General features: G+C 33.9%; 4 protein-coding genes across 12 annotated transcripts; 2 read left to right on the top strand and 2 right to left on the bottom strand.

The window, feature by feature from the left end:
• Positions 1-1576: 1576 nt before the first annotated feature.
• Positions 1577-69763, bottom strand: LOC106052771 (helicase with zinc finger domain 2-like). Of its 5 annotated transcripts, none has more exons than XM_013208209.2 (56): positions 69662-69763; positions 66508-66666; positions 66036-66069; positions 64778-64978; positions 64463-64499; positions 64176-64297; positions 57792-57917; positions 57594-57639; positions 57131-57345; positions 53181-53220; positions 52837-52962; positions 52345-52635; positions 51955-52091; positions 50938-51033; positions 49698-50725; positions 49152-49266; positions 48215-48448; positions 46209-46389; positions 44825-45167; positions 43171-43381; positions 41769-41876; positions 41275-41421; positions 41016-41138; positions 40448-40695; positions 39860-40055; positions 39207-39481; positions 38575-38766; positions 37507-37789; positions 36784-36993; positions 36197-36358; positions 34739-34897; positions 34340-34427; positions 32969-33186; positions 30885-31745; positions 30107-30258; positions 29705-29903; positions 26902-27108; positions 25316-25594; positions 24621-24800; positions 24304-24480; positions 22834-22987; positions 21639-21845; positions 21089-21427; positions 20575-20717; positions 19795-20082; positions 17920-18127; positions 15416-15746; positions 15002-15087; positions 13931-14200; positions 12231-12427; positions 10573-10743; positions 9490-9702; positions 8673-8903; positions 7324-7468; positions 6495-6662; positions 1577-3497 (listed from the first exon to the last, which is right to left on the bottom strand). In XM_013208209.2, the coding sequence occupies exons 2-56, from the start codon at positions 66567-66569 to the stop codon at positions 3376-3378; spliced, it is 11382 nt and encodes a 3793-aa protein (XP_013063663.2). In that variant the 5' UTR covers positions 66570-66666; positions 69662-69763; the 3' UTR covers positions 1577-3375. The 5 variants fall into 5 exon arrangements, with proteins under 5 accessions (XP_013063663.2, XP_055877603.1, XP_013063666.2 ...); XM_056021628.1 differs by having other exon boundaries at positions 69733-69747; XM_013208212.2 differs by lacking the exons at positions 64176-64297; positions 64463-64499; positions 64778-64978; ... (1 more) ...; positions 66508-66666; positions 69662-69763 and adding an exon at positions 59985-60167.
• Positions 59674-86465, top strand: LOC106052772 (uncharacterized). 3 transcript variants are annotated; one of them, XM_056021631.1, is made up of 12 exons: positions 59674-59691; positions 73859-73999; positions 77020-77118; positions 77231-77289; positions 78174-78274; positions 80584-81320; positions 82353-82497; positions 83684-83792; positions 83914-84015; positions 84966-85058; positions 86087-86231; positions 86337-86465. In XM_056021631.1, exons 2-12 carry the CDS (start codon positions 73962-73964, stop codon positions 86428-86430), a joined length of 1722 nt encoding a protein of 573 aa, XP_055877606.1. In that variant the 5' UTR covers positions 59674-59691; positions 73859-73961; the 3' UTR covers positions 86431-86465. The 3 variants fall into 3 exon arrangements, with proteins under 3 accessions (XP_055877606.1, XP_055877604.1, XP_055877605.1); XM_056021629.1 differs by lacking the exon at positions 59674-59691 and adding an exon at positions 68611-68883; XM_056021630.1 differs by lacking the exon at positions 59674-59691 and adding an exon at positions 70159-70226.
• On the bottom strand, positions 85307-89206 carry LOC106052773 (serine/arginine-rich splicing factor 2-like). Of its 2 annotated transcripts, XR_001215118.2 has the most exons (3): positions 88714-89206; positions 88213-88456; positions 85307-87840 (listed from the first exon to the last, which is right to left on the bottom strand). XR_001215118.2 is itself a non-coding variant. In XM_013208215.2 (2 exons), the coding sequence occupies exons 1-2, from the start codon at positions 89061-89063 to the stop codon at positions 88288-88290; spliced, it is 519 nt and encodes a 172-aa protein (XP_013063669.1). In that variant the 5' UTR covers positions 89064-89206; the 3' UTR covers positions 85307-88287. The 2 variants fall into 2 exon arrangements, 1 of the variants encoding a protein (XP_013063669.1); XM_013208215.2 differs by having other exon boundaries at positions 85307-88456.
• Positions 89207-89238: 32 nt separating this feature from the next.
• Positions 89239-107581, top strand: LOC106052770 (UNC93-like protein MFSD11). Of its 2 annotated transcripts, none has more exons than XR_008776701.1 (14): positions 89239-89366; positions 91011-91069; positions 93530-93637; positions 95117-95196; positions 95347-95443; positions 96673-96858; positions 97786-97823; positions 98029-98094; positions 99293-99418; positions 100357-100525; positions 101746-101809; positions 101996-102067; positions 104018-104245; positions 104866-107581. XR_008776701.1 is itself a non-coding variant. In XM_056021632.1 (14 exons), exons 1-13 carry the CDS (start codon positions 89265-89267, stop codon positions 104174-104176), a joined length of 1326 nt encoding a protein of 441 aa, XP_055877607.1. In that variant the 5' UTR covers positions 89239-89264; the 3' UTR covers positions 104177-104191; positions 104866-107581. The 2 variants fall into 2 exon arrangements, 1 of the variants encoding a protein (XP_055877607.1); XM_056021632.1 differs by having other exon boundaries at positions 104018-104191.
• Positions 107582-112861: the final 5280 nt, after the last annotated feature.

Genomic DNA, 112861 nt, shown 5'->3' with positions numbered 1-112861 from the left:
ACATTGCACATTACTGTAGGCCTATAATATGAAACATTGCTAATTAAATGGTGTAGGTTATATTCGACATTATTTCTCTTTTAAAAGAAATAAGTTTAACACTTCGCTCTAAATTTAAGTAGCTTGTATAATAGAAAACACACTATCATTCATAAATATTTTTTTAAAATATATATATACCGTAGAATTACTAATTCTCTCTGTGGCATTTTACGTCTCGGTCTCGAGAGACGATATTTTCCCTTTGCAACTTCTTGTGTGACTAAAGAGGCCAATCCTTGATACACAACTGCGATCGCAGGTTGGGCATATGTAATCACCAGGCACCGTGTTGCATTTTCACCCTTCTTTCTGCTTTTGTTGTGTATGGCATCTGCAATCCGAGAGACTTCCTTTATGCTCTCTCCATGTGGATCTATCAAGTGCTACTTTTTCCCAGCTGCTAGTGTCGATTTTGAAGAGCTTCATGTCGCGTTTGCATACATCCATATACCGTAAAAGTGGGCGCCCAGCGTCTCTCCTGCCTTCTATTAGATCGCCATACAGAATGTCTTGTGGAAGTCGACCTACTAACATTCTACGAACGTGGCCAGGCCAACCAAGGCGTCTGCTGCTTATAACAGAGCGGATGGTCTGGAACCCTGCTCTTCCTCATTGGTTATCTTATCTTGCCACCTTATTTTAAAGATCCGCCTTAGGCATCATCATAGTTCATAGTGAATAGTAAAATGGTTTGTTCATAGACAAAAATAAATATATACATATATGTATGGGTTTGTTTTAATGAAAAAAAAAAGCTGCTTGCATAGTTAATTAAAAATATGAAACAGTTTTCTTTTAGAAAACAAAAAAAATAGCCGTTGCACCTCAACTTCGTAGTAACTAATAGGTCAGTATATCGGAGTTTCAATACCTATTGAGATTTAACGAGACGGGCAGACACTCAAAACTAATGGCGGTTTTTCGCCTTTAGGGGGGGGGGGGCGCTAAAAATACAAACATGTAGGCTATAGGTGGACCTCCGGGTCAGTCGTAGCCTACTAGTAAAATACTTACCACCAAAACGTAAACTGTTTTCACAGATATAGGCCTCACGACTGATCAAACGCTTCTTTCAAAGCCTTGTTTTAGAAACACATGTTTATGGCGTAAGCCTATTCGTATACTTATTTCACAAGGTCTTGAGACTGGACTACTTGCCCAAAACTTTTCCCACCATACAAGACTTTGACAATTTTCTTTGAACTAAGAGGTTACGGTACTCACTTAAAGACCAAAAGTAGACGCAGAGCTTTTAGTTTGTAAGATCTAATTATTATAACAAAGAGATAATAGGCTACAAGATGGATTATATATATATATATATAATAGTGTATAGAAAAATTAAGTAGGCCTAGTCTTTGTCATTAAAAAAGACTGCAGGTCTAAGTCTGGTACCGGTAATTATAAAATGGTCCTGTCTGTGATACAGGAGTTTTTTTTAGGGATCTGGTAATTTGTGCTTGTTTGAAGGTAAATCTATTGAAACACAAGTTGTTACTTTTATTGTATAACTCAATAAATAGAAGAAAAAGTGTTTTTTTTTTCTGTAATTGTATTTTTATTATTTCAATTTATGGATAACAGGCAAAACAAATTATGTCTAGGTTAAAAATAGAATTCAATACAATAGTTTAAACCAATGAAATTGAATCAACTCAACTTAAAGAAAGAACAGTTGTCATCACATCACTATGAATTATACCAAATGTTAAGTTTTAAAACCCAGCTGAACATCAACACATTTACAACCACATAGGCAGGAAGTGATTCTCAAAGTGCACCTTGACCTTAGGCCAAGTCAATAAGGAAAAAAGCATATCTCATTTCAAACAAATGTTTTTTCTCAACTTGGCTGTAAAAAAAACATATACACAAGCAAGTCTGTTCTCATGGATCATTTAAAGAGCATCAAGATAATAGTTTAGGATTTTGAGTTCAGCAATAGCCAAATCATATTTGTGACTCTGACAACCAGAGTCTCAAAAAATGAGACAAGTAAAAAAAGCATGTATAATGTATTCAATTGTTTTCTTCGTAAAATGATGCTCCCAGTACATAATATAATATACATCTGTTTGTTTCTAGTTGATAAGTAAGAAAATGAAAATTCAGTTGAGATCTAATGCTCAGTAGAGCAGATGATGTAAAGGTTAGCAGTTTCTTAGCCAATAGTAACAGAGTATTATGTGGCCAGAAATTGATACAAATCTCAGTCATGTGTCCATAACAATTGGGTGAACTCTCCAAGATATCAATTCCTGAGTTTAAAATGCCATTCTTCCTTTCAGCTCTTGGCTACCAATTGCCTATATAAATATTAAGTTTTTAAAGAGTAACTTTCAGTATTGTCATAATGCCTAAAATTAAATTATTTTCCCAGTATTGATATGATTAAAACTTAATGTTGCCCTGAGACTTGTTTGGCCTGGAGCATATTTGTTTCATTTCCCTGCTCTTGTGTTGGTAGGGTTTTTCCTCACTACAAAATAAAGGGACATAATCAATTATAAAAAAAAGTTAGCTAAGAAATACATAGTAATACTCCCAAAGTGTGCTGATAATTGAAAGAGCTAACAGAACACACACACACTGGGTCACGTTGATAAATAATATTAATAAATATGTTTAGCAAACTGAAATCTCAATCTCACTTTCAGAGGCAGACACATTTGACTGCTAGCTTTATATTTGGACCTTGGAGTAAATACTGGACAAGATTTAGACAAGTTCATACTAAATGAAACATATGTAACAATGACTTTAATATATCCATGGATCACTGCACATCCCTTTTTTCTTATAGTGTCATATATAGAATTAATAAGAATATTTATATTACAGCATAGTTTGTATAATTATTACTTAGTTTAAGTATCAAAGCAAACAAATAATTCTAAAAACAAAAACAAAGTTCAATTAAGATTATTGTCAATTTTGAACATAAATAAATACAAGATTATGACAAACATAATAACAAAAATTTCAGCATGTTAAAAAGATAATCATAAAACATAAAATAAAATGATCAAACTCTACATGTATTACCATAGGACAAAAAATTAAACTTAATATGTTTTTAAAACTAAAGATATTTAAAAGCATTTTTAAGAGCACAAAATAACGCCGAAATCCAACTTAAACTGGTCATGTCTAAAAACTTTTTTATTTTTTTTAACAAATTAGAATGATGAAATGTAACAACGATCAAATCGACTGGAAAACAAAGATTCATCCACTTCAATGTCAAGTTTTATTTCTAAGGCTGTACACTTTGTTTAAAGCACTTATGTACAAGAGTTTGGAGTGAGCTGAACAAATAATGTTCTGTCTATGTTAATGTCTTGTAATAGTCTGCACAAATTGTGCCACACCACTGACCATAAGGCTCATACGTCTTCTGTAAACTTTTATCAGTTCCATCCAAGGGCGACAAGTTCCCAGAAGATCTTTGTTTCCTGAGTTTAAAAAAAGACAAAAAGATTAAGAAAGATGTGTAAATAGACTACCACTAAACACTGGCCATGTTCATTTTGATATGGACTGATAAGAAAGATGTGTAAATAGACTACCACTAAACACTGGCCATGTTCATTTTGATATGGACTGATAAGAAAGATGTGTAAATAGACTACCACTAAACACTGGCCATGTTCATTTTGATATGGACTGATAAGAAAGATGTGTAAATAGACTACCACTAAACACTGGCCATGTTCATTTTGATATGGACTGATAAGAAAGATGTGTAAATAGACTACCACTAAACACTGGCCATGTTCATTTTGATATGGACTGATAAGAAAGATGTGTAAATAGACTACCACTAAACACTGGTCATGTTCATTTTGATATGGACTGATAAGAAAGATGTGTAAATAGACTACCACTAAACACTGGCCATGTTCATTTTGATATGGACTGATAAGAAAGATGTGTAAATAGACTACCACTAAACACTGGTCATGTTCATTTTGATATGGACTGATAAGAAAGATGTGTAAATAGACTACCTACTAAACACTGGTCATGTTCATTTTGATATGGACTGATAAGAAAGATGTGTAAATAGACTACCACTAAACACTGGTCATGTTCATTTTGATATGGACTGATAAGAAAGATGTGTAAATAGACTACCACTAAACACTGGCCATGTTCATTTTGATATGGACTGATAAGAAAGATGTGTAAATAGACTACCTACTAAACACTGGCCATGTTCATTTTGATATGGACTGATAAGAAAGATGTGTAAATAGACTACCTACTAAACACTGGCCATGTTCATTTTGATATGGACTGATAAGAAAGATGTGTAAATAGACTACCACTAAACACTGGCCATGTTCATTTTGATATGGACTGATAAGAAAGATGTGTAAATAGACTACCACTAAACACTGGCCATGTTCATTTTGATATGGACTGATAAGAAAGATGTGTAAATAGACTACCACTAAACACTGGCCATGTTCATTTTGATATGGACTGATAAGAAAGATGTGTAAATAGACTACCACTAAACACTGGCCATGTTCATTTTGATATGGACTGATAAGAAAGATGTGTAAATAGACTACCACTAAACACTGGTCATGTTCATTTTGATATGGACTGATAAGAAAGATGTGTAAATAGACTACCACTAAACACTGGCCATGTTCATTTTGATATGGACTGATAAGAAAGATGTGTAAATAGACTACCACTAAACACTGGTCATGTTCATTTTGATATGGACTGATAAGAAAGATGTGTAAATAGACTACCACTAAACACTGGCCATGTTCATTTTGATATGGACTGATAAGAAAGATGTGTAAATAGACTACCACTAAACACTGGTCATGTTCATTTTGATATGGACTGATAAGAAAGATGTGTAAATAGACTACCACTAAACACTGGCCATGTTCATTTTGATATGGACTGATAAGAAAGATGTGTAAATAGACTACCACTAAACACTGGTCATGTTCATTTTGATATGGACTGATAAGAAAGATGTGTAAATAGACTACCACTAAACACTGGTCATGTTCATTTTGATATGGACTGATAAGAAAGATGTGTAAATAGACTACCACTAAACACTGGTCATGTTCATTTTGATATGGACTGATAAGAAAGATGTGTAAATAGACTACCACTAAACACTGGTCATGTTCATTTTGATATGGACTGATAAGAAAGATGTGTAAATAGACTACCACTAAACACTGGCCATGTTCATTTTGATATGGACTGATAAGAAAGATGTGTAAATAGACTACCACTAAACACTGGCCATGTTCATTTTGATATGGACTGATAAGAAAGATGTGTAAATAGACTACCACTAAACACTGGTCATGTTCATTTTGATATGGACTGATAAGAAAGATGTGTAAATAGACTACCACTAAACACTGGCCATGTTCATTTTGATATGGACTGATAAGAAAGATGTGTAAATAGACTACCACTAAACACTGGCCATGTTCATTTTGATATGGACTGATAAGAAAGATGTGTAAATAGACTACCACTAAACACTGGCCATGTTCATTTTGATATGGACTGATAAGAAAGATGTGTAAATAGACTACCACTAAACACTGGCCATGTTCATTTTGATATGGACTGATAAGAAAGATGTGTAAATAGACTACCACTAAACACTGGCCATGTTCATTTTGATATGGACTGATAAGAAAGATGTGTAAATAGACTACCACTAAACACTGGCCATGTTCATTTTGATATGGACTGATAAGAAAGATGTGTAAATAGACTACCACTAAACACTGGCCATGTTCATTTTGATATGGACTGATAAGAAAGATGTGTAAATAGACTACCACTAAACACTGGCCATGTTCATTTTGATATGGACTGATAAGAAAGATGTGTAAATAGACTACCACTAAACACTGGCCATGTTCATTTTGATATGGACATTTATTTGTGAACTATGACTGATCCTCTCATTTATTACATTTGTAAAGGGACAAATGAAGGAAACTATAAGCAAGAGTTATCTTATTAGAAACTTTAACCTTTTCTAAACACCATTTTTAAAATCATTTGAAAACTTTTAAATTCTAAAAGTTCAGTCTGTTCTTATTTTTGTTCAAATTGTTTCAAAGAAAGCTAAATTAAAAAAACAAAACATATCTGTACTTTTGATTTGCCTTCTTGTGTGGATTCAGCATAATGCCCTGGGAAATGTTTCTTTTTCTTTCTATTATATGTTACCTACTTCAAGGTATTTTTAAGTTGTTGTTTTTTTCAACTTCTTGATATTTATTTCAAGACATTTTGAGTATTTTTTTTCTTTTTTGTTTTTAATGGTATCTACTATCAGTTATTTCTTAACATTTTTTTAGCATAATGCATATCAGAAAATTTCTCAAAGTGCAATATTTTTGTGACCATATAAACACAAGACTTTAAGTGTTTGTTTTTTTTACCAATAATGTAGAAGGCAGTTCTTGCTCTTGTGATGGCCAAGTTGATGCATCGAGGCTCTGACATGACACCCAAATGGTCACAGATCCAATCCTGGCTTGGAGGATACTCAATTCTAGAGGGCGGCACTGACCGGACAGTGGACAATATTACATACTGCGACTCTTGGCCTAACAAATAAAAACATATCTACATTAGAAAATGCAATAAGTAAAAAAAAAAGTAAAATAAAAAGAAGTGTGTCGCAGTAATGTGCTCTTCGTTCATTTTTTTTATCTTAACTAATAAATTACAGACATTCCTTCACAATGGTAAAACAAATTTCTTCACGGATAATCAAGATTATTATTAGTAACTTGTTTTATGGTTTTCCTAGCTGATTCAAGCAACATGTTTTATGTTTGAATGGTGCAAGGAGCCTTTGTATGAATTTTTCCAAGCATTTGGAATAAGAAATATGTCTTTTGCTTCAGTAGTTCACATTTAAATTCAAAAGACATTTCTCTAAATGAAATGCAGGAACAGGTGATGATATGGGATGACCAGGGAAAGCATGGAAGAATAAACCAAGAAAAGTAGATAAGAAGAAAAATTAGGAAAACAGATCTAGTCATGGGCACCATATGTAACTTTCATTATTACCAGCTAAACAAAAAAGTGAAAAACTCAGAATTCTTAGTGAGACATTCTACAAAGTTTTGTTTTTTCTTAATTGTAGTATGAAACTCTCATTAATCTTGGGCCATAGAAACAGATAAGCTTTACATAATCTGCTCTCATACATTGAAAGGTCTGAAAAGGGTTACTTTTTTAAGAAATCCTACTACTTACCAACACTGTCCAAAACTGTGTTGACCACAACATTACGAGGTACTTTGGCCTTGATGCAAGAAGCCTGAGCCTGTGTAGCAGTCAGAATGAGGATTGCAGACTCAGAGATCCTGTGATGGTGGATCAATGTAGTGGTCAGGGTGACCTGCAATGGAAACATGTAAGCATCTAATCATTTGATCATTGAAGAAAAATGTTCCCTTTCAATGTGGTCAGCAAAAAACAAAACACAACCCAGACCCTTTTATTCTAGCAGATACAGATACTCAGATACTCAATAATAATAATAGTAAGGCCTTTCTTTGGGTCCGAAAATGAATGAGGGATGCAGTATTCCCTGTGGCTACACAGCATGGATACTTAACTAGCCTTAAAAAGATTTGAACTTGAGATCATCTATTCCAAAACAGAGTGCCTTACTACATCTTCTATGATGAAAAGTATTAAACTAAAAAATATTACTGTGGAAACTTATTTTTAAGACTCTTGTTTTGAATCATTTCAAAAGATGAAATTTGCATTATTAACAAGAAAAAAAAAACAACAATCTTCAAAATAATTGCTAACGCTATTCCGTCAAAGCCAACAGAAAATGAAACAACATAATCAGAAACAGACAATGGAGAAAACTGAAATTTGACATTGTGGAGTGTCACAAGAGTATGCTGATCAGGTCCTTCAAAGCTGTATGCTTTATTGAGAGACCTGAACAAGACTCTAGCCCTATAAGATAAGATAATTTTATTGATCCATTCAAATGGTAATTCAGTTTGACTACAATTGACAACCTCAGCGTAACTACTTTACAAAAACAATATGGATGAAAAATTCGAACAACATTCACTCACGAAACACATACACAACCAGCACTTTATGAATTTGACTTCTATATACTTCTTGATGACGACAGCTGATCTTGTAACACTCTGACAGATAGTGGGATAAAGGAGTTTTTAAATCTTTCTGTTTTTGTCCTAATGGAAAGGAGACGACCTCTTCGTTCAGATCTTATGTAACAGTGGTTTAATGTGTGCAGGTTTGTCTTTATAATATATAACACCTATAACACCACAATGGAAGAAAAACTGTACAGTAAGCTGCTTGATCTGGAAACTACTGGGTAGTTCATCTCAGATATAGGATTAGCCATCTTAACCCTCCAACATAATTAAATGAAGAAGAAGAAGTAGAAATGTTTGTCAAATAAACTTCAATAAAACAGGGGAAAAAAACAAAATAAAGTAGAGTACGTGTTGGAACTAAATCTTAAAAATAATTGCCTCTTTTCCTACAGGATGATCAAATATTACATTGTGTTTTAATAAACAGTCTACATATCAGAAGCTTACCACTGCTTCAACCTCTTGCAGGTTGATCAAATCACATTCTGATCTGCAATGCTTCAAAGAGATTTCTGAAAATGACTCCTCACCAGCTACATGGCAAAAGATAGATGGAAAGCTTTCTCCAGGCCAGACCAAGGTGGGAGCAGGTGGCTTGACCAGAGATGGTGCATAACGACTGGTCACTAGATTGCTTTCATAGAAATAGCTGGATGGGAAACTTGACAAGGTGGGAGTCTGTTCAAAGGCAATTGACATTCAATCATCTTAGCTAGTAGAACATTAAAACATCCTATATTTTCATTTTTATTAAAATTATTCATAGGAATTCAGTCAAATAGAACAACTTCAAATTTCTGAATTTTTGTTAAAAGTCTCTTTTTTTTTTTTTAAATGCATCTTTTTCATTTTTATTGAAGCTAATTATAAAAACATATGGAATCACCCGAATCTTTATCTGGGATGAGAATTAACAATGTTTATGTTCTTATCATATAATTAATACACTAAGCAATTGAAGCACAAAACCAATGTAACCAATCTAAAGAAAGATTGGTTAATCTGTATCAGTTTTATAAGTTTACTAATAACAATTTATTAAGCAAAGAGGAAAATTGATAAAAACTGCACCAAAATCATGAAGGTACAAATAAATGTCCCAGATTAAATGCTGACTTGTTTCACATGAAAAATAAATTGAAAATTTAATAGCTACCCTTGATACTGTCTTCCATCATTATGCCTCTAGCTACAAATCAGTAACTTAAGAAATAGAAGACACTGCTAAAACAGAGACTAAGTTTAACAATAATCTCAAACTTACATTTCTAAACTGACTGTTCAATCTATATGATCTGTCAGTGTAACGTCTGAGCAAACAATGGGACAACCCAAGCTGTGCGGCCATCTTGCTGTCCACATGGGCCTCAGGCATCTCCAGGTCACCCAGCAGAACAAACTGGTTCACATTCTTGTGCATGACCAGTGGAATGAGACTCTCAGCTTCACTGATCATGCCGGCATCATCTATGAGAACCTAAAACATGGCAAGAATTGGACTTTAAACTTGCAGTGGAAAAAATATCGATTAAACCTCCCCCAGTAAAACACTTACTGTCTACTTTTAGTTGCATGCTACGTTGTTTCTTAAGAAATCAAAAATACAATTGGAATACATTGAAATGGGATGTGTGGCTGATTGGTATGAGACTTGGCTAACTAACAAGGGGCTCAAGTCTAAATCCTAATGTAAAATGAATTTAAAATTTGGATTTGACTTGAACTGAGTTGAGTTTGTTGAGCCTCCATGCACAGAAACCTTTCCCAGATATCTACAACTACAAGTCCAGAAAAGAAACCAGTAGTAGACTAAGCATACTACACTGAGCAAAAAAAGATAAACTAAATAAAACAATTTTAAATTAGTTTGAACAACGACAATTTAGTAATACTAATATAGCATACCTCACAACTCTAGTCATTCTACGCAGTGGCATGGTGGGGGGAGGAGGGGGGAGAATTTGAAAATCCCCCCCAGGCCCCCAAATGAGCTTTTTACATTAAAAATTAAATATTACACAAAATGCAGGGGCCATAAAGAGGTTAAGATACCCCGGGCTCCCAAACAATGGAAAATTCCTAGCTACGCCCCTAATTCTACATTTAATTATTTTTTTTCAAGTTAAACATATCGTAGTATAGAAGGATATAACTATAATTAATAACGACTATAATAGACTATTAAATTATGCAAATATAGCCAGGTTAAATGGTATGCTCATATCCAACAATTTACAGACACAGCTTCAAAGAAAAACCATTCTGAAATATTTTTGGGTAATGCTGATTAAACAAAAATAATTTTTAAAGTTCAACCCAAATGATATTGATCAGACAGGGGATCTACCTGCTTAATGTTGGCGATTTTCAGTATTGGCCTGGCACTAGTGACACAGCTACACACAATGATCTGAGATTTCTTGAGTTCCTGTATCTGGGCCTTCTCCAAGGCAGCTTGAACAGCTGGTGCTATTTGATGGCCATACATGCTTAGATACATCTCCTGTTCTAGCAAAGCCTGTGTACACAAGAGAAAAGTATTAAGTTCAAGTCTATATTTCAAAAGAGAAGTGATTAGAGTAGCAAAAAATGTATAGAGAAATTACAGCATAAGCAACAGAATAATTTCATTAAAATGTTTACCAAAATTATAAGAAATGAGGGCTCAAGTTTTTTATTTAAAAATATTCAACAGCAAGAATAACATCAGCCTACTTCACCCACCAGACTGAAACAGTGAGACATGAGTTCAGAAATTTAAAAAAAAACTTGAAGGAAGATTTTCATACATGATGGAGAAACTATAAATAGCTTTTATATGCATCCAGTGCACAAAATAAAGAAAGAGTTGACGTTTTGTAAAAGGTGTATACTAATTTGTGTGTACTTTTTAGCACTGCAGAATCACATTATCTAAGCTCTTCTGTAGCACATCATTTCAATCAAAGGAGGAAGCATTAGACTTATGACTCTAAGACTTAAAAACTCATTTTAAAACAAATAACTATATAACAAATAAAGGAGATTGGATACAAAGATTGACTGCAACACGTTGGGATGATGGTGTTAAAACTATAGCTCAATTCTTTTTCATTCAGTTGGCTACAGTGACATTAAATTAAGTGTCTTTGACATTGTTTAGTGTATCATGAAAATCTCCACTAGAAAGAAAGCTTGTTTTGTTGTAAGACTCGTAACAAATTATAAATGTAGGTCACACTGGCTACTTTATGTCAATCCATTTGTAATATCCTAAATCAACTCATAGCCTTAGAAACAAGGCTTTATTTCAATGAAACACGACTGACACACACAATAACACAGTACAGACTGGTCACGATTCACAGACTATGATAATACAAACACGATTACAAATACAAGCACGATTACAAGCACGGGTGACACAGAAGTTCAATTAACGATTACTCCACCATTCTTTCTTTTTTTTCTCTTTTAGCTTCCAAACACATTTTTCTTTCAAAAGAAATCTTGTGGGGAAAAAAAAAAGATTGCTTTGATATTACTCAAAAAAGAACAAATCTTCACAGTTAAAAAAAACAAAAACAAAGTAAAAACTTGACTAGCAAGGGAAAAGCAATGCCATTGGTTTAATATCTATGTGTTTCATGTACAACACTCTGGTTTCAATGCATTAGTTCAATTAATTCACTGACATACAGATAAACAGTTCTTAGATTGTTAAATTGATATAGTCTTTCTGATCTGGTACAATAAAGTGATGATCAACAGGGAAACTAAAAAACAACAACAAAAAAAAAAAACAAAAGTAACTAATGTTTTGTATTTCCAACACTAGAGTGAGCCATCTTTCACCTTATCTGCCCTAAATTACCTCTTGTAGTTGTGGATAACTATAAAAATAGAGGTAAGGGAGGGGAAACTGGTAACAAGTAAAACACCAATAACTGCAGTGGGACAATTGTGTATGTCGTGATCTGTATGTCAAATAATTTTCATGTTGAAACAATAGATAAGTTTACATACCACACTCTCTGGGCTATTCTTCTTTCTGATTAGATGATGCAGGGCCACTTCCTCCATTACGGCTAGTGTTGGAGATGGCCTTGACATGCGTTTGGGAGAAGTTGCCAAAGGAAAGTCTCTCTCTTCAATCTCCTCACTATAGATTCTGACTATTTTGAAGTTAAGGTTGTTCTGTCTCATCAAGTCAACCATCATTCCTAGAAAGTTATAACAAAATAGAGGTCACAATTATTTTTTTTGGAACTAAAAAAAGTTACAAGTTAGCCTATAGATATTTTTTATACATGCAAAATACAAACTTAAAAAAAGTCTAAAGTTGAACTAAAGATCTTTTTCATACATGTAAAATACAAACTAAAAACAAAAAAAGGAAAAAGTTGACTACAGATCTATCTTTTTCATACATGTAAAATACAAACTTAAAACAAAAAAAGGCAAAAGTTGACTACAGATCTATCTTTTTCATACATGTAAAATACAAACTAAAAAAAGTCAAGTTAGTTGCTAGTTTAAGTTTTGTTTGTCCAGTAAAAGGGATTTAGCAAGTCACAAAAGATGAACATTTCTTGACATCCAGCGAAGCTTAAGGAAAAGATACTGACAATTTGTTTAAAAAATAAGCTGGCCAGCATCAAAAAATATTCCAAATAACTTTCAGAGGAAGGATTTAGAATAATCGTATACTTATACAGTACCCCTTTCAGACCAAGGGATCTGTGGGGCAGATGATCTGTTTCTAGGACTGATAGTCAAAAAGGTGTCATGACCAACCATACTTTCCTCATCCTATGTCAGGTGCCCACTAGAGTTGGCATCCTAAAATCCCCTAATTCAAAATCCCAGTCTTCACTAAGATTCGAACCTTAGACTCCTCAGGCAAAATGCTTTATCAAGCATCCTCCATTTACAGTTTTAAATATGTTGCATTTTCACTGTAATGTATTTATATTAATTTTCTTTGACTGAAATTGAAGGCAATATTAACTTAGTATCATCATCACACCATTTCAGTGTATTTTTTGAAGATCCCACCAATGTGTTCTTTATATGGAGAGACAAAATGAAATTCAAGAATACAAATATTAAAAGTCTCAAACAAAACACCACATTGTGTACAGAAACTAAAAATGGCAAATCATAGTTTCAAAAAATGTGTTACCAAAAGTGGCAAAGACAGTATAGTGTGTTCTTTGACTAACTTATATCTATTCTGACATTTTCTTCCTTCAATTGTAAAAGCTTATATCAAATCTAAATCAATATTTTTTTTTCCTTTTTGGCACTTAAAAGTTTATATTTAATAGATTTTTATTAAATGTCTATTACCATTAGCCTTTTGATGATACGTTACAGCTAGACAAATACTTGACCAGACAGGAAGAGAAGTTCATTAAAGCACTTTGGTAAGAAGTTATATTTTCCAACTTATGTCTTTAAGAGATACAAAGGGCTACTGAAGTTAATTGATATCTTTGGTAAACTGATTATTTGTACTGAGTATGATACAAGCAACAAGGACAAAATAGGTCTCTTTTATTTAACTCTTAAAATGAAGAGTTACAAACTTTGTATTTCTTAAAAAAACAATAGCTGAATACATTACTCTACAGGGAGGACAGTATGGTCTTTCTGAAGATTAAACAAGGAAGAAAAAAAAAGACTAAGAAAAAAAAATGCAACAGTTTAAATAGGCTACTGACCAGTGATGATATCCAGAGATTTCTCACTGGGTCCACACACCATCAGATGAGTTGTGTATGTTCCTCCCAGTCTTGACTTGCGGAGACTATCTACAGTGAAGTTTCTTTTAGCCAGGGAAAGTGCCAATCTTGCAGCTAAGGCAGTCTTTCCAACTCCTGGCCCACCAATGACAGTAGAAAAAGGTTGTCTCAAGCTGTCAGAAATGATGCTCTCTTGTTCTTCCGACAAACTGGATACAAACATCTTAGTTTCTTGAGGTACTGGGTCAACTAGAAAACATAGGAAACATATTGTAGTTATTATAATTGTATTTAAATAAAGTGAAAGTATATGTATTGCAGTCTTTTGAACAAGTGTGGTCAATTTAATACAATAACCTACTATTGCAATTCTTCTTCTAGCCAGCTTTTTGCTGCTGAGCTGTGAGCTCTTTTGCAGATTGTGCCAGGGAAAAATAGTGTGCTGTTTTCTTCAGTTGTTCAGCACTGCAGTACAGGGTATTGGTTATGTTGAGCTGTAGTGGTAGTAGGGTCTGCCTAAGGTACTGTTGCAATAGGATGCAGTGTTTATGGTAGCCCACTAATTTGGTGCAATGTGGTAGAAAACTTTCATATAAGAAGATCATGTCTTGTTCTGAACATTCCACATTACAACAAAAGGGTTTAAACCACAACTGATAAGGGCTATAGAGAAAATGTATTTTTTAATCTAGCTTTTCTTCTCTAAGGTACCCTATTTTAAACCTTTGCATTTTTTAAAATCTATACTTATTGTTCAATTTTTTTGTTTTTTAAAACTTAATTTAATTTGGCTAAAAAACGTTTGGTGTTACCACTCTTTTCTACCACAGGATATAGTAGTGAGTGAATTAATAAATATCCTATAATCATCATATTTTTCTTGAAGTCTAAATGCCAGTTACTACTAACAAAGGGTGTTAATAAAGGGTTAAGAGATGAACTACTGGAAAGTCAATCATGAAATTTGTCATTGTATTAGCCAATTTCCTGATCTTAAAGAGGTGTCTGAGTCAAATAAAAAGTCCTTTAAGTAAAAACAACCAAACTCACTGGTATTGATTGGTCTCCTTCCAACAATGATGTCTTTGGCAAAACTAGAAGCAAACTGTAGACTTCTCATTGCTATGTCTAGAACTCTGTCAAATAGAAAAAGGCACTGAATAAAATACATGCGCCTGACATATATTTATATATGTTCCAATATCAATGCTAAGACTATGCAGTCAAAATGATATGCTATTTAGTTTGTGTGACCTAGAGGTCTGTGCCACCAGCTTAGTTTACTTGCACTTAAGAGAAGTTGCAAAGGGAAAATTTTGTCCCTCAAGACGTAAAATGCCACAGGGAATGTTAAGTTAGATATACATTTGTATTCTCACATACTGGTTGGTGGCTACATCCCTTAGAATGAATTACACAAAACAATACTTTAAAAATTCTTTCCCATAACTATAAACTAGTTACCTCTGTTTGGGAGTCTTGATAATCCATTCAACTGTACACAGCATAGACTCCTTTCTTATAGTCAGAAGATCCGGAGGGATTTTCATCCCAGACTGACTCACTTTGATTTCAACTAAGTACCCTTCAGTGCATTTGGTGACGTCTGTCACCAGACAGTGGGCCACCCAGACTATGGGCCGGCCATTGTTGACCAGTACAGCCACACTCTCTTCCAGGGCAGGCTCATCTGGGACTTGGACGTTGCTATAACGGACACATAGGTAGTCCAAGCTGAAGTTGACCCCAGTAAAGATTGGCTGGCCTTCCAGCAGAGTGGAGGCTAAGCTTATGCCTGAAAAAATAAACAATCAAAGTTAAAATATCTATTTTCAGATATAGCTGATTCTATTCTTATGGGATCATGATCTCACTTTGGAGCATCCAGTTTTTTTCCCCCTGGTTCCAAAAACTAGAATTTAAAATACTGTTAAGCCATTTTGTGCACTCTGACCTCATCAACTAAAGTAGTGAAGAAAATTTGCTGTTTTATCTTACATAGCAAAAAAAATGTGTAGATTATATACAAAATTATAAGTGAGAAATATTATCCATACAATATGAGTTTTAATGAAATAACAGTAGTTTTATTAATAGATAAACATTGATTAAAGTAATGCATTATGTCATATATTGTAGTACCTACATTACATAATTTGGAGGGGGGGGGGGGCATGGCTTATAAAAGGCTGTTGTGGCACAATCCAAAAAAAGTGAAACCAAATTTGAATTACTTTGAATATTGAAATTAAACTACACTAGTCGACCGGCAGGGTAGTATACGCCGCTATTTTGCAGGGACGGCCATAGCAACCTATCCGACCGCAGTGGGCCCCACAATTTCATAGGACCTGCACTAATTCTATGTGTAAATTATTAAATTAAACCATTTTATAACTTATAACACATTTCTCGCTGCCGCTTGATTTTCCAGGAGCTGCTGGAAATCTCCTGAAATAGCAAAATATATGAAAAAGTCATGGAAATCTCCGGAAATTATTAAACATCTTTTGAAAACGCATATAAATCTCATGAAATATTTATACAAAAATTGTCATTTTTGGGTGTCATTCAATATGGAAAACGCCTATCCTATGGACAATAAATAAAAACGGCATTATGCATTAGCCCTAATTGTGTAATCTGGTGAAAGAAGCTTCTCGAGCCTCAAACTAAATAAGAATTACTTTACTTCAACAATTCTCGTAGATAGATTGAAACATTCATTAATTGTTGCTATTGAGCGTTATCTATGTAGGAAATAAAATTTTCATGATACACTGGAAGACTTTGCTACACGCAAGGCTCGTAAAGTTCGTGGGCTAACTCTATCCTCAGAAATAAAAGAGTGATCTTTCCTTTACTTCTTCTTCTCGTCCAAACTCTTGTGCGAAGAATAGAATTATATATATAGATTCATAGGACCCGCACTTTCATAGGACACTCTCTAATTCAAGGTGTATACATTATTAAATTAAACCATTGAATAACTTAATAGAGATTTCCAGCGCCCTCCTGTCGATTTACCAGGAGCTCCTGAAAATCTCCAGAAATCGCAAAATAAACAAAAAAGTCCTTAAAATATACGGAAATATATAGACAAAAATTGTCATTTTGGGGCGTCATTCAATATGGAAAACGCCAATCTTACGCGCAGCATTATGCATCAGCCGTAATTGTGTCACCTGGTGAAAGAAGATTTTCGCACCTCAAACTAATGAAGAATTACTTGAGGTCAACAATTCTCAAAGATAGATTGAAATATTTGGTAATTCTTGCTATTGAGTGTGATCTATGTAGGAAACAGAATTATTATGATATACTCTATGACTTTGCTACACCAAGGTTCGTTAAGTAATCCTGTACGTAGTTAAGAATGGATAAAATGCATAGACGAATTTACTTTCCAATACAATTTCTTAAATTTCACTTATTGTCAGCTTCCCTACCCAAACTTGGCCCCGCGAAATCCGTTTCGCATAGGGCCCCACAATGATTAAGTACGGCCCAGCTATTTACATATATATATATATATATATATATAAAAATATATATATAAATATATATATATATATATACATAGTAGATTACTTAATCTCTTTCCATGACTTCTAAGTCACAATGGTTAAGTCCGGCGCTGCTGTTTTGTGTTTGTAAAATGTTTGTTTGTAAAATGTTTGACAATGTTTCGAATGTTCTGTCAGAGTTAAAGATAGTTTACTTTCTAGTTCAAACCTTCTGCAGAACAAAAGGGGGATGGGAGCGAGCAGGGTTTGATAAAATTAAACGACAGTCAAGCGCTCAGGCAGCCATCCGTAGTGTGAACACGAGTATACTCTTGTGTTTTCTCGTGGACTATCCGCAGAAATAAGAGAGTGATCTTTCCTTTACTTCTTGTTAAAACTCTTGATGGAAGAAGAGAATTATATATATATATATATAGATTAGAACTTCTAAAAGACAATCACCTAAATCTGGTTGAAAGCTGTTCTTATTACAAAATGAATCTGACAAAACAAACTCTCCGACAACAGTCTCCTGCTCCACTGTCCAATTGATGCTGATGTTGTGCACAGTGATTCTCTCCCCATCATTGACAGCTTGGTGGGCTGACTCCATGGACAACATAGGCAACTGCCACTCTGAAGCATACTTGTTCTCATCGTTGTAGGTGGCCTGGTCAAACGCAAGGAGGAGTCTCACATTTAAGTATCTCAAAATTTCAATTAAACACACTTCAAAAAGTGAGATTAATTTTAATTAGCCCTTTATCAAGATAATGAAAAACATCTGGTGATTTTCAACAATATCTGATTTAAATGTCAAGGTCACCTAGCACATTAAAGTCATAATTTACATTTTTGTTTGGTATTATTTAGAACATTTAGACTACAGCCATTGAATCTCTTATATCATATTGTTATGTGCTTTAATTTTTAAATTAATCCATTTAGCTTACAGTTTCATTGATTTAATATGAGAGAAATACTTTCTACAATTATTCCAAGAAATTTGACAAAAATAAAACACATATTTTTACCAATAGAGTAAAACAAAACAACTTGAAACTTTTGTATAATGCACTTGAACAATTATAATCAAAACTTATATAGAAATTAACATTCATTCAAATTATTTTAAAAGATTTTTTCAACACTTCAACAAGGGTTATTATTACTTTAGTAAATATAAATGCCAAATATTTTCTAGATTTTTCTAAAAAAAAAAAACAAAAAAAAAAAAACGTCTAGACCATAAATCTCAAAACATATTTTTAAAATAAATGGAATAGATCATATGATTCATGAGTATAGTATAAATATAGATCTATATTTCATGACATAAATTTATCAGATTGTTACAGAAATTACGTAGTGTAAGAGCAGGCTATAACTGTTTCAAGAGAAACTAATCCTAGTTCACTACTAAGAGTATACTAGATCAAGATAGAGACCACTTGAAACTAGACTAAAACTTTATTTGTATTTTATTTATCTAATTTAGGAGTTAAATCTAGTTCTAAAATCTCAACCTAACACTTGAATAGCTCTAGATCTAGCATCATTTGAAAATAAAAATAGGCGAAGCGGCGGGAGGGAGTTGAGGTTACTGTGCTGTATTGAAATTATCTTAACTTATCAGCATAATCCACATACTTTACATCTAGTCTAAAATTCTAGATCTAGAAACAAACATCTATTTTATATTTGGTGTCAGATCAGTCTTGCATTCTAAGTAATCTAGGTCAATCTAAATGTAGATCTCATTACTTAAATTGCAAACAAATATTGTTTTGCATTTGAAATTTCTTTATGAAAAGAAGAAAAACTTTCAGTAGCTCTAAGCACTAAACATATCTAGTTGATGCTTTCCCAAACTGTGCATAGGCCAACATTTTAATCTTATTGAGCTATAGAGTGTACATTAGACCTAAATGTTCATTAGGCCTACTCTATGAAATGCTCATTATCTCACTATTTTCTTTTGTTTTGGCCGATTAGGAAAAGTCCTATTTTGAATCTGTTTTCATAAGTAAGTCAGTTTATAGTCATAGTGACTTTCTGAAGTTAAATTTGATGAGCATGTCAGTATTAATGACTGATGGAAATATTTAATCGCAAAAAAGTGCTTTGTGATTAATGTGCTTAGAACTAACTATGTTAACACTTTTTAATATGAAAACATAGGATAATTTTTTAATGTAATTTCTAGTCTATTTAATGAATTAGCTTGAAAAGTAATAATGTCCCAGATTTTTTAAAATACTTTCTGAGTAAGTAAGGACACAAGAAGTACATTCTCATTGTCATCTCAAAGTTTGATTTTATTGCTGTACATTTTACCTTGGCTTTAGAACACAGTTCCATGTCAACAAAACATTTTTCTTGGTCAGTCTTGTGTTCCAGACATATGTCCAGAGATGGGGTCAAGTTGATCAGCTGTATACATGGGGTTAGCAGTCCCTTGTGCATAGTAGCAGACACCTGGACCTGTAGTGCTTGGCTCTTATGCAGGACCAAAGTGAATGGTACATAGTGTCTCATTTGTCCATCTTTTCCAAAGCCACTGATCACTTCAATACAGGCTTTGGACAGCTGCTCTATCTCGTCCTCAACTTTAGTGGAGATTTCCTTAGGAAAGAAAGTAAGTAATTTGAAGAAATGAAATAAGAAATGTACACTTTAGGATAAAGCTGCCATGTAAAAAAAAAATAAAAAGCGCTGGGGGTAGCAAAAGACATCCGTAGTACTATTAATTACATTATTTCTTTTTGAAGTCTAGTGCACTCTCTGATAATTTCATTTCATAGAATGAGTTTGTGATTTAAAACAGGTTGAGAAAATATATTGCTATTTCTCATTGGCAATACAATAATTGGATAGAAAGTGTCTTTAATGTTCAATTATGGGAGAAACAAATATAATGAGAAGTAGTTTTGTGGACATTAAATTATAAAAAGACAACTAAAGTTTGACTCATTTAAACTTAGAACTCAAGAGTCGTCAGGCAAAAACAATGAGCTCCTCCCTCTCTCTCTCTATTATTCCAAAAGTTTTTCACTTGCAATTTACACTCATAAAAATCGGAATTAAAAAAAAACCCAAATAAAACACAACTATTACTTGAACACAGTGCTCCATCTCTGGCTCATCCTTCTCTCTGACTGTGGATAGAAGCCTTTGCCACAGTATTGTTGGTACATTGCAGACAAATCTGTCAGGCTCCAGCTTGACTTCTAAGCTGTTCTGGATCTGATTGGTTTGATCTAGAAAAACGTATGAGCAAATCAGTGATTACAAAACCAATGATTAATTAAAATATTGCAATTTTGAATTTTCTTGTTTGTTTTCAAGATAGAGATGTTACAGAAATGAGAAAACTTACTAGCAATTTCTCTACTTGGACACTCCTACTAATTTCTCTGCTTAGACTCTCCTACTAATTTTTCAAGTCTTATTATATTGTCAAATTAGAACAGTTAATGATAAAAAATTGTCTCTTTATCAAGCTTGATGTTAATCAACTATATACTACTAATTTCAATTGTCATAACTTGTGCAAAATCTGCTTTCAAAAGATTAAACTCATAAAAATTTCAAGCAGAAGCCAGCCTTAGAGAAATGTCAACTGAACTACCTGAGTTTTGATATACTCTTTCCTCCCACAATAGCTGTACACAGTCAGGGTTCTTATCCACTGCTGACACTTTCATGGGTGACAAACAGGAGAAACGAACAGTCCTGAAAGTCTTGGGCACATGGTCCAGATCTTTCAGCAACACAACTGCCTTCTCCTTGTCCACTTCATTGACCACAGCGGTGGATAAAAATGGGCGGGCCTTAAGAGCTGAGCTGAGATGCAACAAGTAGACTGAACTGTGGAACTTTTCTACTGTTTGCTCTATGATAGTTGCCTTTGAGCAGATGTCATTTATTTCTGCAGGAGTGTAAGGGTTAGGAGCACCCTCTATGAAAGCTAGGGAAATAAATAAAACATGTTCTTTATTATTCAACTCAAAGCGAATAAAGAAGAATAAAAATAAAAAGCTTTAAAAAATTAGCTTAATAACTGTTAACTTATAAAGAAAGGCAAAAGGATATGTGATTGAGATGGTTTACAAAATGGATTTCATGTGAAGTAAAATTGACAAATAGCAATTGTTGAGCTCCATGAGAATTCTACTCACCAACTAATATTCTCTGGACTACCATACTGATGTAGCGTCTCAATGGGTTGGTACAGTTGGTGTAGTTTGGTACACAGTGACCATAGTGCTTCCTGTCCTGCTGGGTCAATTCACTGGAACACCTGTACCTCTCTGGACTTTGGATGGCCTTCAACTTGTTGGCAGCCACAGATAATTGAGGCATGTTGTTAGGGTCACTAATCATGTCTGAAACAAGGGTTACCTTCTCTTGTTTAATTAATACAGTAATTATACATAAAACACTAAACTGTAACACACTAAATAGAAGCAACTTAATGAAGTCATAGAGAAAGAAGCATAAAAACTAAATTCTAGTACCACATGCCAGAACTGATTCTTAGTAGAACTCTTTCTTCACAAGTGATATATTAAAATAAAACAGTATGCCAAAATCAGAAAGAAAAATAATAATAGAGATCTCATGCCAGAAGTATGCGGTTGTGTCTGGCAGGTAGATATAAGCAGCCCCTTCTAATTCAACATAACATATTATAATTCACGGGCAAACATTCTATTAGTGGACAATTCAAATGGGAAGGGGGAGGTTTGATGCGCAGATTGCAATAACAAAAAAAAGGGCTCTGGCCAAAAAGCATCATAGAGCCTTTCAAATATTTTGACCAAGAGCTGAAAAGCTGATGAAAGATTGTACGTTGGACTATTTTCTAAGCTGAAGGATGGAGGAAAATAAAAGATACTGGTAACCCAGTTCACTGGCAATGTATGGGAGGGGGCCAAAACGGGAATTGTTGAAATGTGGGCAGTTTTATTTATTTATTAAGTGCACAGAAATATTATGTCAGCATTACCATTTGCAGGATGTAGTAAGAAAAGAGCCCATGCCAAAAAATATCATAGAGCCAATCAAACATCTCGGATAAGAATTGAAAAGCAGAAGAATAGTCAGATAGTTAAATGAGGCTATTTACTAAGGAAGATAATTGGAAAAAAAAGGGGGGGGGGGGAGTGATACTCAAATAGATACTAGAATTTCATATTTATTTCAAATAAGAAGTTAGTAATATTTTTAAGATCAAAAGTACTGGGATTGGATGCAGAAAGCCTGCTTTTAAATAAAAACATAATTTGCAAAGAGCTGTCTATTATTTTAAGAATACTTAATAGGATTCAGAGACAAGAACAAGCTAAAATACAATGTGGGTAAGTCACTCACCTTGGGCTAGTTCAAAGTCCTTGTAGTCATCACTAACTGCTTGGGCAATCATCAACCAGCTCTCACTCAGAACTGACAGAGTGTCTGCCCTGGCAAGTTGATTTTCTCTCATGTAGGTGAACACACATGTGCAGGCTTTCTTACAATGACAAACCTGACATTGGCAGTTAAAAGGCAATTGATTAGTCTGTTATAATCAATGCGGCTCAAGATGCATGCTCATACCATTTATAGTAATCTTAATTGATCTAAGCAAATGGTGGAGCATAAATTTGATTGCTGTGAGATTTTGGTAGTTTGACCTCAAGTCTCTTGTCTCTAAACCATTCACTATAGAAGACCTGAATACTTGACTGCGACCTTGCAACCTGTCGGCAGTTTAGGCCAAACAGTTTGTTGCCAAGGGAGCTCGAGTTCAAAGACACTCTGGGATCTAGAGCTGGAGTCCAGCCAACTCTGACATCTGCCTGACATTAGATAGGGGAAAGTCAATGCCATTAGCCTTTGTGCTGGCTACATGACATCCTCAGAAACAGATGAGCTTTACATCAATTGCTTCATAGTTTGCAAGGTAAAAGTGTAGTAAAGTTACCCTTTCAGACCTTGTGGTCTATAGGGCAGATGATGTAAAGGTCATCTGTTTCTGTGGCCTACGGTTAACTAGGGTGTCATGTGGCCAGCACAACGACCAACCGCCTTTACTTTTCCCTAACTAATGTCAGGTACCCATTAGAGCTGGGTGGACTCAGAGGTGCCCGAAGATCCTGAAATTAAAAATCCCAGTCTTCACCAGGATTCAAACCCCGGTCCCCAGTTTGGAAGCCAAGCGTTTTACCGCTCAGCCACCGCGCCTCCAGTTTGCAAGGTAATGGCAAGTAAATTAACAGTAATACAGAAAACACTAAACCATTTCTTTAAATAGAAAAACATAATAAAATATTCAGAATGACAAAAAAAAATGTTAAAAATTAACAAAGAAAACATTTCTTGTTATATATGCTTCGTCAAAAATCATAGAGGAGCGCTCTCTTTTAAAATACCAATTGAACATGCAACAGATCTCCTAATTTAGCCAAAGAAAAAAATAAATGCCTACTTTAGCCTTGAAAACCACAGATGTAGTACACCTCAACACAAACAAATGAATGAACACAGAAATGTGTACAAGATGGCAGGTCTATTTTTTGTAATGAACCCACTTGATTAATAAACTAATCCATGAAGTGTCTTTTTTATAAGAATATTCTAAATAAATACACGTGTTCGAGCTCCACTTTCAGAGACCAAAAATACAGTTTAAAATTTCAATGATTTTTGATCCCAAACTTCATGTTAAAGAAGATCAGGTTGATAATTGCACTGAACTTGTTAACAATCAACTTGCTATTAATCTATCATCCCCCCATCTCCTCAGCCTTAAAATGTGTGTAAAGTGGAATCTTGTTGGGGTTTTTTTTGGACTACAATTACCTGTTCTTGATTGAATGCCCTGGCCATGGGAATACTGTTAAAAGCATGACCTGCATTTTCCTTCTTCCATTTGTCAAGCTGAGCACTTTGAGGTCCAGGCTGCACCAACAAGGGTGTGCTGTCTTTAAATCTGGACACCAGCAGCTCACCAACAATGCCATTAACATAAAGTTGAACCTGCAACATGAGGCAAAGGTACAGACAGGGAGACAGGCAACTATTAGAATAGTTGCTAAATGTATTCGTCCAATTTTTAACATTATCTTTTTTTTATTTGGTCACTAAATGATGTCCTGTTCAAAAAGACTGTAACCAACCTCACTTAACATCAGGTGGGAATGCTGGGCCAGTCGTTTGTCTGCCTCTAGATCTGGACTGATGTGACTATTGCCTAATCTCTCACAGCGCCACAGGTAAGTCAGCTGATACAGTACTATAACACAGCTTTTTAAGTAGTCAGTTTGGCTCTCTTCTGGATTTTGTAAGATTTCTTCAACCTTAATGTATGCACATAATAAAAACACATGTAAACAAATCTTGTACAAAGACTATGAGTAAACAGAAACATTTGACTTAAAACATAAATTTAAGACATGCTATAAAAACAAGAATGTAGCCTTCACAAAGTGTGTAGAACTGGTACAAATATAAATATTTACATTTCTGCAAAACTTTTTTTTTTGGTCCAACCTAATCTTTTTTTACTTACATCAAGGTAACTAAAACGGAGATGCACTTAGTAGAATAAAAAAAAAGCCTTTCAAGATATGAGTCGGCAGAATACACAATCACACAAATCTACAGCAAATCCTTTACTATTCCAAATAAGAAAAGATTTCATGTATCCACTAGGTCATGGTAAAAACAAGAATTTGTACAATAGTACTGACCAGACATGATAGTGAAACCCTTAACTCTCTATAGTGCAGCCAGACTCTTAACTACTATACTACCATTCAGTTTTTCAAAATAATGCCAAATACAATTTTTGGCAGATTTTCAAAATATTTACCTCTGCATGGGAGAATTTCTGTTTGCAGTTGATGACACTTCTAAATAAACGAGGGGGCCCAATAATATTGCCTGCTTCATCCACTATTAGCAGCACTGAAACAGCCAGACGATCAAAGCCAGGCTTTAGACTGCAGTAATCTGTGCTGGCCTGGGCAGGCAGCATATGTTTGGGCTCTTTTCCAAGAGGAAACAGTGAGGCTCCTCTGTTCTCACATGCCCGGTCTAGAGCAGAAAACCTGTCCACATAGGCCACAACATCTGACAAATGAAAGCCAACCTGAAATAATAGCAGACATAATATTAAATTAGATTTTAAATTAATTGAATCAGTCACAAGTGAAATATATATATTTTACTTTTTACTTTCAAGTTGACAGATAAATAAATGAACAAAGTAATATAAGTGAATATGTATTCTACACACACACACACAAATCCTTATATGTTAGGATAATACATTTTGGTTTTGATAAGAGAGCTGCCTTTTTAAAAGATTAATTAAAAACAAAAATGATACTAAATATTAATCAGGAAAACGTGGCATGTTTTAAGTCACTGATTAACATGCATGACTAGATTGACACATGGATACACATAGGACATAATTATCTTAACTTTTGAAGTAAGACTGTAATTTATAGGGTAAAATAACAAAATTTCCAGATCTATATATCAGAGAAGACAAATCCTTTTGATTATTTCTTTTCTATAATCTAAGACATTAAATCTTTAGGGTAACTACTATAACTATTAATGCACACACTGCACTCTCTTCCTCATGTAGTGTCTTTCACTTCACATTTTTCTGATAAAACATCTAGCCATGTCTATTAGCAAGAAAAACAAAACACTGTGAGATAGCTCTATTTCTAGGGATTTTGTGTAACATGCAAATATTTTGGCAAGGGTGTGATAATATTAGATAATTTGGCAGGGACAGAGGAAGAGCTAGCTGACATGCTGAAGCACACAGACAAGACTTGAGAAGCACATTATGAAAGAAGGCTTTAAAATGGACATGGATGCCAAAAATTGTCAGAAGTAAATATCTGGGAGCTATCATTTCAGATAAAGGAACCAAACCTGAACCACTGGCCACAACAGCACTTGCAAAGCTCAAAACAATCTGGAAAGACAAAGGCTTAGTCAGACTGATGTGCTCCTAGGTTATGGCTTGTGAATCTTGGATGCTAATTAATAAGATGAGGATCCTAGCCATGGAATCGAGATGCTATAGAAGGATGCTAAGTATCACCTACAGAGACTGCGCCACAAATAAGGAAATTCAAAACAGGATCATAATGGGTATTGGGCCCCATGATGACCATTGTCAAAAAATGCAAACTTAAATTGTATGGCCATTGCACAAGGTCCTCAGGGATTGCAAAGACTACATGCAGAGAACATTACCAGGGAAAAGAAAAAGAGGCAGACAGAGAAAGCGATGGGAAGAACAGAGGGGCCTGTCATTGAAAGAGATTCTTGTCAAGGCAAAAGACAGAGAGGAATAGAGAAAGATGTTAGGAAAATAAATGCAACAGACTATTGTTTAGGTAAAGATGGTGAAATAAATATGTCTCTTACTTCATAATTGCTGTCCACTTGGTTCACGCTGATAGCCATCTCCAGGTCTTCAGTCAGAAGGTCACTGATGGTGAAACAGAAAGTGTGTGTCAAGTCTTGCCTGGTCTTCATCAGCTCACTGGATAGCTCTGGTGTAAAGATCTGCTTGGCTTCCTCTTCTGCCGGCTCATTAGGAGACCTGTAGAGATTGTGCTCTACTTCTAGGATCTGAGGATGTTGAAACCAATCAAGTATTTATGTGCAATAACCCAGACAAACAATATAAACATTATTTTAAATAGTGTACAACACATTCATTACATAGGACACTTAGAGATTTCTAGAGATGTAAATAAATTCAAATTCCATCATATACATATTTTAAGAAAGTAATGTTTTTACCTAATATATATATATATATATATGTATATATATATATATATATATATATATATATATATATATATATATATATATATATATATATATATATATATATATATATATATATATATATATATATATATATATATATATATATATATATCTATCTGGCATGCGGGTGACATGTCCGAGCCAGCGTAATCTTCTTTGTGTCAGGAGAGCATACATGCTGTTCATATTGGCCAATCTTAAAACTTCCTGATTGGAGACATGGTCCCTCCAAGAGATGCCCATTATGCGTCTCAGGCAGCGCAAGTGGAAACTATTCAATCTGTGCTCTTGGTACATGTATGTTGACCAGCTCTCACTGCCATAGAGGAGAGTGCTCACAACACAGGCGTTGTAGACTAGGATTTTGGTCGCTGTGGTCAATTTACCATTTTCCCAGACGCGCTTGGAGAGTTTTGCCAATGCTGTGGTAGCTTTTCCTATCCTTTTTGTCAGCTCGATGTCTAAGTCTAGGTTACTGACAATTGTTGAACCCAAGTAGGTAAATTCCTGCACCACTGAAAGGGTGTGGTTCCCAATTTGTATTATAGGTATTTCTGCGACGTCTTGTGCCAGGATTTCGGTCTTGGAGAGACTTATAGTAAGGCTAAACTCTTGACAAGCAGCTGCTAAGGCGTTCACTAGCTTCTGTAGACCTCCTTGTGAGTGTGATACGAGTGCCGCGTCATCGGCAAACAGCAGCTCCCTTATCAAGAATCCCGAAAGATATCTTATATGCTGAGCTTGTGGAAGGAGTCAGACCCAAGGGCCGCCCAAGACTAACATATAGAGATGTCTGCAAGCGAGACATGAGAGCCTCAGGCATCAGCGAAAGTATGTGGGAAAACATAGCCAAAGACCGGAGTGCATGGAGACAGACTGTGCGTGCTGGGACAACCCTTGCTGAGAACAAAAGAATTGAAGCGGCTTTAATCAAGAGGGATAAAAAGAAAGCTGCCCTGTCTGCTAGCCCTAAATCAGAGGCATACACATGTACCAATTGTGGCAAAGTCTGCCGTTCTAGAATTGGCTTGATTAGCCACACCAGATTCTGCCCCGTCTCAAGATTAAGCCAAAACCAGTGACTCATTTGGGCGCATCCATTGCCTTTCGAGACAAAAGGAGCCATATATATATATATATATATATATATATTTTATATATATATATTCATTTCATTATTTCTGTAAGGTTATTATTAATGGAAGTTGAATTGTTTATAAACGCTTCACTACCTATACAATTCTTCCAATGACATGCAACTTAAATAGCCTCTGCTCTGACAACCAGTCCAACCAACTCCACTTTTGACTCAGATACTGAGCCTGGCAGAAGTATTAACACTAACAGGAGAAGTGGCAAAGAGCCTAAATCAGCAGCATTGGGTAGGAGAAAAACTCTAAATCCAAAGCTATGCAGCCTTGCAGTAAAACTCAAACATGAGAAAAGCTCTGAGAGTCAACCCTGAGAAAAAATCAGGAACCAGTAACCCTTAGGCAAGGGGTTCTCAACCTGTGGGTCGATTGACGATTTGCCAGGGGTCGCCAAAGACCATAGAAAATATGGGTTGTTATTGTCTACTCTTCTATTGCTGTGTGTGTGTATGGGGGGAGGGGTCGCAGCAAAGTGAGGAATTGTAAAAAGGGTCACCGAGCTTAAAAGTTGAGAACCACTGCCTTAGGCAGATTGTAACAGCTCACTGAACTACACTCAGGCAGACTCTGTAATGCTGCTGACCCCAAACTGTATTGGCTAGTGCCATTCCTTTGGAACAGCAGCTGCATTTAAAGGGGTGGAACTGCTGTGTGCGAAACAATTTTTAAAACATATCCAATGCCCAGGCTCTCATCTCGCCATAGTCCTAAGAAGGAGGTTGATGAATGATACTATTTATTAACTTAAAATGAATTCAGTCATATTTTTGCAAAGCTTAAATCAACTCACTCTGTCTGTCTGTATGGTAAAAAGTTCGTACACATTATTTCTCCCACACCCAATCTCAGATTAAGATGAAATTTTGCACAATTATTTCTTTTACCTGATAATACAAGAATCAATAAAAAAATAAAAACCAATTAATTATTTAGTTTGGTATCTTGAACAAGGAAAAGAAATCATACGACAGATTTGGTGGTATAAGTTAAATTAGTCCCCTTGAGGAATCTTGCGCTCAGAGTGGACATTTTCTTTTTATGCATTTAAAAAACCTATCATGATACCCCCTTCTTCCCTCCCCTTTCACAACTGGTCCAAACATGTGATAGGATCATAGTGCGTTGAGAAAGCTAAAAGAAACAGATGACCTTTACATCCTCTGACCTATAAACCACAAGGTCTGAAAGGGGAACCTTTTTTTTGTGTCACAAGTAACTCAGTATTCTAAACTAATTACCTTGATTTCATTGTCCAGCGAATCATCTGGTGTGAAAATGCCAATCACCACTCCAAATGGCAGTAAGAAGCCAGACTGCCAGGTTAAGTATCGCACAATGTATAGTTGGTTGTCACAGCTGTGGCTGTCAATAGTCTTGTACTGGCTGAACTCCAGACAGTTGTTTGAGACTAGCTTGTAGATACACAGGTTACCTTTCCTGAAGTCATTAGAAAAGATGTTTTTTTTTTAAATTCTCAATAATATAGGCATGCAGGATATGTTGAATGTGATTAAGCTAAATGATCTAATATTAGACAAGATATGTAATTCAAACAAGCTGAAGTAGAAAATGCATACAGAATTTACTTGTACTTTTTTTTTTCCAAAACAGTATATGCCTGGCTTTACAAGATGACTCACCTGGCAAGCTTCACATGGGCACTACTTGTTAGACAGTAAAACCTAGGCATTTCTGGGTTTATGGGATTCAATATGCCAGGTTGGTTAGGATCTGCAGTACACACAAATAGTCTGTTAGTTGGATCTTGAGCTCTTTCCAGTATGCCCTTGACCTAATCAATATATTGTATCTTACATTAGTTAACAAAAAAATGTTTGAAGTAAAAGTGTGACAACAAGCAAGTTGATGAGAACTCCCACCACCAAACAGTAACAACAAAGTACAGCATTATAAATGATGTTGAAATATTACAGGTATCTGGGAAAACATATTTTAAAATCTTGTAAAATATGTAGCCGCCAGGGAAACTGATTTTAAAAAAATATAATTACTATAACAGAATATCTTCCATAGGATAATTTCAAAAGTGTTTTTTCTTTCAATGTACTAAGATTATCTATACAGATAAGATTAAATATAGATAAATTTGGAACACTTTAAAACTTATCATTATAAAAAATTAACTTTTAACTTTCAAACATGCTACACTAAACACTACAACATCAAAATTGAACAGAAGAGCGGTATCATGTCAATTTAATATCTCATAATAATAATAATATGGGTTGATAAACTGGGTTTATTTTCACATACTCTTGTTCTCTCTCAGACTCTCTACATATATAAATGTATATATATACTACAAGGAAAGAAATCTTTCTATATGAGTAATAAACTAAAATGCTTTCCTAGATTTGTGCTAACAAAATTGGTTAATAAAATAAAAATGCAACTCGCCTGGCCAAGGAACTTGCCACTATCAGATCGTCCAATTATTTCAACCACTACTATATCTCCATTCAGGGCGTGACCTCTATTAAACTGACCTTCTATGGCAATGTCCATGTCACCAGAAAAATAACGAGGGATGGGTCCAACTATCTGGGCTGTGGCCTCTGTTCCATTTGTATTAAAGCTACATTTTAAGTAGCGTTCAGGTTCAGAGATGAGCTTTGTCAACAATGTCCTTGAACTCCAGTTAATGTAGGTCAGAGAGTTCTCATTGTCTATAAATGTTATGAAATCGTCATCTTTTGACGTGATCTTGAAAGGTTCTTGACCGATATTGGGATTGTATTCCAGGACAGCAAAGCCATCTAATTCAGAGATGACGATGCCTTCTAACTTGATTAATCCATTTTCACCTGCCTCTGTCTGATTGCCCCTGACCATTTGAAAGATGATATCTTCACAGCTGATGGAGGAACTGATATGCAAATCATCCTCGCTGAACTGCCGCCTTAGCTTGGTTAAGTGACCGTTATCCTTTGGAATGCTGGATTTAACTTTAGGCCCAACAGGTTGGTAGCCAGTGTCTACAGTCTTCCAAGCCGAGACTTTCTCAGCACTAGACATGCTGTCACCAAACATGGCATCATCAGCCTGGATGTCTGACTTCTGAGGGACTGCTTTTGTGGCTTTGGCAGCACGGCTTTGAATGTTAAGAGTTTCTTGCCCATGCCTGCTAAGCATGTCCACAACCCGGCCCTGAGGACCTATCTGTATATTAATCACATGGTTCTTAACCATATCATAATTGTAAGTAATAGGATGAACACTTTTCATGTTACTGCAGTGTTTTAAATATGTTCTCCAGACCTGAAAATATACAGTTTATGATATACTGTTAATATTTTAAATAATTTGCTTTGTGTTGTAAAAGGGAAATTAATTAAAAACAGAAAGTAAAAATTAATTAAAAACAGAAAGTAATGAGCTCAATTAGGTTATTATAATTATTTATTACTAATTTTTAAAAAAAGATGTTATTAGAAGAAAAAGTGAAATTTTTTTGATTTGATAACCATTTGGAGGAAAAAAAATTAACTATTAAAACCAGTGTTTAACATTAAATCAAATGAGTTTAAATATTTAATATAAAAACTTTCAAACAATAACAAGATAAAATCATCTGATTTTCAATATAAAGATGGTTTACAGTATCTAAGAAAAGAATTTGCAAATTGACAAAATTAATTAAACAGACCACAAAAATAAAACTTTTTTTTCTTTATGAAAATGAAAACGCACCAGAACACAGACACTAATGATTGGACAAGACATAACAATGTCTAACACAGTACAGACTTAGTCTGCAAAGACTAAGATTGATTGAGACTAAGTGTACAAGAAATAAGATCTCTGACTGAGTGGTGACAGAATGTACAAGGAATTAGACTAACATTGGCACAAGAAATATGATTGTTATACAATCAGTGTACAATAGTGTACAAGAAATAATATTGCCCAAGGCCAAGTATAAAACAAATAAGATTGAATGAAACATTGGTGACTGTTATGATTGTATTTGTATAAAATACTGTATATAACACTTGAGTGGTTGTAAGACATAACGAATTCTAGATTTATTATGATTTGATTGATCTATTAGTTAAAGTAGAGTGACATCCCATGAGAGATTTTTATCGTTGTTACAGGCCTGGGTTTTGAGTCTAATTGTAGAAGCACTATAGAAGTCAGTTTTCATAGTTGTATATTTAATAGTTTAACATTCGATGCCATTCTCTACAGTTACAGTTTATTCTGATTGCTTTTATTAAATTTCTGTTTCTGTTAATTAATTGATCCCTGGCTTCTTTTGAGTTATTAAAAGAAGTCTATGTCAAATCCATGTCAGGAGTTCACAACAGTGACTAAATGTGCAGTGGCCAATAAATGTCACAAGGAATAAAAGGAATAAGATTGTCTGCTAAAATTGGGACTTAGTGCACAATAAATAAAATTGTCCTACACACTGGGGACTAAATGTACAAGGAACGAATAGATTGTAATGAAAGTTTGAATCTAAGAATGATAGTAACCTGAATACATTCTCCAATAAGACACAGAGCCACAGGGTCTCCAACAACTGCCACATAAGACTGTGTTCTAGTCAGTGCAGTATTGAGTAGTCTAGGGTTGGAGAGAAAGCCCAGGTCACCAATATCTTCTCCTTGTTCCAGAGATTTGATGATGTGAGGCTCTTGCAACATGTTCACCGTACGAACAGTTGAGATGAACAATGCTCGAACTTCTTTGCCTGTTAGAATTTTATAAAACATTGACAAAACAATAATTAAACTTCTCTATACAGCAACCATCAGCAGTCTAATTAACTTTGTCATCACCTGCTTGTATGGTAATACTTTACTGGTACAAAGACTTAGACTAAATAGACTAATTAAAAAAGCATCATATATCACTCAAACACAGCTACCATCTCTTAAAGAGCTTTTTCATGAAAGATGCCTTTCCAAAACACGATTCTTAAAGACAACCTGCACCCATTAAACCACTGTTACATAAGATCTGAACGAAGTGGTCATCTCCTTTCCATTATAATAATAATAATAATAATAATAATCTTTATTATCCGTAAGGAAATTTGTCTTACAATTTGTGCATTACACCAAACAAAAAACAATATAACTATAAGAAACCAAAGTGTACATTCACACACACACACATTAGGACTAAAACAGAAAGATTTAAAAACTCCTTCATCACACTTTCAGTCAGAGTGTTACAAGATCAGCTGTTGTCATCGAGACGTACATAGAAGTCTAATTCATTAAGCGCTGGTTGTGAGTGTGTATGTGTTTCGTGTGTGAATGTTGATCGAATTGTTCATCTATATTGTTATTATACAGTAGTTACGCTGAGGTTGTCAATTGTAGTCAAACTGAATTTCCATTTGATTGGATCAATAAAAACTATCTTATCTTATCTTAAAAAAGTTTCAATTTTTTGTTATCAATATAAAACTTAATAATAAATGCTTTAAATTGGCTAAGCATTATATGGCAAGTACATGTTTTTCTACTAAAGAGCAAAAGAAGTAAAAAAAAATAAAGTACATCCTTTTTTATTTGGTGTTTTACATTTAGTGATGAAATGAAATATTAACTACATTGGCTTTTTGAACATTAAATCTTATATTTTAAAACTAAAAATAGGTTTTATATGCAAAAAAAAACTCAAATTGAGTAATTAGCACTAAAGAATATAAAGTAAAAAAAAAAAACAGCCACCGCCAAATGATGAAAAGAAAAGTGACCTTAAGAAGAACCTCTTTCCAGTTGTTTTGCTGTCCCATTGTATCCCAAGTCAAGAACAAGAGGCCTACTAGTGTCATAAAAAAATTAACACATCATCGTACACAAATTATTGTTTTTCCAGAGTCAAGCACATACCTTGAAAGCTGTGAATATTTCCAACATCCACTTGTTTGAGGTAAGGTCTTTGTCTGTCAGATCTCATCAAGTGCCGAATATGTTTGATCTGTTCATGGAAGGCATTTAGAAAGAGAGTGAGAGAAGTGGTTTTATTTACAATTTCTAGAAGATCAATTCATATCAACGCATTCCTTTCATCACTGTTTCTAAAATCAAACATCAATCTCCTACTAGTGAGTGAGAATTTCTTTAGAATAATAAATGAAACAATAAGTATATATACATAATAAGCATTACATTTAAATTTTTTTTCACATCTTTTTTGAAACCTATTTTGTTAGATGTTTTTTTTTATGAAAGTAGAAAAGCAACAAAAAAGCAGTTAAGTCAAGTATAATTTCTTTTATATGTTTCTACCTGATCTGAATAGAAAGAAATGACTGCTATTCTTTTAGCATCCATTGGGCCCCATTCTTGAGGCCATCTATCTATCAGCTCTTTGACTCTCTCCACCACTTCCTGAGCTTCTGCATGATTTAGGTAAGATGTGCTGTCTCTGTTCTGAGTTTCTGTACCCTGCAAAGCAGCAGAAGATTAGCATAGTTACAGTCATTATGAAATAGTCTTCACAGTTTGGTCTACTAACACTAGTGGGATGGTTATAATTAGCTTGTAGATTTTAGGTTGATGAATATTTTTTTATTAAAATTTAGGTTCATAATTTTACAGTAAATTTAAAATAAAAAAAAAGTTTCCAAAATCATCTTGTGGTAAGAGTGTTACATTATGTTATTAAAAACAGTTATGCTGAAATGTGTACATAAAAGTTGTGCTGAAAGATCTAGCAGAGTCTTTGTACTGACATAAACTTAACTCCTTAAGCATACAAGAGTGATACACAAGTTGAAATTAAAAACAAATAAATGCTAGGATAATTAACTTGAATTTAAATGAACTAGATTAATCCAAACATGTGACATAAACAAACCAAAAACCAAGACTCTATCCATATGGCTGTGTGCCATATTATTTTTGAGTATCTTTTGTTTACTTTTTGCTGTGTTGGCCTGTGAGTTGATGGCCATGTATTTACACATTTATTTTACTCATGTAAATAAACTTTGTACATATGTTTACCTGCGACTTTGTAAAGTCTTTTGTTGCGTACATTAGCTGAATTGTATACCTGGAGGTTATACCTAATAACCTAGGCAGTACAAGAAGGGACCAGTAGACCTCTGGACGAACGTGCCAGCACACTTTTAACACTGACCTTTTGATCTAAATACCTAAATCTAGCTATAATTCTAATTGAATATTTTTAGCTATACCCGCTAATAGGTAAATTAATTGATCAAAATTTTGTTATATTGAGCTCTTTTAGAATCAATCCCCATTACTATGTAACATGGGGTACTCTTACAAGCAACCTCATTTCATTTGTAACAGAACCCTTTATTTCCCCTCCCTCCCTATTATTCTAGATATGCTTGGTAAAGTAGCAGAATTTTCCAAAGCTTTTTAAGCTGTAAAAAGAATGACTCAAAAATATGCCACAGAATAGAGTCATTCTATTTGCAATATTTATTGTCAACAAGATTCAAGATTAGGCCACTAGGACTTGCTGAACAGTCTTGTGATAATAAGCATAGATCAGCTTATACAACAACTTTTACTAGGCCACTAGGACTTGCTCAACAGCCTTGTGATAATAAGCATAGATCAGTTTATATAACTTCTACTAGACAAATCTATAATAACGGAAAGAAAATTTAAAAAAATAATGACCTTTTAATTAAGAATCATTAAAAAAAAAAGATTTACTGATTTAACCCATTTAATGCACATCTTTATATGTATATATATCCTACTAACCTGAACAACACAGAACACCAGAGGTGTAATGCCCATGACAGATGGAACATTGCCATAAGCTTTGAGATTATCTGGACCTTTGTAAAACACACTTGAAATAAAACGAAGGATTTCAGGTTTAGTTCTGTAGTTGATGCTCAGAAATATGTTCATAGGAGAATGCTAGCATGGGGGAAAAAATTAAACAAATTCCTTTACTTCTATATCATGTGATTTGTGGGTTTTGAATATAAATAGCAAATTATGAATAAAATATAATAAGAGTAATGTAAACAATGTCAAAACCAACAAATATTTGAGAGATTATGAAGAAGTGGAGTGGCCAGATACACAATAGAGACAGCAGAGAGTGATCAGTGCTAAGCACAGTGTCACACTATCTGGGTCAAATGATGATGCTGATACAAATTTAAATCTTGAGATTCAACTATTTTCTTTGTTCGTAGATTATATTAAAGGAGTGGCGACAACCTGGTCTTTAACTTAAGCCATTTTTTAAAGCAGTAAACTAGTTTTCACCTGAAATAGTGTAATACTAATATATGTAAGCATTATTGTAAAACTTTAAATGTATGTAATTCTCTTACTTTAGATTTTTCTGAGACTACACTGATACCACAGTTGGCCATTTGCTCATAGTAGTTGTATAGTCTGACCAGTATAGAGATGTCAAACTTCTGTTTCCTGGCTTCTGGGGAGTACACAGTTGGACCTATCTGTTGGTGGTCTCCTGTCAACACTACACAAGTTTTGGTGGAGGCCAGGGTCAGAACCATTAGGATTTCACATTCCAAAGTCTAGAGACAAGACAAAGTGTTCAAATGGTCATTTTTTTAAGGGACAAAAACTTATTAGAGCCAATAGATCTGAATTAAAAATAGCAATATAAAACAATAAATTTTAAAAGAGGACACATTTTGTAAATTATACATTCAAAAAGAAGTTTTTGTCTCTGTTAATAATCAACTTTTAAAATATTGTCTAATCAACTAACCTTTTAATATTGCATGAAAATAGGTAACTATTTTTTTAAATTTCATTTAGGTTTGAAAAGCTCATAGTTACTTCTGGAATCTCATTTGTGTATACATTTTTAAAAAATGCTGTTCAACAAAGTTAAAATTCTAACATCACTTGATATTTGAAATGTTTTGAAGATTTTTCACCTTGTTACACTATAGACATTTGTTATTCTATTAACAAAAATCCAAATAAAATGTTGAAATTTATGTCAGGGAAATGTCTGAATGAAATGATTAGTGATAGATTTTGTAGACTTTCTAAAATTTGAAAAAAACATGCTCTCTAACCTGGCCAGCTTCATCTATAAATATGTGTGTAAAATGGTTGTGCAGGCCTAGTTTAGTTAGCTGCATAGAGTTTTCAACTGTAGTCAACACCAGTTGGTACTGACAGATGGCCTCTTTTGGAGGAGTCTGAAACATGCCGGAAGATCCATAACAGAATTGTTTGACCTCATCTGGAACAGTGTCTTTCTTTCTTTCAGGGGCATTCAGGCGTAATACTTTTAAAGACTGACCCATCTTCTTCACAAAGCTACTGAGATGCTTTGTAATGTACAGATCGGCAGCACTAGAAAAATAAAAGTCACGATATTAAGTATTAAATAGTTTAATATATTTTAGTTTACAAAATGTTTCAAATTTATTATTTACAAGAGCATATCACCAGAAGGAAAAAAAAGAGTGATATTATTGGGGGATAATATTAAAGAGTCCAGAAGCTAGGAACTCAAACCTAAGAGTTACCAAACATCAGAGTTGGAGAAAGTAAAAACGGACTACAAATGAAAAGACCCTTCTACAATGTATGCTATAGAACTAATCAAATATTTTAAGTTTCCTGAATCATGCGATTATTCAAGAATACTATAACTCACAGTAATATAGAAAAACCTCTCATTTTGTTTTATCAATAAATGACAATTGAACCAGCTCATATCCCAATTACAAGAAAAAGGACACCTATTATAAGCTATCTCGACAAGACCAAAACATAATTTTTTGACTCAGAACCGGACACAACAGAATTAGACAATATATGTTCCGGAAGCTTAAAGTCGGGACGAGTGAAACCTGCCCTTGTGGAGAATCACCAGAAAATGCAGACCATGTCCTTCAAAGCTGCATACTATAACAAGAGGCCCGAACAAGACTCTGGCCCCAAAACCCTCCTATAGAACCAAAACTATATGGAGAACTGCCTGATCTGGAAACCACTGCATGGTTCATCTCAGATAGAATTACTAATCTGAACTCCCCGACATGTAAATTGAGAACGAGAACAAAGAAGACGAAGTTTTATAATATCTCATATGTATAATTATTTTACAATAATAAAAAAAAAAAAATTAAAACCTGTTTGACTGGGTGCAGATGAGAATTCTAACATTGGGTCTTTCTCTGAGCAGTGTCATGGTGGCCTGAGCAAGGGTTTCAGTTTTGCCAGTACCAAAGGGTCCATACATGATGAATGGGGGTGTGTATCCTTCTCTTTCAACAACTATATGTCTTACAGCGGTCATCTGGTCTTCATTCAGTACATTGGACCTGGACAATGCAATCAATTACAACAAAATAGAGAAGCACCTATGACAAAGTCAATGAAGAGAAAAATTGGGCTAGAGTTAAACTTTAGAAATGACTAAGTAAAAGATAGGAAAATTATTTTTTTTTATATGTGGAGAATTGTATTCAATAAAAACAGTTTGACAAACGTGTACTGCACAAAGATTATAAAGAATATATTCATCAACTAGCTCACAAAGTGGCTGCCCCAATGCAGAAAGAAAAAAAAATGTAGATACAATAAATGTATGGGTTTTTTTTTGCATCATTCTTCAGTAGAATAGATTTCATTAGGAAATAAAAATTATGTATGGTGAAACTTAAAAAACTAAATACTTTCTTGTAGTCAATAGATATGACTAAATAGTTCATTTAAAAACAAACATAGGCTCTAAAAACACATCAGCAACAACTCAACATACCTAATCTTCATAGAAAATGAGATCTCACTGGGACCTGGTTTGAATTTAACTATGTCTGGGAAGAGAACGTCCGTGGTCTGTAAACTGTCCAAAGCATAATGCATTCGGCAGAAGAACTTGCGATCCATCTGGAACTGAATTTCTAAAGTGGGCTTTGAGTCAACTGTCAAGCCTAGCTGACTGGATGTTTCAGCGTTAACAATGAGATAGATGTAATCTTTACAACGCCCATCATAGTTATAGTTGCTCTCACCCACAATGAAGGCTTCAAAGACCTGAAAAAAAAAAAAGTTTACCTTATTGAAATTAATATCAACCATGTTAATTATTGTCGAATACATCAAAGCAAATGCAAGAATGGGTCATAGACTTTTAATACAAGTGTCTTACGACATTATCTTGGGAAACACAGAGAGTTTACAAGGCACACAAAACTAAAAACGACAATGAAACATAACTGAAATATAACAAGTTTGAACAGTTTTCTTGAGCAATGAGTAGCTAATTCATGTAACATTGAAACAGGAAGCTTCCTTTGTGTGTACTTAAAAGTTCAGTCTGATGAAGACCATGAGAATATGAAGCTCATTCAACCAAATACAAGAAAAAAAAGTGAACAGATATTACATGAGTTTGAAGTAAAAGAATGTCACCTTCTTGGAAGTATTTCCTTCTTTGGCTAATAAAACAGTTCTAACGCTAGAGAGGACAAGTTTTCCTGCTAATGTGTCTTCAGTCAAGTTCTCTGTCAAATTCACTTTTAGAAACAAATCCCCATTTGCGGCAATGATAAAGTTTCCAGGCTCATCAATTGTTTTTGCAACAGACACTTCAGACACTAAATTGTAACTGTTGTAAGAAAGAAACATTTTGACATTTGTGTAATTCTAGATATGTCTTACATAATTGGTAATAGCAAAGACATTTAATAAATAAAAACAATCTTTCTTTTTGTGTATCAAAGATGATTTAAACATAGAGAAAAGGTTATTTTTATAAAAACGTTTAATAAAAGCTTTTTTTTTTTAGAATAAAAAAAAACTAAGTTCCTTGAAGTTTACCTAGAGATAATGTGAACAAAGTTCCTTGAAGTTTACCTAGAGATAATGTGAACAAAGTTCCTTGAAGTTTACCTAGAGATAATGTGAACAAAGTTCCTTGAAGTTTACCTAGAGATAATGTGAACAAAGTTCCTTGAAGTTTACCTAGAGATAATGTGAACAAAGTTCCTTGAAGTTTACCTGGAGATAATGTGATGTCTGGTGATTTCCTCCAGCTCTAAGAGTTTATGCATCTTGTGGATATAGTTGTGTTGGTTCAGCTCAGTGATGCTGTCTAGAGTCACCACATCCTCAGAGGACACAGGCTCTTTGTACTTTAGAAGCAGCTTCTCAGTAAAATCATCTAGACTAGGGTCAGACTGGCGGACAATAATTTTGTTCTGGCTGGTCCAGCGGTCAAAGGAGAGGTTTTCTCTCAGCTCACGCACCTGATTAGATAAAATGTACTTGCATTTTAAAATAAACAGTAAAAACCACAGATACTTTCACAAAAAGAATGTTGATCCCCCCTTGGTGAGCTAACAAAAATGTAAACTTGAATATGGAAGTAAACCAACTCAGTCAGTGGTGTAAAGTGACTCACTCTTTAAGTTGGCTAGCTGCAAGCCAATTGAAGCAAAACAAATAGAAAACATACTTTTTTCCCCTCCTTTGTTTACATTATGTGTTTGACTTGACCAAAAGGATCTCAATGTCTTGTAGTAACTATCTATCTAAGTTTACTAATGTAGAACAGTGAGGCCCCAACCTTTTCTTGCTGCAGGGTTGCTCCAATCTCCACTGCAAGTTTCCTAACCAACACTGGGCGAGAGCCAAAGTCAAAGACAACCCACTGGATGAATGAGCCAAACATGCTGGCAGTGAAGTGAACCTGTGATAGAGAATCAAGATACACATTGGAGACTTGTGTCTCCTGAAGGAAACCAACCTTTTATAAATACCTAGCTTGTAAAGAGCTACAAAGTAACTATCGCTGAGCTCAACATAAAGACTTTTTGTTGACTTACACTGACTACATAGTAAGCTCTTCCTAACTCATCAGTTGACAAAAATGTATCTCCTGATGCTACTTGTGGATGAGAGTTGCTGGTACCTATCAGTGAGAAGTGAAGTCTGTCCTTGTTATGCAGCAGTGCCACCTTGTGCAACTGTTTCTATAGTTGAGACAGACAAACATTCATATTTCATTTTTAGGACAAAAGGTATGCAAAGCAAAACATGTATTTAATGTATCAAATAATAAATGATTTACTAACAATAATGCACATTTTACTAACTGAAAAGAATCTGAGATACTAAGTAATAGCAGGTACTACTTTAGTTCAAATTAATATTTATTGCAATCATAAAACATTAATCAAAACTCACTAATTTAAAAGAACATTGTTATTCAAACTATATAATAAGAAATGATCCTAGTTGTTCTTTACAAATATACAAGCTTTATGTTTCAGTGCATTAATGAGTTTTTGACTTAATTTTAAGAGTTGAAAACAGCTACCTCTGTGTAAATGTGAAATGTCCAGGTGAAGATGGCATTCTTTTCACTCTTAAATAACTTAAGATCCTCACCACATATAACTATGACTCCAGGCAGATTCTCTGACATCTGTAGTATAAAGGGAAACAGCTTTTATTATTTAAAAACATAGAATGCACCTATTTCAAATGTAGCACCAGGTAAATTATGAGGTTGTTGTTTTATTTCATAACACAGCGTAAAAAAACAATTTTGTTATATATATGAAACATTTTCCAAAGATTTATTAATCATTTTAGAAACAAAGCCAACAACCTCATTTATTATTGAGTTAATCATGAATAATTGAAATATAAATTCAGTCTGTACAGATCATATTAGTAAAGTTGTGGAGATGCTTTGATGGTGTGAAACATCTAATTTCCACAATTCTTTAGCTTAGAAGCTCTCCAACTTAGTTTATCAAGAGACAAGTCTAGTCCTTCACATTGTCAAATAGCTTTTTTTCTGGCACTGGCCATTTAGGCCTTGGGTCAAAATCATCCCAGTTTACGCTCAGTCATTTCACAGTAATGAGAAGTTTCTCCTGTTTTCAAGTCCAAACTTGTAGCATGACAATCAGAATCTCCTTTGTTGGATTCACCTAATTCTTATAACCTGCAGTCTTCTAGAGCATTTGCTCTTAATGGCCTGAATTCATTCAGCCTCAGCATTTTGTGACCATCTTTTTCAAACATACAATAGCACAAAAAGCATATCAATGTTGACTGAATATAATTTTAATAAAAGGAAACGTGACAACTATGATATTTTTCAAAAATTTGGAGATTAAAAGATTTTATTCAGTGTCTAGGCCAAATATTTCTATCCTGATTAAAATGTCACTGCACCCATGAAATAAGAACTAGACATTTCTTTACTTCCATTTTATTGGAATCTCTTAACATATTACAGCGCTTTTAGTACTTGATGGAATGTTTACTGTCGTAGAAGTTGACCTTAAGGTGAACATGCAATAACAATGATGTGGGATTAACTATTTTAGTTTGGAGAACCTAAACAGCACAAAATATTGTGCATATTGTTATGACCCTGCAATGCACACTGTCATTAGGCGCAATATTGTGCACCATGGGACACAATAGAGAAACAGAGAAGAGAAAATTGCTTCTTGAATTGAATTCAAGTATTTTGAATTCAGGTATTTTTAATTCCAGTATTTTGAATTCAGGTATTTTGAATTCAGGTATTTTGAATTCAGGTATTTTGAATTCAGGTATTATAAGGGCTAAAATTTCACTTCAACTATTAACATAACATTGACACTGATGTCAGTTTAAGGCCTAGCCCACAGTAGTTAGTAACAGAAGTAGGGAGACTCAACATCTTAACTGTAAAACATAATTATATGTACAATACTTACCACATTAACACTATTGTCCTGGCTATAGTAATCTTCCAAAAGGGATTCTGTGTAAGAGAACATGTGTCTCTCACGGGCAATGACCCTCTTGTACTGCCGCCACTCATACCTCTCTTGCCACTCATCCAGCTCCTCCTGACTGTGAGCGTAGACACACAGATTGTACATGTCTGGCACATGAGAGTACTGACACGACTGATCATGAATATGCCTGGAAAACAAAAACTTCCTCATGAATTTTTTTCATCTCACTATATTAAGGCATAAAAGAAAAGAACAATAGAAATACGAGTTCTTAAGCTGGAAAGAGAAAGAAGGAGAGTCTGCTAAGGACCAGCGATTTTATCCAATAACAGCTTGCTAGGGAAAGTGAAATTAATTTTAAGGTTGACAGATAAGGCAAAGCCATGTAAAAAAGTAAAAAGTACAATACCCCCTTTCAGATCTAGCCATCTATGGGGCAGATGATGTAAAGGTTGTGGTGGCTGCCATACAGAGTGTTGCTTTTTGTTGGGCTGTAGTGATAGTGGCGTCTGGCCAAGGCCAATTAAAATGGGACATGATTCAGAGTTTCATAAGTTTGGGCGCAGTGTCTACAGTGGGGTGAGTAAGTGGGATTTCTTTAAAGGGGATAATTTAAAGGTGTATCCAGTTCATAGTTGGAAGATTGTAGATTGCTCTTTCCCTAAGACTAGCTTCAGAAATTAGGTTTGAAGGAAATGTTGATATGACCAGGTAGCTAGGATGAAAATCAAGAAGGAAAAGCTCTTGTTATTTTCAACAGCCAAAAGAAAGCAAATCACCAGCCTTTAGTGAATGTACACTTTAATTTAAAATGATTAAATTTATTTATAATAGTGGCACATTCTCCCATAAATGTTTAGGTCTATAACAAAAAAAATAAAATCCCAACAGAATGGGGCTAGAGCATAAGACAGCATGATCTAATTTATTGATGCTTATTGTACCAATGTCAGTGAGAGAAAATTATACCAAAATAAAAAAAATGTCCTATGAAAGAAGAATATGAAAAGAACAAGTAACATAAAAAAAGTATTTTTTGTAAAATTCTAACTATGGGCCTATAGATTCAGACTTAGAAGACAGTGCGCAAAAAGGAACGTCTATTTATTTATTTAACTCTTTAATTATTGAATACATGCAGGAATACCCACTGACGTATATGTGTGTTTAAGATATAGAATTTATATATACCAAATTTAATTTTCACATTATTAAACCATAGTTTTTTCTGTGTGACCAATTAGCTAGAATTTATTTTCTCAAGGATTTAAATAAACTGTCAAATTTCTAGGAAATCCATTAGAGCCATTTTGGATATGGCTTTGTCATTGTCCACCTATGTTCCAATTCCCATGAAAAGTTTGCAAGCAGAATAAAGGATCTGTAAACATTAAAAGTGCCATATAAAAAAGGAATGAATCTTGTAATTAGAAAAGGTATCAAAATATCAAATGATTTTTTTTTCTTTTCTATTGAAATAGAATGTTTGAGAAAAAGAACAATTCTATTAATCTCAGAAATTGTAATACTTACACAAAGTGCTAGTAACATATTTAGCACAAAAGTGCTAATAACATAGTGAGCACAAAGTGCTAATAACATACTGAGCACAAAAGTGCTTATAACATACTTAGCACAAAGTGCCAGGTTGTTTCCTTGACCCCATGGAGGCTGCCTGTAGTTCCACTGGTGTTCCTTATCAGAGTTGACATTCTCCACATGCTTCTCACTCATGCAATGCTCATCCCACTGCCTCGTGCTGTTGCAGCTGACGCCACAGTATTGGCAGTAGTGCTCACTGATCACCAGGTCACCTGGCGCTATAATCTTGCTTGTAGGCCGGGCTTGGATCAAGCGTGAGAACGGCTCCTGTTTTTCACTAATGCTAACCACCGACTCGCCCATGCTAATGTCCCTTGTCTTGCTCTTTTGCATATTCTGACTAATCTCACACATTTCACGCAGATTTTTAACTGTAAGAAAATGTTAAGAGTTAAAGATTGTTAGTCATGTATTAAGAAGCAATTAGAATATTTCAATAAAATATAATATCAATATGGTGAAAAAGATTCTGTATATTAAATTTGTACTGAGAACATTAATGATCAAAATCCATAATCATAACACTAATAGAGACTGTAGTCATTCAAAAGTATACAATAACTACCACTTTTTCATATCAATTAAATTCTTAAAATATAATCAAAGGTTTGCAGTAGACTTAATGACACTAACGCCATAGGAGAATTGAAACTGTTAAATATTTCTACTAACGCCAAAGGAGAATTGAAACTGTTAAATATTTCTACAAACGCCAAAGGAGAATTGAAACTGTTAAATATTTCTACTAACGCCAATGAAAAATTGAAACTGTTAAATATTTCTACTGCCAAAAGGAGAATTGAAACTGTTAAATATTTCTACTAACGCCAAAGGAGAATTGAAACTGTTAAATATTTCTACTAACGCCAAAGGAGAATTGAAACTGTTAAATATTTCTACTAACGCCAAAAGGAGAATTGAAACTGTTAAATATTTCTACTAACGCCAAAGGAGAATTGAAACTGTTAAATATTTCTACTAACGCCAAAGGAGAATTGAAACTGTTAAATATTTCTACTAACGCCAAAAGGAGAATTGAAACTGTTAAATATTTCTACTGCCAAAAGGAGAATTGAAACTGTTAAATATTTCTACTAACGCCAAAGGAGAATTGAAACTGTTAAATATTTCTACTAACGCCAAAGGAGAATTGAAACTGTAAAATATTTCTACTAACGCCAAAAGGAGAATTGAAACTGTTAAATATTTCTACTAATGCCAAAGGAGAATTGAAACTGTTAAATATTTCTACTAACGCCAAAGGAGAATTGAAACTGTTAAATATTTCTACTAACACCAAAGGAGAATTGAAACTGTTAAATATTTCTATTAACGCCAATGAAGAGTTGAAACAAGTTAAATATTTCTATCAGTTTCTTGAATATGATCGTTAATAAGATGATACACATTACTTTTATGCTTCATCATGTAAGTCCATACTTCCAGTTCATGTTCCCCATGGGGATGTCTGCACACTTGTCTTGTGCACTTAGGATGGAGGTTACAAAGAATAAGCTTCATTCCAAGAGGAAGTTCAGAGGGGTATGTGCGGACTTCTTTACCTGCTGGCAATGCCACAAACACACTGTTCAGCTGGCAGAAACAAAAAAAAAAAAATTTACTTGCTCTGGAGGATCTCATTTTAAAATTTAGGACAATTAGAGCAAAATAACAAGTAAAATATGAAACAAAAAAACTTTTTTATGAATAAAGCTTATATTGAGTGACATTGCAGCAATTATTTTTTTTTAGATCTAGACTAACAATACATTTGTGGGATTGGAAATATTTGTATTAATTGTTTTTGTTTAGCACAACTTTCATGCTAATAGAATGTTCAGTGCCCAATCACTTTTGTGGACCAGTTGAAGGATGGGTGGTCACAAGGGGGAAGGTTTCCATGCTGCTTTTTCAAAAGCAATTAAAATAAAAACAACAAAAGTTGCTAGAGTTTGAATTTGAACAAAGTCTCAAGCCTCCATGATGGAAACCTGATGTGTTAGCCACTGAGCTATTCAAGTACTTATAAAAATAAAAGGAATCTAGTCTAAAAAAAAAAGTCTATAGTTTCACATTTATAGCCAAACACCTTTTTTTAATTCACTACACAGGGTTTATTTCCCCTTAGCTAAGTACATTCTATAAATAACAATTAATCAATTATGGATAATTAATATTTGTACAAAGTTTCTCCTAGAATGAAAATTTGGAGAAGACTCCACCCAGACAGAATGAGTTGATATAAGCTCTGTAAATAAGAATGGTACAGGAGATAAGTATACATTTATGACACCTGCTATTCCAGACTTAAAGGGCAAAGCAAACCATTAGGTTTTGGCAGCATAAAATTTAGATACACTCTTTCTACCAAATGTAAAACTTTTTTTTTAACAAGCACCTTCAACCTACACCTTACATTCTTAAAATTAAACAATTATAACATTTTTTTTTTTTGAAATTTTGCTAAGGAACATACAGATATTTCTTGAAAGAATTATAAATCTTATTTAAATCTTAGACATTACTTATACCTAAAATGGAAATTATATACAGAGTTCCTTTTAGCTGCCCCAATAAGGGGAAAAACCGCTATTAATTTTGTGTAGTCTGTCTGTCATGTTTATTAAATCTCAAAAACTAGTATAGCTATGGAAAATCCAATTTCATCATATTATTTAGCTTGCTAAGTTTAAATGCAATGTCTACTTCTGAAAATGAACCCCAACCCTTTTTTTTTTTTTTAATTAAATATTCAATTTGTTTTTCCTATACAAATGCACTCATTTCTAAAGCAATACATAAACATAAAAGGCATATCATATTATATGGTTTGTTTATGTAAGAAGGTAAATATAAATGAAAGGGAGATAATTATTTTGTATTTTTGGTAACTAACATAGTTATGTCAAAAAAATGTTTTACGGTAATGTCATATGCAGCTCATGCCCAAAGTTATGTTTATCTTGTATAGCACTTCTTTTTTTTGTGTGTGCTTACCATGTGTCATATTTGATTTAATTAGTGTAGAATAAAGATCTAGATATATATTCTTAGATAAAATATCTAGTAGCCACTCCCCCAATATTTACATGTATATACAATCATATACATGATCATCTAGATCTAAAATTGTTAATGTTTTGCTTTTGTAAGAGCAAATCAAGCCTTGCATTAAGATGTGAACCTGCTTGACTTGTATAGCTTATTCTTGAAGTTTGAAATACATAGAATTCCTATTGCATTATCTTTAGTTGTCTAAAAATGCTGAGATTTAACAAAATGTCATAGAACTAAATGTATACTAAAATCATCATTTCTTTTAAAAGCTTTTCTTTTGATGTCAACAGATTTGTAGAATAAAAAGTGTATATTTTAAAGAGAAACTGTTATGTATTAATATTTTTTTTCTGGTGCATACCTTGAAATTACTGTGGCCACGTGTACATTTATCTTTCTTGCCATCCTCTGGTGACTTCTGCCCTTTGGACCAACATATCCTGCAGTATTCAACCAAATTAATGGATGTACCTCCTATAAAAGCTCCAGCAGAATTTTCTGGACGCTTGTTGACCTCTATATTAAGTGCAGCAGCAGTAGGCGGTAGCCAGCTCTTACCTTCCGTTGGGTTGTGAGTTGGTGCTGAAGGAGTATACTGAAACAATTATGTAAAAATCATTGAACTCTACTAAAAAAAACACAAAACCTGAGCAATTTTTTATAACCATTTATTAAGACAATTATTTAAACTACAGAGGTTTGAATTCAGAGTTTTCCTTCTCCTAGGTGGGTAGCCAGCCATGGCTAACGAGCCCCTCCTGCCTGAAGCTTACTGGTTAAGGCGCCAGTTACTCGCCTTTGCCCCTTCTCCTTTTAGTGAGAACAGTTTCGCTGGAGTCAACCCTGAGGAAAAATCAGGAGATGGCGACCCTAAGACAGTTTGCAGCACCCAGTGCTACACCCTGGCAGAACCTGCGAAGTGGCTGACCCCAAACTGTATCGGCACCTTTGGATACATCAGCTGCATGAAGAGGGGAGAACTTATGTTTGGGCGACATCATTCGACCACAGCTAATGCCCAGGAATTTATCTCATTTCCATGAGATGATCCATAGTCGCTTCGCGACTTAAGGAGGCCATAATTTAAACAATAAAATAATGTGCTCATGCCAAATACCCTAAAAATCCAATTTAAAAAATATGACATTATTTCTAATTTAGATAATCAAAAACAACAACAACAAAAAGACACACACAAAACATTTATCTTCAATAACGTTTTTCTGAACAAGCTTTTTAATCAAAACTTTTATAAGAAAAAAAAATGTGATAAGCTAAGACAATGTGGCGTGACCAACCTGGGAGATCTGGTACAACTGAGAGCTATGCAACACTAGTTCCTCCCTTGTCAGCCTTATGTCTCTCTCCATCATCCAGACTGCTTTCTCTATCAAACTATGTGCATAGTTACATCTGAAAGTACAGGAAAAGCTGCTTGTTTATCTCATAATTAAACATTCAATAAAATGTGACTATGGGCTAAAAATTGGTATTATTTTGCTTCTCGAAAGTGAAGTGTTAAAAAGTACTTATATAAAAACCAAACTAAAACTAAAAACTTTTTTTTAAATTTAATATTTTATGGAAATGCTTCTTTATTAGGAATAAAATTAAAACACTTTTGAAACCACAAGGAACAAAAATTACAACGCTTTTGAAACCTAACTTTTTTCTATAATATATTATTAAAATTTGAATACTTCAAGCTCTTCTAAAGTTCTTCAAATTTAGCCACAAATACATTATCAATAAAAAAAAAGTCCATGCATTCAGAGAAATCTGGTATTTATAGTTTCTAAAAGATTGAAGGAAGTCAAATACATCATAAGTGGGGAAATACTTACTTATTCTCTAGCCAAAGCCTGCAGAACTGCATATGTCTGCACATCAGATAAAAAGCACCTTCATAATGGAACTTGGATTGGTCAATAGGAGTATAGTTCCCATTTAAGACATGTGCAATGATCTTGCACTTGGCCCACTGATGATGCTGGGATCCAGTGCAAAAATTCCCTTCCCCTTGGCTGCTTATCATAGGGTGGGGAGCAAAGAAGCAATCCCTACATATAAATCTGAAATAACCACCAAACTTCTCCATGAGATACCGCACATAGTTTAAACTGGAAGATCCTGTGACGGGGGAGTTCTGTTTGTTCTGATGGATGAACTCGCCAATGTCAAAAGTGCCGCCCTGTTCCATCTTCCACAGCCTCTGCTCAATGCCATTGTGGGCAAAGCTGCAGCTATCCTTGTACTTGCAAAGTGAGATGTCATTTTTGTATATACTGTTGCACAGAATGTAGGAGCCCTGAAAATTTCTATGGGAGGCCCTCTCTCGCACCTGGACCCAGAAGCTATGTCCAAAGTTATCCTGCACATAGTAGGCTAGAATACTCTGAGCACAAAGATGGTTTAGTGTATTGTCATAGGTATAGTACCACGGCCTTCCAGCAAAGTTTAAACACTGAGGGCAAAAAAGCCGAAATTTGTAATCTGGAAGAGGGTTCTGAAGTTTACCAATACGTGGCGGTGGCTTGCTTAAATTGGGGAGCGCAGTGTTAACTTGAGGCTGACCAAGTTTATTTGGAGATGTCTGCTGTTGTAACATGCCAGGTGGTTTGACTGGTGCTGAGACTGGAATGGTCTGCCTGGGTACCGTAGGATACATAGGAGATGTTAAATGATAAACAACTGCATTAGGCACAACCGGAGGTGGTGGATTGGGCCTTGGTGCAGTAACAAATGTTTGCGGAGGAAATCTAGGAGTTGAAGTGTTTACTGGAGGTGGAGCTGTGAACTGTGAAAATGCTGGCTGATTAGCGGAGAAAAAAAATTCAGCAGTATGTGGGTAATGTGGAACAGATGTTGTTGGCTAAAAGGAAAAAAAGATTAAAAAAAGATTAGTTCCAATCCTATAACATATTTATTTCAAACTTAATTTTACACATGAAATTCATACACATTTTGTAAGTAGAAATTCTTAATTTTTTAAAGTGTCATCTAATGTTTCTAAGTGTTTTTAACAAAAATCATTAAAATAAAATGCTCTCAATAATACAGAAATAAAAAACTCGATCCACTTACAGGGGGTGAAAATGTTGACAGGCCTGATGTTCCACCTACTTTGGTGCTTGAAGCTGAAGGTGTTGGACTTTTCAATGATGTGACATCTGATACAGTCTACAACATAATCAAGTATATATGAGAAACATTTTTTTAGTTCTAGAAACGTTGCTTTCAATTAAGTGATGAAATGATTTGTCTCATGTCACTAAGGGCTTGAGTTGATGTCAGACATCTCAAATCAGCCAACAGCATAACTATTCTTATTTTATCATACTGATATAGTTCATCTTCAAGTGATGCCAAACCCCTTTTAATTATTATAAGATGAAGTCATTATAGTTCAAGTATTCTTGTAATTTTCAAATGTTTACAGATCCATATTCAAAATGTCTGAAAAAGAGCAAGATGATTGTGTGTAATCACACAATGAACTTCTCTGTGAGTTATTTCTGTTCTCTTCTGTGGAATGTTTTTTTTTATTGAAAAAGAGCTAGTAATCATAACTCACATTTCCAATAAGGATCAATAAATGATTTAGTCTTAATAACATTGATTTTAAGATCAGTCATATAGAGTTAAAAATAATATCTTATTGTTCAATAAATGCTCAGGTCTGTCTTACTTTGTAAGTTAGCCACAAATTTGTGTGGCTTTGGCTTGCATTAATAGTAATGATTGCAATAATTACAACTGTTACCTGACATAAGTGGGCTTCGTTTTTTTTTATTTCTACATTTATGTTTTATTAAAGAAAACTGCAACAAGACAATGGTGATGGAGAGATATAATTATGATAAAATGTTTAAGTCATAGGTGGACTGAGAATGATCTCAACACATTTTTTTTCAATTCTACTTATGACTATCTCGTTCCGAGTGACAAATCGCTACCCACCAATAGTATAATAAATTTAATTCTCTGAGAGACATAGTAATTAAATTAACATTTAATTAAGTATTTTAAATTTAAGTAATTTCACACCAGAAGGCAAAGTGAAAAATAAAAGTCCTATTTTAAGTTTAAAAAAAAAAATACCTGCATAGGAGGAGATTGAGGTGGAGGTGTGGCTCTAGCTTTACTATTTCCAGTGTTTATTTGTAGGCCAGGAATGTAGGGCTGAGCTTTAACAGTTTGTTGCTTGTTAGAGCGCTGATCTAAAATATCTGATGAATCTGATAAATGAACAATATCAAGAATATAAGACTTAATTAATTATATAGTGATTAGCTCAAACAGCTAATTGCTTCAAAATTTTCCTTATTAATAAGTTAAGTGTAGCTTTTAAAGTACATTGTTAATGATTTTCATTAAAGTATACAAGACAATTCTAATAAATCTGTAAAAAGAATTTTTTAAAAAGGCTACATCTTTAAAAACCAGTTTCTATATATAGTTATAAAAAAAACAAAAAAACAATTTGCTTACATATTCCTTCCCTAGCTGCATTTGATATAAAATTCTGAATACTAAAAGTCTTGGAGCGATCCAGTTCCCACAAATTAATTTCCACTTGATTATGTCCAAAAGTGCAGTTATTCTCCCCAATACGACAAGGAACACCATTCTTAAATTGATTACACAAAACAAACATAGTAGCACTGGTGTTAGCAGGTCGAAGGCGAACTTTCAGCCAATTCAGCTGAGGACTCTTTTTGGCTCGTACTAACAAAACATCATGAGTACAACTATGAGGGCAATTCTCCCGAAACTGGTAACCTGAGATTGTAGCATAGAAAACATATTTATCTCAAAAAAGGTAAATGAAAATTGTAAGATAGAAATAAAATAAAAAAAAACAACTGATAAAATAAGTTGCATAGAAAAATTTTTTAGTGTCTAATCAACTTGAAAGATTAATTTTGTTGAATTTAAAAGGAGAAAAAAATATTTGGGGAAGAGAAAGAAAGAAAAAATTACCTTTTAAACCTTCCCCTGTTTTGACAAAACAAATTCTGCACGCTAATTTAAAATCATAGTTTTGTAATGGCCAGGTAATCTGAGTAATTGGTTGTTTGTTTTGCTGCGGATTTACTTTCGCTTTGGCTGATTTCAGTTTGAAAAAAGAAAATAAACATCAGAATACATATTTTCTAAACTTTTTAAAATGAAACATACTGAATTAATAAATGTAAAATTAAAAAAAAAAAAAAGAAACATTGTTTTAAATTTTTGATATTTAAAGTTGAAAGATCATACCACAAATGATTTTAAATGAACAAAATATGAACAATAAATAGATAAACGTTAAAAAATGTACAGACCTGTTGCGACTCCAGTAATGTCTGCACTTTTAGCACTGGCCTTAAATTAAAAAAAAAATTAAAATCAAACCAGCTTGATATTTTTTGTTATGATATTAGAACAATTAATACAAATTATTTATTTAATTTATTAATTAAGCAGTTCATATAATGCTATTAAGCACCATTTGACAAATTACAGATTTATAATGGATCTCATAATCACACTTGTTTGGAATCTGTCAACTTGTGAAATTGTTAATTTGTTTTTGTTTTTTATTGCAAAACTTATTTACAAGAAAACTGGTTGAATGCAAAACTTATTTACAAGAAAACTGGTTGAATGGAAAACTTATTTACAAGAAAACTGGTTGAATGGAAAACTTATTTACAAGAAAACTGGTTGAATGGAAAACTTATTTACAAAAAAACTGGCTGAATGGAAAACTTATTTACAAGAAAACTGGTTGAATGGAAAACTTATTTACAAGAAAACTGGTTGAATGGAAAACCTATTTACAAGAAAACTGGTTGAATGGAAAACTTATTTACAAGAAAACTGGTTGAATGGAAAACTTATTTACAAGAAAACTGGTTGAATGGAAAACTTATTTACAAGAAAACTGGTTGAATGGAAAACTTATTTACAAAAAAACTGGCTGAATGGAAAACTTATTTACAAGAAAACTGGTTGAATGGAAAACTTATTTACAAGAAAACTGGTTGAATGGAAAACCTATTTACAAGAAAACTGGTTGAATGGAAAACTTATTTACAAGAAAACTGGTTGAATGGAAAACTTATTTACAAGAAAACTGGTTGAATGGAAAACTTATTTACAAGAAAACTGGTTGAATGGAAAACTTATTTACAAAAAAACTGGCTGAATGGAAAACTTATTTACAAGAAAACTGGTTGAATGGAAAACTTATTTACAAGAAAACTGGTTGAATGGAAAACTTATTTACAAGAAAACTGGTTGAATGGAAAACTTATTTACAAGAAAACTGGTTGAATGGAAAACTTATTTACAAGAAAACTGGTTGAATGGAAAACTTATTTACAAGAAAACTGGTTGAATGGAAAACTTATTTACAAGAAAACTGGTTGAATGGAAAACTTATTTACAAAAAAACTGGCTGAATGGAAAACTTATTTACAAGAAAACTGGTTGAATGGAAAACTTATTTACAAGAAAACTGGTTGAATGGAAAACTTATTTACAAGAAAACTGGTTGAATGGAAACTTATTTACAAGAAATCTGGTTGAATGGAAAAATGCTCTTATCAAAGCTGTACATGGTGAATCAATTGCTTGCATGTACTGTCAAAAGAATAGGTTTCAACTAGGGGTGCACCGGATAGTCCCTCCGGCTCCGGCTTCTGCCGAATATCCGGCATTTTTTACTATCCGGTGCTATTCGGCTCCGGTCGGATATCACTACCGGATAGTAAACCGGATAGTAAAAAGTACATAATTTAATATGCATAAAGTGGACCTAGTTCCATTAATGTCTGTTATAGAATGTATTAATGTTTATATGAAAACAAAATAATGTGCTTAAAAATAGAGCCATTATGAATATGCACCAAACATCGTTTATTATAAAGACAAGGCGTGTTAATAACTTAATATAAATAGAGATGAAACTTTACATCATAAATGCGCTTACATACAGAGCAGCAATGGCTGGCACTTTTTTCAATTTGTCTTGACCTTTGAGTAAGTTAGTTAACATGTTAAAATGCTACATTCCTTGACTACGTCATGCTGACCAGACGTCTGTCTAGCTGTGCGGATATATCTCCAGAGGTAGAGATGAACAACTCCCACCCCCTTTTATTTGTTTAGTCCATCACATTGAGTTTATTATGGGTCAGTAACCACAAGTTAAATACGATGGACATAGGTTTAATGTCAGCGTATTGACTCTCTAGTGGTCACACCTTTCGAGGGAACTGAGTTTGTTTACTAAGTAGTTAATCTTTATTAGGGGGGGGGGGGGGCTGGACTACAAGAGCCACACCTCTAAGGTAACCAGATATATTTCTAGATGAACAACTCCCTCCCCCTTTTATTTGTTTAGCCCATCACATTGAGTTCATTGATTGACAGGTGACCCCAAGTCAGATACGATGGACGTAAGCACTCTCTAGAGGTCACACGAGGGAACTAGGTTTGTTATTGTTTAGTCCATAGTTCACGGATAGGCAGCTGACCACATTAAGCCAGATGTCAGCGTGTTGACACTTTCTAGAGGTCACATCTTATGAGGGAACTGAGTTTGTTTACTTGGAGTAGAATTTTTATTAGGGGCGGGACTACAAGCCAAATCTCTATAAGGTTAATCTGGTATGAGTTTGTTTATTATGAGATAGGTTGTCAATCAAGGGTCTGGACCACAAACCAAATTGTTAAGACATATTGACACTGTCTAGAGGTCACTAGGTGATGACACTAAGTTTGTTTACTTGAAGAGAAATGTAAATTAGAGCGCTAAACTACAGGACACACCCCTACAAGTATTTTGTTACACAAGCGACGGGTATAAGAGTGGCTTGTAAGGGCCCTTAGTAAATTGGAGAAAAAGAATAATGGCTAATAAAAAGTCATCACTTATATGGCATTACTTTAATGTCAAAACAATGGACAACTCTAAAGCAGTTTGCAATGCTTGTAAAATAGTACTGTCACGTGGTAAACCAGGCAAACCTAAAGACTTCTCAACCACCACTATGATTAGTCATCTACGCTCGAAACACCCAGACTTATTCAACGAAATGACTGCATTGAAATCAGCATCAAGTAATATCACTGCCTGTGCCAGTACGTCTACGAGCTCCAGTGATTCGTCAAGCCTCACACACAAGCAGCAACCAGGGATTAAAGAGGTCTTAGACAAAGCTAAATTGTGGGATATTAATAGTGATAATGCTAAACGCATTTACTTGGCCATAGCAAAGATGATTGCAACTGACATGGAACCTTACCAAGTAGTTGAGAAGTCTGGATTTATTGGACTTTTACAAGTACTGGAGAAAAGATACACTGTGCCTAATCGCAAATATTTTACAGAACGTGTTATTCCAGATATCTACGACAATATTTCCTCAAAGCTTCGTGAAATGCTATCTGATGCTAAAAGCATCGCTTTCTCAACGGACACTTGGACAGCTGATAATACCACCGAATCATATTTTGGTTTAACTGCCCATTGGTTGAATGAGTCATTTGACCGAAGCAGCTATGTTTTGCATTGTACAAAATTTAATGGCCAGCATACGGCTGCAAATTTGCTGTACTTAAGATATTTACTAAGCCATTATCTGTATTAGATACAAACCAGAAGCGGTTTGTGGCCTTTAAAACACGAGCCTAATGACAAGTTGATGGTGTCAAATACATGAACACAAACATCTACCCACTATACAACTAAGATTGTACTTAAGAAAGATTTACGCTATAAAACCAAGAGTGAACTTTTCCTTTGAAAGATTTACATTAGTTACATATAAGTTTATATATTCTGCATGAGTTATCCCACATTCTACTTTACAATACATACGCACATACCATCTCATGTTACAAAGATTAGTTTATGATAAGCATATCTGTAAAAAAAAATGCTGTTCATTTTAATTTATCAATCAGTGATAGAGTTTAAAGTAAGAAAGTAAATAACAAAATAATATGAATATAGGTATGTTACATAGAAGATTTGCAAAAACGTCAGTAAAACGAGCTGTTTGAGTCATGTAGGTATCCGGCTCCGGCTCCAGCCGAATATCTAATTGTACTATCCGGTTATATCCGGCTCCGGCCGGATATCAAAAAGTACTATCCGGTGCACCCCTAGTTTCAACTGCTGGAGTGGAGCTCATATAAGTTATTAAGGTAACTGCGTATCTATGTAAAGTTTAGAAGTTTTCATTATGCATCAGGCTACTGAAATCAATCACAAAATACTTACTGGCGGAGCAGCAGCATTAGGCTTAGGTGCACTTGGTTTAATGTTGGAGTTTATTGGAGTAGGATTAACTGTGGTCTGGCGCTTCATGTTAAACATTTTAGTGGCAAACTGAGTGTCATCCTCACTCGAATCAGAGTCAGGGTCTGAATCACTCTCTTTCTGTTTAGGCTCCAATTTGGGAGCAGGCTTGGCACTGCCATTATTATTGATCTGACCTGTTGAAGATATAAAAATTGTAACATCAAAATGTAGAATTACATGAAATTACAATTATCACTATAATGGAAATATAAAATAAAAGAAATGTTTCATTCTAAATAGCTTCAAGTCTATTTTTTTAAAGAATATCTTTAATAATGGATTGATCTAAAGTTTAGTTTTGAATAAATGTAAACTTTGGTAAAAAATTGATAACACACCTAACCTTTGAACCATAAAATATGATCATTGTTTCACAACTTACCTTTCTTTTTCTTTGGAGCCATATTTTTAACAGAAGCTTCTTTTAGCTGTAATAATTTTTACAAATTTATCAACAAGATGTGTGCAACTATGAAAACATCTATCAATCTAAAATAAAGAATTATAATTTATAATTGATAATACTTAAGGATAATGATAACTCCAATGTTTTATTAGAAAAGCAAAAGACAAAACTGACCGGTTCAGATTTCACATGACTTATTTCCACCTCAATATTAGTAGTTTTTGAATCGTTATTCTTTTTTTTAGTACTTGACTTTGCTATAATTGCTTTTAAGTCATCTATTAAATCATCAAAATTATTCTGAGGATAATAATAAAGTAATGAACTAGAATAAACAAACTTAAAAAATCAAAAAAGAACAACATCTAAAAATAAACAGCAATAACTTATGCACATTTATAATTTTGTAGAAGTGAAGTATGTAAAAAAAAAATATTTAATGAATAGTTTTTAAGTTGTCTTTCTCTTGATTACTGGTCAGTTGTTAGAAGAAAAAAAAAATATATATATATATAATATATATATATATATAATGAATGCCTACTATTTTCAAGTGTGCAATGATGAAACCTTTATCACAAGTTGAAATTGTGATTCACCTTATTTTTGGACTATGCCAAAATAAAAATACCCAATATGAGGGGTGAGGTGCTAACATTATTGATTCTGATGCATGTTTATTTAGACTTAACAAGGCACAATACAAAAGTTAACATTGTAGATTCTCCTGCATGATTAATTTTACTTTATGGTAATAGAGACATTTGACCAATTAGTAACAATGGAACAGTATCCTATATGATAGTCAATGGATGGCAATAGGAAAGGCAGGGGGTGACTTGGGAATGTACTTAGCTCCAATAAAAGAAAAAAAATGTCTGCAAGGAACAGCTCAGTGGAAATCTATAATATATTAATAAGGCAAAATAAGGCTCTCACCTGTAAATTGCAGGTGAAACCGATTAAGTCGTAAATGATTACATCTAGATCTCTAGTTTACAAATTATGTTTATGAATTACTTGTTTAAAATGTAAACTAACAAAGTAATTTAATCTCACTACGGACAAGATCTAGATCTATCAAACCTGATGAAGTTGTATATAATAAATATCTTAAGCTACATTATTATAAGACAAAATAATTTCCCCTAAAATAGAAACACAGGAAGTGAGAAAAGGGTACGTTTTTCTTCTCAGAACATCTTCGCCAATCAAATGGTCTACTTTCAGTTTCTAGAATAGACCTCATTATTCTGTAGATTACTTAATATCTCACTTTAGACATTTATTTGATTAACATAACTTGATATTATTTAACATACGTTTACTAGATCTATTTGTGTAAATAAAAGTATACAAAAAAAATAATGCAAGTAATGATTTTAAAAACGGATTTTCCCGCAATTACTTTTGACTAGCAGTTATGACTATGCCAATCATTTTTACGATCTTCGGGTTTTCATGAAAAATAAATTAAAATTCTAAGGTAGATCTAGAATGTAGATCTAGATTCTAGATCAAGTGTTTGAATTTAAAAAAAAATAAACTAAAGATCTTAAATCTTTATACACTACAGTGATTACATCTTGTGTAAAGAGTTGAGCGTGTATTTTTATGTTTTGTTTAGGCTTAAGTCATTAACACTAAGTTGACTAAGACATGCGTCATTTTCATGTCATAATATTATATAATACAGACGTTACTTAAAAAAAAAAGATGAGTCAATAATATCTCAATATTCGCAATTGACCCAATGGTGTATTTAATTATTATGTTAAACAGTTTCATAGTATAGTCTAGATCTAAATTAATTCTAAAAAGTGTAGACACTAAATTGGACTCTAGATCTAGATCAACACTTAATAAATGAAAATGGGTAACTAATGGGTTTAATTCTCAGAGAACATGTCATTTGTATGTTACTAGGTCATTGGCCTAGATCTAGGTTTCCCTGGTTAGAAATTGGAAACATCACCATTATATGGTGAAGCGTAAAGTCTAGTCACTCTAGACTCTAGTAGATAATAAGATATTGACATTGGGGTCTAGATCTAGTCTATCACAGCCTGCACAGGTCAGGGCAAACAGTTAACACTTTAATTTTCGCATAACTATCTGTAACTCCTAGATTCAGAATTAGACTTCTATATCTATTTTAAATCCTATATTTTAAATAGATAAATAAAATGTATTAAATTATAGATCTATATCGAGAAGTATGCGTAACGTAAGCTCAAAATTTGCCTGCTATAAAAATTCCGACATCCAAGACCAAGAAGTGCATGTCAATGTTTAAGGTCTAAATAGGAGGCTCTTTGATACGATTAGATAAAAAAAAAAAAAAGGTCTACATTATATTTAACTTACGTTTACTCGAGTGAGCAATAGGCCTACTAGATTGCTAGATCTAGAAATACATGCATCTAAATCTAGTTCTAGAGTCTAGACCTATAGCTAGACCGCTAGACGAATTCAGCGATCCAACAAAGATCTAGATCTATACAAAATTGCTTAATCATAACCTAAACTCTAGTGGATTTAATGTAACAAAAAATAAAATAAACAACAACACTTAACAAGGACGCCAAACACTTTTGGTTTCAAAATGCATTTTGATTAGAAAAGCTGATGTCAGCGGACTATTCATTTGAATTGAAGATTATTGGACGTGTATGCTTGCGATAATAATTAAATCTAGGTCGTATGCTGTTGTCATGTATACATATATTATCTATTTTTAAGTCCTATAGATAGATCTCTCTAGGTCTAGATCGGCATTTATAAGTGCCTATTGAATCCTAAGACTAGTGTAACGACATAACGTTCCAGGTCTGGGTGAAAATCTAGTTTCCACTGTCCCTTAGCAGTACATTGTTTTGTATGGTACAAAACATCGGACCCAAAACATCATTCGGTGAATAGCTTTTACTGTACGAAGGCTAGTAGACTTTCCACTGTCAATTAGCAGTACATTGTTTTGTATGGTACAAAACATCGGACCCAAAACATCAGTCGGTGAATAGCTTTTATTGTACGAAGGCTAGTAGACTTTCCACAGTCAATTAGCAGTACATTGTTTTGTATGGTACAAAACATCGGACCCAAAACATCAGTCGGTGAATAGCTTTTACTGTACGAAGGCTAGTAGACTTTCCACTGTCAATTAGCAGTACATTGTTTTGTATGGTACAAAACATCGGACCCAAAACATCAGTCGGTGAATAGCTTTTACTGTACGAAGGCTAGTAGACTTTCCACTGTCAATTAGCAGTACATTGTTTTGTATGGTACAAAACATCGGACCCAAAACATCAGTCGGTGAATAGCTTTTATTGTACGAAGGCTAGAAGACTTTCCACTGTCACTTAGCAGTACATTGTTTTGTATGGTACAAAACATCGGACCCAAAACATCAGTCGGTGAATAGCTTTTATTGTACGAAGGCTAGTAGACTTTCCACTGTCACTTAGCAGTACATTGTTTTGTATGGTACAAAACATCGGACCCAAAACATCAGTCGGTGAATAGCTTTTATTGTACGAAGGCTATTAGACTTTCCACTGTCACTTAGCAGTACATTATTTTGTATGGAACAAAACATCGGACCCAAAACAGTGCCCGCCGAACCCCTCGTGGTGTCCCCTGGTAACTGGAGTAAGTTCACCCTTTGCTTTCAGGATGTTCCGAAAAGGGCTAACGTTGCGGGAGCTCCAACTTTCCTAGCAGGCTCTCACGCTCTCCTGGTGCAGAGTTCTGCTGGTGAGGGTTTGGGGGAAATGCTAAACTCTGATTGACATAACCTCTGCACGCTCGTCTGGTGTGGAGATTGTGTCTGTCGGGGTCTATAGCTAATGCTGAACTGATCAGCCGCCGCCCTGGAGACTAGTGAAGGGTCAAGCCATTACAATCTGCGGTCTCTAAACTGGTGGTTACAAAAATAAAAAGGTCTCCTGCCTCACTCCACTTTCGTGGATTAAACCCTGTCCATACGAGTGAGTGGCTGAATTAACCTATTTTTGCATATACTGATGGGTCGATAGATTCTGGAAGAGCAGGCTATGGAGCCTACATCGACTTTTTTTGGCTCTTACTGAGTCAAAATCTTTGGACTATGTGGTAGTATTTGCAGTTTTGATGAGGAGACCATGGCAGTCTGTGAAGCCTTAAAGGTCATTGAGTCTCAACTCCGCGAGGGACATTTGAGGGCAACACAGATTATTGTGGTCACTGACTCAAAATCTGTACTACATGCTTTGCATAGCTCTGGACCATGCCCCCCCCCCCAATATCGACACTGTCATTATGGCTTCACACAACATAAAGCAACGCTATGGCACCTCTGTAATAATGCAGTGGGTACCAAGTCACACTGGTGTAACTGGCAACACTATTGCAGACTCTTTGGCCCACCAGGGAGGGCAAACTCTGACCACTGAACAGGCTGTAAGTTTTCATCCTGCACTGGCTATAACTCAAAAAACAAATGGAAAAGTGGTTTGAGTGCTGGGACAAGTCTCAAAAAACCCGTGGAGTCTAGGAGCGCATGACTGCAATTCCTTGTGGTGGAGGCTGTCCAGGCCTGAGCAAGCTATTATAGCACAGTGGCTCATATTTCTCACGGCTATGGCCAAATTTCGATTCACGGTGCTCCCGCTGCAGGGAAGAAGAGGAAACCGTGTCTCATATTCTGTTTGACTGCCCCAGACTTGCTGATCTCCGTCTCGACAGGTCTGGGAAACCAAAAATTCTCGACCTGTATGGTGACGTATGCACTACGCAAGACAGCAGGGTTTCTGTCCAGGGCTTTTGCAAGAGAGGATTTAAGCCTCTCAAGCCCTCACTCAAATGGAGTTTGATGATGATGATGAAGAGTGACAGGATCATAGTGTATTGAGAAAACTAAAAGCATGAAATTGTGCAAAACAAAAACAATAGGTAAAAATATTTATAATCACACAGATTTATTATTGTTAGTCTAGATCTATTACAAATTTAATTACATGCCAGATCCAAACTAACTGATCCAACTATGCCTAATATAAGCTTTGTTGTTGTTTTTTTAAGTATTTTTTATTAGATGACAATGTCACCAAAATAACTTCCATTGTTATTAGAAACAAGTGTTATCAGTTGTCTAGATACTGGTGGAACTAAGCAATCCCTTTCAGGGATTATAGTGGCCATTTCATTTCTCTTGAATAGCCATTTTTTAAAGACAATGTCTTGATAGACAATGTGTAGTCCTGACAAGTTTATGCTACCACATCTCAGTGTGATTAGCAATTAATGAAATAATTATTTTTTTTTGTTGATTATTTGCACAAACAAAAAAAAAACCCTAATTTTTATAGATTTCAGTTCAAGTGATTTAATCCTGTAATAGTACTGTTACATGGTAAAAGGTTGCATGAGATGTGTAAACAAGAAGTTTGATTATACATTGGCTTCTCATGACTTCAAGTTTCTAAACAAATTAGTAAATATGTAGGGGAGTTAATTAAAAAAGAACATTTTTAAGTCCATTTCCACTACCAGTCTAGTACCAGTACTACAAGTTTTAGTTTGAAAAACCAAATGTAAAGGAGACAAGCTTATTTCTGGTTGCAGTAATCAGTCTGTTCAGTCTATGCTTCATGATAAGTCATGATGACTGCCTAATCTTGTATGCGCTCTGGACTGTCATTTGATGGTCTTAATGGTCCCAGGTTTCAACCCTGCCTGCGGCAATTCCATGCCGTCATGCAGGAGGTTTGGGCTAGGATATAAAAAGCTTTAAATCAGAAGGAACATTAAAATAAACAAAAGTATACAACTACTACTGTATATTTATTGTTGAATTAGGATTATAATATGTATTATTATTGCTTGATATATAGAGCGTGTTGTCAATCTTTATTTTATCTCTATCTGAAGGATTAAAGAATTGTATTTTGTAAAATAAAATTCTGATAATCCTCCACTTAAACAAGGATCTCCGACATATGATTGGATACTGGGTCATCAGTTTAACTTCTGAAAATGCAAGATGTTTTGACCACCCACTTTCATTTTAATGCCACCTGACATGAAAGGATTGCACTAAGACAAATCCTAACAGAAGTATTGCATTTTTATGAAAAACAAACAAACAAACAAAAGATCTTGTCAAAGACAGGTACAGATGGCTAAATAGAACTTCAAATACAACCCCGATAGACAATGGTTCTGTCTGGATCAGAAGTGGGAAAATATGCAGGTTGTAACGTGGTCTGTGTAGCCACATGAAATACAGCACCCATTCTTAATCTGCATGCTCAAAGATTATGCCTTTATGTTGGCTGCAAACATTATTAGACCTACAGACCACAATGTGTCAAATCTTGAACATTCTTTCAACTGATTTGACCCCACATTATTTTTTTTACATTGAAACTTAATATTCATATTAGATTTTACTGCTTGAGAAAAAAAAAGAGATAAAGAGGCTTGTGTTACATTCATGTAAAAACATCAATAACACTTCTTGATAGAATAATAGAACAGTTAACAATCAAAAGTGAAAAATAAAACATAACTGACCTTACTATCTATAACCTTTCCTTGTAAAGCAACTTTTAAAGCCTCCTTGTGACGTCCTAATTCTTTTAAAGCAAGACTTTTGCGATAAAATGCTTTAATATTTTTTTCTTGTAATTCTAAAGCTGAAGAAAGAGAAAAGAAAGATTTCCCAAACAATTCTGCAAAAAATATTTTATTTTGGATAAACATTTTTAAAACAAAAAGGCTAAAAATCACTTAAGTATCCAATGAAAATGTCATTACTTAAATCTTTTACCCAGAGGAAATAAATGAAAGTAATAACTAACCTTTTTCAGCATCTTTAAGAGCACTTTCAAAGTCATTCTGAAAATAAAAGTGTTAACAATACTATAAGGTTTCTGAAAGGGCAACACAGGCATAATTAATTCTAAGCTTAAAAAACAATCTCTACGAAATAATCATAATTATTATTAGTCTCAATCTTAATCACTTACAACTTCTTTTTTTTTTCTTCAAACTTTTTTTTTTTCTTTTGTGTAAAAATTAACTTCAAACTTAATTTAATTATGTTTATAGTTAATATGTATTAACATGGCATTTATTTAGTTCTTTTCCGAAAGAGATAAAGCCATCAAACTTACTATCTTTATACAGCAGAGAGAGGCATTACAAAATAAAGTTGCCAAAAATTCTTTCTCTACACAATGATAAAAAGACTCTTCAAGTATGTCTGCTACAAACAGAGCATGGTGATAATATTCCCAGGCTTCTTTAAACTTTGATTCTTTAAATAACGTATTACCCTCATCTTTCAAGTCTTGCATTAAAATAAGAAGACTGCCCTAAAGAAAAAGAATTCAAGCAAGTAAATAACACAAAAAACATTAAGTTGAATAGAAAATTTTTAAACATATTTATCTATATTATTTCCTTTCTCAGCCTAAATAGATGACAACAAAATTTCATCTATAATTTAAAAAGTTGTATTTATTAACCTTTAGTCAGCCTTTTGCTGCTAAGCTGTTAGCACTTTTGCAGTCTATGCCAATGAAAAATAATGTGCTGTTTTTTTTTCAAATGTTCAGCACTGCCATACACAGTGTTGTGCTAGTGAATGGACCTCATTCACCAATCGTAAATAAACAACATTGAGCCACATGTTTCCCTTTCTCTTCTATACAAATTATAATCTAATTGTAATCAACAACGGTTATCACATGACAGTTTTTTCATTGTTTTATCAATAATTATCCGTGACTGTCGTTTTGGTGAATGAGGTCCATTAAAATTGGGGCTGACTGACAGTTTTGCGAAGGTGGGCACAAGGTCTACAGAGGAGTGGGTGTTTCTTCTTTTAATCATTTACAAAATAAACTGCTTAGACTCATTAAAAAAAAAAGTTCCCCTTTCAGACCTTATGGTCTATAGGGCAGATGATGTAAAGGTCATCTGTTTCTTTGGCCTACAGTTAACAAGGGTGTCATGCGGCCAGCACAACGACCAACCACCTTCACTTTTCCCTAACTAATGTCAGGTACCCATCAGAGCTGGGTGGACTCAGAGGCGCCCGAAGATCCCAAAATTAAAAATCCCAGTCTTCACCAGGATTCGAACCCCGGTTCGGAAGCCAATCGCTTTACTGGTCAGTCACCGCGCCCCCTTAGACCCATTAACCAATATACAATTCTAAATACCAAATTAATTCGAGTGCATTAAAAAAAACTTAAAAATTCAGTTTAAAAAAATTGTGAAGATGTAAGAAAGGAAGACAATAGAAAGAGTTGATGGCATGAATGTTTGTCACCATAGTTTTTATGTGTATTTAGGTTTTATGATACTGTTTGATTTATTCAAAACTTTTGGATATTACAATACAATGTTATTAGTCATCATACTCACCTTATTTTTGTTAATCTTTTGTTCTTCTTTATTTCTGCACAAAACGAAAAAAATCACTTAAAGAATACAATTTTGATTTTTTTAAATAAATAGAACAGGAAATAAATCTTTCTTTTTTAATCTGGTGTACAATAAGTAAGTTATTGAGCAGAAATATTGTTTAGACATGCCATGGCACCTTCATTCTTCAAAAAGATTAGATGAATACAAAAGCAATGGTTATCTTTTGATTAGAATATTTTTTAACATAGAATCTTAAAAAAGTCCAGTAGCTTATTGAGAATAAATGAAGCAGTATTTAACCATTAGTCACAAACTCAATGGTTAGGTACCGCCTTACAATTAGGTGGAATTTTCTGCTGCCAAATTAAAATGTGAACAATGTACCTTTAATATGACTGTCATGCAACAAATGTACTAACACAAGCAAACTTTAGGAAGTCTAAGAATAACAAAATTTATTAATACTTACTTTAATGCTGATAAGTATGGTTTGATACGCATCAATCGTGACTGCCTTGAATTTTCTTCCATTTCAATTATGGAAATGTATTGTATATATACTTTTTAGCTTTGATTGTTGCCAGCAGTAAAAACTAATGTAATATTTTATGAAAATCAACTTAACATCCTAAGATTAAAAAAATTTTGATAAATTATTTTTTTGAAATATAATATATACAATAATTGTATTAAATTTTACATATGAAAATAAACACTAATTTGATTATTACTTTTTATTCTTAAATTAGGATTCAAAACTATGCAACCATTAGTATTTTTTTTCTAATGGTGTTTACATTACTTGAGAAAAACAATCTAATACTGTTTAAGTTTTACAAGCCACCCCTTTACAACCCTTTCTCCTTTTTTTTTGGTTCCTCCTAAAATGTTATGGATTTAGTCCCCCCCCCCCCACCTCCATATACACACATTTAGGAATGTTGTCATCAGTTCTAGATCTAAACTCTAAGCCTTTTATACACACTCTCTCTCTTTCAGACAAACACAAACACACAGATTCATACAGCTTTTTTTTTTTTTTTTTTTTTTTTTTTTTTGAAAAATAAAAAAAAGGAAATATAATGTTAATTAGTTTTATAAAGTGTTATTGGGTTGTTGTTTTTTCCAACCATGCGTTCTCAAAATTCAAACTTTAAAAAATAAATAGAAAAAGACATTTTAAATTTTGAACCATCATGCTTTTTTTAAAAGTTATCATTTTGTGTTATTAAACATTTGTATTTCACCTTTTTTAAAACTATTGGGAAGAAAGAGGAGAATAATTCTGGAATATAGACAGCTGCTCATTTCAAATGTGCTTAGTTTTTCCAAGTACGTAGTAAATAAAACCTAGTTAAATATTTCATATTTTTATGGCAGCTAAGTGGGAGAATTAGTGATGAGTGAATGGACTAGTCTGTCAGTGAGCTTTGTTTTTTACCAATAAATGAATAAATATCTTATCTTATTAAATACAGAGGTTACTTCAAAAAAGAAGTTGATTACGTCCAACATGTCATGCATGTTAACCAATGACTTAAATTTTGCCAAGCATTGGTTTTCCTGGCTGGCTCAGGCAACCCATTCCATGCTCTAATAGCACTAGGGAAGAAGGAGCATTTGTACAAATTTGTCCTACCATATGAAACAACGAATGTGCCTTCATCTTTGTGTCTTTTTGAGTATTTTATTAGATTTTGTTTTTGTATTTGAAGATTATGGTTCACTGTCTTAAATGTAAAATTGCTACTTTACTTTTGAGTCTTCTCTCCTGAAGGCTTTCTAAATTTAGTGATTTTACTAAAGGTGTTACTCTAGTCAAATGTGAATATTCGTTTTTATGAATCTCACTGCTCTATTTTGGAACAGTTTCTTAATGTTTTCTTGAGTTGAGGGATCCCAAACAGAGGATGCATATTCTATTATAGGCCTAACCAAGGTTAAATAACATTTTAGTTTTATGTTCTTGATTAGTAGAAATTTTCTTTTAATAAACCCTAATGCTTTGATTTTTTTAATAGTCTTATCAGTATGGAGATTCCATGACAGTTTTCATTTATTATAACACCTAGGTATTTTGCATTGTATGTCTGTGTTACTGGTTTGCCATGAATAAGATAAGCAGAATTAATTTGTTATTTTTCTGGGTGGAAAGACATGCTTCAATTTGATCCCCATTTCTGTAATTCATCTAATTCTCTTTGCAAAATTTCTATATCTTTTGTAGTTTTTATTGCTCTGTATATTATACAATCATCTGCAAATAATCTTCAGGACTTTGTTCCTGAACTAATGCAATTTGGTAAATCATTTATAAATAAATGTAAATTAAAAATAAGTAGTGAACCTAAGACTTTTCCTTGAGGTACATCTGAGTTTACTGTTATTGGTGTTGATTTAGAACCATTTATTCTTACAGTTTATTCTCTCCCTATCAGAAAATCCTGAATCCACTGATGCATCGATGCCAAAATATTTTCATTTTTTAAGCAAATTATGGTGGTGAACTTTGTCAAAAACTTTAGAAAAATCTATTATCTAAACCTTTTGAAAAATCATCAATTAGTCCTATTAGTTGTGTTTCACATGATCTAAAGCCATGTTGGTATGGAGCAAGGACAATATGTTTGTCTAAATGATTTATGAGGTTGCTACATATTATGTGTTCTAGGATTTTACATGTGATGCTGGTTAGTGATACTGGTCTGCAGTTTCCTGGGTCTAATTTTTCTCCTTTTTTGAATAGGGGAGTGACGTTAGTTAAGAGATGACTGAAAAAGTATTTTGAACACTGGTGCTATCTCACTGCTTAGTTCTTTGAGTAATTTAGCTGAAATACTATCAGGTACAGATGCTTTATTTGGTTTAATGTTCACTATCAGTAGTATCAGTGATCACTAGCTTCAGTATCATCATCTCTAGCTCATCTACTAATCTAGAATCTTTAGATTCTAGTCTTAGTTCTAGAGTCTCTTATAAATACTATACGTCTAGAATTTTATTCTGAATGGCTAGCTAAGCCTGAGTAGCTAGAATATAATCTATCTCTGTCTGCTAATCTAGATAAGAATTTTGACTCATTAGAAGCATCATTAGTCTTAGATCTATTATCTATATTTATTAATCTTTATTCTTATAAGTGAAGTATTATAATCATTATAATGTCACTCTAATTAGTCTAATAAATAAGTTTAATAAGACATAGACTCTAGATCTAACTTCTATGTGACAGTGAGTCACAGTGTCATAAGTCATAAAATGATAAAACTTACTTAGTAAAAGTTAAAGACAAGATTGAAGAGTCAAGACTGTCACAAGACGTATCGTTTACAATGAATACATACTAACTAGACTATGAGTATGACTATGTCACTATCAAAGTATCATAATCATGACTATACTATGACTATACTTTAACGTTATACTTAATACTAGACCTATATGAGTATGATCATGATAATTAATAAGTCATTAATTCATTAATGATTTAATCATATTTAATGATAATGAATTAAATATTATTGATGTATATTCCGTATAATAAAGTAGATCTAGATTTTTAGATCTAAACTAGGTCTAGTTACTAAAATATATTAATTATTGTCTAATTTATAATAGATTACAATTATAAGCATGGCATTTTGTAAAGAAATGTAATATATATCTAAAGATTTTTCGTTTGGTGCTTGTTTACTTAAATTGTGAAAGGCATGGACATGGTCTACCATTTTAAGTGATCAAATTTATATTATAATTTCGACTTTTTGATTTTAAAATTGCGTTTTGGTTGTTCTTTGAAGCTGGAAGAGCAGGAAGGAGTGACAAACAAATTAAGTAACAATGTAATGACAGTAATGTACAAGTAGGGGTGGGTTGAATCAATGTAGGGCTTTTGCATATAGATCTACTATACAAATTTTAAAACATTTATTAGGGAGTTGGAATACGCTAAACTCTTATCTGCGACTCAAGTTTGTTCAACTGTTTTGTGTTCTTTCAGAATTGAAGATCAGATCTATTATACATCCGTATAAAAATTTTACTTCCCACAGATCTTTGGGGGGGGGGGGGGGAGGAGGAGGAGGTTTCGAAACATGGACGACAGTATAGAGGGCATACCACAATACCACACGACCAGGCAGTCATCTTTTAGCGGGTGAAAGAAATATTGCTTCATCAGTATGCAATGTAATTAGATCTATAATTTTTTAATTCATGTAGAATACAGCTGAGAGCTGGAGGCCTTCACCAGTCTGCACATGCACTCCCTTTATGTCATCTATTAGATCAGATAGATGATAGATCTATTCTATGCTAATGGTTATGGACATAACTCATGTTTCATATTTGTCTGTGGGCAATGTTGCAAACTCGACACATAATGAAAACTATACATGCGGCGAGGGCGGCCAAACCCTGATGACGGTGTTAAATCAAAGCCAACTGGAAGTCCAATACCTGATACATGGCAAGCCTTTCAACGCAAGGAAATCGACTCTTATAGGCACGTGGAATGTAAGAACCCTGAATCAATGCGGTAAACTGGCCCAACTTTTAAGAGAGTTTGACTCTTACCGGCTGGACATCCTTGGGATCTGCGAGATGCGGTGGACATCAAGTGGACAAATAATCAATGATGGCTAGACAATAATATATTCAGGACATGACAAGGAGCACATTGGTGGTGTAGGAATCATCATGTCTAAAATAGCAGTTTCAGCGCTAATTGCTTGGAAGCCGGTCAGTGACCGCATCATTACAGCTCGACTCCAAACAAAGCAAATCAAAGTCACTACCATCCAAGATTATGCCCCTACAGAGGATGCAGAAGATACCATCAAAGATAATTTCTATAATCAACTACAAACCACTCTTGATGAAACACCTACTCACGACCTAATTCTACTGATGGGAGACTTTAACGCCAAAATCAATCCCAACCGAACTGGCTTTGAATATGTAATGGGACCATATGGCTCTGCAGAAAACATCAGTGATAATGGCGAGCGCTTGATTTGTCTCTGCGCATCCAACAGCCTTTCAATTGGAAACACATATTTTAAGCACAAACAAATACACAAAAAAAACATGGCGATCACCAAATGGAGAAACCTTCAACGAGATAGATTACATTTGCATCTCCAAACGATGGAGGTCATCTCTGTTAGACGTGCGGACCCGCAGAGGAGCTGATATCGGCTCAGACCACTACCTTGTTCAGTGGCAAATGTAAGCTCCGATTGAAACGCCAACCAAAACGAGCCACACGACCCCGCCCATTTAATGTAGAGAAGCTTAAAGACGGCAATACTGCAGCACAGTTACAATTGAAACTAACGAACCGCTTTTAGGCTCTTGCAGATATATTGACCCTTGAAGAAGAGTGGGCCAACTTCAAAGATACCACTATTGGGTGCGCGGAAGAAGTTATCGGAAGGAGGCGAGGTTCATACAAGGAACGGTGGATACAAGACAGAACATGGAAATTGATAGATGAGAGGGAAGAGGCCAAACGTAGACGAGATCAGAAAAATGAAACACAGGATCGCAGCCTAGCGGAAGAAGCCTATAGGGAAGCAGATCTGAAAGTAAAGAGAAGCTGTCGGCGAGATAAATGGGACTGGATTGAGCAGAAGGGACAAGAGGCACAAGCAGCTGCAAGCAGAAATGACACAAAAACCCTCCATCGTATTGTCCGAGATCTCCCTGGAGCAAAGAGTGGACATGGGGCACCAATAAAAGACAAGCAAGGCAAAACTTTGTTAACGAAAGAAGAACAGGATGCAAGATGGGTAGAGCACTTTAAAGAGACCCTTAACCAACTGTCGCCAGACCTAACTTACATATTCAAGGACCCCTCTCCAAACAATGATCTCAAGGTCAAGACAGACCCAATAACTGCTGAGGAGGTTACCATGGCCATTGCAGTGCTAAAGAATAACAAAGCACCAGGACTAGACATGATATCAGCAGAAATGCTAAAATATTTGGGACAGTGCATTGTTAACAGAATGACTGATCTCTTAAATCTCTGTTGGCGAACTTCAAAAGTCCCAGAGGACTGGCAAAAGGAAGTGATTGTAAAGCTTCCAAAAAAGGGCAACTTGGCACACTGCAACAATTGGAGGGGCATTACTCTCCTCTCTGTCCCAGGCAAAGTTTTCAGCACTGTTTTGTTGAGACGGCTTCAACTGTCTGTAGATGAAAGGCTCAGAGAAGAACAAGCAGGTTTCCGAAGAGGCAGATCATGTACAGAGCAGATTTTCGTTTTACGAAATATCATAGAACAAAATCTGGAGTACCAACAACGGCTAACGATCAGTTTTGTGGACTTCAAAAAAGCGTTTGATAGTGTCCACCGAGAATCACTATGGAAAATAGTTAGAGAATACGGTATCCCAGAAAAAAATTCGTCCAGATCCTACGACACCTTTACAGTCAGTCTAGTTGCTGCATTAAAACAAAAGAGGGAACAACATAGTTTTTTACAATCGAGACAGGTGTGAGACAGGTGTGCATCTTATCTCCCTTCCTTTTCCTCCTAGCCATCGACTACATACTGAGGAGAGCAATGAACCAGACTGCCTTTGGTATTCCATGGCATGAACAACTCCGATTGACGGACTTGCACTACTCGGGGCTACAAATAAATGCATTCAAGAAATGACGGAGAGCCTAGACAGAGAGGCACCCAAAATTGGCCTCCGCATAAATTTGGATAAGACTAAAATTATGCGAGTGGGATATAAGGCAAAGGGTGTCCCCGTTAGACTTGGCGAGTCAAAGCTTGAAGAGCTGGACAAGTTCACGTACCTTGGCAGCATCATAACAAATGATGGAGATGCTTACCATGATGTAGCATGCCGAATAGGAAAGGCAGGGAGCATTTTTCAAAGGCTGCAGCCTATTTGGACTAGCCAAGCCATTGGACTCGAGACAAAAATACACAATCGTCATTCCAACTGCTACATATGCATGTGAGACGTGGAAGTCATCTGTCAAAATTGAGAAAAGACTAAATGTGGCTCAACAGAGATGGCTGAGACGGATTTTGGGAGTCAGTTACACAGACCGGATCTCAAACAAGGAAATCCTATGCGAACTGGAAGTCGAACACTTAGTGAGGTTGTGACTGAGCGTCGCATGAGGTTTGCGGGACATGTTCTACGTCAAAATGAATTACGCACACCAAGAGTTGCGATAACATGGAAGCCAAAACGAGGAAAGCGCAAACAGGGACGTCCTCGTATTACCTGGCGACACACCTTCATGGAGGACCTCAGAACCGTGGACACCAGGTGGAAGGAGGCTTCAGACATTGCCAGTGACAGATCATTATGGAGACAGCTTGCCGCCCAATGCGCCGAACGGCGCGGGAGGACCTAAGTCTAAGTAATATAGAATACAATAGAATTTATAATATTGTGCTTTTTTGTAAAAAAATAATAAAAAAAAATAGGTGCCGGTACTCAGTGACGGATTGCCTAACTTTTAACTACTAATAAATTAATTATAAACGTTAAAATCCCCCCCCCCCCCCCCAATTGAAAAAGGTGCCGGTCCGCTGGTACTTGTGCGTGCCGTCACAAAAAAAGCACTGCATTTACCGGTACGAATAAACTATTACCAAATCTAGATATCGTTTTTTTTTTTTTTTTAGATCTTACATCTAGACTCTATAAATTAAAAAAAATATGTTCAAACAAAAAATATTTATATTATATAACAAATATACATTAATATATCTATACATAGGCCTACTATCAATGATTAAAATATTGTCGAAATCGGTAATTGACTTTATTTGGCTCATTTTTTAGCACAGCCAAGGAAGTGGCAACTGATTTTTGACTGCTGAGCCAGTTTTTGTTTACCTACTCAACAAAGTCGAATTGCATTCTATGATGACACTGGTGACTGGAAATGGCAACTTTGTCAACGAAAACAATTTCAGATTTAAGGTATATGATGACTATATCTTGACGTTAGATCTTGATCTGCTATATTCTAAATCTATATGTACCTAGTATTTGTGTATTATGCCTTGTGTTTGTTAGTCTACTGGAATCATTTGAACCGTTTCCTTGGTTATTACTATTACTAGTATTAATAGCATGGGCGTAGCCAGGGGGGGGTTCTTGGGGTTCAAACCCCCCCCGAAATGAAATCCCCCCCCCCGCAGGGGGGGGCGGAATTAAGTGACTGATTTTTGCTTTCATTTTGTTTATTTTAGGTGAGATTTTAATACTAAATCATGACTTACCACAGCACAGCCGAGGCAGTTTTGAGTTAAAAACCCTCTAGCAGGGGGTTTTGAGATTTTAAAAACACCTATCAGGGGGTTTTGAGATACAAATCCCTCTACCAGGGGGCTTTGAGTTTAAAACCCCCTACAGGGGGTTTTGAATTTTAAACCCCCCTACCAGAGGTTTTTGCAGTTAAATCCCCCTCTTCTATAAAACTAAACAAAAAAAAATGCAAACAACAATCCCCAAATTCCAACAGCACAGTTGAGGAAGATTTTGATTTTAAAACCCCATCCAAAATTTACGATAACCCCATCTTCAATATACAAAAAGCAAATTACACACTCAAAATTCTATGAGCGTAGCCAAAGGGGTTTTGAGTTTAACCCCCTCCTCCTTCCAGTTGGGGTTTGAAGCTAGAAAGTACCTCTTCAATATAAAAAAAAGCAAATTACACACTATAAAATCTATGAGCGTAGCCAAAGGGGTTTTGAGTTTAAATCCCCCTCCTCCAGATGGCTTTTTCTTTAAAGTTTAAAACCCCTCCAGATGGTTTTGAGTTTAAAATTCCCCTACAGAGCGTTTCGAGTTGAAAACCTCTCTCTTCAATATTATTTTAAAGCAAACTACAGTCACCAAACTCTATGATCGTAGCTAAATGGGGTTTTAAATTAAAAACAAAACAAAAAAAAAAACAGAGATTTTTTAGTTTAAAACCCCTCAACAGATGATTTGACGAAAAAACTTTCCTTTTCGATATAAAATCTAAAGCGAAATAGTGGCATGTAATTCCAAGAGCGTAGTCAAGAAAGGTTACAAATTTCTAACAGTGGCTTGGGCTCCATTAATTAAGTGTGAATAGTCTTCTGCCGAAATTGAAAATTATTAAATGTGTCTCAACAAAGATGGCTAAGACAGATTTTAGGAGTCAGTCATAGAGATCGGGTCTAAATCAAAGAAATCATATGCCGAACTGGGAGTCGAATCCTTAGTAAGGTTGTGACAGAGCGTCGCATGAGGTTTTGCGGGACATGTTTTCCGACAAAATGAATTACGGAAAATAAGAGTTGCGGAAACAGCGAGAGGGTCTAAGTCAGTAGGAATAGCACATTAGGTTTTTGAAATAAAACTTTTTAATAGCAAGATAATGCACTGTAGATACCTCAGAATATGCATTTTGTTGGCTTTCAGTACCAGAAATAGTGTTCGGCGGCGGGGCATCGCCCCGCGCTACGGGAGCTCTGCAAACTCCCTCAGACCCCCTTGCTAGCAAGGGCGGGGAGTCTACAATAAACAATAAACGTCTTCCGAAAGGGTCAGAATGTAATAAAGATTTATTATGTACACACACACACACATATATTTTTTTTTCGCGGGGGGGGGGGGGGGTCGGGGGGGGGATTTCCCAAAACCCTCCCCGAAAAAAAATCCTGGCTACGCCCATGATTAATAGTATAGTTACTATATAGTATAGTATTATATAATTATTAGGCAGGGCACTTCTTCGCATCGACTTGGACTTTGGTGACTTGGGGCATAGAATTCTTGACAGTAATGACAGTGACAGTAACTGGTTCGAGTGACTGCAGTAATTTCCAGTAACCCAGTGTTAACCCGTCTTTCTCCATTTTTCTCTGCATTTTGAGCCTTTTACCTTGACTAGAGTCTAGAGTCTCTTTCAATGGCAAGCCTGTCCATTTCTTGATGTTGACTTCCCATATCTCTTTCCCTGTCTGCCAATTTAAGGAAGTCGTTGTCTTTCATATGACTATGCCATCATCAAGTCAGCTAGCTCTTCCTATGACGACTATGTGCCTGCTAAACCATATGTCTTATGTGTATAATGGATATCAAAATAATTGAAACATGTCTTTCTACCCAGAAAATGCTTAATAAACAGTAAAATACTCTAATACTGAATTAAACAATTAACTTTTGAGTTAAGAGTAACGGTTACAAAAAAGTTAAAACAAAACAGTTACACAGACTAAAAACTCAAATGAAAAGTTATGAAATCCCCATATTGATGAAATTATTTTTTTAAAATCTAACAAAGCTTAAGGTATGGCCTTAGGGTAAATTAAACATAGTTATCAAATTAAAACCAATTAGAATTTAAATTATATCCTCTGCATTGTTGGATACAGAACTTTTCAGTAGAATTGAGGCAATGTTTTTCCAAACCCTAAACCAGTCGACCCTATTAACCATATGTGTTAACATATATATATATAATATACAGTCGATGACCAGTCATTTCATCTTTGGTCACTTCATCCCTGGTCATTTCATCCCCAATGAAATTTTTTTTTCTTAGTCATTGTGTAGTTGTGCTGTTAAGGCTTCGCTTTTAAGCCCTCTCTAGATCTCATTTATTTAAAATTATTATTTAGAATGGTTTTTTGATATTTTTGACAGTTATTATAGTATTTGTATTGTAGCCTCCTCTCTTCATACTTGTTGAGAAATGAAATAATATATGCAAATAAGTACATATATTGTACTAAAATATATGATATATTACTATTATCCAGTATATCAATATTTGGCATTTCAGAAAACAAGTATTAGGTGATGTGAACAGTGATAAAACTTAACTAGATAAGGGTTTGGTAGAGAGTCAGAACAAATTCCTTGCTCTAATCTGTTTAATGCCAAGTTAATTGTTGTTGACATTAACCCATCTAGTATAGTTATAGTTAAGTGACAATTTTAATTATTTTTTTTTTTTTTAGATTGCATACATTTCTACACCAGATGATTAAAGTAGTGAATAAAAGTCAAAAGCTTGTGGAAGCAGAATGTGAGATGATTAGAAGTTTGTTAAAACCCTGGTCAGTGTCGTTTTTTTGAACTTTATTTTCATTTTATTTATGCAGAATTTACAATGTAATTAATATAAATGTTTCTATATTTGTTATTTTAATATTCTTTATATTCTTCCAGGCCTATTAAAAAGAAAATGATTGAAGCCCCAAGTGAGACGACTAACCAAATATACAATGGTAGCTTACTAGATTATAGCCGTCTCATTTCATAATGAATAAGTAAAATTAAAAAAAAAACTTTTTAAAAAACAAAGATTATTTTGAGTGAAATTGCATTCAATTATTTTGAGTCAATCATGTAATTAATTTTTAATAGATCTAGACTAGCAATAACAATTTTGTGCAAATGGAAATATTTTGATTAATTGTTTTTGTTTAGTACATCTGATCTTTCATACTTATGGAATGCTCAGTGCACTATGGACCAGTTAAAAGGAGAGGGTATCTGAGAGATGGTTTCAGTGCTGCTTTTTCAAAAGCAATTCAAACAAAAAAATAGTTGCTTGAGTCTGAACTGAAATCTGAGATTTTGAGCCTCCATTATGAAAAGCCTACATGCTACCTACTAAGCTATTCAAGTACTTATAAAAATAGAAGGTTTTATAGACTATTGTTAGTTTAAAATTTTAAGTGAACTACCTAATGCTCTACACAATGCTATCTCCCCCTAAGCTTAGTACATTTTCTATATAAAACAAAGTAATTAATTACAACAAAATGATAAATAAAATTCTTTTTTATATTGATTCATATTTTGTCACCAACAATTAATAATTTTGTGAAGTTTCAACTTGATATGAGAAGCGGGAGAAATAATGTGTAAAAAATTCCACCCAGACAGACAGACAGACGAAGTAAGTTAATATAAGCTTTATAAAAACTAAATAAAACTTCTTATTAAACTGAGTTCTGGGAGTCAGGGTTAGATAAAATTTAGTTCCATAAAATTAACCAAAGCAGCAATAAATGCACATTAATTTCTTTTATACTGCTATTTAGTTTGTTTATGTAGTACTTTTGTGCAAGTGTTTTATTCATAGTTAAATAATAATCACTACCAGGCCAACAAGCAGATGTGCTCAGCACTGAGGAACAACAGGCCTTGTCTCAAGCAGAGCAAATACTATCCAAAGCAAGAAAAGCTTTGGGTACCACCATAAATGTAATTATTCTTTGTGGTGTCATTTTTACTTTTATTATTCATTATGTTATTAGTGCTGAACATTTTCTAAGGCTCATTTAAAAAAAAAAAAAATATATATATATAATTGGCTCTTAAAAACAACTTTAAGAAATTATCACTCGTAATATTTAAATCTCAGTTTTAGGTAACACACTCATAATATTCAAATCTCAATTAGTTTTAGATAACGAGTTACTCATTATGCTAGATGTATGACTGAAAATATCAAAAGTCTAAAGGTGGTTCACAAATATGGTAATTACTCTAATTATTCAGTACTGCTTCATTATTTATTTTAAAGTGAATTATCGCTGCACTTTTGTCACTTTGATATAATAACTTACAATGTTCCTTTGAGAAAGTTTATTATACCTTGTACCTTTCTGTTGGTACATAAATCTTCTGCTTATGGTAGGGGCTAGCTTGGGATTTAAATCTTGCACTATTAAGTTTTTTATTTAAAAACTCTTGCAATACAACCAGCAAGTCAGTTTGGGATAACAATCAACTCAATGCTGAAAAAACAACATTACTCATATTGAAACTAATTTTTAAATCAAAATTCATTCTTTAACATTACCCACAAGAAAAATAATTAATTAGTATAAGTGCTTTGTTATAAATTAATATATGAGTGCAGTATTTCACATGACCATGCAAACCCATTTGCAATCTGCATATTTTGCCACATCAATACAGACAAAGCTGTTGTCTGCGGGGCTCTACAAAAGTTGTCTTCTGCTAGGGCCCTTCTTTGTCCTGTGACCTTCCAGAAAGCTCTCCAGCTGTCTCTTTCAGACATGGCCGATGGAAGTTTCTCCTCATTTTATCTCTCTTTTTTTTTATTCTCTTTAAAAACTGAGATGTCAATTTCATAATGAAACTGTAATACAGATCAGTCAACATCTGCAAGTCTTAAGGACTTGTTAGTTCTACTTTTTTATATAGATTGTGCTTGTATAGACATTATTGACTATTTAATCAATTTGCAAATTGGCACCATATTTTCCTTTATTGTGTCACATCCTCATTCTCAATTGGACCTAGTTCTAAGAAACAAAAAATATAAACACTATTCATTGTTAGCATTGAAGCTTAAATAAATAAAACAACTGTAATTTGGCCTTTGGGCAAACTGGGCTCTATAGCCTTGATCAGCAGCAAGCCTCGGAGATGGAACTCTAAAATAAAAACTAATTTTAAGGCTATCTTCTGTGTCACTGTCAGCATTTATTATAAAGAGTTGTATTGGCATGTGCTAATCAATCATTTTTTTTAAATATTGTTACGAATCTCACTATCCAGGCTCTCTGCAAACTGCACCGTACACCACCAACGTAAAGAACTTGACAACTCAGGGCTCCAAAGTAACGTAACACTTTAATAGTTGAATAAATAACAGCCAATACTGTACAATTGGCAACACGTACACTGTACAAATATCTCTCCGATAACACCGTTCCGCAGTATCAACTCTTGCACTGGCCTCTCCGTCTCGTTCCGGGCTTGCACTGGGTTCAACAGTTCAGGACTGACTTCACACACTAGGCTCGTTGTGTCGGACTCGATCGCAGACCAAGATCAAGACGCCAGCCTTCTCAACTGTACTTGACAGTACTCCGCACTGAACCGTCGAAATGCTCCGTACAGAACCACACCGCTGAACTGTGCTGTAGTCGACCGGACTGTAGTGAACCGGGCTCTGAACCCCTGCCGTGAACCTTGCTGTATTGAGCCCCTTATCTCGACCGTCTTGACTGCGAAACTTCCGCTCTTATATAGGGTCCCTACTGGCCTTCTCGAACCGGACAGAACGCCTCTCGACGTTTCTAGGTGGTCAGATGACTATAACTCTCGTGACGCTCCTGAGCTCTGTTCACGTCGGCGATCCTTCCCGAACTGTCCTGTTGACCCTCGACTCGGCTGACAGTCGTAACTCGTCACGCTTGACCGCTCGTCTAGCGCTGGCCTGTGGCAATTTGCGTCGGCTGACTACACACACACACCACTACCCCCATCTGTGCCACCACCAGGTTTATAACAATATGATATTACTTTTTAAAATATATCCTTTTATTGGCTTACTATTACTGTTTTGTAGAATAGTCATTACTATTGCACATTATCTAATAAGCTGATAATATACTCTTTAAAACTTTGAATATTTTTTTTAACATAATTATATACATGAGTGTATATTGATATTTTTTCAATTAGATCGAGTTCAATTGATAAAATACATTTTCTAAATTATCTAGTCATTAATTCTCCTTTTTTTCTTTTCTTAGCTGAAAGATCCAATCAAGACATCTGAACAAGATACAGTTAGCAACAAGGATGTTCAATATGATCAGACAGTTAAAGAAACATTTAGTGAACCTTTACAGAAGACTCAACAAAAGGATCATATAACTCACAATAATGATAGACTAGAAGAGAAAAAAAGTTTTGTGAATAGTTCTTGTGGGCAGTTAAAAAAGGAGAAATCAATTCATTCTGCCGCTTCAAAGAAATCTGGCACATCAGCTGAAGTGCTTTTAAAGAAAGAAAGCCAAAGGACGAGTAGACCCCTCTCTCAAGGCTCAAATCTTTATTGCAAACCTCAAGTTGTAAACAAAGGTTACATTGCAGCACACTTGCTTGCTCCTTTTAAGACTGACCCCAATATTAAAGTACCAAAGCACAGCAAGTATAGAACACTTTCTAAAGAAATTCAGACTAGTAAATCTGCATCAAAGAAAACAATTCAGAGTTCCAAGGTACTTCCTGGCATTGCCCAGTCTAAAATTTCCTCTCAAGATAGTGAGAGTAAAAGATTAGCTCCCAATGCAAATAACAATGCTAGCTCTGGATCGATTGACCTTGAGAGCTCAGAGGTTATTGTGAAAAGGAATCTATTGCCTTCAAACAGAAATGTTTCTGAACCAGTTGCCAACAGTATTGTTCAAGAGAGTCAGTCAAATGTTATACAGTCTCAAGAAGAGTCACTTCAATCCAAATTGGCGTTTACTCTTCAAGAAAATGGGTAAAAAAAATCTTATAAATAAGCATGTAAAACCCATTTCAGACATTCCGATCAATAGTGCATATGATATAAAATATAAAGAGCATTTGTTTCTAGGCTGATGGTTAATAAGGGTGTCATATGGCTAACTCTTCAAAATATCTAGAATTTCTTTCCACAATTTTATATTTTTAAAAAAAGCTCTGCTTTGATCAAAAAAATTTTTTTATACTTAATGCATTCTAAAGGGAAGTCGTGTATTGTATATATATTGTGCACCAATTGATAGGAGACTTGTATCTTCTCTGTGATCCTAAAATTGTACCCCAACTGTTTTCAATTTAAAGTCGTAATAATACTGTTTTTTCACAAATGACTGTCTTATTTGGTTGCCAATGGTATTACTAGCAGAATTTAGGCTTTTATTATATTTAATTTTTTAATGTTCAGATTGGGAAATCGGGCTATAATGTTGAAATTTAAATTTACTACAGATGTGAGCATGGTAAAATATTGACAAGGTTTTTTTTGCTGATACTTTAGGAGAATATTTTACTTGGTACAGGTAGTTTTAATCTTTGTTGTAATTTTTTGGTAATATGAAAGTGTGGACAATTTCATTGTTCTCTTTAACTATTGAAACAATGCCATTTTCCTTCTGAAAGCCAATCATCATTTCTTTTTGTGTTCTTTATTCACATTTAATTTTAAAAAATTATCATTGAGGTATTTTCAAAATTGTTTTTATGTCAATATGTCTGAGCTCTTGAGAGCAGGTATAGATTTAATTTTCTCTTTTCTGTCTCTGTGGTCTTTTTTTTAAATTTGTTATGTTTGTATCATTAGGTTTTCCTGCTTCTTAGACACTAAAAATGTCTTGTATTTTAGAATGTGAAGAAAGATATATTCTATTTAAATTATGAAAACAGAATACATGTGTTACAGTGACTTTTTTTTTTTTTGTATTATCAAAAAAAAAACTATTAGTTAAAACTTCAATCTACAACAAGATTTGTTAAAAATCCTAGATTTTACCATTTGATTTATTTTTAGCACAAGCTTGAAGCTGCCTTCTAAGTTGAACCAGTTAGTTCGCAAAAATCAGAAGCTAAGAGAGAAATTTTCAGTTGCAAAGATTCATAGAAAGGTCACAGAAAATGGTGCAGCTGAGCAGTTTATCAATAAACTTGAAGAAGAAGTAAGTAGTGAATACAACTATTTTAATTTGTATAGAATACATTTCTAGAATTAATATAGAGCTCATTCCTTAAATTAATGTAGAATTCATTACTTTTCATTTTTGTGGCATTAAAAAAAAAAAGTAACTATTACACTTTATTGCAATGACAAAAATGTATATACCAGTATAGCAAGTTTGTCATGGTCACCTTATTATTTCAATATTGCCCTCCAAAAGTAACCTGCATGAAAGTATGCTGGTCAAACACATGGGATGATGCGATTAGTCAAAAGGCATTCATTTTAGCTTTTTTCTCTTTTTTCCACAATTCCATCAAGTGGAGTTAGGGGCTTTGTCTTTTAAAGCTAGACTAGTAGCTTGTTAGGTAAGGCTAAAATAGTAGCTTGTTAGGTAAGGCTAGACCCGGGTATGCTATTCTGCCTCAACGTGGCACCCGGGCGGAAACGATTACTTGCGGAAGTAATTAGGCTAAATGAATAGCAAAACAAAACTCCTGTGGGAGTGTCCAAGGGAAGGCGAGAGCTTTCCCATTGCACAGTGTGGTGTTGAAAGAGAGCTTCCATGTCCCTGTCGATAATCCATGCGCCGTTCCTCAAGGGACCGTTACACTAATGGCGAGTCCTGCACGGTTAGTTTGGTACAACATAGGAAAATGGCGGAGGTTCTTGGTGTACTCGGCCTCTGGCCATGCATTCTTGTCCATGCACCCGGAGTGCCAGATATAACGGAAATAGCAATGCTTTACATAGGCATTGACTTGGATCTCTTCCAGACTGAATGGTTGTTCAAGCAGGCTTACGCGCCTAGAGCTCGAAGGCTCAACTCTTTTGACCATCATACGGTAAGACTAGACTAGTAGCTTGTTAGGTATATCAACCATGTGCCTCTTTGTTTAACTATTCCATTTTTCACTTTATGATCTACTTTTTATTTCCCTCCAAACTTTTCTCTATCTGTTGCTCTTGGTTTCATTAGACGGCCATAATAGTTCAAAGTTTAAGTACCTCAGCACTGAATGGATGCCTGGTCATGCAGTATGCATGCTGGACTGTCATTCGGCCATCTTAAGGATCCTGGGTTCTGATCCCGTCCTGTGGCAGGTGTGGACTAGGTTGTAGATTATATATATATACACACACACATTATGATTTCTGATATTAGACATATTTTGCTGTCATTGCAGACTGAAGTTGGCCAAGAGTTGTGGACAAGAGTATGTGCATTAACATGTTTTAAATCTCACAAAATCTTAATGGAAACACTGAACTCTCTTCATTTAGAACAAATAGAAGGTTGTTAATATTTCACTGTTATTTCATACACTTTTAAGCTATTAATTGCATTTTACATAAACGTCTCAAGCTAATATTGGTAAATTCTTTTCATTGAGACTAAATTTTTTATTTTAATTAGACAGCTCGCCCCAGTATACTATGTACAGAGCTAAGAGAACATTAGAATTTGTATTGTCAGTTTTCGCAGAGCTGCAAAATGAAGCTGATTTTTTTTGTAAAGGTAAATATTTCTGAATCAATACCATGTCACTGTGGGGTATTTAGTTTTGATCTAAAGAAAACTTTTTTTTTTTGGGGGGGGGGGGGGGGGGAATTATTACAGACACAATTATATTAAAAGTATCATTATCACCAGTTTTCTAAGTTGTCATAGCTAGGAATGTTAATGAGGATATGCTTCCATAGTATTAAACTCTTTCTCTCCGTAATTATTTACCACATTCTGGTGGAATCAACGCTGGTATTGTCAGTTAGGAGAGAAAGAGTTAAAATACCTATAAATGATATTAATCTGAGCAGCACCCGACATTCTCATGTAGCTTTAAATAAGCCAAAACTGCTTTTACTGAAAGCTAAGGGACATGAATACCTGGCACCCTCTAAATCTGCGAGCTTAGGTCATTCCATCTAGGAAAGGGGGTACACTAATTTACTAAGGCTTCAAAAGTTAACCTGAAGGTAAAATCAGTTGATTCACTTAAAATGCTCCAACTGTGGTATTTCCTCTGCAGCTCTTGCAACTGGGTTGGTGCCAAGAATATTCATATTGCAGAACATTCCTTTCCTTGACATGACACCATAAAGGTCAAGAGGGACTATGTATCAGTTGCATGATACAGTGTTATCATTAGATTTGAAGACAATAATAAGAATGCCTTATTATTATTTTTACTGGTAACTGGAAGTTCCTATGTTTGCCTACCTAGTAATAGTAGAGATGTGGCATTTTCATCATTTGCTAAATGATTACATTATGTTACTTAATGTGTGATATTTAAATAACAATTAACTTATAACAAAATGCTTAACTGTCTGCAGCTAATTGTTTATCTTTTTTTGGTAAAAAATATTGCATTACCAGATATCTGCTCTGAATTCTTATAGTGTTATCACAAGTAGTATTATTTGAACTCAGTTTATTAGTTGTGATCTTTTTTGTCTCTCTCTCAGCCAACTTTAAGAACATATCAAATTCCAATCATAATGTTAAGCAAAATCATGATCTGGATGTGCCATGGCTAGACACTGGACAGCAAGCTTTAGGTAGGGTGCATTTAAAACTGTTTATGTTAAATAACTATCAATCCTATTTAGTACCATTAATTCCTGCCTAAACTTAAAAGTAAAGATGAAAAGTTAAGTTGTAATGAGCAAAGTGATTGAACAAGACTGAACAATTGTAAATATTCACTGGATCTGATTAATTATTTTATTAATATATTACCATGTGTTGCTCAGAATACTGTACTACCTAAAGGATTTGAAGTAAACAAATTCAATGACAAACAAACTAGATACTTAGCAATTTATTAACAAAAGTAAATGATAATCATTATCAACTACAACTTTGTTAACATAAACACTGAAGTTCAGTTAATATAAATTCAATGTCTTAACAATATAAAACTCACAACACAAAGTTCTAAATACATGTATTGGTAAAACAAAAACCATGAAAGTACACTTAACAAGTTTTGCTGTTAACATTAAATTTCTAGTATTGATAGCTAAGAGAATGAATGAGAACAGTTAAAGTAATTTTCAATCACTTGTTGAACATTATGTGGAAAGAAATTGTTGGTACAATGTCAAAACTGGTTAATTGTAGAATCATGTTTTAAAAATTCATTACCATTTAGGTACAGGTAAACCAAGATTAACAGTACCAGTATATTAGTGATGACAGGTGATATGTGGTTCACTATGGATTCAATGTCTTCCATGTACATTTTTTTTTTTAATTCATGGGTTGTAATACAAAGCAGACCTTTCGTCTCTGATGTGTTACCAGTACTTTTTACCAATTTACTTTCTTTTTTTTTTTTTGTGCAAAAACTAAGTATAATAAAACATTAAAATTTAAAGTAGTCAAGGCTGACTGAAAATATTAAACAGTAAAATATTTAAATATAGTAAGTGGAGGAAATTATAGAAACTCAGCCCTACAAGTTTACTAACTTTTGTGTCCTACGTATAAATGTTATTTAGAATCTAGGCTTTGTAGCATATCAAGCTCTAAACTCTTTTCAATTACCGGTACTGGTATTATAACATTTTTATTTTACCCACAGCTAGAAATTATGCACTTCAGTGTTACTTAAACGTAGACAATCAATGGACTGATCTCAAGTTCATAGAAAACTACCTTCAAGTTCAAATTTTAATGACTGAACTAGTGCTTACAGAATGGTCACAGGCTCTTAGATCCAATAAACTGTAATTCATTACCTTTTTCATATTTACTATTAATTTTATTATATCTTTTAGCTCATAAGCAGCTTGTTTTACAGAACTAAAATTATTTTGTTAATATCTTTACAGAGACCAAAATTCTGTACAAGCACTGTATGGCTTAATGACTGCAAGTGGACAGTGTCTACCAGCATTTGTCATAAATGAAGGAAGTAAATGTTAGCCATATGTCAAAATTAAAGAAAATGTATTCAAAGATTTATAGTTTTTTTTAATGCTTTACATTTTTAAAAATTTATTAAAAAATAAATTTCTATCTTTATAATTCAACAAAAAATATACCACACAAAACCTATGACAGTACCATTACGGTACTCCAAAATATTGAATTTTATCCACATACCTCTTAGCCCTAATCAGTAACTGCATTCCAAAATAAACCAGTTCTGTCTGACTGTAATACAGCCCATGAGCTAATGACAAATTTTAAATACCAGGTACCATTACCGGTTTTGAGTCCATTTGGAAATAAAAAAAAAAAAAAAGCTAGCAAAACTCAACTAATGTGTAATGCTTCAAATTAGGTATGCACTCTTGTTCAGTAGACTGGTACTTGCACTGTTATGGACAATAATTCTATTTAAAAAAAAAATTGTATGATACATTATCTTGAAAATTTTAATTATATATAACAGAAAAAAAGAACCTGAAGGTCGATATCCACTAAAAAAAGAATTTTACCATGATTAAAACAAATTAGTAAACAAACAAAACATCTGTGTGGCGAATTGTTAAATCTATGATGTACTGGTACCTGTTACTTAACTCTGGTTCACATAAACACCTGTAAGTGGATAAACACCTGTAAGTGGTGATACTGCATATTAATTTGAAAAATGTCCATAAAACTGAAAGCATAACCGTTTATATTACACAATATTCCACATTGAATAGTGCAAGCAAAAATTGTTTAAAAAATTGCAGTGAACTGGAAATGACAAGTTTTGCGGAAGTCAAATTCCACATATTAATTTACCCTAATAAACCCTAACAAATTTTTTTATTGAAACTATGGGTACCGGTTAATCAAGTGGTATTTAAATTTACTAGACAAAGTAGGTCAAAAAGATAAAGTACTACAGCACACACAAGACAACTTGTTACAAAATTTGTTGTGGTAATATTAAAGGGCTATCGGGGGTATAAAAAATTCCACTGCCAAATAAATGGGGTATTGAATAATGAGATGAACACTACAACCTCTCTCTGTACAAGTTTTCTAATTGACATCTTACAATGACATCAAAGGCAGGAAAGTCAAGTTTTATAAGGTGCCGACTGCAATCATAACTCTGCTTACTTCTTCATGCCTGGACAGAAAACAAACCAATCACACCAGCAACTGGACTGCATAAACAACATAGCTGCAGGCTGCCTGCTGTACCGGTCAACAATTATTACTGCATGCTTATAGTCTGGCACCCTTCACTCCACCCCGCTGCTATCTTTTTAACAGCTACACCCGACAGCAACATTCGGCAACCACAGCAGCAACAGTTACAGCAATCTCTGAACTGCACCGCCATATCACCACTGTCTGCCACAGCAACTAATAACCCCGCCTTACCAGCTCCTACAATCATAGGAAAATAAAAAGAAAGAAGATTAATATTTACACTTTTTTTTTTTTATTTTCAAAACTCAAAAATGAGTGTAATGAGGTTTGTAAAAAAAAATAACTGTCAATTTTACTTGTTTAAAAAATATAAAAAAAAAATTTTAAAAGAAGAATATATCTCAATAATTAACAGTACATCTAAAAACTTTTTTTTCGGACAACATTGATGAAGCTCTTACACAGAAATGAAGAGATGGACATGATTACACATTTGTTTTGTATATTTATAGTTCATATGTTACATGAAACGAACAGTATTTACACTTTAAAAAAAAAATTCAGTTCAATGACAATGTATTTTAACAGCTTTTTTTTTTTTAGAAGCACCTTTTGTTAGGATGGTGGGTCTCAAGTCTAACGAAGCTGCTAAAATCTGGTGTACAGTAACATCTCATGTAAAAATCAGTCTGAAGCATCAGCACCATTCTGATCAAATGAACGAGATCGACTGTGTGAAGCTGCTTGCTTTCCCCGACTTCTGCTCCTGGAACGACTGGCAGATCGACTGCGAGAGCGAGTTCCAGACCTACTACGTGAACGTCTTCGCCTTCTGGGAGAGCGTGATCTAGACCTGGAAAAAAAAAATAATACCATATTGTTAGAACTAAATATGTTTATGAACCAAAATATAATTGCTTATAAACTGATTCTAGTAATAGACTGAGCCATTCAACATCTAAAATTACAATATAAAAATTTTAGTATCGGTACAGTGACTAAGTCTAAGTCTTAGACTAGATCTGATACCTCGACATCAAATACTTTTGTAATCATCAAAGACAGCATCAAGACCATAAAGTCTAGATCTAAATCTATTCTAGAACATACCTTCCCCTCTGTCCTCCACCGTAGCCCCTTCTTTGAGGACCTCGTCTGTGTGGTTCCGTAGGTCGTCCATATCTGGCCATCTGACATCTTATTTCTCTGCCATCTAGAGTAGTACCATCCAGTGAATCCATCGCGTCTTCTGCATCCCGTTTATCGTAAAACCTTACAAATGCAAAACCTCGGCTTTCTCTTGTAAACCTGTCTCTTGGAATGTAAATATCTCCCACGTCGCCAAACTTTTCAAAGGCACGACGCAGATCATCAGGCGTTGTTCTGTACGTTAAATTGTCGACTTTAAGTGACACCATTCCTTCTATGGCAGGTGGTCCACGGCCATATCCTCCACTCATGTTTGGAGATGCTTATTAATAAAATACTCTTTGCCAATGTAAACAAAACAATCAAAAAAGATAAATTAGTTCAACCACGCTGTAACGGTAGGTCTTTTAGGAAACAGGCTTACCGTGGAATGGAGGCGGGCTAAAATGCGCATGCGTACATTATTAATATGAGTGCCCTCGTGACTTGAAGATCATGTGACACTAAACAAGATGGCGAACTGTAGCTGCAATCGTTCCTTTTTCAATATAATTTGTTTGGGAATTTCTTTTATGTTAATTTTTACAGCTTTTCAAACATGTTCAATGGTAGAAGTAAGTAATTTATATTACTAAATTATTTTAGATCTAAGATTTAATTATGAATAGATTTACTTTACTATTATTATTAATTAATTATAAATACTTAAATTATAAATATTAATTTAATATAAATATAATTAAATATAATAATAATTATAATAATTAATAAATAAATAAATTTTTAAAATCATAATAAATGATAAATGAGACTAAGTTCACTAAGACTTAATTTTAATCATAATTGACATAATCAAAAAATGATAATTGTCACATAATCATAATGATAGATAATGTGACTTATACTATTGAGTAATTGACTATACTGTCACTATACTATAGCCGAGTATACTCAGTATAGCCTTATTACCTTATACAAATACTCTATAATTATAATATAACCAGCTCATATACTATACACAACTACTATGAACTAGAAGGAAATGAGAAGGCCGACACACTCGCCAAGAGTGGGAGAACAAACTCACAATAAAACTCTGCACTCTATCCAGAAGAAATGAAGAAACTAATTGTAAATAAAATAAATGAGAAATGGATGAGCTCTCATCCAAATCACAAGAAAGATGATGCTTATTATAAGCTATCCCGACAAGATCATCTAATCTTTCGACTCGGACCAGACACAACAATATGCGACAACATATAATATGTAACAGAAACTCAAAATTGGAACCAGTGAAATCTGCCCATGTGGAGTGTCACCAGAGAATGCCGACCATGTCCTCCAAAAATGCTCTGAAACTGCAACTGAAATTTTACAATTAGATAAATCACAGAGATGTGAATCAAATTGGAGCATGTCTTTCCGCCCAGAAAAATATCAGTTATTAAGAGTAACAAAAAAAATTAAAGAAATAAATTCCACTAATTCATGGTAAACCAGTAACACAGACTAAAAACACAAAATACCTAGGTGTTATAATAAAAGAAAAAGTGTCATGGAATCCCCATATTGGTTAAACTATCAAAAAAATTTTAAAAAGCATTAGGGTTTATTAAAAGAAATTTCTATAAATCAAACACGAACATAAAACTTAAATGTTACTGACACTTGGTTAGGTCAATAATAGAATAGACTCAACTTAAGAAAACATTATGAAACTGGAACAGACACAAATTAGAGCAGTGAGATTTATAACTAAGGAATGTTTACATTTGATTAGAAATGCTTCAGGACAGAAGATTAAAAATTAGAAAAAAAAAAAAAAAAAAGTAAATTAGCAGTAATACATTGAATCATAATTTAAAATTTCATATACAACTTACAACAAAACCTAAAAAAAATGTTCAGACACAAATATATATATATATATACAGGCAAATTTCTTATTCCTTATCATGGACAATTTTGTACATATGCTCCTTCTTCCCATGTGCTATTTGAGCGTGGAATATAAGTGATGGAATGGGTTTACTGAGTCATCATGAAAACCAATGACTTAGGCTTTAGCAGAGTGATTAATTTGGCAGTGGTTCGTGTTAGTTTAAGTGGGCACTTTGCAGGTCATCTCTTGAGTTTGTCTTTCACACTAATTCTCTTTGTAATCTTGTTTGTTTGTTTTTTTATGAATGTGGATACCCTGTAATAATAAACATAAAGGATATTAAATTTATTGCATTTCACTCTTTTGTTTTCAGAAAACTGTTCTGGATAGTGAAGCCAAAGAAAGTAATTTTACAGGAAGTGGCTACACCAGGTAAAGGAATTAAGAGAAATTGTACTTTGAAAGCTTACAAACTGATCTCTTTAGACAATCTTTTGTGCCCAACATGTATACATTGTACTACTTAGTGAAAAGGTTAAAGTATTTGTACTCTTAATTTTAAGTTCCCCTTTCAGACCTTGCAATTTATAGGGCAGATGAAGTAAAGGTCATCTGTTTCTGTTGCACATGATTAATGAGGGTATCATGTGGTCAGCACAATGACCAACCGCATTTACTTTTCCCCAACTAGCAGACTTGCCTACCAAAAAAGTCCAAATGCGTAACGCTGATGGTCAAAATGCGTATTTTAGCACCAGAATGCGTAACACTAGTAATACTTACACGATCCACTATTTTGTCATATATATATATATATATATATATAAAATATTAGATCTAGATGTCATGATTAGATCCACAATCTAAATCTAGATCAATACGACAACAGAGATGATATCTAGACTAGATCTGGATCTATGTCTATATAATGAATATAATCTACTCTAGATCTGGGCTCAAAAGTGTTACCGATGCTGTGGATCTGCTACAAACGTAGGTCTACTCCAAACTTTCGTAGGCCTGCCTTCATCCTTGATCTATTCTGTACTAAGACTAAGAATCTAGTCTAGATCTAGACTAGATCAGTAGATGGTAGTAGATGTTATCGATCTAGATCTAGTCAATCTAAATCATACTACAACTAAATTGGATCTAGATTGTAGAGTAATGTAGAGACTCATGACATAACGTAATCATCAGTCGTAATGTCTAGCTAGATCTATTCCTGTGTATAACAAGTTATCTAGATTCTAGATCTAGAATCCAGATCTAGATCTAGACTAGATATCTACAATGTCACTCAATGTGTTTTGAATCGATAGCACTTCAATATTTTTTCTGCACAAATGAATACGGGAATCAGGGATTCAACATAATTAATTTCTACTAATGAAATTACAAAAAAAAAAAAAAAAAAAAAAAAAAAAAAAAAAAAAGGTCACGTTGGTGTATAAACTAACTGACGGTACCAACCCGCCACTCCCTCACTCTCGCGTTCTTCATTTCTAGACTAAATCCAATTGCTTTTAAGAACCAATCAACACATAGATCTGGACACAATGTGTTCCCCCACCTTTTCTGCCCCCCCCCCCCCCCCCCCAAACAGGACGGCTTAGCGTGACCTCCATGACCACTCGTAAGCTAGTCAAGAGAGGAAAAAAAAAAGGATTTGAAATGCGTAACGCGACGGGTTAAATGCGTATTTGCATACTGACAGTCATTTTGGGGAGATTTTGCGTAACGAATACGCATTTTGCATTATGGTAGGCAGGTCTGAACTAGTGTCAGGTACCATTAGGCTACACTATTATTGTATGTATATATAAATAGTTTATTATTAATAACCATGGACTTTCATTTTAATGTCCCTAAACTGATATTTTACAAGTGAACACACAACACTTTAATTATTTAATTTGAATATGCATGAGGCTTAATGAAACTGGAATAAAGTCTTGGTTACATTTTGAGCATATATCTATTCAAGCTATTCATTTTTAGCTGCCCCCGAAAGGAGAAAAGATGCTAATAGTTTTGTGTGAAATGTCTGTCCGTCCACCCGTCCCATTTGATCTCGTAAACTAGAAATGATAATGAAAATTATACATCATAATATTTTAGTCCACTCAAAGTTTTTACATGCCTGGGTGGACCACTTTAGGGGCTGATTTTGAGTTTGTGTGGAATGTCTTTGTAACCTTGTTTAATAGTATTAGTAATATTAATTTTTCATGTAAAGTTATGTTTTATGTTGTTTTTTTTTTAAATTGGTTTATGGTCTTTAACAGTTTTAAAAGTAATTTTATTAAATCTTAGCTGGCTTGCTTGCAGTTTTTAGTAGCCCTTGTAGGGATAAGTTTTTAGTACCCCCTGTAGGGATAAGCCACTATTAATTAGATTCTGTCCGTTTAGTTTACTTCTCAAAAGCTTGTAGTGCTACTAAAGATATGATTTTACCCTAAAGAAAATGATGAGAATCACCAACATATTCACATGCATAAAATGATAAAATAATAATTACACACCTAATCTAATAACCAAGAAAAAAAAAATATTTTTTTTTTTTGGCATAACAATATGTTAGTATTTTTCTCACAAAGTGCAATCAATACAGAAATACAGAATGTTGTATATGGAGTTCCACATGAATGTTTGCGTAAAAGATGTACTAACGTGAGAAGTCACTTCATCTCAAATGATGCTAATATAATAATTTTGCAGCAAATTATTTATTGACATGTTTCTGGTATAACCTTAATGGAGAGGAGTCTGCTACTTCATCTAGAGTTGATTTAAACTTTAAGGACTGTCACTTACTTATTTAATAAAAAAAACAAAAAAACTTTGCTTAACATATATATATCATTAATATATTTTAAAAATTTGTTTCAGTTTGGGCATTCTGTATGTCTCGTTCTCTGTTTCGAATTGGGCCGCACCATCGTTTGTCACTTTTGCTGGCCCCAGAGTATCAATGTTCATTGGATCTCTATTCTATTTGTAAGTCTTTGAAAAGAAAAGTGACTTAAGAATTAATTTAAACAGTATTATTATGTTTATCCAAATCAAAGAAAATTTAGTTGTGCATGTTACTTAGAGACTTAAATTCTACTTAGTCGTTGTTTTTTTTTTTTTTTTTTGGTCATATGGGTAACCCATCCCATGCTGTAGTTGCATTAGAAAAGAAAGAGCGCTTATAAGAATTAGTCCTAGCATATATATGGAAAAAGACGTGCCTTTATCTTTCAAGCTTATAGTTCAGGAACGGAAATCAGATTATTGCAGATGATTGCATAATATATAGAACAATAAAAACAACACAAGATACAGAAATTTTACAAAGAGAATTAGATGAATTACAGAAATGGGAATCAAATTGGAGCTTGTCTTTCCACCCTGAAAAATGTCAGTTATTAAGAGTAACAAGAAAACTAAAACAAATTAATTCCACTTATCTTATACATGGTAAACCAGTAACACAGACTAAAAACGCAAAATACCTAGGTGTTATAATAAATGAAAAACTGTCATGATGAGACTATAAAAAAATCCAACAAAGCATTAGGGTTTATTAAAAGAAACTTCTACAAATCAAATAAGAACATAAAACTAAAATGTTATTTAACTTTGGTTAGGCCAATAATAGAATATGCATCCTCTGTTTGGGATCCCTCAACTCAGGAAAACATTAAGAAACTGGAACAGACTCAAAATAGAGCAGTGAGATTCATAAAAAAAATGAATATTCACATTTGACTAGAGTAACACCTTTAGTAAAATCACTTAATTTAGAAAGCCTTCAGGAGAGAAGACTCAAAGTAAAGTAGCAATTTTACGTAAAACACTGAACCATAATCTTCAAATACAAAAAACAAAATCTAATAAAATGCTCAGAAAGACACAAGGATAAGGGCACATTCCTCGCCCCATTAAGAGGTGGCTGAGTGGTTAGCGCTTAGCTTTTGAGGAGAAGATTCATAATCATGGAATATTATTTTCTCTGACCAATGATTAGGTTCACAGAAAGACACAAAGATAAAGGCAAATTCCTCGTTCCATATGCTAGGACAAATGTGTACAAATGCTCCTTCTTCCCTAGCGCTATTAGAGCATGGAATGAGTTACCTGAGCTTGGCAGAATTTAGGTCATTGGTTAATATGCATGACTAAATACATTATGCGTAGGGCGTAATCATCTTTTTTGAAGTAACATCTGTATCATCTGTATTATATAAGATAAGATAAGCTCTTAATAAGATATTTGCAATCTTTTAAGTGCCAAGTAAGATATTGGTAATAACATCACAATTGTGATTGATGATTTATGCAATATTGTATATATAAATAGTAGTTAATAATATAATCAGAATTTAGAAATTTTGTATAATTTCCAAATTTAATCCAATAAATTTAATGTGTTTATAGGGTTTACAATTTTCATTTTTTTTTATTTATTTATTTTTTAAATTTTTCTTTCAGTTTATTTGTGTTGTCATTTCTAAAACCTATGGTATGGGCGCTGTATCTTGGCTCTGTTTTGGTTGGAATAGGAGCTGCAAGTAGGTAGTCTTTATGGTCAGGACATTGTTGAAAAAGTAACTTTAAAAAAAAAATAAGTTTAATTAAAAAAAAATAAGTTTGAGTTTATTTTAAGTGTGCAAACAATTTTATAACAAAAAAACACACTACATTGTTACATTGCCTTACAGTGTTATGGACTGGTCAAGGGAATTTCTTAACAATCAATTCCAATTCAGAAACAGTTGCCAGGAACAGTGGAATATTCTGGGCTCTTCTTCAATGCAGGTAATTAAATCTTTTTCTTTTATTCATTCACATTTCTCACTAATATGAAGAAGAAGCATTAAACAATAGGTAATAATAACTGAAGATGTTGGCATTCAAAATAAAATTTAAAAAAAAAACTTTTTGGTAGGCCCAATGGTAACTGTTATTTTTAGACTATTAGACTACGGTAATTGTAATTAGCCAATTACAACTATGGTAATTGAAAAAGTCTTAAGATCAGTTAAATTTATATTAATAATACTTCTGGATATTTTATGATTTAGTTATTTAATTATAAGATATTTAGTGTCTTTTGGTAGTATATCCAAGAAGCTACATCAGAATTAAAATTTTAAAAGATTAATTTTTTCAAAAGGTCGTAATGATTACTACCATAAACTAATTTGTTTGTAAATTTAATTGAATTTTCCCATAAGAAATAGAAATAATCAGTTCCCATTTTTCCCATAAGAAATAAAGGAAATAGAAATAACCAGTTCCTATTTTTCCCATAAGAAATAAAGGAAATAGAAATAACCAGTTCCCGGTTCCTATTTTCCCCTATTAACATTAATAAAATTAGGTATCGTATCATTCCAAATGCTTTACTTCAAAAAATAAATTTAAGAACTACCAATACAGAGACAATTTAATAATAAATTAATAATTTCAACCTTTTACCTGCTGTATATAAAATTGGGTAGCTGACTTTCGAGAGTGACTTCCCATGTCTCTCATTTTGCAGATGGAAGAAAAAACTTGTCTTTTGGTTCTTTTCCTTTGAAATGACGTCTGAACAGCCTGTGAGGCTGGGTCAGCAGATTCTTGTGCCAACTAAGGTGACATGGGACGCTTGGCGTCATTGTTCACAAACATATTTTGGTCCTCGGTGTCAATTTATTGACATATTTTGTCATAAACCAATTTTTATTTAAATGAAAGTGTTCATATGCCAAGGTTCTACAATATTTTTGTATTAATATTTTATTTGGTTTACTATTAAATTATGTTAGAAACTAGAGGGGATGCTGCCATCCTTTAATTAAACTTCATATTTGTACAACTTACCCCAACCCTACAAACATACGCACTTTTCCTGTAAGATATTTCTTTTCAACTGAGGGTGAGAAATGCACACCTGGCCTCTAAGTATATTATCACAATAGTTAGGAATGAGAAAGTGAACTATGTAGTCTTCTCTTGTATTGATTTGATTTACTTAGAAAAACTTTTTTTTTTTTTCGCAGTCTTCTATTTGGCAATCTGTACAGCTACTTTGTGTTTCAAGGAAAAACTGAGATCACAGATTCTGAGCGTTTCAAGCTATTTGCTGCTCTCAGTGCTGCTGGTCTAGCAGGCAGTCTTTGCTTATTGCTGTTGAGACGACCTCGAATGGCAGATTCCAGTGATAGCATTGGTAGTCTTAATGCCAGGTTAGAAATTAGCCACCCTTGGTTGCTGGCATTTATACTGAAATGTATGACATTTTTGAAGTAAAGTCTATTAATCTAAAAAATTAAAAAAAAAGGAGGGGATAAATTCTGTTGATTGTGCCTCTATGCTAACAGGTTTTTGCCCATGTTGCTAGTGTGTTAGGCTAAATCTAAATAATTATATTTCTGAAACATTGTGATGCAATAATTTTAAGATTGAATAGTTTAACTGTTTAAAAAATCTGTTTAAAGTATCAATGAATATTTACAAAAAAAAAGCATGAAATGCAAAAGGTGCATTTTAAAAGTTGGCTGTTTCTATAAAAAGAATGACTAAATGCATGACGCCTGACGGGTAGGAGATAATCATTTTCTTTTTTAAAGTAACATCTGTATTATATAAGACAAGATTAGATATGGCACTTAGCTATGTACAGAAATCAACTTCTGTTTCATTTGATACTTTTAGGCTTAGTTCTAATTTTTGCTGTCCAGTTTATAAATAAATACAGGTATTAGCATCATTTTCTTTTTATGAAGATTAGTATAAGTTTTTTGTAAATTCTCTAATTTTAGAGATTGTTTTTTCTTACAATTGACATTTTTCAAGATTTACCCGGTATTGATTTAGTAGTGCAGCATTGGTGCCATTCAAACTTTAGGGTGACAGGTCATTCAAAATATAAAACATTTTGATAAAATTATTAAATTATGTGTATGTTTCCTCTTTCTCTAACAGTGCCATTCAAACTTTAGGGTGACAGGTCATTCAAAATATAAAACATTTTGATAAAATTATTAAATTATGTGTATGTTTCCTCTTTCTCTAACAGTGCCATTCAAACTTTAGGGTGACAGGTCATTCAAAATATAAAACATTTTGATAAAATTATTAAATTATGTGTATGTTTCCTCTTTCTCTAACAGTGCCATTCAAAGCCCTCTGACACCATTAGAGTCACTCAGTAAGTTACTGAAATATTGTATTAATCAAACAGGTATACTTTTTGATGTGTTGTATAAAGTCTGACAGGTACATTTTATTATTCGTAGTGTACCAAAAAAAAAAATATTCCCAAAATATAAACTATAAAGTAAAGATTAAATATACCCTTTTTTTTTCCACATAAAAAAAATCTCCATTATTCATTGTTGTTTTTTCTTTACTAGAAAAATCTTTTCAACTGTTTCGAAGCAAAGAAATGATGCTGTTATCATTAGCATTTGCTTATTCAGGTTAGTCAATATGAACCATGAAAAAAATATTATCACAAAATTATGTCTGAATTTAAACACAAGATGGATTGTTTTCATATTATGCATGTAAAGGTATGGGATTGAGAGAGAAGTTTGGAAAAAAATGAGAATCTACAACATAAAATGCTTGGCCCTGGTTGACTCACTGAATTACCACTAATCGTAACACTTGCAGTGAATGAAAAAATATATAATTTAATCTACTATCATAAACAACTAAGCAATTTCATGATTGAACCCGCAGATGTTAAACATTTTTTATTCACAATTTAGACATGTTATGCTTTTTTAAAGCCAACAATGGCCGACGTAAAGGTACAAGGTTGTAGGCCTACTTGCATCCATTTTTAAACTCTTTTTGGTGTGTAACTTTCTGTTGCACTCGATGTCTTGTAACTTGCTTTTGTAGACATTGTATAAAACCAGTAATTTTTTATGTCCGTCGGAACTGAGACATATTCCATGATTTTATAAAGTGGACAGGATTAATTTAGCACTTTTCAAAATTGTTACACACTCTAAATGACCAGTGGGCTTACTTTTTCCAAAATGATTTTTATTTTCTTTCTTTAGATCCAACTTTTACTCATATTGTTAATAACACAATATTGTGCTCTCATTTCCTCTTCAGTTTTCTTTAGACACAGTCAAAATAAACAACATTTAATAACAGCAAGAGATTAATCTATTTCATCATTTCAATAGTAAGGGCTGTCTATGATTGTTTGAATGTGTGTGTAAAGATGACTATACTCAGTAGCATTAGACAATAAAGGAATCTCACCTACATTGACTTGATCTAGATCTAGACCTACTTCTCTAACTCTAGATCCACAGAATTGTCAGAGTGAATGTGAGGGATTATCCTTAGATCTATTAGATTATTAAATGTGTTTTCACAAAGATCAAAGAACATATGTATATACATATACAACTATTTTAACCATATCATAGCACAGGTATCAGCTAGTACATACAAAGTAATTATGGTGTAAGGTATTGTTAGATTTTCCATAGTAAGGTGATTGTTCAACATGGGTCTTTTTGGAAAATCAAATATATAGAACTTACACAACAATAAATTGCATAAAAACAAATCTTTTTTCTTTTATTACACTTTTTTTCCAACTGACTTTAAAAAAAAATATTTATGAATTATTTTGCGCTTTTTCATTAGGTATTGCAATGACATTCTTCAGTGGTGTTTATGGAGCCAGCATTTCTCATAATTTACACTTTGGAGATAGTGCTATTGGATTGTTGGGTATCTCAGGGATATTCATTGGAGTCGGAGAGATTTTTGGTAAGTATCATACATTTTTTAAATGTTGCAAAATAGAGTTGCAGGATTTAATATTAAGAATAACAATAGACATTTCACAGCAAAATTTTGTATTTTGCATCTACCAGTGTCTTTATTACCATGTTTTATTGATTATTGAATTATTTTAAACAAATATTTCATGTACTTTGCATCCCATTTTTTTTTTAGTTTGATTGAAAACAAAGACATGTGACCAAACATTCTATATATTTTTCAAATCAAAGCCTGTTATTTTACTTACTTACTTTGAAATGAGGGCTATGTATTCAATGTCATTTTAGCAAGAAAATGTTGTTAACAAGGTCTTGATAACTCAATAAAAAAAAAAATAGGTCAACATAGTGTCCCTAAAAATGTTCAGAGATTAAAGTAGAAGCTAGTCATTGACCCACTTTCACCAAGACATTTTTATTGTATATACTACTTGACCTGCTTTTTAAAAAAAAAAATATGTTTTTGATAAATAGTTGCCAGGGCATGATAAAAATATATAGGTCATTTATCTCAACTTGTGGGTCACCAAGATTTCAAAGTAATATTATAAATTAATTATAAGATCAACATTCAGTGGTAATGTTAAGTGAAACAGTTTTGAGTTGGTATATAGTATGCAACTCTCCCAACTTTTTACTTTAAATCAGTCGTATGAAGAAAATCCAAAAACATAAGAATAATCTTATAAAATAGAGACCTTACTTCAAAAAAGAGGATGGTTTTGTCCTAGGCATTCAACGTCTAAAATGTATTTTTAAAGATTAAAACAGATCTCAATTTTGCTATTTACATTTAAAAAGTTAAATACAGACTATAAAACAATAAGTACAATAGTTCTGGTGCTGTAACATGTTGTATATTTTCTTTTAATCACTGGTCTAAGAATTTTCGTATTGAAAGAATTGTACATTTTTTTTTTCCAGGTGGTGTTTTGTTTGGTTTGCTGGGCAAGAAAACCAACGCTCATGGGCGAGATCCAATTGTCATGTTAGGCTACACAATGCACATGGTGGCCTTTTACCTGATCTTTATAAACATTCCAGAAAATGCTCCACTAGAAGATACATCAAAATCTACTTACATTAATTCAAAGTAAGTTGACATTGATAAGTGGGTTGGGCAAACTTGGAGCCTTGCCCAGGTGAAGGTGTGGCTTATCTGTATCATTTGAAAGAGCTGTCAAGTTAGCAGATTCTGATGTGATTGTAAAATATTTTAAATACCCTAATTCTTTTTAATGGAATTTATTTTTATGTCACGAAAGATTTTTAGTCCTTACATAAAATGGCATTTTGCAAAATCTTTGAGATATTGTTCGATTATATAAATAATTGACTATCTTATTCCTAATGAAAATAGCAATAACTATCTTGATTTTTGTCCTAATGAAAATAGCAATAACTATCTTGATTTTTGTCAGTATCAGCATATTTTCACTGTCTAGTTAGATTAGTGTTACTGGCCATCAAATGGTCAGACATTCTGTTACATGCAAGGAGAATTTTGAAATACTCTAAATCACAATTTGTAAATCCCTTCTTTGTATATAAACTAATATCCTTATGCTTAACCTTGTCAGGGGAATGAATGGTTCACTAATGAAAAAAATTAACTATTATTAGGCACAAACACTCTATCCTCTAATTTGATTTGTGCTAATGTAAATACCAATAACTAACAAATTAGAGTTTTGAATCTACATACCATTGCCCACTGTACTAAAATAATTAATTTAAAAAAAAAAATTTCTTCCAAAAATAAAAAATTTGTAAAGCAAATGCCTTGTTTTTAATGCAATATTGAAGTGATCAGTTTTATTGTACAACATTTATAATGTAATTTTGTAAAACTGTTGAGATTGTTGTTTTTTTTTTTTGTCATCAAGCTTGATACAAGCATAAAACTATATGATGAAATTAATAAGGCCATAATGTATCCCCAGGCTAGTAGCAAGTTTGAAGGCATAACATTGTATGTGAAAAGTGTAATGATATTTTTTAAAAAAGATTATTGAAATGTCAGTAATACAGTTGGGAATCAACTGAACAAAAAAAAAATGTAAATGTGCATTATGTCTTGCAGCTATTGATTTGGATTTGAGAACAAGGACTGAATAACTTTACAGTACCGTAGTTTGGTTGTAGAAACTGGTCAAGATTTATTTAACTGTAATGTGTGAAATAGATATTAATGGACTTTATATAAACATTTTTTTCCAATGATTACATTTTTTAAAAAGCTACCGATATTTAAAATCTAAACATTGGTACTGTAACATGTTTTAAAAATAAATATTGTTGTTGTTTTTTCAGCAAATATGTTGCCATTTTGTGTAGTTTTCTCTTGGGATTTGGGGACAGCAGCTTCAACACACAGGTAGAAAAATTTATTTTTTAATTTCAACCTCATTTCATATTATTCTTTTTATTATATTGATTTTTTTAGTTACAACTAACTGCAAAGTAATGTTAATAACATAAAACTTCAATTTAAAACCCTTTACAGATGTAACATTTAACAATTTTGAAGCCATAAATTTTTTTTGGTGTTTCTTTTTAATAGCTCTATTCTATACTTGGTTTTATGTTTCCTGACGACAGCTCCCCAGCATTCGCTCTGTTCAAGTTTGTACAGGTAAGATTGGTTCTGCTTAATATTATATGAACCATATTGGTCATGTCCTTTCTTAAGCTAAATATTATATGGACCCTATTGCTCATGTACTTTCTAATGCTAAGTTTATATGGACCATACTGGTTCTTTCCTTTCTTATGCTAAATATTGTATGAACCATATTGGTCATGTACTTATGCTAAGTTTATATGGACCATACTTGTTCTTTCCTTTCTTATGCTAAATATTATATGGACCCTATTGCTCATGTACTTTCTAATGCTAAGTTTATATGGACCATACTGGTTCTTTCCTTTCTTATGCTAAATATTGTATGAACCATATTGGTCATGTACTTATGCTAAGTTTATATGGACCATACTTGTTCTTTCCTTTCTTATGCTAAATATTATATGGACCCTATTGCTCATGTAGTTTCTTATGCTAAGTTTATATGGACCATACTGGTTCTTTCCTTTCTTATGCTAAATATTGTATGAACCATATTGGTCATGTACTTATGCTAAGTTTATATGGACCATACTTGTTCTTTCCTTTCTTATGCTAAATATTATATGGACCCTATTGCTCATGTAGTTTCTTATGCTAAGTTTATATGGACCATACTTGTTCTTTCCTTATGCATAATATTATATGGACCAAATAGGTCATGATCTTTTTTTGTGCTAAATATGATAATCACCATCAGTCTTACCTATAATTTGTCCAACAAAAGCTAAGGCAGGTTTGAAACTAATTGAAACATGTACTACTTGTTGGTGAACTCTTTCACCAGTACAGCTGTGAATGTAATACTTTCTATAGATTAGTGAACAAGTCTGGGAAATGTTTGATGGCATTTCCTTGAGTTGTCCCCATAGAGAAACTTAATACACAGGCAAGGATTTTAGAAGATTGACATCATGCAGACAACAGTTTACTCATAAAAACAAGAAAAACATAAAAATCACTTTTAAAAAAAACATAGCTTATACGAAGTGTAATGGTATCAATTAGTTTGGATCAGTCAGTTTGTAATAGATCTAGACCAGCAACAATAAATCTGTATTATTAGAAACATTTTTACGCTATTTCATGCTTATAGCTTTATCAATAAGCTATAATCCTATCACCTAATCTGGACCAGTTGGGACAATTCGGGGGAGAAAGAAACAGATATCTGGGTGAATTTTACCATAATCATTTCTTAAAAGCATTTATAAAAAGAAAGAAAAGGGGGGGGGGGAACGACCGCTATTCGAATTCATGACTCCAGCCAACATTCTAACTACTCTGCTAGGGGTGTGTGTATAAAAATAGAAGATGTTTTATCTATTGTTTGTTTCGGAAAGAAACGGATATCTGGGTGAATTTTACCATAATCATTTCTTAAAAGCATCTATAAAAAGAAAGATAAGTGTGGGGGAACAACCGCTATTCAAATTCATGACTCCAGCTGACATTCTAACTACTCTGCTAGGGGGGTGTGTATAAAAATAGAAGATGTTTTATCTATTGTTTGTTTAATTAACTAATTAACCTTATACCACCAACTCACTCAAGTACAATTTCTTTCCCTTGTTCAACATACCAAACAAAATAATTAATTGCCAATAGTTAAGTTTTTTTTTTATTGTTATAATTGTTTTTTTGTGTTGTCAGGTTAGAAAAAATAATTGTGCAAAATTTCAGCTTGATCTGAGATAGGGTGTTGGAGTAATATGTAAAAATATTTTACGAGACTGACAGAGTCAAGGATCATGATTTTGTGTGGCAATAAAAATATCCTTGGACTTTCATACTCAGTTTTTCATTTTTTATATATATATATTTGATGATAAACATACAAAACTATTGACAACTAAAAAAAAAGAAAAGGATTATTAGTAATACACAAATTACATACTGTATTTAAAAAATTAACCAAAAAATAATGAAATTGTTCCTAAATGTGTTTTTACTACTGGTCAGTCTGTTGCTGCAGCAGCTGCCTTCTACTACAGTAATGTCTTGATGCTACAGTGGCAGCTTTTGATCCTTGTTGTCTTAGGAACATTTGGTGTCTTGGGCTTCAACCTAGTGGAGTGGAGCAGCACCAGAGCATCACAACAAGGCTATCAAACTATATGACAGACTGAGTCTATGGTGAGCAACACGAAGTCTCTTCAATATGTTGTAGATGCATAAAACAAAAAACATGTCAGTATCAAATAAATTTGACTTGATAATTTAAAAAAAAAAGAGCTTGTGCAAAAAGATTGAAAATTTATATTCCTTCCTAACTTCACCTATCCCTTAGTATGCTGAACAGTTGGAGCACCACACATGATCTGTCAACTGTCTTTTTACATTCCTGTTTTTTGCCTTGAATAGAATCTCTTTCAGTAACAAAGCCCTTCCATTCTGTGATGTTGTCTTCCCATCACTACCTTTGGTATTTCAAACTAGGAGATTAGTAACAGGATCACCATGGCAATTGGGCCCAATGAAGACTTGTTGACCACTGTTAAAAAATGTGGACTAAACTTTATGGGTATATCGCAAGGTCCTCAGGCCTTGCAAAAATTTTGATTGAAGACAGTAAATGAGAAGTGCATGGACCTTTATATGGGTCTTGAGTCTGTTTTATTTTTCACAAGTTGTAAGGCTCTTGACTTGTTTTTTTAAAGTTTTTTTTTTTTTTCAATTTAAAATTCAATTATAAGGAATAGATTTTTTTTGATTTTTTTTTTTGCCATCTAACAAAAGCCTCTTAAAAAGTTATGAAGATAATTTTGAAACATTTTTGTAATTTAACTGTTTGTACTGTACTGTTACAGGAATGTGTGCTTATTGATGCTGACGCTGCTGATAGTGATGATTAATGGTCAAGTTAATTCCACAAATTTTAAAGACCTGACCCAGTTAAGAATGTTTTTTTTTGTTTTTAAATTATTTTTGTCATCAGTAGGCTTTTTGGTGCACTGCATTTTGTTTCTATTTGTACATAGTGTTTATTGGAAATAATTCTTTGTAAATATCAAATTGTTTAGAATAAGATTATATTTCTAATCAAGGGAGTTACATTTAAGCTTTCAGTCATCTGATGTAAGAATTTATTTTTCAAACCACAATTTTAACTGTCATCATACATTTGGGTTGGAAAAGATTAAGGGAGCTGACAAAAACAATTTTTGTATTTGCTAATTTCAATTACCAATTTACTTAATGTGCTAATCATTTAAATGCAATTTAGTCAACTAAAAATAGCTGAAACATTTGCACTTTAATAATGTTCATTAAAATGGGAAATTTTATGCGAATACTGTAGTCTTAAACTTTGTGCTTATGAATACAAATCTGTATGACTTCAGCCTTATTTATGGTTGTGCCTCTGAATGCTTACACATATATAGTGAGTATATCTAATGATGTCTAATTGAGATGAAAAGAAATATATTTATATAAATAATGTACAGTAAACGTTGATCTATAAATTCATGGGACAATAGACGATGCCTAGTTCATGTGCTTTTGTAGATAATTTGATAACAACGAGGTTATGTGACCAACATAGGAAGTCACCTTTACTTTTCACAACAAAGGTTTTGTTACCAAGACTTGTGAACTTGGCCATGTATGAAAATTCCCAGCCTTGACTAGGGCCTTAATTGAGACCCCTCATTTTGGGATCTAATACTTGACCACTCAGTCACCACATCCCCAAAAAATGATTAATCGATGGCTATGTATAATTTTGTCATGAGACAAAATGTTTAACTGTTATGAGCATACAGAGAACTTATTACATTTGTATAGTAATTTATTCATCTGTAGATATGTATATAATCTGTACAATTTGGATGCTATGGGTTTAATTTGCAGAATTGTTTAACTTATAAATGATATTATGATTTTCTATTTGGAAATGAACAATTCTATTTGTTTCAATCGTCTTTCTTTTCTTTCCAAATAATGTACATACTTTTATCTGATATAAGCCTTTAGAACTGATTTAGAGTGTTAAGGCTAATCTGACTTTAATGGCCAGATTTTTAAAAATTCTTTATAACCGAGTATAACCTATATTTGAAGAGGACAAAAAAAAGTTTTTGTTTTTTTTTAATGGATTTTAGATACCTTAATAATCTGTGGACATTTTTTTCGAAACCATTTTGTACAATTTAAAAAATTCAGACAATAAAATGATTTTTTTTAAAGTGTTAATAGATGTAAAAATAAGAATCAAATTTTAAATAACTTTAAAACTATTATTTTTTTTTTTTTTAAATATTACTTTTAGCTAGAATATAGTGTTCCAATAGTTATTGTTCTTTTGAGATTTTCACTTTTACCAGCCGGAACATACTATTTCATGATTTTAACCTATTAACAAAGACATTTATTTTTAGTGCAAGTTACAGTCAACTGTTAGCTCATTGATTAATTCAATAACAAAAATATACCTGCCAACAAGAACAAAGTGGGTTTGTTCAAGACCATGTTGTGTTGTTGCAGAACTCAAGTCATGACTTCATCTCAACTCTGCCTGTGGCATCTCGGTTCTGGGCGAGTCTCTCCAACTGTCCCAACATCTTGCCCATCTGCTTGGCATCTGCTTCCAAACCACGGTGCCATGTATTCCTGGGTCGTCTCCTCTTTCCTTGGGGGTTCCAGGTTAGGGCTTGCCTTATGTTGGATGCAGGCTTGCGAAGGGTGTGACCTATCCATCTCCAGCATCTCTGAAGGATATCTATTTCAATGGGCTGCTGCTTTGTTCTTTGCCACAGTTTCTCATTCGAGATCTTGTCTGGCCAGCGGATCATAACAATCTTCCTCAGGCAGGTCATGATGAATACCTGGAGTTTTTTTCATGGTGGTTCTCCAAGTCTCTGCTCCATAAAGTAGTATTGGGCTAACAATGGTGTTAAAGAGCCTGATCTTGGTGGTGGTACTTATTTCCCTAGATCCCCAGGTGTTCTTCAGCTGATGGAAGGCTGCTCAAGTCATGACTTGCCCCATTCCAAAGAATTATTTCCACCGTCTTTTGCCATATTAACAAATGCTATGTTTGCCATACCGCCAACCTGACCTCGCCGTTGTATATAGATGAAGGGTACTTATAAACAAGTTCACTCCTTATATATCTTACTCGTATTTATGTATATATATATATTTTTGTAATCTATACACAAGAGCAAATAATAAAATGTTGTGTTTGTTAAATATCTTTATTGATAAACACTTCACATATTTACGTAATGTACAGTTGTATTTTTTTAATCACATAGTTTTTGGTTTTTAGTTGTTTTAAGTCACTGTATTTTGACAATTTCTTATAAAAACTTGGTTTTAAAGACATTGTCATAAAAACTTATTTTAAATAAATAAAGTGAATGGCTGATATTTAGGTTATCTCTTGACAGTAAAAAATTCACTTTTGTTTCTTGTTTTCAAATCATGTTTTTTAACTTGCATACATGACACTGAGGATATTAGCCAATGGTAAACTTGTCCATTGTCTCCCAGTACTTATTAAATGATAAAAACCTTTGATTTGTTTTGTTGTTGTTTTTTTTTCACTTATCAAGACAATAATTATTTTTACAACTTCCAAGCATTGGTTGCCTAGCAACTCTGAATCATATGTTGTCAACATGATAAAGTGCAGGTTCTAGATGTCAACAAAATGTTTGTCTCTATTGATGCAGGTTCTAGATGTCAACAAATTGTTTGCCTCTATTGATGCAGGTTCTAGATGTCAACAAATTGTTTGTCTCTATTGATGCAGGTTGCATGCTGATTGAGGTTTCCATTGTCAGGCTATTTTCCGCACTGCACCTGACCCATAACACGAGTAACTTTGACTGATGTGTTATGGCCCTTATAGTTTTCTTTTGTAAACATTCTTATTGTGTTGCAGGTGGTTAGGATTCGATTTGGAAATGGGGTCAGGGTCATCTTTGTGAGCTTTAGGCCTATAAGAACACATTTTGAAGCTGTTATAGCCACACAAATAAAAGACATAATAGCCCCGGGCTGTGAAGGTCTTCTGGCAGATGTCTTGAAAATAAAGACTCTTCTGTCTTGAAAATAGAACGACGTTGTTTTCACAAGGCCTTGTCATATGGTTTTAGTTGGCGTTAGCAGGTCATCGTGGGGTCCAATCCTTGTAATAACCATGTCACTAATCTCTTCATTTGTGATGCGGTCTTTAAATGTGATACCTAGGATCTTTCTGTAGCATCTTAATTCCATTGCTAGGAACCTCCTCTCTAGCTCTGAAGTCCCAGCGTCCAAGACTCGCAAGCATGTAAATTGTGGCCATGACCAGGGAGCGCATCAGTCTGATTTTGGTGTCGAGGGCTATGCCTTTTGTCTTTCCATATTGTTTTGAGTTTTGCAAGTGCTGCTGTGGACTGTGATCACGTAGGCCATATAGTCATATGTTGATGAGAAACAATGCAAAGAGTTTTTATGATGAGCATATGGCATAACAATGGCCTACACATTGCCACTTGTTACTTCCCTTGTCGCTGTGAAGCCATTGTTGGTGAGAGTTATAAACACGTGAATTAAATTATAAACGCTGTCACTTTAGCTAGGTTCCCGCCTCTAATTATTTCTCTCATTCTTCGGGTGCCTTCACCGCAGGGCGCTGGCCACTTGATTATACACGACTCTATTTATCTCAATTGTATTAAATAGTCCACTGGATCAATTGTGATTCCTAATGTTTAAATGTGATTGGTGTGAATTTTACTTGTAAAACATGCAGTTCAATGGGGCGTTAACCAGGGGCGGACTGGTTGTCGAAATCGGCCCTGGCATTTGTGTACAATCAGGCCCATAAACTGCATATCATTTGATGGGCATCCAATTATAGGCAAACATGTCCGCAAGATCATTATGAGTATTGATAACTGTACACATGCATACACTGAACTCTATATCTTTAAAAGAAATATAGGCCTTATGTTGCTTTTCAATTGCTAAGTGTGTAGACCTTAAAAGGATGACTCATACTAGTAGGCTAGCGCTGTCTACGGATGTAGACTATTAGTATTACATTATTTCAGAAAATTTATTAGATTAAATTAGCATTACACTGTAGAGAGATATCTTATAAACACGACGCTCAGAGAGACCCTTTAATAAGAGAATATTATAAAGCCTTTGACAATTTAATACATAGTGGCGGTCCTTTCGGTGGCTCTAACGGCCCATTCGGGTACCGGCCCACCGGGCATTTGCCCGAATGCCAATATAGCCAGTCCGCCCCTGGCGTTAACAGAACATCTGACAGCATGCAAAAAAAAAAAAAACGACCGGCCATCGTGAAACTTAAAGACGAACCCAAAACTCAACATTAGAGCAACACTTAGGAAAATGGATTTGTTGGGGGGGTGGGGGGGGGAGAATACGGGTCAATTTTGTTGAAAGTAGTCTCAGAGAATGTAAAGTCCTTACAAAATAACTTGGAAGAGTTAGCAGGTTGCTATATGCTCACCTAAGCTAGGCTATATCAAATTTCATTTTTTTAAAATGAAATCTGCCCTATGTTATAATCCTTATAAATTCACATAGAAAAGAAACTGAAATATCTGACATTAAAAAACAGCACTACCGGTACTCGCTGAGTGAACGTTAAAAAAAAAAAGAAAACTAGAAAAAAAAAAAGTCTACTCAGGTGGAAAACTACATATTTACAGCAACATATCTAAATACTGTAAGTACCACAAATTGTTTAATTTTTTTATTGATTAATATGTTGTCATCGCCAATAAATGATTGTGCATAGTTTCAACTTGATCCGAGAATGAGAAGTGGGAGAAATAACGTGTTCAAAGTTTGTACCGGACAGACAGACAGAGTACCTTGATATAAGCTTTGTAACAAAACAAAAGGATCAAGAAGTATCTTTCTGTATGGGGAGGGGTAAGATTTTTTTTTACATATAAATTACAGACATTCCTTTAAAAAAAAAAAGAAGATCATTTACTGTCAATAAGTCAGTCCTTAATTTTTTTAGCATTTGACTTTCCTAAATATGACAGATTAAACAAAAAACAACAACAAAACAAATACGTATATATAACAGACGTATCAATGAGGAATTATTATTTCACAACTTTGAGAGTGTTGACTGATGTGTAATAGCTGTGTGATTCATACGAGATGGTAAACATATATACATCCAGGGATCGATGTTGTACAGAAGGTTGAGAGAGCCTGTGAAGTGGGGTGCTAAATGTCAACTAAACAGTTCCCGAATGTTTATAGCAAACAAAATGTTGACAACTACTCTTTTTTGTTTTCTACTCAAATAATAAAGGCCTACACCTGTAACGTGTAGCGTGTGTGTGTGTGTCACGTGTTGTCAGTAACAAGACTTCCATATACAAAATACAAAAAGACAAGTCACACATTTTGAGGAGCTCGTTTCATTAGAACAGCTTGACACACACAGCACTGCTCATGACGAAGCTTATAAAAAAAAACAACTTTATGTAATCTTTGTGTCCTCCAAATTATCAAATAACTTTTAATTACAGTACTGGTCAAGCAATTAGACGTCGTTGACACCAATTCGTCTTTCCTTTACTGTATGCATGACAATAGATCATCGAATGTAAGTAAAAAAAAAAAAGTAAAGTTCCCCTTTCAGACACTGTGGTCTATAGCGCAGATGATGTAAAGGTCATCTTTTTCTGTGGCCAACGGTTAACAGGAATTAAAAATCCCAGTCTTAACCAGGATGCGAACACGGGAAACCCGGTTCGGAAGCCAAGCGCTTTACCGCTCAGCCACTGCGCCTTCAGATCATCGAATGTAGTGTCTTTTAATGTATTTAGAAACATCCAGCATGAGTACCGGAATTCCTTGAAGAATGCCATCTTTTTTTTCTACCATTGCAGTAAACAAAGAAAAAAAAAACCCAGACATTTTTATATTTTAGGCTAATGCCGGCTAGCTAGAGGACACGACCTCAAAAAGGAGGACATAGCTTCCTCTTGCCTGGTGTCTGGTAACCCTAGAGTCCTAGACGGATATAGCCTACGGGCCGCAGTATGAACATAGTTGGTTACAAATAATACATCGTCATTCTCAGCCTTTCTTTAATCCAGTCTTTCATAAACATTTTTCTTAACGGAACATTTCCCACATTTTGAGTAGGGTTTAGCGGAACATTTTGCTTATTTTTTTTTTTAGAGAGATTAATACAGTGGCGGCCTGCTAAATAATTAGTTCAGTAGTTCGCGGAACACAGTTTGGGAAGCACTGCTTTAATCCTTTAATATCTTCATTGTGGTTTGTGAAGCGCATGACACAGATACTATGCCCATGCAGATGGTCTCCCTTGAAGCTCGAGTTATCTCCTCACATAATGGAAACTTAGTGTTGTGCCCAATTGTCTCTTGTGTTGTGCTTCACACACGTGTGTGGGTGGGTGTGCGTTCTTTAGTATTGTACCCACATAAGTCTCACCAGCACAGCTGAAGGCAGTTTTCAATTGTTTGAAAAAAAAAATCTGTAGGCCTATTTAAACGGAAAAACTATTTTAGAAGCTATCTACTAGTTATAAGGCTTACTTGTAGAGCAAAGTCATGTTTTTTTCTTTAATTATTTGTCTGCGCTGAATTTCATGTCAATGTATTTAGCTTAGGTCACGTAGATTCCCCAGCTATGAAGAAAATAGCAACACTTTATATTTCCCCCCAAATTTCAGTATGAAGATGTGGATAATATTTAAGCTTATACAATAGTGCGACTGGCTTCAAGCCGAAGCTGCCGGGTTTGAGATGTCCGCTTTTTTTCCCCTAACCGAATGGAAGTGATACGAAATGTGTGTGTATATATTATATATATTTATATTTATTATATATACAGTGCTTTTTGTGACGCTACCCCCCTTACCGGCACCTTTTTAAATGTGGGGAAAAAATAGTTACTTTTCTTGTATTTTAACGTTTATTATTAATTTATTACTAGTTAAAAGTTAGGCAATCCATCACCGAGTATCGGCACCTATTTTTTTAAAAAGCACTATATATACTGGCGGACAACAGCTTTGTCTACACGAGATGTGGGGGAAAATGTAGGTAGCAAATGGGTTTGCGTAGTTATGTGAAACACTGCACACATTTTTTTTTTATATATTCAGGATCGAAGACATTGCAATGAAATATATATCAAGGGGCTTTACGTTAATACATAGTGCTGGTAATTTATATTGACCGTTGAAACGAGTAAAATTCATATTTCCAAACAACCTGTCTACAGGGCAGATGAGGTCATCTGTTTCTTTGGCAAACGGTTAACAAGCAGGGCGTCATATGGCCTAGTACAACGACCTCTACTTTCCCCAACTAAAGTTATGTACCCATTAGAGTTGGGGGATCTCAGGGCGCCCTAAAAATACCAGTCTTCACCGAGATTCGAACCCAGCAGGACCCCAGGTTCGGGAGCCGAGCTCTTAAGCACTCACCCACCACGCTTCCAATACAGAAATAATAGAATAGATTTGGGTGAAAAAGTCCCATGCCTATTTTAATGTAGATTTTCTTAATCATATTGACTAATGTAAAATTGCTACTTTTTTTAAAATTATTTTTTTTTATATTAATGTGCAAAGATTGAAATAAACGTTTGATCTTAAAAGTGGACGTTTAATCTTAATTTTTCCTGTTTGCTGAAAAATACAAGAATTAGCAGACGACAGTGAGGTCGGGTACAATGCAGAAATAATATAACCCAATTTTAGTTCAGGAGGAAAAATGTCTATTCAAAAGTTTGTAGACTGAAATAACTGTTCAAAGAAGAAATAGTGTAAAA

Source organism: Biomphalaria glabrata, chromosome 2, assembly GCF_947242115.1.
Source record: "Biomphalaria glabrata chromosome 2, xgBioGlab47.1, whole genome shotgun sequence".
In the NCBI taxonomy this organism is placed as follows: domain Eukaryota; kingdom Metazoa; phylum Mollusca; class Gastropoda; family Planorbidae; genus Biomphalaria; species Biomphalaria glabrata.
This window is presented reverse-complemented; position numbering and strand designations above follow the sequence as displayed.

Excerpts from the sequence above, each read along its gene's own strand:
- LOC106052773 (XM_013208215.2), bottom strand. The coding sequence starts at position 89,063 with ATGAGTGGAGGATATGGCCGTGGACCACCTGCCATAGAAGGAATGGTG. Across the intron at positions 88,457-88,713 it reads GGTGGAGGACAGAGGGGAAG|GTCTAGATCACGCTCTCCCA; the intron begins GTATGTTCTAGA and ends TTTTTTTTCCAG.
- LOC106052772 (XM_056021631.1), top strand. The coding sequence starts at position 73,962 with ATGGCAACTTTGTCAACGAAAACAATTTCAGATTTAAG. Across the intron at positions 82,498-83,683 it reads TCAATAAACTTGAAGAAGAA|ACTGAAGTTGGCCAAGAGTT; the intron begins GTAAGTAGTGAA and ends CTGTCATTGCAG. Across the intron at positions 86,232-86,336 it reads GCTCTTAGATCCAATAAACT|AGACCAAAATTCTGTACAAG; the intron begins GTAATTCATTAC and ends ATATCTTTACAG.
- LOC106052771 (XM_013208209.2), bottom strand. The coding sequence starts at position 66,569 with ATGGAAGAAAATTCAAGGCAGTCACGATTGATGCGTATCAAACCATAC. Across the intron at positions 20,083-20,574 it reads AGATGGAGCACTGTGTTCAA|GAAATCTCCACTAAAGTTGA; the intron begins GTAATAGTTGTG and ends TTCTTTCCTAAG. Across the intron at positions 15,747-17,919 it reads CAGCTTTCAACCAGATTTAG|GCATAAGCTTAGCCTCCACT; the intron begins GTGATTGTCTTT and ends TTATTTTTTCAG.
- LOC106052770 (XM_056021632.1), top strand. The coding sequence starts at position 89,265 with ATGGCGAACTGTAGCTGCAATCGTTCCTTTTTCAATATAATTTGTTTG. Across the intron at positions 89,367-91,010 it reads AAACATGTTCAATGGTAGAA|AAAACTGTTCTGGATAGTGA; the intron begins GTAAGTAATTTA and ends TTTTGTTTTCAG. Across the intron at positions 93,638-95,116 it reads ATTGGATCTCTATTCTATTT|TTTATTTGTGTTGTCATTTC; the intron begins GTAAGTCTTTGA and ends TTTTTCTTTCAG.